This window comes from Somniosus microcephalus, chromosome 17 (assembly GCF_052327205.1).
Source record: "Somniosus microcephalus isolate GS21.2 chromosome 17, FLI_Smic_1.0, whole genome shotgun sequence".
In the NCBI taxonomy this organism is placed as follows: domain Eukaryota; kingdom Metazoa; phylum Chordata; class Chondrichthyes; order Squaliformes; family Somniosidae; genus Somniosus; species Somniosus microcephalus.
In genome coordinates, this window is record NC_141003.1 from 69,533,653 (window position 1) to 69,656,933 (window position 123,281).

The 123,281-nt window shown below is 45.7% G+C and overlaps 2 protein-coding genes and 1 long non-coding RNA gene across 10 annotated transcripts; 2 read left to right on the forward strand and 1 right to left on the reverse strand.

The window, feature by feature from the left end:
• Positions 1-17,242: 17,242 nt before the first annotated feature.
• Positions 17,243-74,981, reverse strand: LOC147105831 (uncharacterized). 2 transcript variants are annotated; one of them, XR_015081599.1, is made up of 3 exons: positions 74,842-74,981; positions 24,054-24,124; positions 17,243-17,710 (listed from the first exon to the last, which is right to left on the reverse strand). It is a non-coding gene; the product is annotated as an uncharacterized LOC147105831 (long non-coding RNA). The 2 variants fall into 2 exon arrangements; XR_015081598.1 differs by lacking the exon at positions 74,842-74,981 and adding an exon at positions 74,343-74,440.
• On the forward strand, positions 18,637-66,873 carry LOC147105832 (NACHT, LRR and PYD domains-containing protein 1 homolog). Of its 2 annotated transcripts, XM_086010602.1 has the most exons (9): positions 18,638-18,918; positions 24,661-24,724; positions 26,889-27,236; positions 32,018-32,179; positions 33,361-33,390; positions 49,979-51,728; positions 52,823-52,909; positions 54,445-54,612; positions 60,027-66,873. In XM_086010602.1, exons 2-9 carry the CDS (start codon positions 24,664-24,666, stop codon positions 60,379-60,381), a joined length of 2,961 nt encoding a protein of 986 aa, XP_085866728.1. In that variant the 5' UTR covers positions 18,638-18,918; positions 24,661-24,663; the 3' UTR covers positions 60,382-66,873. The 2 variants fall into 2 exon arrangements, with proteins under 2 accessions (XP_085866729.1, XP_085866728.1); XM_086010603.1 differs by lacking the exon at positions 32,018-32,179 and having other exon boundaries at positions 18,637-18,918.
• On the forward strand, positions 73,980-96,385 carry LOC147105833 (legumain-like). 6 transcript variants are annotated; one of them, XM_086010607.1, is made up of 6 exons: positions 74,982-75,118; positions 75,971-76,064; positions 77,372-77,444; positions 83,241-83,382; positions 88,802-88,972; positions 94,306-96,385. In XM_086010607.1, the coding sequence occupies exons 4-6, from the start codon at positions 83,266-83,268 to the stop codon at positions 94,450-94,452; spliced, it is 435 nt and encodes a 144-aa protein (XP_085866733.1). In that variant the 5' UTR covers positions 74,982-75,118; positions 75,971-76,064; positions 77,372-77,444; positions 83,241-83,265; the 3' UTR covers positions 94,453-96,385. The 6 variants fall into 6 exon arrangements, with proteins under 6 accessions (XP_085866734.1, XP_085866733.1, XP_085866735.1 ...); XM_086010608.1 differs by lacking the exons at positions 74,982-75,118; positions 75,971-76,064 and adding an exon at positions 73,980-74,081; XM_086010609.1 differs by lacking the exon at positions 75,971-76,064 and having other exon boundaries at positions 74,982-75,133.
• The last annotated feature ends 26,896 nt before the right edge of the window (positions 96,386-123,281 follow it).

Consider the following 123,281-nt stretch of genomic DNA (forward strand, 5'->3'; position numbering starts at 1 on the left):
GCGCTGCAGAAAAGATTACGGTAACTTGAACCAGCTTTCCCACTGGCTAGTTTATATTCATAAAATATATTTAGAAAGGTACAGAGGTTCTGGATTTTTCTAAATTGTTCTGTGAATAATGGATTTTTCGCATTTATTAATTTTTTTAATCAAATTGGCACACTCCAGCCTAATCCACATTAAATGCTGCACTACATTGGTACTAAAAGGAGCTGCCAATATGTCAATGTGATTTGTGAATCAATACTGGTTTATTACTTTAATATAACTGTAGTCACAGAAACTGGAACACACACTGGAGCCTTTCATTTCAGATTATATTTTGTAATTCATAATTATTACAGCTTCTTTGAATTTAATATGTTTCTTTCTTCATGGAGCATTGGAGATGGGATATGGGGCTGGGGGGGGTGGTTTGCAGGGATGGAATGAAGGAGTCTGTAGGCAAGAGCAAGCATTTCAAATTAAACGCACTAAGGAACAAGGTGCCAAGGTAGGCCAACGAGGACAGGAGTAAAGGGCAAGCAGGACCCAGCACAGGACGGGATGTGTGTGGCAGGGTACGAGAGAAGCTGGAGTCAGTGGAGGATGGCAGCTCAGCAAGAGGAGTGCAGCAGTCGTCGAATCCGGCGGTGACAAAAGCTCGTAGAAGGGTTTCAGCGACAGAGGGGCGAAGGTGGACTGTATCGCAGAAGCAGAAGTCTTGGTGATGGACAGGAAGCAGGGCCAAAAGCTAAGCCCAGGTTTAAGCTGAACTCCTAAATCTAAACAAATGCAAGCAAATAGAGTATTGCATCTGAAGTCTTGCGTGCTCGTATGAAGAAATATGTGTATGCACTTGTATTCCATTGCCCTTCAACACTACCATCCCTATTCCAATGAATATAGCTATAGCTTTAAATCTTGTCATAACTGTATCTACTCACCCCGTCAATCTTCCTAGTGCAGGTGTGTCCAAGTCTTTTGTCTTTGTGGGGCACTTCGTCATAGAATGGCACAGCACAGAAGGAGGCCATTCGGTCCATCGTGCCTGTGCCAGCTCTTTGGTACAGCTATCCAACTAGTCCTAGCTCTTTCCCCATAGCCCTGCAATTTTTTTCCATTCAAGTAGTTATTCAGTTCTGTTTTCAAACTTACTATTGAATCTGCTTCCACCACCCTTTCAGGCAGCACTTTCCAGATCACAACAACTCGCTGTGTAGGAAAATGTTTCCTCATGTCGCCTCTGGTTCTTTTGCCAATCACCTTAAATCTGTTTCCTCTGGTTACCGAACCTTCTGCCACTGGAAACAGTTTCTTCTTATTTACTCGATCAAAACCCCTCATCATTTTGAACACCTCTATCAAATCTCCCCTCAACCTTCTCTGCTCCAAAGAGAACAACCTCAGCTTCTCCACAAAACTGAAGTCCCTCATCCTTGGTACCATTCTGGTAAATCTCTTCTGCACCCTCTCCAAGGTCTTGATATCCTTTCTAAAGCGTGGTGCCCAGAAATGGACACAATGCTCTAGCTGAGACCTAACCAGCGTTTTGTAAATGTTTAGCATAACTTCCTTGCTTTTGTACTCTATTCCTCTATTAATAAAGTCAAGGATCCCGTAAGCTTTTTAACAGCCTTCTCAATTTGTTCTGCCACCTTCACAGATTTGTGTACGTATACCCCCAGGTCTCTCGGTTCCTGCACCCCCTTTAATATTGTATAATTCAGTTTATATTGCCTCTCCTCATTCTTGCTACCAAAATGTATCACTTCACATTTCTCTGCGTTAAATTTCATCTGCCATGTGCCTGTCCATTTCACCAGTCAATGTCCTCCTGAATGTTACTATCCTCCACATTGTTTACTACATTTCTGAGTTTCATGTCCTCTGCAAACTTTGAAATTATGCCCCTTATACCCAATTCCAGGTCATTAATATATATCAAAAAAGAGCAGTGGTCCCACTACCAACCCCTGGGGAATACAACTGTATACTTCCCTCCAGTCTGACAAACAACTGTTCACCGCTACTCTTAGTGTTCCTTTCTGTCCCTTAGCCAATTTTGTATCCATGCTGCTACTGTCTCTTTAATACCATGGGCTTTCATTTTGCTAACAAATCTATCATGTGGTATTTTGAAAAATGCCTTTTGAAAGTCCATATACGTACACATCAACCCTCTCTGTTACTTCATCAAAGTCTTTTACATATAAAGTACAGTGCAGAAACAGGCCATTCAGGAAAGATGCGATTGCACTATTACAGGAAAGATGTAATTGCACTAGAGAGGGTATAGAGGAGATTTACAAAAATTTGCCAGGGCTAGAGTATTTTAGCTATGAGAAAAGATTGGATAGGCTGGGGTTGTTTTCTTTGGGACAGAGAAGGCTGAGGGGAGATTTAATTGAGGTGTATAAAATTATAGAGTCATAGAGTTATACAGCACAGAAAGAGGCCCTTCGGCCCATCGCGTCCGCGCCGGTCATCAAGCCCTGTCTAATCTAATCCCATTTTCCAGCATTTGGTCCATAGCCTTGTATGCTATGGCATTTCAAGTGCTCATCCAAATGCTTCTTGAATGTTGTGGGGGTTCCTGCCTCTACCACCCTTTCAGGCAGTGAGTTCCAGATTCCAACCACCCTCTGGGTGAAAAAGTTCTCCCTCAAATCCCCTCTAAACCTCCTGCCCCTTACCTTGAATCTATGCCCCCTTGTTATTGACCCCTCTACTAAGGGAAAAAGTTCCTTTCTATCTACCCTATCTATGCCCCTCATAATTTTGTACACCTCAATCAGGTCCCCCCTCAGCCTTCTCTGCTCCAAGGAAAACAACCCCAGCCTGTCCAGTCTTTCTTCATAGCTGAAGCGCTCCAGCCCAGGTAACATCCTGGTGAATCTCCTCTGCACCCTCTCCAAAGCAGTCACATCCTTCCTATAGTGTGGCGACCAGAACTGCACACAGTATTCCAGCTGTGGCCTAACCAGCGTTTTGTACAGCTCCATCATAACCTCCTTGCTCTTATATTCTATGCCTCGGCTAATGAAGGCAAGTATCCCATATGCCTTTTTAACCACCTTATCCACCTGTTCTGCTGCCTTCAGGGATCTATGTACATGCACACCAAGGTCCCTCTGATCCTCTGTCTTTCCTAGGATCTTAACCATTCATTGTGTATTCCCTTGCCTTGTTAGTCCCTCCAAAATGCATCACCTCACACTTTTCAGGGTTAAATTCCATTTGCCACTGTTCCGCCCATCTGACCAACCCATCTATATCGTCCTGCAGACTGAGGCTACCCTCCTCGCTATTTACCACCCCACCAATTTTCGTGTCATCTGCGAACTTACTGATCATACCTTTTACATTCACATCCAAATCATTAATGTAGACCACAAACAGCAAGGGACCCAGCACCGATCCCTGCGGTACCCCACTGGACACAGGCTTCCAGTCACAAAAGCAACCTTTGACCATCACCCTCTGCCTTCTGCCACTAAGCCAGTTTTGGATCCAAGGTGCCAAGGCACCCTGGATCCCATGGGCTCTTACCTTCTTGACCAGTCTCCTATGCGGGACTTTATCGAAAGCCTTACTGAAATCCATGTATACCACATCCACTGCACTACCCTCATCCACACACCTAGTCACCTCCTCGAAAAATTCAATCAAATTGGTCAGACATGATCTTCCCTTGACAAAGTCATGCTGACTATCCCTGATTAATCCTAGCCTCTCCAAGTGGAGATTAATTCTGTCCCTCAGAATTGTTTCCAATAATTTCCCTACCACTGATGTTAGGCTCACTGGCCTGTAATTCCCTGGTTTATCCCTACTGTAGTGGCGCTTCTTAGTTTCCAAACAGGCAGCCACTGAGCTGTGGGGCTTTTAACAACGAGTAGACGCGTGTCGAAATAAAACGTTCCCAAACGTAGCTTTGTCTTTTAAACTGTTTACTATAACACTTAACAAACGGAATTACAAAGCAAACACGTATAAACGAACACGGTCAAAAACTGTATTGCTCCAAACCTCACAACTTCTGCCTCCTTCAGCCATGTGCAGTTTAAACTGTAAAATGGCTGCACACCATGTGTGGCTTAGGGACTGTACCATTGTGGCAAGAATGAAGGGGTGTCTCGGACTATACTACTGGAGCAAGAAAATAGGGGGTTTCTTAATACAATAAGTCGGTCAGGTAAATTAACTGTATTATGCCATTTAACCACTATTTTAAAGTATTTTCTTAAGCTTTCATGGCTCTTACATTCCGGCCCCTAATTGACTAGGCACATGAAGCATATCAATTACTCAAACATTAAGAGCCATAAACTAATGAGTTCAACATATTTACAATATAAGTGTCCACTTTTTTCGTTCAGGAACCTTTCACGCTGCTTCTTGTAGCAGGCAGAGCTTTGTGATCGGTCTTTCCAGGGTACTGGTCTTGGTTTGCAAACGAACGCGACGAATGACGCCTCTGGCGTCTGGCATGGTCTTAATTATTTTTCCCATCAACCAAGAATTTCTAGGGGCTGAATCGTCCACGATTAAGACAATGTCTCCGACAATGAAGTTCCTCTTTATTTTGGACCATTTTTGACGCTCCTGTAGCAGAGGTAAGTATTCTCTTGTCCATCTGGTCCAGAAAAGGTCTGACATATACTGAACTTGCCTCCACTTCCAACGGGCATACAGATCTTCCTTTTTGAAGACTCCCGGGGGCATGGCTGGCTGTGTTTTCAACAACAACAGGTGGTTCGGAGTCAGGGCTTCGAGGTCATTGGGATCATCTGATGTCTTAGTTATCGGTCGGTCATTAATGATGGCTTCGACCTCGCACAGAACGGTTTGGAGTCCCTCGTCGTCAAGCGCTTGCTGCTTCAGTACAGAACTGAGTAGTTTTCTTACGGTGCGTATCTGTCTTTCCCAGACACCTCCATGGTGGGATGCAGCCGGAGGATTGAAGATCCACTTAATTCCTGTTTGCATCATGGCTTCCTGTATTTTAAGCTGATTCCAACCTTCAATAGCTTCCCGTAGTTCTCTCTCCGCTCCGACGAAATTAGTGCCATTATCAGAACGCATAATGGACACCTGTCCTCTTCTACAGACAAAGCGCCGCAAGGCGTTAATACAGGAATCAGTGTCAAGCGTGTGTGCCACCTCAATATGAACTGCTCTGATGGTCAAACAAGTGAAAAGCACACCATATCTCTTGACAAGGCTCCGTCCTCGCTTTACCTCGAAAGGCCCGAAATAGTCCACCCCTACGTTTGTAAATGGGGGCTTGTCTGGTAACAAACGGTCTTCAGGCAGGTCTGCCATTTTCTGCTCCCCAGCTCTAGCGTGTAACCGTCTGCAAACAATGCATTCAGAGAGTATTTTTCTTATTACGGAATTAGCTCCTGGAATCCAGTATCTTTGTCTTAGCTTCGCAAGCACGTGATTCCTCCCACTGTGTCCAATACTCTGGTGTATATGCTGAAGAATGACAGTAGCAACCCGGAGGTCCTTAGAAAGGATAGCAGGATGCTTGGCCTCCTCTGGCATAGCAGATTTGTTTAGTCTCCCTCCCACCCTCAGTACTCCATCTTGCAGTGTAGGGTCCAGCTTGTAGATATGACTACCTTTCTTGATTGGAGTATTTCGCTGTAGAGCTTCGATTTCTTCTGGGTATCTTTGTCTTTGACTGAAGCGAACTATCTCCTTCTCAGCCTTGGCCAAATCCTCCACGGTCAATGAATTCTTGCCCAATGTGGTCTTGTGCTGATGCATATACTGCTGTAGAAGCATTCTCTGCTTATCAGGGTTACTTTCAGACTGACTGATAGTGGCTCGGTACTCTTTTCTCTTACCGCTCAGGTGTAGCAGCAACTCTTTCAACCTTAGAAACCATGCAACTGCTTTCCTCAACTGGTGCCATCCTAAGAAATGGTTAACAAGCTTGTTCACTGTGTCAAAGTTCTCTTTCGTATTTATGAGATTTACTGTGACTGATCTCTTGACTTCGACATCGTCTTCAGCAATCTGACTTGGCATATCTGGTCTTTCTGGCCATGATCTCTCTGTTTCCAGCAGATAACTTGGGCCTTGTATCCAAGTTTCACTCCTCATGAAGTTTTCAGCCTTCAATCCCCATGAGGCTTGATCTGCTGGGTTTAATGAGGTGTTTACATACCTCCATTGAGATGGTTGTGTAGCTTCTCTAATGGATGAGATTCTGTTTGCTACGAAGGTCTTGAAGCGTATCTTCTCATTCTCTATATACTTCAGCACCGTCGTGCTATCCGTCCAGAAGACAGATTCTTCTAATGGGAGCTGTAACTCTTTCCGCATCACCTGGTCAACTTTAACTGCGACAACCGCTGCCGTCAATTCCAGTCTCGGGATGGTGACCTGCTTCAGCGGAGCCACCCTGGATTTCCCCATGAGGAAGGCACAATGTTTCTGGCCCTGTTGATTTGTCAGCAAGAGGTAAGTAGCCGTGCCATAGCCGTCCTCACTGGCGTCCGAGAAATGATGTAGTTGAGCCGTCTTTGTAACTCCAAAACTCGCGGGCTTGATGCATCTACTGACGTTGAAGCTAGAAAGTTGTTGCAAATCTGTCAACCATCTGTGCCATCTCTGAGCTTGACCTTCTGGGATATCTTCATCCCATCCTCTCTTGTCTCTACACAGCTCTCGTAGCATCAGCTTCACCGGCAGAATGAGTGGTGCCAGGAATCCGAGAGGGTCGTAGATGGAACTGGCCACGGAGAGAATCCCTCGTCTTGTGGATGGTCTTTCGTTCACCATTATCCTGAAATTGAACGTGTCTGACTCAATGCACCATTGTACACCAAGAGCTCTCTCGATAGGAAGGACATCATGGCTCAGGTCCAGATCTTTGACTTCAGTGGCTCTTTCCTTTTCTGGGATAGAAGCTAGAACTGCTCTGCTGTTGCTTATCCACTTAGTCAGATGGAATCCTCCATTCGAACACAGAGTTCTAAGGTCTCTTGACAGTGCGATGGCATCGTCTTCTGTTGACACGGACTTCAGACAGTCATCGACATAAAAGTTTCTGAAGATTGTCTCCACAGCCTCTGATGGTGCTTTGCCTTTGCCATCTTCTGCAGTTTTTCTGAGAGCGTAGCTTGCACAGCTGGGAGATGATGTGGCTCCGAACAAGTGTACGGCCATTCTACATTCCACCATCGCTTGACTAACGTCGCCATCTGGCCACCAAAGGAAACGCAGAAGATCAGCATCTTCATCAGGGATTCTGACTTGGTAGAACATTGATTCTATGTCTGCCATCATGGCAACGAGCTCTTGTCTAAACCTAGTCAAGACGCCAATGAGGGTATTAGTAAGATCAGGACCTTGAAGCAGCTGGTCATTCAGTGAAGTTCCTCTGAATGAGGCGGCGCAGTCAAACACTACCCGGATCTTTTTCTTCTTTGGGTGATACACACCGTGATGAGGAATGTACCAGACCCTTCCATCGTCTCTGTTCAACTGTTCCTCGGGCACTTTTACAGCATAGCCTTTCGCTATGATGTTTCTCATGAAGCCTTTGTAGTCTTCGTGAAAGTCGGGGTTCTTGTTCAGCTTTCTCTTTAGACTGATGGCGCGTTGTTCTGCTATGCAGCGATTGTTCGGCATCTTCGCGGTCTGTCTTCTCAGTGGCAAACCAATGTGATAGTGGCCATCAATGAACTGTGTAGACCTTGTCATCAAATCCATGAACTGATGGTCTTCTTGTGACATCTCTGTCCTTTCCTCACAGCTGCGTTCTGAGAAGTCTGCGTTGAACTGCTGTATCAACAGCTCTTCAATGCTTGCGATAGAGATGCGATTAACTGTGACGTTTTGTCGTTCCTCCTTGTTCGACTTGTTGCCATCATCTCTCCTTACCGGTCCATTGACTACCCATCCAAGGGCTGTCCTGACGGCGTAGGGTCCGTCATCCTTGCTGTTTATCACCTGCCATGGCTCCATAGTTTTGAAGGCATTGGTTCCAATTAATAGGCCAATTTCTGCTTCAATGTATGGGAGACGCACCTTTTCTAGGTAAGGCCATCTATCCACATCCTTCTGCAGGGCTAAGTTCCCTATTCTAACAGGAATCTCCCTCTGTGTGAAAACATTAGGCAGGTCTATGAAGTCCTTCTCTTCAAGTCCACACACTTCTAAGTCTGACAGGGTATAACTTTGCATTGACTTCTCGTGACCCATGGTGCGTAATAGGATTTCTGTTCTTCTGCCTCTAACGTTCAGCTGTCGCATAAGTGATTCTGTGCAGAACGTTGCTGAGCTACCTGGATCCATGAAGGCGTAAGTCTCCACAAGCTTCTCGCTCCTCTTAGACTTGATCTTTACTGGTACGATGGCAAGAATACAGTCACTGTCACCGGCCCCAGTGAGTCCACAAGTCTCTGGTTCTAGCGACACCAGAGCACTTGAAACAACCTTCTCGTTGGTATTGTTTTCTTCACTCTTCTTAGAGACTTGTTCTTCTTTATGGATATGCAGCAGACTGGGATGTTTCCGAGTGCACTCTCTGCATGTTGTTCTTTGCTTACAGTTTCTACTCAGGTGCCCCTGAGAGAGACATCCAAAACATAGGCCGTTGTACTTCAGGAATTCGATTCTGTCCTTATGTGGCTGTGCTTTGATGTCGCTGCAGAAATCCAATGTATGATTCTTCTGGCAGAATAAGCATGGCTTCTGAAAGGCATTAGCAGACGTCACTGTGCTGCTCTTTTTGGGAGATGAGTTCTGGGGCCTTTCTTCCTCGGCCTGGGTGACGATAGTTGCAAAGCTGCTTCCCCTGGAACCACCTTTCCTGAGAGTCTTTGATTCAACAGGCTTGGCTTTCACTCTTCCATCGGTGGTCGGGCTGACATCCTGGATGTTTCCAAACAATGGGTCCCTAGCAATTTTAGCCTGTTTGTCTATGAAATTCACTAAGTCTGCAAACCTGGCTCTACTTTTCCGTCTCTCCATTATCTCAAAGGCTGTTCTTCTCCATTGTTCTCTCATCCTGTAAGGAAGCTTAGAGATGATGATTCTCATAGTCGTAGGATTTTCCATCTCTTCCATGAATTCAACATCCTCCATGGTGTTGCGACATCCTATGAGGAAAAGAACATATGCGTTCAATGCCTCTCCGTCCTCCGATCTGACCTGTGGCCACTTGGTAGCCTTTTCAATATATGCAGTGGCTATCTTCAGCTCGTTACCATAGTGCTCCTGCAGCAACTTCCTGGCTTCTATGTATCCCCGGTCCGGTCTCATGTGTTCACAGCTTCTGACCAGGTCTTGTGGTTTACCACTGGTGTACTGTCCCAGGTAGTACAACTTATCACTGCTGCTCTCTGTTTTGGAGTCAATGGCTTGTTCAAAGGATCTGATGAAGGGCTTATACTTGAGTGGGTCGCCTTGGAACACTGGTATGTCTCTTTGAGGGAGTCGAAACAGATTCTGTTGTTTTACAAGCATCTCTGTAATTTCGTTCTGACGTTGCATCACTCGGTATAGGCTTCTCCCTGTGTCTTCAGGCCTCTGGTGGTCATCAGCAGGGTCTAGTCTAGACCGTCTGACGTCTGGGGTAGCATCACGTGCTCCTGTTAGTGGAGAGGCCACTTTTCCACGCTGTAATGCCAGGGGATTGCCTTCGGGCTCTCTTGTAACTCTTGAAGGTGCCCTGGATCCAACTCTATGTGACAACATTGACTGGCAGTATTCGCTCCCGCCATCCCGTGAGCCTTCATAATCTTTGTACGCACTCAACCTGGCGTCTGAGACCGCTATAGCTGTTTTTATCTCCAGCTGTTCTTTCTTTGCCTGCACCTGGGCCTGTTGGGCCTGCACTTGGGCCTGCAGTTGGGCCTGCAGTTGGGCCTCTTGGACCTGCAGTTGGGCCTCTTCCCGTTCAAGAGCTTGCTTCTCCGCTAAAGATGCTGCGCGCGCCATCAACGCCGCCCGTTCAACCTCCGCTCTCATGTGTCGCGACGAGCTTGTGGTAGAAGCGACTGACCTGCGTCCAGAAACAGAGCTACCTTCTTTTCGATTTTTGCTCGGTCTGGTGGAAGTCTCTGAAATGCTATCGTCTGGTCCGACTTCATCGTCAACTTTATCTTTCTCTGCTGTATCAGCATCTTGACGAATCTTTAACATCCACTGTTCTGTGACCTTGATATAGTCCTTAATGCTGGTTGATTTAAGATCAAACCAGTTGTGCTGATCAGCGTTTCCCTCTTCTTCAGACAGAAGTGCTAATACATCTTCATTGAGTATATTAAATTCTTCATGCAGCTTGGAGAAATCGTAATACATTATGTCTTCAGCTTTCTTAATATTAGCATTATCTTCCATGAGACGATCAATTATCTTCATTTTTCCAGTTATCTGAGCTAATTTAGCCTTCCTTGCACCTATGCTTCTATGTAACTTCTCTTCCATTGCCTTTGGGGTGAGCTTTATTTCCCTCTTTTGGCCAGCAATCCTTCTGGCTGATGGAAGCTCCTGGCTCCGTAAGGCCTCGGCCATTTTACCCGCAGCTCTTATTTAGCTTCTCAATAGAATGAACAAAGCAAGTAACAGTCACTGTACCTTCGCTTTCTTATATTGTCGTCTGGCTCCGTGACCATTCATGTATACGTTCGCCGACGATTCCGTCCTTTCCTTCTTAGGGAGCAAGTTTTTGACTAATGTAGTGGCGCTTCTTAGTTTCCAAACAGGCAGCCACTGAGCTGTGGGGCTTTTAACAACGAGTAGACGCGTGTCGAAATAAAACGTTCCCAAACGTAGCTTTGTCTTTTAAACTGTTTACTATAACACTTAACAAACGGAATTACAAAGCAAACACGTATAAACGAACACGGTCAAAAACTGTATTGCTCCAAACCTCACAACTTCTGCCTCCTTCAGCCACGTGCAGTTTAAACTGTAAAATGGCTGCACACCATGTGTGGCTTAGGGACTGTACCATTGTGGCAAGAATAAAGGGGGTGTCTCGGACTATACTACTGGAGCAAGAAAATAGGGGGTTTCTTAATACAATAAGTCGGTCAGGTAAATTAACTGTATTATGCCATTTAACCACTATTTTAAAGTATTTTCTTAAGCTTTCATGGCTCTTACACCTACTACCCTTCTTGAATAATGGTACTATGTTAGCTGTTCTCCAGTCCTCTGGCACATCCCCTGTGGCCAGAGAGGTTCTGAAAATTTGTGTCAGAGTCCCTGCAATCTCCTCCTTTGCCTCACACAGCAGCCTGGGATAAATCTCGTCTGGGCCTGGGGATTTATCCACTTTTAAGCCTGCTAAAACCATTAGTACCTCCTCCCTCTCGATGCTAATATGTTCAAGTATATCACAGCCCCCCTGCCCGATTTCTATGTCTACATCGTCCTTCTCCATAGTGAACACAAATGCAAAAAATTCATTTAAAACCCCACCTACATCTTCTGGCTCCACACACAGATTGCCACTTTGGTCCCTAATGGGCCCTACTCTTTCCCTAGTTATCCTCTTGCCCTTAATATACTTATAAAACACCTTAGGATTTTCCTTTGTTTTGCTCGCCAGTGTTATTTCATGGCCCCTCCTCGCTCTCCTAATTTCTTTCTTAAGTATCCCCCTGCACTTTTTATACTCCTCTAGGGCTTCCTCTGTCTTTAGTCCTTTGTATCTGCCAAAAGCCCCCCTTTTTTTTCCTAATCCATTCTCGTATATCCCTTGACATCCAAGGGATTATGAGGGACCTAGATAGAGTGGATAGGAAGGACCTATTTCCCTTAGCAGAGAGGACAATGACCAGGGGGCACAGATTTAAAGTAATTGGTGGAAGGATTAGAGGGGAGCTGAGGAGAACTTTTTTCACCCAGAGAGTGGTGGGGATCTGGAACTCACTGCCTGAACGGGTGGTCGAGGCAAAAACCCTCATCACATTTAAAAAGTACTTGGATATGCACTTGAAGTGCCGTAACCTACAGGGCTACAGACCAAGAGCTGGAAAGTGGGATTAGGCTGGATCGCTCTTTTTCAGCCGGCACAGAAACAATGGGCGAAATGGCCTCCTGCTGTGCCATATATTTTTATGATTCTATGATATGATTCAGCCAAACTGGTCTGTGCTCTACAGGGGTCTCCTCCCACCTCTATTCATCTCACCCTGTCAGCATAACCTTCTATTCCTTTCTCCCTCATGTGTTTATCTAGCTTCCCCTTAAATGCATTCTTGCTATTCACCTCAACCACTCCTTGTGCACATTTAGTTGCATACCGTGGAGCCTTGCGGGCCTCAAGAGGATACTAACAATCGAAGTGTGTACCAGGAATCCTTATGGGCCACATATATAAACTTAAAAATTAGGTTTATTTTGTTCATGGGATGAGTGCGTCGCTGGCAAGGCCAGCATTTATTGCCCATCCCTAATTAGAACATAAGAACATAAGAAATAGGAGCAGGAGTAGGCCAATCAGCCCCTCAAGCCTGCTCTGCCATTCAATAAGATCATGGCTGATCTGATCCTAACCGCCAATCTACTATCACAGAACCATCTCCTGAATCTAACAGAATTAGACACACGAAATAGGAGCAGGATCAGGCTACACAGCCCCTGGGCCCGCTCCGCTACCCACAGGGCCATGACCGATCCGAACCCAGGCTCAAGTCCAAATTCCTGCCCGCTCCCCGTAACCCCTAATTCCCTTTACTTCTAGGAAACTGTCTATTTCTGTTTTAAATTTATGTAATGATGTAGCTTCTACAGCTTTTTGGCGCAGCATATTCCATGGACCTACCACCCTCTGAGTGAAGTAGTTCCTCCTCATCTCAGTTTTGAAAGAGCAGCCCCTTATTCTAAGACTATGCCCCTAGTTCTAGATTCCCCCCTCATCGGGAACATCCTCCCCGCATCCACCCGATCCAACCCCTTCACAATCTTATATGTTTCAATAAGATCGCCTCTCATTCTTCTGAACTCCAATGAGTAGAGTCCCAATCTACTCAACCTCTCCTCATATGTTCATCCCCTCATCCCCAGGATTAACCGAGTGAACCTTCTTTGTACTGACTCGAGAGCAAGTATGTCCTTTCTTAAGTATGGACACCAAAACTGTACGCAGTATTCCAGGTGTGGTCTCACCAATACCTTGTACAACTGAAGCAATACCTCCCTATTTTTATATTCTATCCCCCTAGCAATGAAAGCCAACATTCCATTGGCCTTCTTAATCACTTGCTGCACCTGCATACTAACCTTTTGAGTTTTTGCACCAGGACCCCCAGATCCCTTTGTACTTCAGTACTTTCCAGTTTCTTGCCATTAAGATAATAACTTGCTCTATGATTTTTCCTGCCAAAGTGCATAACCTCACACTTTCCAGTATTGTATTCCATCTGCCAAATCTCTGCCCACTTACTTAGCCTGTCTATGTCCCCTTGCAGGTTTTTTATGTCCTCCTCACTCACTACTTTCCCTCCTATCTTAGTGTCATCTGCAAACTTTGATATGTTACACTCGGCCCCCTCCTCCAAATCGTTAATATGGATTGTAAAGAGTTGGGGACCCAGCACCGACCCCTGCGGAACACCACTAGTTACTGATTGCCATTCTGAGAATGAACCATTTATCCCAACTCTCTGCCTTCTGTTAGATAGCCAATCCTCTATCCATGCCAGAATATTACCCCCAATCCCATGATTTTTTATCTTAAGCAATAGTCTTTTGAGTGGCACCTTGTCAAATGCCTTTTGGAAGTCTAAATACACTACGTCCACTGGTTCCCCTTTATCCACCCTATACGTTACTTCCTCAAAGAACTCCAGCAAATTTGTCAAACATGACTTCCCCGTCATAAAACCATGCTGACTTTGTCCTATTAAATGATGATTATCCAAATGTCCTGTTACTGTCTCCTTAATAATGGACTCCAATATTTTACCTACCACAGATGTTAGGCTAACCGGTCTATAGTTTCCAGCCTTCTGTCTACTGCCCTTTTTAAATAAGGGTGTTACATTAGCAGTTTTCCAGTCTGCTGGGACCTTTGCTGAGTCCAGGGAGTTTTGGAAAATTATTACCAATGCATCCACAATCCCTACCGCCACTTCCCTCAAGACCCTAGGATGTAAGCCATCAGGTCCAGGTGATTTATCCGCCTTGAGTCCCATTATTTTACCGAGTACCACTTCCTTAGTGATTTTGATCGTGTTTAGCTCCTCCCCCCCCTATAGCCCCGTTTGTCCAGTGTTGGGATATTCTTAGTGTCTTCTACTGTAAAGACTGATACAAAATATTCATTCAGTGTTTTTGCCATCTCCCTATTTCCCACCATTAATTTCCCGGTCTCATCCTCTAAGGGACCAACATTTACTTTAGCCACCCTTTTTCTTTTTATATAACTATAAAAACTCTTACTATCTGTTTTTATATTTTTTGCTAATTTACTTTCATAATCTATGTTCCCTTTCTTAATCAATCTTTTTGTTATTTTTTGCAGTCTTTTAAAGTTTTCCCAATCCTCTATCCTCCCACTAGATTTGGCTACCTTATATGCCCTTGTTTTTAGTTGAATACTATCCCTAATTTCTTTACTTAGCCACGGATGGCTGTCTTTTCTTTTACACCCTTTTCTTCTCAGTGGAATATATATTTTTTGGAAGTTGTAAAGTAACTCCTTAAATGTACACCACTGATCATGTATCGTCTTACCCTTTAATCTGTTTTCCCAATCCACTCTACTCAATTCCGCTCTCATACCTTCATAGTCTCCTTTATTCAAGCTTAGCACGCTTGTTTGAGATCCAACCTTCTCACCCTCTAATTGAATATGGAATTCAACCATGTTATGGTCACTCATTCCAAGGGGATCCTTTACTAGGACATTTTTAATTAATCCTGTCACAGGACCAGATCTAAGGTTGCTTGCCCCCTGGTCGGTTCAGTTACATACTGCTCAAGAAACCCATCCCTAATACACTCAATGAACTCATCCTCAAGGCAGCCCTGCCCAATTTGATTTGTCCAATTAATATGATAGTTAAAATCCCCCATAATTATAGATGTTCCCTTATTACAAGCCTCAACTATTTCCTGATTGATACTCCGTCCAACATAGTTGCAACTGTTCGGAGGCCTATAGACTACGCCCACTAGTGTTTTTTTCCCCTTATTATTCCTTACCTCCACCCAAACTGTTTCATTATCCTGATCTTTTGACCCAATATCATTTCTCTGTATTACAGTGATTCCTTCCTTTATTAACATAGCCACCCCACCTCCCCTTCCTTCCTGCCTGTCCTTCCTGATCGTTAAATAACCTGGTATGTTTAATTCCCAGGCATTGTCACCCTGCAGCCATGTTTCTGTAATGGCCACAAGATCATACCCATATGTAGTTATTTGTGCCATTAACTCATCTATTTTGTTACGAATGCTACGTGCATTCAGATAGAGAACTTTCAAATATGTTTTGTGACACTTAGTTCCTGCTTTTGCCCTTTTTATTACTTTACCTTTTACTCCATACCTTCTGCCCCTTCCTGACACGCTCTGGTTTTTAATTTCCCCACTGCTACCTAAGTCTATGACCTTCTCTGTTGTCATTTTTATTATTTGCTCTCTAGGAACCTCCCCCCCACTAGTTAGTTTAAAGCCCTCTCTACAGCCCTAGTTATATGATCTGCCAGGACTCTAGTCCCAGCACTGGCCAAGTGAAGCCCGTCCCAACGGAACAGCTCCCTCCTTCCCCAGTACTGGTGCCAGTGTCCCAGGAAGCAAAACCCATTTCTCCCACACCAGTCTTTGAGCCACGCATTTAACTCTCTAATTTTATTTGTCCTAACCAAATTTGCTCGTGGCTCAGGTAATAATCCAGAGATTATTACCCTTGAGGTTCTGTTTTTTAATTTGACCCCTAGCTGTTCATACTCCTTTAACAGAACCGGCTTCCTCGTCCTATCTACGTCGTTTGTACCAACATGGACCACGACAACTGGATCCACCCCCTCCCACTGCAAGTTTCTTTCCAGCCCAGAGGAGATGTCCTTAACCCTGGCACCGGGTAGGCAACACAGCCTTCGGGACCCTCGCTCTCGGCTGCAGAGAACTCTATCTATCCCCCTAATGATACTATCCCCTACCACTACAACATTTCTGTTTACTCCCCCCTCTTGAATGGCCCCCCGTTCCACGGTGCTGTGGCCAGGTTGCTCATCCTCCCTGCAGTCCCTGCTCCCGTCCCCACAGGGAGTAAGAACCTCGAACCTGCTGGACAAGAGCAAGGGCTGCAGCTCCTCCAGCTCTACCTCCTGGATCCCCGTACCTGCCTCACTCGTAGTCACACCGTCCTGTCCCTGACCATGGGCTACATCTGAATTAATTAACTTCATAGGTGTGATCACCTCCTGATACATAGAGCCCAGGTACTTCTCCCCCTCCATACCCACCTCCAAAATCCAGCCCTTTGTTTTTCAGCATTCTGCTTGCTGACATATAATCCAGTTAACAGTTTCATTCTAAATTCCTTAGTAGAATTTTCTCTCTCTTCTATCATATTGTATCTTGTGACCCACATCTGGCACAAATATACTTGCTACCACTCCGATATTGAGTTCCTTCAATTAGCCTAACAATTTTGACCTTGTGAGTGATCCATGTTGTTTGTTTTTAGAGCAGCTGTTTCCTTCTGCAAGTATTTAATATATTACAGGTATAAATAGAACCTAGACCTGATTATAAAATTCTGGGTACAGCCCATTAATCCATAGCAGTAACTTATACTCAATGGTATTGAAATTTTGCTGTCTGATATTAGCATACAAACATCACAAAGACCAGCTACTTCCACTTCCGTAATATCGTCTGTCTCCACCCCTGCCTCCACCCATCTGCTACCTCCATCCATGCTTTTGTTAACTCCAGTCTCGACTATTCCAATTCTCTCCTGGCCGGCTTTGCACCCTCAATAAACTTGTGTTCATTCGAAAACTCTGTAATTTAAAGAGTGTTATTTCCTCCACCCCCTGAATTGACAGCAGTGGTGCGCAATCATCTCTCCTGAATCCGACTCGTTCTCCACTTTTCGAGCTTAGGATGTCAATTCCCAATCCTGTTTCCAAACAATAACCATATTCAAGTCTTCTGAATATTAACTACAGCATCTGGAAACCCTTTCATGTAGAGGACTGATGATTTGGAGGAAAATAAGGAGTGTGAGCAATGAGTTGTGGGAGTTAATAGGATGCCTTCATAAATGGTCACATTTTGATGAAAATATACAAACTAAAAGCAGTGCCTTTATTGTATTATGTTTGCGATTTATGATTTGTGAAGAATAATTTTCATCCAATCGTGAATTTAAAAAATCTGTCTGAATTTTAATCCATCCCATTGATCGGTAGCTTCCATCTGTTCGAGGTTTGGTGTAAAATGATTGAAAAAGTCAAGTGTCTCGGTCGGTAGGGGACAGCTGGAAATTGTTTAGTGATGGAAGCACTTCATAGCAAGAAAGCGATTGTGGTCCTCTGCTGGCTCCATTCCCTGAAGAACCTTTCTCAAATGTCATGTTATGCTTGTCCTGATACTTCAGATACACCATGGATTGGAAATGGCCCAAAAGATCCAACCGCAAATACACCATGGATTGGAAATGGCCCAAAAGATCCAACCGCAGAAGGAAGCAGAATTGCAGTACTGATCGTTTGTGTAGTTCTCGTTGGAGCTGTTACAACTGGAATTGGAATTTGGAAAATCAAAAACAGAAAAGGACAAAACTTTAGCACTGAAAGTAAGTCAAGTAATTTTCATCAACAGAAGCAAATCTGAAACATAATGATTACCAGTGTCCGCACTGTGTGTGAAAACTGTCATTGATGTTAGAATAGGTTTATTATCAGATCTTTTATTAATAGGTGATGTGATTGTTGAATTTTCACAACTTCTATTCCTGTTAGTCTAACTATCTTGTGTTACTGTATTTATCGACTTAATCTCCATCTCGTAACTTTACTGTAAAATGATTTAACAAGTCAACCAGGGCTGAACTAGTTCTCAATGTCACCAATCAGTATCCCAAGACATCTATAAAGTCTGCACAGGAGGCTTTTATTACAGCAGCTTACATTTCTATGGCACCTTTAACATAGGAAAGAATTCCAAGGCACTGCACAGTTGGTCAGATCCAAGTCCCCAGCCCAACACATTCTGGACCTAATATCAATTTTTATTGATTTTTTATTTACTCAGCAGAAATGCAATTAATCACATCTGCAGCCCAAATGTGGCCAATGGCCAACGATAGAAAACATTGATCACAAAGTAATCCCCTTCACTTTCCTCTGGTAGACAGTGACTGAATGTTTAGCACTGGCCGCTTGTCTGAATATCAGTGGATCAATTATCACCTGATGTTAAATAAAAACAGAAAATGCTGGAAAGGCAGGCCAGGCAGCCTCTGTGGAGAGAGAGAGAGAGAAACAGAGTCAACGTTTCAGGTCGATGACCTTTCATTGACTCTGTTTCTCTCTCCACAGATGCTGCCTGACCTGCTGAGTATTTCCAGCATTTTCTGTTTTTATTTCAGATTTCCAGCATCCGCAGTATTTTGCTTTTGACCGACTGATGTTTGTTTTCCATTTTGAGCTGGATACACGAACCGAACTAAAGCAGCTTCTGCGGTCGGCTCAAACCCAGGCCAGGGAGTTCTGCAGGGTGAGGAAGGCTCTCAAGTGCAACAATTGATTTCAACAGCACATCTTACGATACTTTAATTTGTATTTTTGCATATGCAGCAATGCACAGGACCGGCGTCTTAGATCCATTTTGTTCTGATAATTCCCTCCCCTTTTTGGCGACGAGGTTCCGTAAACACAGGAAACGAAACTAAGTGAAACTTCAACTGCGCAGCTTGTTTAAAGTGGAGCCGCTGGAACAGGAGAGGTAGGTTCAGGACATAAAATTGTCCAAATAAAATCAGGAGAGAATGTGTAACATTCGGAAGACCTGTGGGTGTGTGTTTACTTCTTCCATCGATGATCAATGCTGAATATCGACCGTGGGCGTTTCACAAGTCAGTTTCACTTCTGCAATTTGCGCCCCGACAATAACAATCGGCCACAACCCTCCGCCCAAACTGGCCCAGGGATCTTTCCTCCTGACGCTCTGTGCCCGGTTCGTTGGGTTTGGCTCCGGCTCCAACTTTCAGATCCGTTCCCCAGTTGGGGGGGGGGGGGGGTTTAACGCACAAGACTCAGATTCGGCAATTTAGCGCCGCGTCCCCGCCGTTGCTGCGCCAGCCGTCATTTTGATTGGGTCCTTCGGATAGAGGGGAACGGGACCCTCTCCCCAATTCAGTTTTCAAGTACCAATGGGCATATTGCACTGCCCAGTGGGATCCACAGGGAGAGGGGGCTCCTTGTGTGCACCCCGGAGTGGGATCACGCAGTGTCCACTGGTACGATTGAGGCCTTCTGCGACCGATGGGCATCACAGGGCGTTAACGGCATCATTGACCATGTACATGCCATTGTGATTAGGTGTTAGCCATGGCTCAGTCGTCGCACTCTCACCTGAGTCAGAAAGTCGGGCTTCAAGCCCCACTCCAGAGATTGGAGCTCCTATTCTAGGCTGACATTCCAATGCAGTACTGAGGAAGTGCTACACTGTCAGAGATGCCATTTTTCAGATGAGACATTGAACCTGCCATTTCGGGTGGACGTAAATAATCCCGCGACACTATTTCGATGAGCAGGGGAGTTCTCCCTGGTGTCCTGGCTGATAATTATCTCTCAACAAACATCATAGGATATACGGCACAGAAACAGGCCATTCGGCCCATGCCGGCGTTTATTCTCCACTCGAGCCTCCTCCCGTCTTTTCTCATCTAAATCTATCAGCATAACCCTCTATTCCCTTCTCCCTCATATGCTTGTCTAGCCTTCCCTTAAATGCATCCATACTATTCGCTTCAACCACTCCCTGTGGCAGTGAGATCCACATTCTCACCACTCTTTGGGTAAAGAAGTTTCTTCTGAATTCCCTATTTGATTTCTCGGTGACTATCTTATATTGATGGCCTCTAGTTCTGCTCTTCCCCACAAGTGGAAACATTCTCTCTGTTTCCACTCTATCAAAATCTTTCATAATTTTAAAGACCTCTATTAGGTCACTCCTCTAGCCTTTTTTTTTAAAGAGAAAAGAGACCCAGCCTGTTCATCCTTTCCTGATACGTATACCCTCATTTCTGGTATCATCCTTGTAAATCTTCTCTGCACCCTCTCCAGTGCCTCTATATTCTTTTTATAATATGGTGACCAGAACTGTACGCAGTACTCGTAAGTGTGATCTAACCAAGGTTTGATATAGGTTTAGCATAACTTCAGTACTTTTCAATTCTATCCCTCTAGAAATAAACCCTAGTGCTTGGTTTGCTTTTTTTATGGCCTTGCTAACCTGTGGCACAACTTTTAGTGATTTGTGTATTTGTACTCCGAGATCCCTTTGTTCCTCTACCCCACCTAGACTCCCACCCTCCAAGTGATAAGTGACCTCCCTATTCTTCCTACCAAAATGTAATACCTCACATTTATCTGTGTTACATAGAAACATAGAAGATAGGAGCAGCTCCTATGGCTGATCATCCAAATTCAGTACCCTGTCCCTGCTTTCTCCCCATACCCCTTGATCCCTTTAGCCTTTTAAGAAATATATCCAACTCCTTCTTGAATATATTTAATGTATTGGCCTCTACTGCCTTCTGTGCTAGAGATCCACAGGTTCACCACTCTCTGGGTGAAGAAATTCCTCCTCATTTCTGTCCTAAATTGCCTACCCCTTATCCTTAGACTGTGACCCCTGGTTCTGGACTCCCCGACCATCGGGAACATCCTGCATCTAGTCTGTCCAGTCCTGTCAGAATTTTATAAGTTTCAATGAGATCCCCTCTCATTCTTCTAAACTCCAGTGAGTACAAGCCCAATCGACCCAATCTCTCCTCATACATCATTCCTGCCATCTCAGGTATCAGCCTGGTGAATCTTCGCTGAACTCCTTCCATGGCAAGAACATCCTTCCTCGGATAAGGCGACCAAAACTGCACACAATACTCAAGATGTGGTCTCACCAAGGCCCTGTATAATTGCAGCAAGACATCCTTGTTCCTGTACTCAAACCCTCTCGCTATGAAGGCCAACATAACATTTGCCTTCTTAACCGCCTGCTGCACCTGCATGCTTACCTTCAGCGACTGGTGCACAAGGACACCCAGGTCTCGTTGCACTTCCCCTTCTCCCAATCTATTGCCATTCAGATAATAATCTGCCTTCCTGTTTTTGACACCAAAGTGGATAACCTCACATTTATCCACGTTAATATTGCATCTGCCATGCTTTTGCCCAATCACCCAACCTGTCCAAATCATCCTGGAGTTTCTCGGCATCCTCCTCACAGCACACACGCCCACCCAGCTTTGTGTCGTCTGCAAACTTGGAGATATTACATCTAGTTCCCTTGTCTAGATCATTAATATATATTGTGAATAGCTGGGGTACAAGGACCGATCCCTGCGGTACCCCACTAGTCACTGCTTGCCACTCGGAAAAAGACCCATTTATTCCAACTCTTTGCTTTCTGTCTGCCAACCAGTTCTCTATCCAAGTCAATACCTTGCCCCCAATCCCATGTGCCTTAACTTTACACGCTAATCTCTTATGCGGGACCTTATCGAAAGCCTTTTGAAAGTCCAAATACACCACCTCCACTTGTTCTCCCTTATCTATTTTACCAGTTACATCCTCAAAAAATTCCAGTAGATTAGTCAAGCACGATTTACCTTTTGTAAATCCATGTTGACTTTGTCCGATCCTGTCACTGTTTTCCAAGTGCTCTGCTATTACATCTTTTATAATGGACTCTAGCATTTTCCCCACTACCGATGTCAGGCTTACCGGTCTGTAATTCCCCATTTTCTCTCTCACCACCTTTTTTGAATAGTGGGGTAACATTAGCTACCCTCCAATCCATGGGTACTGTTCCAGATTCCATCGAATGTTGGAAGATGATCAGCAATGCATCTACTATTTCTAGGGCACTTCCTTAAGTACCCTAGGATGTAGATTATCAAGCCCTGGGGATTTATCGGCCTTCAATCCCATCAATTTCCCGAACACCATTTCCCTACAAATACTGATTTCTTTCAGTTCCTCCCTTTCATCAGACCCTATGTTCCCAACATCTCTGGGATGTTATTTGTGTCCTCCTTTGTGAAGACAGAACCAAAATATGTATTTAATTGGTCTGCCATTTCTTTGTTCCCCATTATAAATTCCCCTGATTCTGACTGCAAGGGACCTACACTTGTGTTGAACATTATTTGCCAATTATTTGCCCATTCTGCAAATTTATTAATGTCCTCCTGTAATTTGTTGCAGTCCTCCTCAATATTGACTATCCCACCTAATTTGGTATAATTCGCAAATTTAGAAAGTGTTTTTGATTCCAATGTCTAAATCGTTAATATAAATTGTGAACAGCAGTGGTCCCAGCACTGATCCTTGTGGAACACCACTACCCACCTTCTGCTACTGTGAATAGCTACCCTTTACTCCTACTCTCTGCTTTCTGTCTTGAAGCCAGCCAGCAATCCATTCTGCTACTTGTCCCCTAACTCCGCATTCTCTGACCTTGTTCATCAGTCTATTATGGGGTACCTTATCGAAGGCCTTTTGAAAATCTAGATAAATTACATCATCTGCATTATCATTGTCTACTCTCTCTGTTACCTCTTTAAAAAATTCAATAAGGTTGGTCAAGCATTGACCATTGCTGTTTGTAGGTCTTTGCTGTGCGCAAATTGTCTGTTTCGTTTCCTACATTAGAACAGCAACTACACTTCAAAATGTACTTCATTGGCTCTGATCACTCACGTCGGCGGCCTTCTTCTGTCTAGTGAAATGGGTAACATCAAAATGGCCCCCCGCCCCCCCCCCCCGTCTCTGGAAAAGAATTGGATGCATCGCAGGTTATGGTCTCGGAACAGAATTTTTTGCAGCTGGGGGAAAGATTAGCACGTTTTAAGTTGCCATTTTATTCTATGGGTACAAGTTTCAACTTCAGGGGGTGAAACGGGTGGTAGAGGATTGGCCATCCGTAATACAGCACATTTTGGATACGCTACCGCCTGTTTTATGCCCCACAATCTTCCATAAACTCATCTAAAGCCTTGTCTCTCCACCTTCCTCTCCTGTTTTAAGATCCTCCTTAAAAACTGCATGGTTTCTGTGCCAGCTCTCTTTGCTAGAGCAATCCAAAACCAATCCCACTTCCCTGCTCTCCTAGCGCCATAGATATTACAAGGCAGAGAACTATTGCAACTTCGGTGCCGTTAATCAACTGGAAAGGCTTTTCTGCTGCGCTCAACTCTTCAGGCACTTGGACAGTAGGCCTTTCACTGGCCACTCTCAGCTGCTTTAAGCCGCCAGCAGTTTGTCAGATGTAACTGTCCTGAGGAGGCGCAGACCAATGTCCTGCACCAATCCAAGACTGTCAACAAAGGACTACTGTAGGATCAGAAATACACGAACATCCATCAAATATACAGAAATTCGGGTCAGAGGCTTCCCGCGGGTGCAAGCCTCCAACCTGCACTTACCTTGCGCGCCGGCCGTTGAGCTGTGGGCCTGCATGGGATTCTGATCCTGGGCCTCCTCCAACTGCCGGCGCGCAGTGCTTGCGTATTCCAGGGGCGCAGTTAGTTCGATGCATCCCCTGGGATCACGTGGGCCATGGAGAGCCAATGGTAGCAGGGAATGCTTCATTCATAAGTTTGACAGACCTGTCAAACCTATAAATACTATAAGCCCCAAAACATCACTAAATCTTCAATTAAATTTTTTTTTTAAATCACATTTTTAAAATAACTATAAATTACATTAAATAACTATTAAACAATCATTTAAATTTTTGAAAAAATTAATTACATTTTCTAACGGGGCTAAAAATAAACTTACCCTTTAAAGTATTTAAAAATAATAAACCTGTGGAAAAAATGTTTTAATTTTAATTAATTCACCACTTACCTTGTTAAAAGCAGGCCTTGCGCCTGCTTTTTAAAAGTGTAACTGCTGGAGACTTACCCTCCCGGAGAAACCTGTATAAAAAAAAAACACAAAAAAACGTAAGTTCGATGCGCACGTGCTGCCTCTCTGGCGCACACGTTCCACCTGTCAACCCCTTTCAGGGGAACGGAAGTGCCGGTTTCCCGCGCATGTGCAGTGCATGCACGAAACCGGCACTTTCCTTGGGCCTACGCGTGAGTACCCCGCGCGTACTCACCCGTGGGGACCTGAATTTCTGGGCCATTAACTATGAATCCACATGCAGTGATAATGAACCACAGTGACCACGTGAGAGAAAATAAAACGTTGCAAATTTAATTTTAAAATGTGAGTCTTATGCTGTCTGGTTTTGAGCCATCTTATTGGGGATATTTTGAATGGACTACATGATTTCTGCATTAACTTTCTGGTCACCCCCTATCTAATCCCTTTCACTTAAGGCGCCAGTGAAACTTGACGATGTGAAGTACCATTATCGCTCACCCTGCATACACTTTTGCCAAAAATCTTGAAAGAGATGCCCAAAAATGCATCCTGGTAACTCAAGTCTATTTTTGTGTGTTTTCAGACAATGGAGAATCCTCTGCACCCCACGCTGTTGTCACTTCTGTTTCTTCAGCAGCTCCTTTTGGGTAAGTGCTTTGTCTTTATTCGGGAGCTTTGTGTCAGTATGTAATCTGCTGTCTGGTTGGTTGTCACAGGATATGAAGCTGCCCTTAAGTCAATTAATCTTTCTTTATTGGTTATTCATCAATCACTTCACAAGTGTTCCGTTAACAGTGAACCCGTTGCTCAACAATATAATGATGAATAATTCTCTGTGGGTGTGTCTCTTCCACTATCCTCCCTAATTATCTGTCCTCGTTTATTCTTCTCTCCTGTTTTATTATTTTTAACTATTTTTACTTTATTTCTAACTAATCAGACCAATTCTAACATTCCTTCTTTTTCTTTTTTCTATTTTTAATGCTATCCCACGTAGATTGTGAATGGGGGCTAGAGGAGATGGTAAGAAATCGTTGAGTCTGGAGAGAGAGTGAGGTCAGCAGAAATTCTTGTTTTGTACTGAGTTGTGGCATAGACTCCCCCAAAAAAGTTAATGCTTTTTTGATTACTTCCTTTTAAAAGAATAAATACCTGTTGAAGAATGGGGCTGGAGGTTAAACACAACTATGGAAAGAGCGTGCATTTAAAAAGCACCGTATCACATCTTTCGGGACATCCCAAATGCTTCACATCCAAAGAGTTTTAAAGTGTAATCACTTCTTATGTGGAAAAATGTGGCAGCCAATTTGTGCATAGCAAGATCCCACAAACAGCACCTGAGATGAATGACCAGTTAATTTATTTTTGGTGGTGACGGTTGAAGGAGGGACATTGGTCAAGACAGCAGGCAAACACCCTGGGGGAAAAATTCGGTTGCTTTGCGCTTCCCGTTAGCGCCCTAATAATGGGGAGCAAAGCAACTAGCGCCCGGGCGCAGCGATGTTCGTGCTGCTCGCGAAGTTGAGCAGACATTTTGCGGCGGCGCTAAACACTTCCGCCACAATCTCCTGCGCCCGCAGATCGTGACGTCAGTCAAGCGTGTAGCGCCCCCTGCCTTTCCACCTGCCGCTAGCAATGACAGGTTGAGGGGAACGTTTTGCAGTCGGGAAGTGCTATTTAAAGGCGGCCGCTTCCTGCCTTTTTTTGTCTGCGATATTTTTGCACCACGCATTCTGAGAGAGAGAGAGAGAGACTTCTGGAGAGATTCAACGCTGTGTGAAGGAGTTTTGGGTACAGAGCAGCACTTTGCAGGTTCATTTTGATTTGACCTTCCTTGCATCAATTTAGAAGAGACTGTGGGGGCTGCACTCTGAGCTTTTTCCCTGGGCCTCTCCATTGTTCTTTCCAGCAGATTTGATGTACAGGTCTCTCCAGGCCGAGATTCAAGGCTGCAATGAGCAGGGTGTGGATGGAGAGCAAGATCGACCCTCCCCTTTAAGAACTGGCCGGTGCCATTGTGTCTGTGTTCCATTGCTGACTGACATCACCTGAGCTTCACCAGCGCTCTGAGGTAGCACCTCGCTCCTCGGCTTTAGTGCCTTAAGAGAGGTGTGTAGCGCCTGATTTAGCGCTCCAATCACCTCCAGGGGCGATAGAAGCCAAGTTTGCAGTGGAGGCGATAATTAGCGGCAGGCGCTAAACTTTGCGCCCGGCCAATAATTGCACCCCAAATGGGGCGATACTGATTTTCTCCCCCCCGTGTTTCTTCAGATTGTGTCACAGAATCTTTTATATCCACTTGAACTGCCAGATCAAGTAGATAGGGTCTCAGTTTAACATCTGAAGGACAGCATCTCTTTCAGTGCTTCACTGGAGTGTCAGCCGATATTATGCATTCAAATCCTGAAGTAGGCCTTGTACCTGTCCATAATGAACAAATACACCATGATCCACATACTGCTGGGACCATGGCTGAGTCATCATGGATGTTACAGCTCGGCAGCGTTGTAAGTGCATGTTGGGAGGTTGGATTAATGCTTTTCACGTTTGTCTTGTACCCTGTAGTGGAGAGAGAGCTTTTACACTTTTCTTTTGCAATTTGGCCACCCTCGAGAGATTGAATGGGTTGGGTGAAATCCACCACACAACCGACTGTACATGGGATGGACACACTCAATAGGCCAAATGACCTTTTCTTGTTTCATGCTTCCTGTGTTCCTGTTTCTTCTATATAAAGAGAACAAAGTGATTCCAATGACTCCACGTTTGTCTGTAAAATGATATATATTGTATGTCCCATATTTTTATTAGGTGAAGGATCTTTCGCTCGGGCCTGTGGAGTCTTGGGTGAAGGTGTGTTGCTGCCCTGCACCTTCCCTGCTGCAGCCAGGTTCAATCTGCAGGATCTTGTCATTAACTGGCAACGGACAGACAGTCTCACAGTGGTTCACAGCTTCTACAATGAGGTGGACCATCCAGAGTATCAGGACCCAGCATTCAGGGGACGAACTGAGCTGTTTCCCCGGGAATTCCCCAAAGGGAATGCAACGCTTAAACTGAAAGGAGCGACTGTATCAGACAAGGGGAACTACATCTGCTATGTAATTCAAGAGGACGGGAAGGGGTACATGGAGAATGTGGTGGAGCTGGAATTGCTTGGTGAGCGCATGGACATCTCCCAGCAGTAAAAGAAAATAAACCCAAGTTTTGTTGAGTGAATCGTGCTTGGTTAGGGAGTCAAATAAATCTGCCATTTGCCCCCAAATTCAGAAGTGCTGCAAAGCTTTGATGTATTTTAAAGTGATCCTACTTGGGGGAGGTTCATGAGAATGGAGCTTGTTAGAGTATACAGTATAATTGGATCGTTCATATAGTGAGCCACCTGTGTGCCATACAGATGATGAATATTATTACAGTCTGAGTAAAAACATCCACTTATCAATTACTCTCTCCATTTGAATCACTTGACTCAGGCCCCTATCTTTCTTCAGTCTGAGAAGAATAACATAAGCCCCTTTAATCTGGTATTTAGATTTGAAGTGCGTTCCACCTAACTTGACCTGAAGCCACCCATATTTGCAGAGTCATGTTATGAACGAGGTCCCAATGCACCCCAGGCACAAGCCTGACACTTCGCATCTAATGAATACAGAAACCCAACCAGTGCTGCAGACCTAAGAGGCCTATAGTAAGTCTGTCGGATTCAAGGTCTTCTGGCTGTTGTCCTAATCAGCTCGGAAGAAGTCCACCTTTGATCCCTCTGCTGCCGTCCCTGGGGGAAAAGGGGACTTGCCTTGTTGCAGCCTCCAGGACATTGCTGCCTGCCACTCTCCAATCAGAGGCTGGGCGCAGGGTGTGAGGCCCACTTCATTTGGGCATCCCCTCAAAGTATGCCCGCCTGGTGTTGGTGGAGGAGGATGGGATGGGATTGCTGGTTACACGTTCGCCCGCCTCGTTAGCATGTCTCCAGCTGCCACAACCCCGCCCATCTCCGGGGAAACCCTGCAAATCCTGAGCAACATACAGTGGACGGAGACCCAGCGTTGGAATCTCCTTGCCCTTTTTTTCCTTTTGCGCTTGGGAACTGAGCATCCCCACAGTGCATAAGAGAGGAAAATCAAACCCCATACTTTCGTTCCTAACTCCCAGACATTTTCAGTTCAGATTCCAAGTAGTCCTAGGTCAGACTATGCGGAGTTCCTAAAGTACAACTTTATTGTCTGTATTGTATGGTTAACCACCAGGTCCAACACATCATTAACTCTGTTAACACATCAGCTTGTTTAATGGTTAAATCAGCTGCAATCATTCAGTTCACATATCAATTACAGGAAACTCTCGTTTAAACGGCACCTAAATATCTGGAATTCTCTATTAACCGGCAAAATTCATACTCCGAAAACACCTCAATAACCGGAAATGTTGCCGAGTCTGAGTCTCCCGCGGTGGCCGAGTTAGTCAGTGGGGGCAGTTCTCCAAACTGCCACTACTCGGCTTCTTGGCGCTGTCGGAAGTCCGAACACCTCAATAACAGGAGTCTAACTCTCCCGCGCTGCCGGGAGTACCCAATTACTGTATACTGCACATTTCTTGATTTTTTTTATTTTTGTTTGTTAAAAATAGCCTCGGTAGATAACCCTCTCCATCATCCGGAATTTTTAATCAACCGGCACCATTCCGGTCCCATCGGTGCCGGATACCAAAGAGTTTCCTGTAATGTCTTTTAGGTTTATTACACTCTAGATATTCCCCATGCATGTGCTCATTACGATTCTCTATAGCCTTTAATCCTTTATTTCTTTAGATATTTATTGTAATAGGAACTTATTCCCTTTCTACACTGGAGTTCCTGTTAGTTGTTCAGTGAAGCTGAAGTTCCTATTACAATAAATATCTAAAGAGATAAAGGATTAAAAGCCACAGAGAATCATAATGAGCACATGCATGGGGAACATCCAGAGTGTAATAAACCTAAAAGACATTAATTGATATGTGAACTGAATGATTGCAGCTGACTTAACCATTAAGCAAGCTGATGTGTTAACAGAGTTAATGACGTGTTGGACCCGGTGGTTAACCATACAATACAGACAATAAAGTTGTACTTTAGGAACTCTGCAATAGTCTGACCTAGGACTACTTGGAATCTGAACTGGATATCATGTCACTTGCACAAGTCCCCAGGTGCGCCTCTCCAATTTTCGAAAGCTGACTGAGAGAACACCTGGTAAAATGAGGGCAGGTGTATATCATTCAGCTGCTTTATTTCACAGCAAGTGAGCATAACTCAGCAGTTATGATCAGATTTACTTAATTCACTAAGTAAAACTTGTCTTTGCATTATAATGCAAAATAATGACATGTTTTCCCACATCAGTGGGTTGTCTTGTTTGATTTAAACAAGGCTTCTTCGGCAGCACCTCCCAAACCCGCAACCTCTTCCACCTAGAAGGACAAGGGCAGCAGGCGCATGGGAACACCACCACCTCCAAGTTCCCCTCCAAGTCACACACCATCCTGACTTAGAAGTATATCACCGATCCTTCATCGTTGCTGGGTCAAAATCCTGGAACTCCCTCCCAAACAGCACTGTGGGAGTACCTTCACCACACGGACTGCAGTGGTTCAAGAAGGCGGCTCACCACCACCTTCTCAAGGGCAACTAGGGATGGGCAATAAATGCTGGCCTTGCCAGCGACACCCAGATCTCATAAGCGAATTTAAAAAAAAGGACAATTTCTAATTACCTTCCTGCATTTTAACCTTCTGAGTGTGATGAAAGTCTGCCCAGGCAACTTAGGCAGATAAAATATTGGGAAACACACATTGACCGTGAAGTTTTTGAAACTGTGTCCACAGATTTTGGGGGGGGTGGGGGGGGGGGGGGTGGTTGGCGGGCTGGGCCTGGGCTGGCCAACACCTGCTGAGCTTGTGTGACCAGGGACTAAAACACAATGGCTGTGGATCAACTACTGAAACAGGTGACTGAATTGCTTATTGTTTTAAGTCATGGAGAAACAATTGAACTACCTAGCACTTTAGCATTTAACCATTGTACCTCGGTGCTTTTTTAAAAACTTGTGTGAGTACATGTTTCTTTAAAAACCCAACATTTCAATTAATTATACAGATCTTGCGCTAATATCACTGGATTCAATATACAGATCTTGCACTATCACTAGATTCAGTATACAGATGTTGTTACAGTAATATTGTAAGACAGTTAGAATCAGACACCAAATATGGTTTGCAACATACTCCTTTTATTGTATTCGACCAAGCCCAGACACACACAATGGGCTAGAAATTCTTCTCGGGCAGTGACACAAAATGGGCAGTATCAGATTGGCTGCCCATTATACGCAGCACCTGATAGTCAGTTCTATTGCAGTAAATGGAACTGAATATCAGGCACTGCATGCAATGGGCGGCCATTTCGATGCCACCTGTTTTGTGCCACCGCCCGAGACGAATTTCTAGGCCAATGTCTTTGAGCAGTAGACATACAGAGCAATAAACAATATTACTCGTGTTCCCCTGGGTAGATAGGTAACCTTCGTCAATCCTTTTGATCCTGACTCCTCCGTTACATTGCCCGTCTCCGTCCCTGCCTCTGCTCATCCGCTGCTGAAACCCTCATTCATGCCTTTGTTACCTCTAGACTTGACTATTCCAACGCACACCTGGCCAGCCTCCTATATTCCACCCTACGTAAACAAGGGCATCCAAAACTCGGCTGCCCGTGTCCTAACTCGCACCAAGTCTCGTTCACCCATCACCCCTGTCCTCGCTGACCTACATTGGCTCCCGGTTAAGCAACGCCTCGATTTCAAAATTCTCATCCTGGTTTTCAAATCCCTCCATGGCCTCGCCCCCTCCCCATCTCTAATCTCCTCCAGCCCCACAAGCGCCCCCACCGCCACCCAGATATCGGTGCTCCTCTAATTCTGCCCTCTTGAGGATCCCTGATTATAATCGCTCAACCATTGGTGGCTGTGCCTTCTGTTGTCTCTGCCCTAAGCTCTGGAATTCCCTGCCTAAACCTCTCCACCTCGCTACCTCTCTTTCCTCCTTTAAGATGCTCCTTAAAACCGACCTCTTTGACCAAGCTTTTGGTCACCTGCCCCAATTTCTCCTTATGTGGCTCGGTGTCAAATTTCTGTTATACTCCTGTGCAGCACCTTGGGACGTTTTACTATGTTAGAGACCATATATAAATACAAGTTGTTGTTGACCACTCTCTCTACAAATTGTTACAGAAAGCTCAAGATCTTTATAGGCCACTCTCACGAACATTGTCATTGCTGATTCATTATGGCAAGTGAATATAGTGCTATTGTGAGCAAGACCCCCCAGAAATGAGGTATTTCCTTCAAAAACACCAGATGCCAAGTTGTTTACTATTTAGGATGTAACTAATCATCCTGAGCTCGATTGTCTCACTTCCTATCTCAAGACTGCCTTGGCTATCTCATTTCACAATGTGACCACAAAAATAAGTCAACAGGCACAAATCACACATCCTGCACAACAGTCAGCTAAATTGTAACATGACACATTAAACCCTAAAGCACGCCGGAAATGAACAACTTTAACTATTTCATTATTTCTAGCCACAGTACAAATCCACAAGCCAGTTAAGTAAAAAGAAAGCAAAATACCTTAATCATATGAGATTAAACCAAATCCTAACCCTACGTATATATAGACACAACTAGGGTACCGTACAATATCAGTAGATTTAATATACATATCTTATACTATTATCACTAGATTCAGTATACAGATCTTACACTAATATCACTAGATTCATTACAAGACTATTAAGTGGTGGAAAAAATTATATCGCCATTTCACAGGAAGATTTGGTGATCCTGTCTTATCGCAGTTCCTAATGGAACGCTTTAACCATTTGGTCATACTTCTGCTAAATATCCTAGGTACATCACAGGATACTGGAACTGATGCCACAGATCCAGTTTTGAGAAGACAAAACCGAAAAAATGGACTGGTTATTACAGCTGTAATTCTGGTTGTTTTAATTGGAGTTGGAGTTGGAATTTGGGAATTGAAAAACAAGCAGCAACAAGATTCTGACGAGAGTGAGTAAAATGTTTAGGAAAACTGGGCACTCACCAAGCGACCTATATAAATACGAATTTAGTACTTTGAAAGAATCTTCTACAACAATTGACTTATAAAATTCAGTGTAAATTTTCTTGATTATTTATGGGTTACGGTTTCTTTACATTGATGTGAATTTACTACAGTATATCCCACTTCTGTGCTGGCTGTGCCTTAAAAAACAATGTTAGTGTTTGCCACACAGACCGAGAGCTTTATAGATATAATAAAATGGTGAGCGTTATAAGTGCAAGACGTGATATGATTGAGTTACATCGACGTGTGATATGATGGAGTTATAGAGATGTGCGATATAATTGTTAACTTATACTAAGGATACCATGTTTAGTGTTGGACGACTTAGGCTGCATTTACACTACAGACATAGCTTCATTGTGAAGTGGTTTTAATCCACACCAACGTTAATAAGTTGTAAGGGTAGATTTTCCAAATTACCATTCCTAGCATGTGACGCTCTGCACTGGGACTGCAGATCTTTTAAATCTCCTCCATCGGGTAAGTTGAGGATCAGGGGTTGACTTGACTGAGGATTGCGAGCCCTTTCTCCAGGGGGAAGCTTCACTGTGGGCTTGGGTCAGCTCCTGACTCCAGAATTACACAACAGCTTAGTACTGTGGGTTGTGAATCTTTGGAATTCTCTGCCTCAGAGGGCTGTGAATGCTGAGTCTTTGAGTGTATTCAAGGCTGAGATAGATAGATTTTTGGACTCTAGGGGAACCAAGGGATATGGAGATGGGGCGGGAAAGTGGAGTTGAGGTCGATGATCAGCCATGATCTTATTGAATAGCGGAGCAGGCTCGAGGGGCCATATGGCCTACTCTTAATTCTTATGTTCTTATCAGTGAGAAGTAAGGTTGTAGTGTAAATGGAGCCTCAAACTGTGCTTCAGGCTCACCGAGCAGCAAACTGCTACACAAGGTCCACACAACAATGTTCCACGCATTCCTTGTCATTGTAATCTGAAGCACTGCGTGTGACTTGTGGAGAATCTTGTCCGATTTGTTGTCATTTAATCTCGTCAGGTGTTTAATTTTTCGATATGTAGTATGTTTGTGAATCCTACAAATTCCACCTGCGGCAAGTGACATCACCTGTTAAGAAGCAGACACTAACTCAAGCTTCTTCTGGTTTTTTTCAGAGGCACCTTTGCTGGGAGACTCTGTAGAAGGTAATGAGCTGAGCGGTGTTTTGTGTTCTTATTGGACTGCAGACTATATCATGTAGCTGTCTCCACCTAAATAATAAAAATGGGCTCCTTGTTAACTATTTGAACCCACTATACAAAAACCCCCACCTATTCTTCAGAGGACTGTGATGACATGTTCGCTTTTGCAATTTAGCCAGACAAAGAATAATATTCTAATTATTAAGAAATTTGGAGATGGACTCCATGTGCTGAAGGAGATATAAAATATAGACATGTGCCTGTCAGGTTTAGACTGTATATTGGCAACATATTAAAAAGCCACTTAGCTTATCGGGTTTACTCCTTTCGGAAAGCGTGTACAGCCTAATAGATATCTGCAGTTCAGTGTCCTCCGAAGAGTCACCGGAATAAGCCCACACCAATGGGGAGAATAGGAAGTACAGTACCCTTTTAAGAAAAAAGCAAAATACAGCAGATGCTGGAAATCTGAAATAAAAACAGAAAATGCTGGAAATATCAGCAGGTCAGGCAGCATCTGTGGAGAGAGAGCGACAGAGTTTGTGGGCTGGATTTTGGGGTCAGCGGGCACAATCGGTGGCGGGTCAGGTGGGAAAGTGTTTGTTTTCCCCGCAGCGGGTCAGGGCCACGCGCCTTTACCAAATGTCAGGTCTGCCAGCGCTGAGCAGATCCGACACACAGCGGCAGGGGAGGCAATTAAAATCATTAGTGGCTTGTTTACAGCCACTTAACAATGGTTTTTCTCCCAGCTTTTCGAATTTGACAGGTTGCCCACCGGTTTCTCACTGTGCCTAGACCTCGTCTGTGAAGCTGAGGTGGGAGGTCAGTGGCCATTGAATCAGCTGATGGGTTGACAGCTTCAAATGTCAAGTCAAAGCTCCCAGCTGATTGAGAAATGTTCCCTTAACCACTAGCTTCTCTAAACTGCATTTCCAGTACAGCTTAAGAATGTTGCAAGTCTTTACACAAGTCTCCATCCAGTCTGACCTCATTACCTCTCCCACCATTGACAGATCGCTTCTGTCATCTGTACACTTTTTTTATTTGTTTATGGGATGTGGGCGTCACTGGCAAGGCCAGCATTTATTGCCTATCCCTAATTGCCCTTGAGAAGGTGGTGGTGAGCCTCCTTCTTGAACCGCTGCAGTCCGTGTGGTGAAGGTACTCCCACAGTGCTGTTAATTAGGGAGTTCCAGGATTTTGACCTAGTGACGATGAAGGATCGGCGATATACTTCTAAGTCAGGATGGTGTGTGACATGGAGGGGAACGTGGAGGTGGTGGTGTTCCCATGCGCCTGCTGCCTTTGTCCTTCTTGGTGGAAGAGGTTGCGAGTTTGGGAGGTGCTGCCGAAGAAGCCTTGGCGAGTTGCTGCAGTGCATCTTATAGATGGTACACACTGCAGCCACGGTACGCCGGTGGTGGAGGGAGTGAATGTTTAAGGTGGTGGATGGGGTGCCAATCAAACGGGCTGCTTTGTCTTGGATGGTGCCGAGCTTCTTGAGTGTTGTTGGAGCTGCACTCATCCAGGAAAGTGGAGAGTATTCCATCACACTCCTTACTTGTGCCTTGTAGATGGTGGAAAGGCTTTGGGGAGTCAGAAGGTGAGATACTCGCCACAGAATACCTGGCCTCTGACCTGCTCTTACTGCCACAGTATTTATGTGGCTAGTCCAGTTAAGTTTCTGGTCAATGGTGACCCCCAGTATGTTGATGGTGGGGGGTTCAGCAATGGTAATGCCATTGAATGTCAAGGGGGGGTGGTTAGACTCCCGCTTGTTGAAGATAGTCATTGCCTGGCACTTGTGTGGCGTGAATATTACCTGCCACTTATCAGCCCAAGCCTGAACATCGTCCAGGTCTTGTTGCATGCGGGTATGGACTGCTTCATTAGCTGAGGAGTTGTGACTGGTGCTGAACACTGTGCAGTCATCAGCGAACATCCCCGTTTCTGACCTTATGTTGGAGGGAAGGTCATTGATGAAGCAGCTGAAGATGGTTGAGCCTAGAACACTGCCCTGAGGAACTCCTGCAGCGATGTCCTGGGGCTGTGATGATTGACCTTCAAAAACCACAACCATCTTCCTTTGTGCTAGGTATGACTCCAGCCAGTGGAGCGTTTTCCCCCCCCGATTCCCATTGTCTTCGGTTTTACTAGGGCTCCTTGATGCCACACTCGGTCAAATGCTGCCTTGATGTCAAGGGCAGTCACTCTCACCTCATCTCTGGAATTCAGCTCCTTTCTCCATGTTTGGACCAAGGCTGCAATGAGGTCAGGAGCCGAGTGGTCTTGGCGGAATCCAAACTGGGCATCAGTGAGCAGGTTATTGGTGAGTAAGTGCCGCTTGATAGCACTGACTGACACCTTCCATCACTTTGCTGATATTGAGAGTAGACTGATGGGGCGGTAATTGGCCGGGTTTGATTTGTCCTGCTTTTTATGGACAGGACATACCTGGGCAGTTTTCCACATTGTCGGATAGATGCCAGTGTTGTAGCTGTACTGGAACAGCTTGGCTAGAGGCATGGCTAGTTCTGGAGCACAAGTCTTCAGCACGATAAAGTTTTAAGTTTATTCCAGCTAGGTTAGTAAATAGTCTGTTAAGTAGAAGTATGGCAGGGCAGCTCACACCCCTGGAATGCACATCCTGTGCCATGTGGGAAGTCCTGGACACCTCCTGTGGTCTGGATGACCACATGTATGGGAAGTGCCACCAGTTACAGCAGCTTGAGCACCGGGTTACGGAGCTTGAGTGGCGGCTGCAGTCAGTGCTGTGCATCCGCGAGGCTGAGAGCTACATGGATAGCACGTTTCGGGAGGTGGTCACCCCACAGCTTAAGAATGTGCAGGCCGAGAGGGAATGGGTGACCGCCAGACAGAAGAGGAGGACCAGGCAGGTAGTGCAGGAGTCCCCTGAGCCCATCTTGCTCACCAACCAGTATTCGGTGCAGAGTACTGGTGAGGACGATGGTCCCTCTGGGGTGTCCTTCCAGTGCCACGTGCTAGTGAGTACAGAAATAGGAAGATAGAGCAGATGAATGCGTGGCTGGAGAGATGGTGTAGGAGGGAGGGCTTTAGATTCCTGAGGAATTGGAACCGTTTCTGGGGGAGGTGGGACCTCCACAAGCCAGACAGGTTGCACCTCAATGGGAATGGGACCAATATCCTCGCGGGGGGTTTTGCTAGTGCTGTTGGGGAGGATTTAAACTAGCTTGGCAGGGGGATGGGAACCTGAGGGTAGAATCAGAAGGGACAAAGCTAAGCTGGAAATAGAAGATAGGGGTTCAGATGAAGGGGTATTTAGGAAGGAGAAGGCAATAGTGCAGGGCAACGACAGGGGTAATGATAACCAGAATGTATCAGGAAGGGGCAGAGCGTACAAGCATAAGAGTGCACCAGAAAACAGAGTCAGAGTAAGGAAAAATGATCAGATAAAATTAAAAGCTCTTTATCTGATTGCCGCAGCATTCGTAACAAGATAGATGAGTTGACGGCACAAATAGAAATAAATGGGCATGACCTGATAGCCATTACAGAGACGTGGTTGCAAGGTGACCAAGGCTGGGATCTGAATATTCACGGGTATTTGACATTTTGGAAGGATAGGCAGAAAGGAAAAGGAGGTGGGGTAGCTCTGTTAATAAAGGTTGAGATCAGTGCAGTGGTGAGAAATGATATTGGTTCAGAAGCTCAAGATGTAGAATCAGTTTGAGTGGAGATAAGAAATAGTAAGGGTCGGAAGTCACTGGTGGGAGTAGTCTATAGGCCCCCTAACAGTAGCTACACTGTAGGACAGAGTATAAATCAAGAAATAATGGGGGCTTGTAAAAAAGGTACTGCAATAATCGTGGGCGATTTTAATCATCATATAGATTGGACAAATCAAATTGGCAAGGGTAGCCTTGAGGGCAAGTTCATAGAGTGTATTCGGGATGGTTTCTTAGAGCAATACGTTGAGGAACCAACCAGGGCACAGGCTATTTTAGATCTGGTAATGTGTAATGAGACAGGATTAATTAATGATCTCATAGCAAAGGATCCCCTAGGAAAAAGTGATCATAGCATGGTTGAATTTCAAATTCAGTTTGAGAGTGAGAAACTTGGGTCTGAAACTAGTGTCCTAAACTTAAATAAAGGCAATTACAAGGGTATGAGGACAGAGTTGGCTAAAGTGGACTGGGGAAATAGATTAAAGGGTAAGATCAGCAGCAGCAGACATTTAAGGAGATATTTCATAAATTTCAGCAAAGGTATATTCCAGTGAGAAAGAAAGGCTCTATGAGAAGGATGCACCATCCGTGGCTAACTAAGGAAGTTAAGGATGGTATCAAGTTGAAAGAAAAGGCATACAATGTTGCGAAGATTAATGGTAGGCCAGAGGATTGGGACATTTTTAGAAACCAGCAAAGGATGACTAAAAAAATTATAAAGAGGAAGAAGATAGCGTATGAGAGTAAACTAGTAAATGATATAAAAACAGACAGTAAGAGCTTCTACATGTATATAAAAAGGAAGAGAGTAGATAAAGTAAACGTTGGTCCCTTAGAAGATGAGACTGGGGAATTAATAATGGTAAATAGAGAAATGGCACAGACTCTAAACAATTATTTTGGATCGGTCTTCACGGTAGAAGACACTAAAAAATCCCAATAATAATAGATAATCAAGGGGCTATAAGGAGGGAGGAACTTAAAACAATCTCTATCACTAGAGAAAAAGTACTAGGCAAACTAATGGGGCTAAAGGCCGACAAGTCCCCCTGGACCTGATGGCCTGCATCCTAGGGTCTTAAAAGAAGTGGCTGCAGAGATAGTGGATGCATTGGTTGTAATCTACCAAAATTCCTTGGATTCTGGGGAGGTCCCAGCGGATTGGAAAACCGCAAATGTAACGCCACTATTTAAGAAAGGAGGGAGACAGAAAACAGGAATCTATAGGCCAGTTAGCCTAACATCTGTCATTAGGAAAATGCTGGAATCCATTATTAAGGAGGTAATAGCAGGACATTTAGAATATCATAAGACAATCAAGCAGAGTAAACATGGTTTTATGAAAAGGAAATTGTGTTTGACAAATTTGCTAGAGTTCTTCATAACTAATAATAAGAAATTTAATTAATTATACAGAATGGAGCAGGTGATGTGTTACTGTTGCGAGATGTGGGAGCTGGTGGACCCCATTGAGGCTCACGGTGATGACATCTGCGACAAGTGTTTGCTGCTAGAGGAACTCCGGCTCCGTATTGCGGTGCTCAAGACAGAGCTTCAGACACTGCAACACATCAGGGAGGGGGAGAAGTTCCTGGACTCTATGTTTCAGGAGGTAGTCACACCTATGAAATTAATTAATTCAGATGTAGTCCGTGGTCAGGGACAGGACGGTGTGACTATGAGTGAGGCAGGTACAGGGATCCAGGAGGTAGTGTTGAAGGAGCCGCAGCCCTTGCTCTTGTCAAACAGTTTCGAGATTCTTTCTCCCTGTGAGGGCGGGAGCGGGGACTGCAGGGAGGATGAGCAACCTGGCCACAGCACCATGGAACAGGGGGCCATTCAAGTGGGGGGAGTAAAAAGAAATGATGTAGTGGTAGGGGATAGTATCATTAGGGGGATAGATAGGGTTCTCTGCAGTCGAAAGCGGGAGTCCCGAAGGCTGTGTTGTCTGCCCGGTGCCAGGGTTAAGGACATCTCTTCTGGGCTGGAAAGAAACTTGGAGTGGGAGGGGGAGGATCCAGTTGTCGTGGTCCATGTTGGTACAAACGACGTAGATAGGACAAGGAAGAAGGTTCTGTTAAAGGAGTATGAACAGCTAGGGGTCAAATTAAAAAACAGAACCTCAAGGGTAATAATCTCTGGATTATTACCTCAGCCACGAGTGAATTTGGTTAGGATAAATAAAATTAGAGAGTTAAATGCGTGGCTCCAAGACTGGTGTGGGAAAAATGGGTTTTGCTTCTTGGGACACTGGCACCAGTACTGGGAAAAGAGGGAGCTGTTCCGTTGGGACGGACTTCACTTGGCCAGTGCTGGGACTATAATCCTGGCGAATCATATAACTAGGGCTGTAGAGAGGGCTTTAAACTAATTAGTGGGGGGGAGGTTTCTAGAGAGCAAATAATAAAAATGACTACGGAGAAGGTCATAGACTTAGGTAGCAGTGGGGAAATTAAAAAACAGAGCGTGTCAGGAAGGGACAGAAGGTATGGAGTAAAAGGTAAAGTAGTAAAAGGGGAAAAAGCAGGAACTAAGTGTCACAAAACATATCTGAAAGTTCTTTATCTGAATGCACGTAGCATTCGTAACAAAATGGACAAGTTAACAGCACAAATAACTACATATGGGTGTGATCTTGTGGCCATTACAGAAACATGGCTGCAGGGTGACCATGACTGGGAATTAAATATACCAGGTTATTTAACAATCAGGAAGGACAGGCAGGAAGGAAGGGGAGGTGGGGTGGCTATGTTAATAAAGGAAGGAATCACTAATACAGAGAAATGATATTGGGTCAAAGGATCAGGATAGTGAAACAGTTTGGGTGGAGATAAGGAATAATAAGGGGAAAAAAACACTAGTGGGCGTAGTCTATAGGCCTCCGAACAGTTGCAACTCTGTTGGACGGAGTATTAATCAGGAAATAGTTGAGGCTTGTAATAAGGGAACAGCTATAATTATGGGGGATTTTAACTATCATATTAACTGGAAAAATCAAATTGGGCAGGGCAGCCTTGAGGATGAGTTCATTGAGTTTATTAGGGATGGGTTTCTTGAGCAGTATGTAACTGAACCAACCAGGGGGCAAGCAACCTTAGATTTGGTCCTGTGTAATGAGACAGGATTAATTAAAAATGTCCTAGTAAAGGATCCCCTTGGAATGAGTGACCATAACATGGTTGAATTCCATATTCAATTAGAGGGTGAGAAGGTTGGATCTCAAACAAGCGTGCTGAGCTTGAATAAAGGAGACTATGAAGGTATGAGAGCGGAATTGATTAGAGTGGACTGGGAAAATAGATTAAAGGGTAACACGGTACATGATCAGTGGTGTACATTTAAGGAGTTATTTTACAACTTCCAAAAAATATATATTCCACTGAGGAAAAAAGGGTGTAAAAGAAAAGATAGCCATCCGTGGCTAAGTAAAGTAATTAAGGATAGTATCCGACTAAAAACAAGGGCATATAAGGTAGCCAAATCTAGTGGGAGGATAGAAGATTGGGAAGTCTTTAAAAGACTGCAAAAAATAACTAAAAGATTGATTAAGAAAGGGAAGATAGATTATGAAAGTAAATTAGCAAAAAATATAAAAACAGATAGCAAAAGTTTCTATAGTTATATAAAAAGAAAAAGGGTGGCTAAAGTAAATGTTGGTCCCTTAGAGGATGAGACCGGGAAATTAATGGTGGGAAACATGGAGATGGCAAAAACACTGAACAATTATTTTGTATCAGTCTTTACGGTAGAGGATACTAAGAATATCCCAACACTGGACAAACAGGGGGCTCTAGGGGGGGGGGAGGAGCTAAATACGATTAAAATCACTAAGGAAGTGGTACTTGGTAAAATAATGGGACTCAAGGCAGATAAATCCCCTGGACCTGATGGCTTACATCCTAGGGTCTTGAGGGAAGTAGCGGTAGGGATTGTGGATGCATTGGTAATTTTCAAAACTCCCTGGACTCAGCAAAGGTCCCAGCAGATTGGAAAACTGCTAATGTAACACCCTTATTTAAAAAGGGTAGTAGGCAGAAGGCTGGAAACTATAGACCTGTTAGCCTAACATCTGTGGTTGGTAAAATTTTAGAGTCCATTATTAAGGAGACAGTAACGGGACATTTGGATAAACATAATTTAATAGGACAAAGTCAGCATGGTTTTATGAAGGGGAAGTCATGTTTGACAAATTTGCTGGAGTTCTTTGAGGAAGTAACATACAGGGTGGATAAAGGGGAACCAGTGGATGTAGTGTATTTAGACTTCCAAAAGGCATTTGACAAGGTGCCACACAAAAGATTATTGCTCAAGATAAAAAATCACGGGATTGGGGGTAATATTCTGGCATGGGTGGAGGATTGGCTATCTAACAGAAAGCAGAGAGTTGGGATAAATGGTTCGTTCTCAGACTGGCAATCAGTAACTAGTGGTGTTCCGCAGGGGTCAGTGCTGGGTCCCCAACTCTTTACAATCTATATTAACAATTTGGAGGAGGGGACCGAGTGTAACATATCAAAGTTTGCAGATGATACAAAGATGGGAAGGAAAGTAGTGAGTGAGGAGGACATAAAAAACCTGCAAAGGGACATAGACAGGCTAAGTAAGTGGGCAGAGATTTGGCAGATGGAATACAATACTGGAAAGTGTGAGGTTATGCACTTTGGCAGGAAAAATCATAGAGCAAGTTATTATCTTAATGGCAAGAAACTGGAAAGTACTGTAGTACAAAGGGATCTGGGGGTCCTGGTGCACGAAACTCAAAAAGTTAGTATGCAGGTGCAGCAAGTGATCAAGAAGGCCAATGGAATGTTGGCTTTTATTGCTAGGGGGATAGAATATAAAAACAGGGAGGTATTGTTGTAGTTGTACAAGGTATTGGTGAGACCGCACCTGGAATACTGCATACAGTTTTGGTGTCTATACTTAAAAAAAGACATACTTGCTCTTGAGTCAGTACAAAGAAGGTTCACTCGGTTAATCCCGGGGATGAGGGGGTGGTCATATGAGGAGAGGTTGAGTAGACTGGGACTCTACTCATTGGAGTTCAGAAGAATGAGAGGCGATCTTATTGAAACATATAAGATTGTGAAGGGGCTTGATCAGGTGGATGCGGTGAGGATGTTTCCAATGATGGGTGAAACTAGAACTAGGGGGCATAATCTTAGAATAAGGGGTTGCTCTTTCAAAACTGAGATGAGGAGAAACTTCTTCACTCAGAGGGTAGTAGGTCTGTGGAATTTGCTGCCCCAGAAAGCTGTGGAAGCTACATCATTAAATAAATTTAAAACAGAAATAGACAGTTTCTTAGAAGTAAAGGGAATTAGGGGTTACGGGGAGCGGGCAGGAAATTGGACATGAGTCTAGGTTCGGAACGGTCATGGCCCTGTGGGTAGCGGAGCAGGCCCAGGGGCCGTGTAGCCTGGTTTTGCTCCTACTTCTTGTGTTCTAATTATGTGTTAGATTTCAGGAGATGGTTCTATTCCTGTTCCTGGCTGGGGTGGAGATCACCTTTTACAGAAGGTAAGTACTGTAGAAAATATAGGGACAGAGTGATCTCCTGGACAAGTTTCGATCGCCTAGATGGGTCGGAGAGGAATTTCCCAGATTTTTTCTCCCAAATTGGCCATTAGGTTTTTTATCTGGTTTTTCGCCTCTCCCAGGAGATCACATGGGTTCGGGTGGGATGTAGAGTGATAGTAGATTTGAGGTTAGGATCAGATCAGCCGTGATCTTATTGAATGGTGGAGCAGGCTCGAGGGGCCGATTGGCCTACTCCTGCTCCTATTTCTTATGTTCTTATGTAACAAACAGGGTGGATAAAGGGGAACCAGTAGATGTAGTGTATTTGGATTTCCAGAAGGCATTCGATAAGGTGCCACAAGATAAGAGCGCACGGAGTTGGGGGTAATATATTGGCATGGATAGGGGATTGGCTAACTAACAGAAAAGAGTCGGGATAAATGGGTCATTTTCCGGTTGGCAACCAGTAACTAGTGGGGTGCCGCAAGGATCAGTGCTGGGGCCTCAGCTGTTTACAATCTATATTAATGACTTGGATGAAGGGGCCGAGTGTACTGTAGCCAAATTTGCTGATGATACAAAGATAGGTGGGTTAGCAAGTTGTGAGGAGGACACAAAGACTCTGCAAAGGGATATAGATAGGTTAAGTGAGTGAGCAAAAATTTGGCAGATAGAGTATAATGTGCGAAATTGTGAGGTTCTCCACTTTGAAAGGAAGAATGAAAAAGCAAATTATTATTTAAATGGAGTGAGAGTACAAAATGCTGCGGTATAAAGGGATCTGGGGGTCCGAGTACATGAAACACACAAAGTTAGCACGCAGGTACAGCAAGTAATTAGGAAGGCTAATGGAATGTTGGCCTTTATTGCAAAGGATATGAAGTAAAAAGGTAGGGAAGTTTTGAAGTAACTTTACAGGGCGCTGGTGTAAGTCGTTTTTGATCCTAGCCCAATTGCTAGACGGACGGTTCGAATCGTCCCCGCCTTACGAAAGTTTTATACCCGGGAATTATTATTCAGAGTGTAAATGAAATAAGTCACCAACAGGAATGCTTCGGTGAAAAATCAAACTTATATTTATTTGGTCTAACATACACTGGCTAAAACATGCACTACTAAACAAAATCACTGTCCCTGTGGAGAATAAAATCCAGATTACAAACAACATACATACAGTACAAAACTGGGGATTATAACAAGCAGTAATTCCCTTGTTGCTATGGTGGACTCTAACTCCACCCCTACCAACGAATTACCCAGTCGCATAAACCCCTTCGCCTGGCTGAACCAAACGAAGCTCCCACCCTCGGAATAGCCCAAAAAACTTTACTTCTGAGAAAATTCTGAGCCCTTACAGCTCACCCAGCTCACCTGGGATATCGGGTTACCGGCTTGGGACACTCGAGACTGTGCTTACCCCCACACGCGGTCGGTTTCGATCGCTCCGCTCGGCGGCTTCTCTGGTATTTCTTGTTAGATCGATCTTGTTGGAGTGGGAGCGAGAGAGAGAGAGAATGGTGGGAAAGGATCTATCTTTATAGGAGTCTGACTACCCCTATCTTTCCCGCCAATCTTTAAAATCCTTTTGTTTCTAAGCACTCCGATGCTTAATCAGTGATGGGTCATCATCGGACCCATGAGTATTCCGTGATTGGATTAATGGCCCTAAGTCTGGGACCATCTTTGGTCTTTGTGTTGGGAAAAACTGGCTCCTCTTCAGCTGGCTGAGGCCAGTGGGTTCATTGTTCTGCTTCTCTTCTGAGATGGAGGTGAGAAGTGCTCTTGCACATTAGAGTGGCTTTCTAATAAGTTCAAGTTCAATGGCCCCCTTCCTTTTTCCAGGACTGTCGGGCGAACCCATACATTCTGGATGACTGACAGTTCTTTTGTCACAGCCAACTGCCATGCGTTCTCTGGAGTTTTAACAAACTAGTCCCCCATGCATCTGCACAGGGTGATCCCACCACAGGGAAAACCCCCTCAGCCCATAAAGTCCACAAAAATATTCTCGACTGAGTCCATTCTTCAAACAGAGACTTTGCGATCTCTTCACTGGTGAGACCGCACCTGGAGTACTGCGTACAGTTTTGGTCTCCATATTTAAGGAAGGATATACTTGCATTGGAGGCAGTGCAGAGAAGGTTCACTAAGTTGATTCCTGGGATGAAGAGGTTGACGTATGATGAAAGGTTGAGCCTATACTCATTGGAGTTTAGTAGAATGAGATGTGATCTTATTGAAACATAAGATTCCGAGGGGATGTTTCCCCTAGTGGGGGTATCTAGAACTAGGGGGCATAGTTTCAGAATAAGGGGTCGCCCATTTAAGACGGAGATGAGGAGAAATTTCTTCTCTCAGAGGGTCGTGAATCTTTGGAATTCTCTACCCCAGAGAGCTGTGGAGGCGGAGTCAGTCAATATATTCAAGGCAGAGATTTGAACTACAAGGGAGTCAAGGGGTATGGAGAGAGCGGGAAAGTGGTGTTGAGGCCAAGATTGGATCAGCCATTATCTTTATTGAATGGCAGAGCAGGCTCGAGGGGCCATTTGATAGCCGGGATGTTGTCGGGCCCATAGCCTTTGCTGTATCCAGTGCGCTCAGCCGTTTCTTGATATCACGTGGAGTGAATCGAAATTGGCTGAAGACTGACTTCTGTGATGGTGGGGACCTCAGGAGGAGGCCGATATGGATCATCCACTCGGCACTTCTGGCTGAAGATGGTTGCAAACGCTTCAGCCTTGTCTTTTGCACTCACGTGTTGGGCTCCACCATCATTGAGGATGGAGATATTCATGGAGCCTCCCCCTATTAGTTGTTTAATGGTCCACCACCATTCATGACTGGATGTGGCAGGACTTTGATCTGATCCGTTGATTGTGGGATCGCTTAGCCCTGTCTATAACATACAGTGGTATACAGTTGGGAGGGAGGGAGTGGCCCTGGGAGTCCTCAACATTGACTCCAGACCCCATGAAGTCTACATGGCTTCAGATCAAGCATGGGCAAGGAAACCTCCTGCTGATTACCTCCTACCACCCTCCCTCAGCTGTTGAATACCACTTTGAAGAAGCACCGAGAGTAGTAAGGGCACACAATATACTCTGGGTGGGGGACTTCAATGTAGCACCACTATTGACAGATTTCCTTCTCTAAATGACATTAGGACAGATGGGTTTTTACGACAATCCGATAATTTCATGGTCACCATTACTGATACTAGCTTTTTATTTCAGATTTATATAATTAACTGAATTTAAATTCCCCAGCTGCCGTGGTGGGATTTGAACTCACGTCTCTGGATCATTAGTCCAGGCCTTTGGATTACCAGCCCAGTGACATTACCACTACTCTACCGTTCCACCTGCCATCTATTCCATCAGCACGGGTGCCCTTGAAACTCTCTCACCTTGGTCCTCAGAATCCCACCACAATCAGCCCCAGCACCAGGCACACCAGCAGCACCAAAAACAGCACCAACCTTCTCCGCAATCAACTGATGCTGAACAGGACACAGGGCATCAGCACCCAAGCACATTGCTGCCCGGGAGGCCAGGGATGGCCTTACCAGGGCCAGATTTACTTCACTTGATGCTGTACACCCTGGCTGCCACATGATGCGCCAAGTTGGCATCACCCCACACCAACAGCATAAAGCATCCCTACAAATGCCCAAGCCATTTCTTTCACACTCATCACCATTGCGGGGGGTGTACCGTTATGTCTCACCATTCACTGCAACTCACTAAGCCACTTCCAAAGGTGCACACGAATCTGTCCAAGAACACAAAGTGTTGAAAATAAAGGTTTCAGTGTTTGACACCACATTAACAGAAACTTTACATGAACATTGGATAAAACACCCAAGTGCCTACCCTTGTGTGTTGTTAGTTGATATGATTGCACTAGGATGAGGGGGAGTATGAGGGGTGGCTAGTGAGATGGGGAAGTGATAATGTAGATAGAGAGAGAGGGATGGGTGGAGGTGCAAGGTAAGGATGTGCAGGAGTAGGGTAGGGAAGGCAGAGTGATGGGGATGTGATGAGAGGCACAGCAGGATCAGGTTGAGTGTGGCTTTGTACTGTTTCGTGATCTACTGAGATCATTGAAATGTTTGTGGCACTGCAGCCAGGTCCACCTGACCACATCCCTGCTTGTGCCCTTCTGTGCAAGATGCAACCAGGCTGTGTTGATCTCTTGGGGAGGTCTCTTCCGCCCACTGGAAGGGAAGAGAACCTCCCTGTGTGCTGTGACTCCCTCCATAAGCATATGGAGGGAGTCATGGGAGAGCCTGGGTGCAGCCCAGCACCTCTGTGCAGTCATTGTCCGTGTTTGCAGCACCTCAATGCTGTAGAACACTGACAGCACAAATGTCAAAAGAGAGTTGCGCATGGTCCCTTTAAGGAAACCAGCTGATGATGCATCATCAAATGATGTCATCAGACCCGCTTCCTTCAATTGGCTGGGAAACTCGCTGGGCAGGCTTAACAAGCCCAATCAAGGGAAATTCATTTCAGGGGCCGGGATGGAGCAGCGAGGCTGGGACCCACCACCGACATCGCCCGAAAATCCAGCCCAATGTTTCAGGTTGATGATGTTTCATCACAACTGATTTTTGATGGCTTGTTCATGTGCTAAAGAGCCTCCGAGGTGGCCAAGATAGGGTCTTGAGCCGAAATGCCGGTTTAGGCCACTTTTGGCGCTAGACTCCATCTTGGTAAAGGAGTTGGAGCTTGCACTAGGAACGGCTGGCCGGAGGATCGTTAAGCAGCTGGTTGCCACTCAAGTTGCCAGCTCATTAACGAGGCTGCACGGCATTTTGTTGGCTAGCGCTTGACCTAAAACCCTCTCCTAACAGCAACCACCTGATTGGAAGTAAACAAGTTGTTGCTGAGGATTTCAAGCGCTACTTAAAGGTATATCACCATTCACTGTTCACTTGCTGCTGGAGGTTTGAAAAGGACTTTTGAAACACATCAGGAGACTTTCTAGGACACTTTGTCAAGACTTCACAACACTCTAGCAACATTTATTCCAGAAATTCTCTGAGGACTTCACCTAAAAGAGTGAGTTCTGTGCTACTCTACCTTGTAGGAGTCACCAGGAGAAAGGGAGTGCTTGGTCATCAACATCTTGCTAAGGGTCCCCCTTGGTCTGCAGGAGGACATGAGGCCAGGCAGAGCAGCACCAGCTGCTGCAGGAGAGATGGACAGGAGGGTGAGGTGGACTCCTTCCCCCCTGCGGATACAGGACATCCCTCCTCCTGTGGACCTCCTCCATCAGGACCTCCAGTGTTGCGTCCGAGAACCTGTGCGCCCTCTCACTTGGTCCCTGAGCCATCCTGAAACCTGCCACTATGTGTCAGCCAGCTCACTCAACACCATCTGTGGAAATGGGTGCATGGAGCCCACATAGACTGCTCCACACAAATTGTGTCTAACCAGCATTTGAGTGCTAAACCTGCAGCTGTCTATTTTAGCACCTCCAGGCAAGTTTAAATTATGGTAATCAGACTTTCAAACAGGCGTGTCTTATTAGCACAGCACCCATTCAGTGCCTGTTTTCACCCTTTCACAAAAATAACACTTCCTTACTCTTATACACCAACCCTCTTGCAATAAAGGCTAACATACCATTTGCCTTCCTAATTGCTTGCTGTACCTGCATCTTAACTTCCTGTGATTTGTGTACAAGGGCACCCTCTGAATACCGACATTTACTCATCTCTCACCTTCTGAAAAATATTCTGCTTTTCCCTTCTTCCTATCAAATTGGATAATTTCATTCTTCCCCACATTATACTCCATCTGCCACCTTGCCCAATCACTTAACCTGTTTATATCCCTTTGCAGCCTCCTTACATCCTCCTCACTGCTTACATTCCCACCTAGCTTTGTATCATCAGCAAACTTGGATATATTACACTCGGTCCCCTCATCAAAGTCATTGAAATAGATTGTAAATAGTTGAGTCCCAAGCACTGATCTTTGCAACACTCAACTAGTTACACCCTGCCATCACGAAAATGACCCTATTATTCCTACTCTCTGTTTTCTGTCCATTAACCAATCCTCAATCCATGCTAATATATTACCTCCAATCCCATGAGCCCTAATCTTATGTAACAACCTCTTGTGTGGCACCTTATCAAATGCCTTCTGTAAATCCAAATATACTACATACACTGGTTCCCCCTTATCTATCCTGCGTGTTACACCCTCAAGAAACTTTTAATACACTTGTCAAACATGATTTCCCTTTCATAAAACCATGCTGACTCTGCCTAATCATGTTGTGATTTTCCAAATGCCATGTTACCATGTCCTTATTAACAGATTCTAGCATTTTTCTTCTACTGATGTCAGGCTAACTGATCTATAGTTCCTGGTTTTCACTCTCCCTCCTTTCTTGAATAGCGGGGTTACATTTGCTACCTTCCAATCCACTAGGACCGTTCTAGAATCTAGGGAATTTTGTAAATCACAACCAATGCATCCACTATCTCTGTAGCCACCTCTTTAAAACCCTAGGATGCAGGGCATCAGGTCCGGGGGATTTGTCAGCTTTTAGTCCCATTAATTTCTCCACTACTTTTTCTTAACAGATACTAATTACTTTAAGTTCCTCATTCTCATTAGACCCTTGGTTCCCCACAATTTCCAATATGTTCTTCATGTCTTCTACTGTGAAGACAGACACAAAATATTTGTTTAATGTCTCTGCCATTTCCTTATTCCCCATTATAATTTATCCTGTCTCTGCCACATTTACTTTTGCTAATCTCTTCCTTTTTACATACTTGTAAAAGCTCTTACAATGTTTTTATATTTCTTGCTAGTTTACGCTCATTCTATTTTCTCTCTCTTTATCGATCTCTTCGTCATCCTTTGCTGTTTTTTAAAGCCATCACAATCCTCAGGATTACTACTCTTTTTGTTTGATATAATCGCTCCTGTGAAGTACCTTGGGACATTTTACTACGTCAAAGGTGCTATATAAATACAAGTTGTATACACACTCCCAGCAGCCCCACTGTATACACACATCAGGAGTTCCGAGTTTATCTTTCAGGTCCATCAGATTTTGACGTGTGAAATATTTTCATAAGTACGTCTAATATTTTAAGCGGTGTAACAAAGTGCAAACCAAATATAAAATCACAAGCGAATGAACATATAAATTCTGTAACATTTAGAACTTAAACATAGAGGGAGGTGGGTATTTATAAAAGCTGGATATGTAACTAGCGGAATGTCTGGTGCCCATTTCTGAGGTCCGTTTCTGATTCCTACATTTCCTGTGTTTTTGATAATCCATTAATAAAACACCTACTCATACCAAGAAATTCAACCTTTCCCTTCCAGATATTATTGAAAGATACAAACAGTACGTCTTGAAGAACCCAACAGATTGCTCTGACAAAATGTCACACGGCAGGACCAAAAACTATAGCTCACTTGCCAGAACCGTAAAGGTCACCTACCCCAAGGAGCAGGGCCTACCAGTTGACTTTATGTGGGCAGGCGCTTTGGATATCGCGACAGAAGTTAAAACCGCAAAACTGCTGTCTTTGCCCCAGAGGGAAAAGTGCTCCTTGAAACGAGCCCTGCTGGTAGGTGACGCAGGGGTGGGGAAAAGCTGGGTTGTGGCCAGCATCCAGCAAGAGTGGGCATCTCAATCAAGCCAGCTGCTCAGGTGCATCATTGTTTTCAGATTCTCCGACTTAAATGGGGTTGAAGGAAAGACCACTCTACGGAAACTGCTTAAGAAACACTGCGAGCCACTTTCTTCAGTCCTAACGGAACTTCTCTGTAACCCTCATGATGTGCTGATCATTTTGGATGGACTGGATGAATTCAGCCATCAGTTGCGATGGGATCCACCAGACGGTGATTTTAACATGGACACTGAGGCTGAAGTAAATGTTCTTGTGTCCAAAATAATTTCCAGGGAACTCCTTCCAGCAGCACAGGTATTGGTTACCTCCCGATGGAATACCCAGCAGGCAGAATCTAACAAGAAGTATTTTGATTGCATCTTTATTATCTCTGAGTTTACCAATGATCAGTTGAAACAATATTGTGAAGTGTTCTATCCGGAAAAGGAAAAGGCAGCAGAAATGTATAAACACTTTACAGAAAATGAGACCATCACCTGCCTGGCTTCTAATCCCCTCAACAGCTACATCCTGTGCAATATTTTGGACAGATGTAAGTGCTGTCCTGAGGAGTTGGCAAAAATGCCACTGACGAACAGCAAAGTGTTCTCGCTGTTCCTTTACAGTCTATTTAACTGCAGTTTGCCTTGTTCTGCACATTCACCTGAAGAGGTGGTGATCGCTATTGATAAATCTGAGATTGACCAGAAAAACACAGTGCTTCAAGACACTGTCCTGAAAGTGGGGGAACTGTCCTTCAACAAGCTGCTGTCAGGGACACTTGAAATGAAGAAAGCTGATCTGGATGCCTATGAAATAGACCCAGAAGTTCTTTCAAAGTATTTCTCAAATCTTATCTTGGAAAAGTGTAAAGATCAAAGTGTCTTTGAGTTCTACCATGCTGTGCTGAAGGAACAGTTTGCAGCTTTGTATTGTGCGACTTCACTGAATGATGATGCTCAAGAGTTGGTCAAATGTCTGGATCTTTGGTGTTTTGGGAAAACTCCACATAATCAAAAAAGCCAATTTTATCTGCAACCATTTCAGCCCAAACACACAGAGAAACTGTACAATTTCACCAGGCTTCTCATGGGCTTCTTAACAGCAGGAAGAGACGGCAAGTTGTGGAACTGTACAGCTCCTCTCACTCATTTTACAGCCAGAGCTCTCATGACCTGGTTCAAAAACTGTCTCGAGCGAGACATTAAGGATGCAGAGTTGCTGAATTTAATGCGTTGTCTTTTTGAACTGCATGATTCAACTGTAACAGCAGAAGTATCTCATCATATCAAACGTGTAAAGCTTTTCAACATTTCTCTGAGCCCACTAGACATCTCCGCTTTATGTTACTGTCTCAGTTATTCCACTGTGGAAGAATTGGATTTAAGACTCTGTACCTTGGGGGATGAAGGAATAAAACAGCTCAAGGATGTGCTATTCAAGTGCAAAACTGTTTTGTGAGTAATATTCTTCATAAGAATGTTAAGTAAAAATGCAATCGTTTACAATCTATTATATACTAAAGACTTGCATTTATGAGTGCCCTGTTGTGTACCATCTCTTATCACGCTTTGTTATCTCATGCATTTTCTCTCACTATTCTGTCCTGGCCGACATTTATGCCTGCATATAGTGACAGCACTATTCCAGGCCAGACGATTAGGTAATTCCCCCGTCAATCACGCCTGGAGACCGCACTGCTGTGCGTGACTGTGATTGATTTTACACCTGAGTTCTGTTTGCTGCAGTTTATAGAGACTCTTTTTTTAAATAGTCTCTCCAGATAGACTCTGTTTGCTTTGCTGTTGCTGTTGCTTTGCTTGCTGTAAAATGCACTGTTTGGCTGTAAGTCCTGCCGGAAGTCTCGCCCCCGCCACCAACTCATTGGCTTGCACAGTGGTGTCAATACACACTGCAAACATTTATCCCTTAACACAACTTGACTGCTGTCCATGGGATCTCACTGGGCGCAAATTGACTGCTGTGTTTGCCTACAAAATAACAGTGACTACACTGCAAAAATAATTCAGCAGCTGTGAAATGCTTTGCGAGATGCTGAGCATGTGAAAGGCGCTATATAAATGCAAGTTGTTTCTTCATTCCTATCTCTGATGAGGACAGTAGCTACAGAACAAATATCCATTGTTTCAAAGACTAACAATTTTATCAGTTCTAATGCAAAGCTTTATGTATGTGTTGATCTGTATGTCAAAACAACCTGCCTATACTCTTACAGATAGTTACCCTCTAATTGTAAGCATGGTTGAATCAAGATGGTTTTGTGTATTAAGCAATCTCCTGACTAACAAAGGATCTGTTAAAGATGCAGCTATCTGAAGCCTATTGTTAAATTACATTTACCCTGCCTATCTAAAATCATATATAATACAGAAATGTTCCTTATTCGATATAGGCCAGAATCTGTGCTTTCCTAACAGTTCTGCAATTCTTTATTTTCTGTCTGCTCTTTCAGTCAGCACTACGTGAGGTTGGAGAGCCTTACTAGGCAGGTATTCAAAACTCTGATTGTTTTCATGGTCCTGTGTTACAGTGTAAGCTCCAACAAACTGACTGAGAAGTCAGCAGAGATTTTGAGCAGCATTCTTCAAGACCCAAAGTGCAGTATTGAGACATTGTCGTGAGTTTTTTCAATCACGTAAATTATGTTTTTAAAATTGCTCAGATTTCAATATAAAAATTTTTACGGGGATAAGGGAGTTCCTTAATGTGTATAGAACTCCTTTCTAACCCAATATGCAAGAAGCCCGACAAGGGGAGGATTCGCTACTGGATCTAGTAATGGAGAATGAACTTGAGCAGATAAGAGAAGTAAAAATAGGGGAACATCTAGGCAATAGTAACCATAATATAATATGCTTTAAGATAATAATTGAGAAGGACATAAGTATGACGAAGACCAGGGTAATAGATTGGAGAAAAGCCGATTTTGAGGGCTGAGAATAGAACTTGGGAAAATAAAATGGACAACGATATTGGCAAACAATGATGTAGAACAGCAATGGGAAACGGTCCAGGAAAAATATATTCTGCTAAAAAACAAGAAGCTAAACAGTAATGCGACACCATAGATGAATAAAGACACGAGGGAAAATTGAGGGTAAGGAAAGAGGCATATACTATGTACATGGACAGCAGGGTAGAGCATGACAAGGGAGAATATGAAGAGATTAGGAGAGAAGTCAAATAAACTATTAGGGAGGCAAAGAGGAACTATGAAATTAAATTATCAAGGAACATAAAACAAAATAGTAAAATATTCTACAGGCACATAAATTTTAAAAAAGGAAAGTTGGGATGGGAATGGGGCCACTAAGGGACGGTCAGGTTAAAATCACAGGCAGCGATAGCGAAATGGCAGAAATATTAAATAATTACTTTGCTTCAGTATTTACCAGGGAGACAGATCAGGTGGACATGACATCGGAAGATGAGATTAGAAGTAATATAACCGGATTTAAAATAAAAAGGAGGAGAAATATTAAATAAACTAATCAAACTCAAGAGGATAAAATCCCTGGTTCGGACGGATTATATCCACGCATTTTAAAAGAATCTATGGAAGAGATAGCAGAGGCACTATTACACACATTTAATAATTCGTTAGAAAAAGGTGTAGTGCCAGAGGACTAGCGGATAGCGGAGAGGGTGTAAAAAAATATTTACAAGGATGGTACCAGAAATGCGAGGGTATACCTATCAGGAAAGGATGAACAGGCTGGGTCTCTTTTCTCTTGAAAAGAGAAGGCTGAGGGGTGACTTACTAGAGGTCTTTAAAATTATGAAAGGTTTTGATAGAGTAGACACTTGTGGGGAAGAGCAAAACTAGAGGTCATCAATATAAGATAGTCACCAAGAAATCAAATAGGAATTCAGAAGAAACTTCTTTACCCAGAGAGTGGTGAGAATGTGGAACTCGCTACCACAGGGAGTGGTTGAAGTGAATATAGTATAGATACATTTAAGGGGAGGCTAGACAAGCATATGAGGGAGAAGGGAATAGAGGGTTATGCTGATAGAGTTAGATAAGGAAGGACTGGAGGAGGCTCGAGTGGAGCATAAATGCCAGCATGGACTGGTTGGGGTTTCTGTGCTGTATATTGTATGCAAAATCTAATCCCTGTCATTTGTGTCTCTGGATTTTTTTTTGTTTAGATGTGGCACAAACTGCTTTGGTTCCAGAGGAGCTCAGTTTTTTTGGAAAGCTCTGGCAAAAAACCAAAGCCTGAAATCCCTTAGTTTGTACGATAATAGGATCGCAGATGAAGGCACAGTGAACATGATTCAATACCTGCGTTGCAACAAAACTCTTGAGAAGCTCTAGTAAGTATGCAGTACATGTATGCACATGCGTTTGTGTGTAGGCACATGTGTGTGTATGTGTTCGCATGTGCATGTGTATACGTGGATGAGTATGCATGTGTGTGTATGTACATACATGCACATGTGTTTGCGATTTTGAGACTGCAGGCCTCAGTCGGGCCCACGGTTTAAATGACATGCGTGCCCAAATGATATCATTGGGACTCAACTGCCATTTAAATAAGGCCCTCGCTCCTCTAGGGCGGGCAGCCTTCTGTGCCTGAATTCAGGCACATAAAAATGGGGGGGGGGGGTGGATGCGTTGGGAACGTGGCGGAAACGCTCCCCGCCATCTGACCCCTCCCACAACCCCCCCCCCCCCACCTGCACTGTTCAGCCCTAAAATGTCTGGACCATTTTGTTGTGGTGAAGTGGATGGTCATAAAGAAAGAAAGACTTGCATTTATATAGCGCCTTTGGTTGATGAGGAGAGAAGACTTTATTCAATCTCCTTTGCAGTCTTTGCCTCCTGCAGCACGAGTGTACATCCGGGGGAGCAGCTGATTGGTAGCTCAGGCACCTTTGCACAGAACTATCTTGAACAATAGAACAAGGCTATAATTGTATCTTGGTGAAAAAGGCACCCCCAAAAAAAATCTCATGCCTAAATCCATGAAGGAACTTCCTGTTGCTGGTAGGCCAGGAGTCTACATGAAACTAATAATGCTATGGAAGTTTGTCCACTTGCCTTTTCTCAGACTTCCAGTGACTATCAGGGAAGATGCCATATTTAGTGTTTGGTCCTGACACGGTAGAAAATTTGGAGCGATCACAAGATGGATGCAGATGAGGGAAACCAGTCGAACCACATTAGCTCATCCATTCATGAAGAGACAGCAGATCCCTCCTCTCACTGCCCATCACAACACCAACTGTTTCAGACATGATTCAGGGTTTTCATCTCCACTACCCTTCCTAGAAATTATTTCCATAGTTTTTGTTTTAATGCACAACTTCCTGCTTGGCATTCTTAAATTTACCTTCAATTAGTTGGAACCTTTGCTTCCTTCTGCTACTGTCACGGTTTCATTTGAAGTAACATTCCATTTACCTTTTCTATACCATCTTCTGGGAACACTTGATCTGGTCCGCATAGAATCATTTTTTTCAAGACTATGGGATGGAGAGGAGCTGGAATGCTTATTACAAAGTCATGGGGAGCAGGGCCAGTCTCCCCGGCCTGGGCCTCCGAGTCTCTCACCACTTCCCTGAATCGAATGGTTTGAATCAAGACTAGTCGAGAAAGGAGGTAAATCATTCTCACTGCATAGACCAGCCCAGACACCTTGGCGGAAATTTAACATGAAGGGGCACATGGGTTTGGGTGCGGGGGTTAAAAGCAGGGGAAATGACAGCACGTCGGGAAACCTGCTCCAACCCGTCAACGTCCGCATTTAACTGCAGCGCGTTAGACTGTGTGAGTGCATGACCCCCCTCGGGGATGTAGGTTTCCTATTAACATATGCTAATTGCTCAGTTAGAGTGATATTGACAGAGAAAAGTGGGATCAGGGATAGGCATGACATTGCATAAGGATGAGGGTGAGTGTCAGTGGTGGATGTGCTGGAGTCGTACTGCCAGACTTGGGCCCTGACAATAAATCCCCAAAAAACCAAAGTCCTTGTGTTCCAGCAAAGATCCAGACATCAGGGACCCAAAATAAATTTCACACTAGGAACAACCAAAATTGAACAAACCACTAACTACACATACTTGGGCTTAAAAATCAGTTCTACGGGAAATTTCAAGCTGGCTGTGAATGAACTGAAAGAGAAAGCAAGAAGGGCTTTCTATGCCATTAAAAAATCAATCCAAATAGAAATCCCAATTAGCATTTGGCTCAAAATTTTCAAATCAGTAATTGAACCAATTGCACTCTATGGCAGTGAGGTGTGGGGACCGCTAACACAAGAATTTGCAAAATGGGACAAACACCCAATTGAGATCCTACATGCAGAATTCTGTAAAAGTATCCTCCGGACTCAAAGGAAAACCGTAAACAATGCATGCAGGGCAGAACTAGGCCAATATCCACTAATAATCACTATCCAAAAAAGAGCCACCAAATTTTGGAAACACCTAGAAATGAGCAACCCCCAATGCTATCATTACGAAGCCCTGAAATGCCAAGAGAGGACCATAAAGAAGAATACCCTCAGTCAACTAGTCCTGGGACTCAGTGAAGTAACTACTAACACTACTAACAATAACCAGCCCCAGGACAGTGACAGCGTAACACAAAGAATTCGACCCAACACAATCGTCGCTAAGCAAAAGGAAAAATATCTGTCATATTGGGCAGAAACAACAAAAACCCAAAGCAAACTCAATTGCTACTTGGCCCTAAACAGACAATACAACATGGCTGATTACCTGACCATGGTAAAGGATAGCAAACTGAGAAAAACTTTGACAATGTACAGACTTAGTGAACATAGCCTGGCGATCGAAAAAGGTAGACACAGGCAGACCCAGCTACCAAGAGAGGACAGGATATGCTCTCACTGCAGTCAGGGAGTGGTGGAGACAGAGATGCACTTCCTCACAGCTTGTAGAAAATATCAGGGCATAAGGGAGAATTTCTACCCAAAATTCACAAAAATATGCCCGGAATTCAGAAATTTGAATGATGACCAAAAACTCCCATACCTACTAGGGGAAGAGAGAAATTGTGTAACACTAGCGGCACACTATGTTACAGCTTGCCATAAACAGAGGGACAACCACTAAATAGAAGAAAAGAGTATATATAAATTATATGAAAGTATATTTATACACTCAGGGATATATCTGTTTATACACTGTATGGATAGATCTGTATTTTTGTGAACAAACATGAATGTTTTTCGATGCTTTGGCAACATAAGATGTAACTTGTCATGCCAATAAAGCGATTTGAATTGAATTGAATTGAATTGGATTGGATGGATAGATGGATATGTGAGGAAGTGCATAGACAGAGAGGGAGGGGTGCACCAGCAAAGATAAGTGTATATGAGGAGTGATGTGATGGAGTAGCTTGAGATGACAGAGTGAGCGGGTGGCGGCGGATGCACACAGCAGGATGTATGGGAATGTGGCATGCTCCTCACCTTTCTTGACCTAGTTAGGTCATTGAAGCGCTTCCTGCACTGCATCCAAGAGCGTGGCACTACGCTCCTTCTGCTGACCTCCTCGGCAACCTCCAACCACTCCATCTAACATATCGCCCATTGCCTGATCCCCATGATGTTTTATCCAGAATATCCCTTAAAATTTCTATATAGTATTTAATACTCCCACGTGTTGAATGAACAACTAAATGTGTTATTTTGATTCCTTTCCTTTGTTTACTTACTCAATTGTCCACATGGCAAAGCTGGCTTGTCACAGATACTACCCCTCACTAACGGCCTAGGTCTTTGCACCGCCCACCTTCTGGAAGCTTTTCTTGTCCTTCTCAGCCTCCATAGGGTCCCTGCACCATACAAAGAGCGACTGGTATTATAGACTAGGCCAAATCTATATTATTCTGCACTGTGGTAAATGGGGCCCTTCATAGGCATGAGAGCACGTTCTTACACGGGACTCCAGATGAAACATAGTTAGTAGGCCCAATAGTACAGGGGATGCCGATTGAAGTGATGCATTCGAGAAGGAACTGGATTGATTCCTGATTTAATGAGAAGTAAAAGAATGTGCGTTGGAGTAGGAGCACAAATGGAAAGTGTTCGGCGGGGGTTTGATACAGTATATAGGGAGACACAGTTTCCATTGGCAGAAAGGTCGGTAACAAGAGGACACCGGTTTAACAGAAAAACAAAAAATGCTGGAAATACTCAGCAGGTCGCATCTGTTCGGACGATGCCACCTTCCATACTCGTGCTTCCGATATGTCTTCCTTTTTCCTCAACTGAGGATTCCCACCCACCATGCTTGACAGGGCCCTCGACTGAGACTGTTCTATTTCCCGCACTTCTGCTCTCACCTGTTCACCTTCCTCCCAGAACCACGATAGGGTTCCCCTTGTCCTCCCCTTCCACCCCACCAGCCTCCACATTCAACGTATCATCCTCCACCATTTCCGTCACCTCCAGCATGATCCCACCACCAAACACGTCTCCCCCTCCACTCCCAGCATTCCGAAGGGACCATTCCCTCTGCGACACGCTGGTCCACTCCTCAACTCACCCCCAACAGACCCTCCCCTTCGCCCGGCACCTTCCCGTGCAAGCACAGGAGATGCAACACCTGCCCTTTTACCTCCTCCCTTCCCAGCATTCAGGGCCCCAAACACCCCTTCCAGGTGAAACAGAGATTTAGTATACTGTATTCGCTGCTCTTGATGTGGTCTCCTCTACATTGGGGAGATCAAACGCAGATTGGGCGACCGCTTTGCGGAACACCTCCATTCAGTCTGCAAGGGTAACCCCGAGCTTCCGTTTCCTGTCACTTTAATTCTCCGCTCCACTCCCACTCTGACCCCCCCGTCCTCAGCCTCTTGCACTGTTCCAATGATGCTCAACGTAAGCTCGAGGAACAGCACCTCATCTTTCGATTCGGCACTTTACAGCCTTCTGGACTCAACATCGAGTTCAACAATTTCAGATATTAACCTCTGCCCCTATTTTCTCTCACTGCAGCTGTTGATGATTCTGCCATTCCCATTTACACCTCTTCTAGACCCATCTTTTGTGTCTTTACTAGTCCCATTACCATCTCCTTTTGCCTCACACCATCATCCTGTTTGTCATTTATCCTTTCCATCCTATCACAGACCTTCCCTTTTGTTCTTTCCTTCCCCTCCCTCCTTTCCTCGCCTCTACACTTGCTTAAAACCTATTATATCTCTAACTTTTTCCCAGTTCTGACGAAAGGTCATCGACCTGAAACGTTAACTCGGTTTCTCTTTCCACGGATGCTGCCCGACCTGCTGAGTATTTCCAGCATTTTCTGGTTTTCTTTCAGATTTCCAGCATCCACAGTATTTTGCTTCTGAACGGGTTTAAGATCATTAGCAAAAGAACCAGAAAGGAGATTAGGAGATTTTCTTCTTTATGCTGTGAGTTTTTGTGATTTGGAGTGCACTGCCTGAAAGATGGAAGCAGATTTAATACTAACTTTCAAAAGGGAATTGGATAAATACTTGAAAAAGAAAAATTTGCATGGCTATGGGGAAAGAGCAGGGGAGTGGGACTAATTGGATAGCTCTTTCAAAGAGCCGGCACAGGCACGATGGGCTGAATGGCCCCTTCTGGCTGTACGTACGATTCTATAAGACCTGGTTGACAAAGTGAGCCGGGTGGACCGAGTGGCATTTCCTGATTTCTACATTCTATTGAGGATTTATTTATGCTTGAAACTTTTCCTAAAGATCATTGCTTTGCCATTTTCAGTTTATGTGCAAATGAATTTGGTGACCACGGGCAGAGAAATATTCAACAAGTCGAAGAGTTGGGGCATGGTCTGAAGATCTTCACTAAAATCGTAGAAGATGAAGAGCTTTTCCTCCGGGTTGAAATGCAGGTTCAACAGCTACTTTCTCAAAGCCATGAGTACAACCAGGAATGGTTTCAGAAAATCATGGCGGCTATACTGAAAGATCTTGGAGATGAAAGCTGCATAACGGACCAAAGAACAAAGACTAGGGTGGCTAACCTAAAAGAAAATATTAACAAACTTCTGTGCAAGAGAGAAATTACGACAGCTGATGTCCCAAACCATGACAGTTTGGGAGGTGCTGCCGAATAACCCTTGGCGAGTTGCTGCAGTAGCTTGTAGATGTGACACACGGCAGCCACGGTACGCCGGTGGTGGAGGGAGTGAAGGTTTAAGGTGGTGGATGGGGTGATGTACTTTAGAAATCTTTCTGTGCAGTGTTTAAAGTATTAAAATAGCTAAAGCACAGTCTTTTTCCGCTAGTTTCCCCTGCGCTATAATTATGCTGACTGCTAAATCATGTCTTAAGACTAATACCTGGAACGGGCGGGTTGTCTTATGAGGAAAGGTTGGACAGGCTAGGCTAGGCTTGTATCCGCTGGAGTTTAGAAGAGTAAGAGGTGACTTGTGTTGTGTATGTCCCTTTAAGGGAATAACTGGTCTTAGACTGCAGTACCGGCAGTGACCACCCCTGTATAAAAGGCCCTAGCAGGCTTCTGTAGTTTCAGTTTCAAGCTGCCTCTTGTTCAGTAAAGTACCTGTTAAACTGTTCTCCCAAAGTCCGTGTATTATTGAGGCGCGGACTTTACAGTGGCGACGAGTAAGTTCGAACTCACCTGCAGTGTGGCATCATCTCAGGGGGATCTCGCCTGAAAGGAAGGTCCTGGAAGGTCGTAGTCTGAGCAACGGGCGTCGACCGAGGGCAACCGCCCAAAGAATCCATCGGTATTTGGAGAATTGCGGGAGAGACTGTGGTTCCAGCGAATCGTGCTGGTAGCAGGTAGCACGCTGACCCTTCCGGACTGCGGCGGGCTCAAGCTTGATCGAGCGGCTGTACAAATCGGGCCGCGCAGCGTCGCCGATAAAGAAAACAAGAGAGAGAGGGTGGAGCGCACAGGGCGCGGTCGGTGCTCGAGAACAGGACAGCGGAGAGAAACTAAACGGGGGGGAAGGAAAGCGAGACGCGCCGAAGCTTCGGGTCGCCGCCATTACCCCGTAGAACGCTAGGAGCAGCGTGGCAGTAAGGGGAAGAAGCACAAGCGCGGGAGGCGCCATTTTATTCCATTGGGGAAGAAGCAAAAGCGCGGGAGGCGCCATTTTAAATCGGCCAAGATGCCGAAAAGTGGCAGTATCACTGCTTTTGACAACGAGGTAGAAGACTGGACCACGTATGTGGAAAGAATTGAAGTGTACTGCAAGGCAAATGAGGTGGCTGATGGAAAGAGGGCGTCGGTATTATTAAATCTGATGGGTGCGAGTAGGTACGGCCTATTGCGGAATTTAATTACCCCAGCTAAACCAATGGAGAAAAGTTTTGAGGAGATTGTTCATATCTTACAGGAACATCTAAGCCCTACACCACTGCTGATAGCAGAAAGATTCAAGTTCCATAAAAGAAACCAGCACAAAGATGAGAGCAATGCTGACTATCTTACGGAACTACGCAAGTTATCGAAGCACTGCCAGTTCGGAGCAGGACTGGCAGACACCTTACGGGATAAGTTTGTCTGCGGGCTCCAGAGTGAAGGAACCCAGAAACGACTACTTTCAAAAAAGGACCTGACGCTAGAACAGGCTTTCAGCGTGGCAGTATCCTACGAAGCAGCAGCACGGGGAGCTGCGGAAATACAACAGAAACCACAAGAATACAGCGCTAACGAAATGGCGTATGGAGCCGAAAAGTGCTACCGCTGCGGCAGAACAACCCATGAGCAGAAGGACTGCTGGTTTAAAGACAAAATATGCAGGCAATGCGGGAAAATGGGACATATAGCAAGAGTCTGCAGGTCGGGAAAGAAGACCAACACGACAAGAACTACTAAGGAACAGTACAGGAAAGTAAAGAAACTGACAGACAGTAGTTCAGAAGATCAGGAGAGTGATAAGGACTCTGGGAGCAGGCGACTAAGTTGTTTAAAGTTACACAACGTGATCGCAAAAGAAGATCACCGAACCATTTGGGTCACCCTCATGATAGCAGGGTCCCCAGTGAAGATGGAATTGGACATAGGATCAGCCCTAACTGTCATGAATCGACGAGACTATGAGCGGCTATTCTCACACATACCCTTAAAGGACACGTCCATTGTATTGAAGACATACACGGGGCAAAAGGTCTACCCCAGAGGAAAAATAAGGGTGCCAGTTGAATATAACGGAAAGGAAACACAGAAACTATACATGTATATACTACGAGATGGAGGACCACCATTATTGGGACGTGAATGGATTCGAAGACTACAATTGGATTGGCATTCCATTCTGGCACTAACTGTGACTGACAAAAAAAGATGATGACGTCGCACCTGGACGTCTGTCACAAATTCTATCTGACGCGGAAGAGGTGTTCCAACAAGGACTTGGGACTCTAAAAGGAGTAAAGGCAACCATAAAGATTGAGGATAACGCAACCCCAAAATTTTTCAAGGCCAGACCGGTGCCATACGCGATACGCCCAGCTGTGGAAGCTGAACTGGAGAGTCTGGAGCGTTCGGGGGTGCTTTCTAAGGTGGACTGGAGTGAGTGGGCCACACCCATCGTTCCTGTAATGAAGAAAGCATTGAGCAGCACGCCTGGGGAGCCAAGGAAGGTTCGCATCTGTGGGGACTTCAAGGTGACTGTGAACCCAGTCCTGCACACAGTACAGTATCTGCTTCCGCGGATAGAAGATATTTTCGCCTCACTATCTGGAGGGAAACGTTTTACAAAGATTGACCTGGCTCAAGCGTATCTACAAATGGAGGTGGAAGAAGCATCTAGGAAATACCTCACGATAAACACTCACAAAGGCCTTTACCAGTACAATCAACTGGTATTTGGGGTAGCATCGGCCCTGGCTATGTGGCAGAGGGCAATGGAACAAGTCCTGCAAGGGATCCCGGGGACCCAGTGTTATTTGGACGACATCCTGGTTACGGGCGAAAATGACAATGAACACCTTGCCAACCTGGAACAGGTGCTCACGAGATTGCAGGAATATGGGCTACGAGCCAACCGTCCCAAATGCGAGTTCTTCAGGAGACAAATCTCGTATTGTGGCCACATGATTGATGAGGAAGGGTTGCATAAGTCGCCGGACAAGATTGAGGCTGTAGTCAAGGCTCCAGCACCAGAAAATGTGTCGCAATTGAGGCCGTTCCTCGGGTTGGTGAACTACTACCATAAGTTCTTGCCGAATTTATCTACAATTCTGCACCCACTGAACGCCCTCCTTCAAACTGGTGTAACATGGAAATGGAGTGATGAGTGTAAGCGTGCCTTTCAGGAATGTAAATGCCAAATCACTTCAAAAGAAGTATTGGCCCACTACAACCCAACACCACCGATTCGGTTGGCATGTGATGCGTCACCTTACGGCATTGGTGCGGTGCTGTCACACAAATTCCGTGACGGTTCAGAGAGGCCAATAGCCTTTGCATCACGCTCGCTAACCTCAGCCGAGCGTAACTACGCTCAGATTGACAGGGAGGCCCTCAGCCTGGTGTGGGGGGTGAAGAAATTCAATCACTATCTGCACGGGCAGAAATTCACCCTACTGACTGATCATCAACCCCTGGTCTCAATTTTTAACCCAAAGAAGGGCGTTCCGGTGATGACGGCGCAACGGCTGCAAAGACGGTCACTTTTTCTAGGGGCACATCAGTATGACATAGAGTACAAAGGTACGAAACAACATGGAAACGCTGATGGGCTGTCGCGCCTACCGTTGCCTACGGCGGAAGAAGCACCTGCAGTGGACCCAGTGGAGATATTCCATGCGACCATAGTCAAATGTGTTTGCCTGTTACAAACGCAAGTATTGAGAAGGAAACCCGAAATGACCCGACACTCTCTCGGGTCTATGATTTGACGGTGAAGGGATGGCCAGCATATGGCGACTCACTGTTGCCAGCATTCTCGCCAAGGAGGGAACAGCTGTCAGTGTGCCGGGGAACCTTGATGTGTGGATCCCGAGTGGTAATTCCACCCAAGTTGAGAGATAGAGTACTCAATGAGCTTCACGAGGGTCATCTGGGAGGGGTATAAATGAAGAGCCTAGCCAGGGCGTTTGTGTGGTGGCCGGGAATCGATAAAGAAATCGAGGATATGACCAAGAGATGCACAGGATGCCAGAAGGTCCAAAACGCTCCACCACAGGCCCCGCTACATCCATGGGAGTGGCCCTCATCTCCATGGCAACGGGTACACATTGATTTCGCTGGTCCATTTATGGACTCAGTGGCCTAGAAATTCAGTTGCCTTAGCGCCGCTTTTGAGGCGCTAGAGGGACTAGCGCCAGAGTTATGGCCAGTTTAAAAATTCCCTGGGGCCCTAAATCGGCGTTGCACCGGTAGCGCTGCGCCGGCACCGATGACGTCATCGGTGTGCGCAGCGTCCCGGTTGCCATGCCGACGGGCCCTAGCGCCGAAATTCAGTTGCGGCCGCCTCGCCCGTGGCAGCCGCAACTAAGACTCTGGCAACAGAGTCTTGCATGATTTTGCGCCGGCGCATTAAAGGCCCCGCGGCGGCCGGCCGCCTGCCCGCAGCTCCCTCCCCGGACTTCTCCCCCCCACCCCCCGGAACAGATGCAAGCCCGGCACTTGTCCGAGGTGCCGGGCTCATTTTTAGACAGATTTGCGCAGGCCGCGGCCGGGTGCAGGCAGCTCCTCCTTAACGGAAGGAGGAGGCCTGCACTTCCCGAGCCTGCCGCACCGCATCGGGTGCCGCAGCGCCGGAATTGCGGCGCGAAACGGCAGTTAGCGCCGATTTACCGCCGCAAAGACCCTTCAGTAGCGCCGGCAGCCGTTTGGGCGCGGCCCTGCTGAATTTTTGGCGCGCGCAGGGGGACTTAGCGCCGGCACTAACTTCCGGCGCTAAAGCCCTGGCTAAGCCAAAACCCAATTTCTAGGCCAATGTTTCTAATCGCTGTGGATGCCCATTCGAAATGGCCAGAGGTCATTAAAATGTCCTCCACCACCACGGAGAAAACTATTGCAGTCCTAAGGACCATCTTCGCCAGGAATGGGTTGCCAGAACAGATCTGTTCTGACAATGGCCCACAGTTTGTGTCTGAGGATTTCCGGAGGTTCCTGAAGAATAATGGGGTGAAACATTACACATCTGCCCCATATCATCCAGCCACAAATGGATTGGCTGAGAGGTTTGTTCAGACCTTTAAAAAGGCCATAAAGGCAATGTATAATGACGACATACCACTGCAACACAAGGTGGATAACTTCCTGTTTGCTTACCGGAATGCGACACATGCAGTAACCAACCAAACTCCAGCCGTACTGTTTTTCAACCGGAGACGAAGATGTCGCTTGGATTTGCTCAAACCAAACATAAGACGAGATGTTGAGGATAAGCAGTTCCAGCACATAAATGAGAAGCCAACCAGGAGCTTCAAGATAGGGCAACCAGTCTTGGCCCGCGACTACCGAACAGAAAAATGGCAGCCAGGCACGATATGCACACAGCAGGGACCACTAATGTACACAGTGGACGTTGGAGAGAGCATCGTGAGACGCCATGCTGACCAGATTCTAGAGTCACAGGAACAAGCCAAACCTGTACCACAAGCATGTGCACCTGGTAATGAGCCCGAAGTGCAGATTGCGTCTACCTCAGAAGCAGGGGTATTGGAAGCTGACGAACCAACCAATGACAATGAGCCAGAATTGACTCCACCGCCAGAACAGGATACTCGAGAAAGGCGCTATCCAGTCCGGATCAGGAAGCCTCCTCAAAGACTGAACTTATAAATGACTATTCCAGTTGATGTATATATTACTGAGAAAATTGTAATTGTAATTAGTTATTATTTAGTTGTTAAATGAATGTTATGTACTGTTTATCTAAAAGGGGAGGAATTGTTGTGTATGTCCCTTTAAGGGAATAACTGGTCTTAGACTGCAGTACCGGCAGTGACCACCCCTGTATAAAAGGCCCTAGCAGGCTTCTGTAGTTTCAGTTTCAAGCTGCCTCTTGTTCAGTAAAGTACCTGTTAAACTGTTCTCCCGAAGTCCGTTTATTATTGAGGCGTGGACTTTACAACTTGATTGAAACATATATGGTCCTAAGGGGTCTGGACAGGGTGGATGTGGAGAGGCTGTTTCCTCTTGTGGGAGAATCTAGAACTAGGGGTCACTGTTTAAAAATAAGGGGTCGCCCATTTAAGACAGAGATGAGGAGAAATTTTTTCTCACAGAGGGTCGTGAGTCTTTGGAACTCTCTTCCTCAGAGGGCGGTGGAAGCAGAGTCTTTGAATATTTTTAAGGCAGAGGTAGATAGATTCTTGGTAAGCAAGGGGGTGAAAGGTTATCGGGGGTAGGCGGGAATGTGGAGTAATCGGATCAGCCATGATCAGATTGAATGGCGGAGCAGGCTCGAGGGACCGAGTGGCCTACTCCTGCTCCTAATTCGTATGTTGGCCTGAAGGAGAAATAACTTCTTGTTCACAAATGCTATGAGGGGGAAGGGAGACCAAGAGCAGAGCTGAGCAGAAGATGAAATGCCTGTCTTTTTTTTACAGCTTATTTCTGTAATACAATAAAGCTTTACTTTACGTATTGAGTCTCAGATAATAAAGTTTCGTTTCGCTAACATGTTTTACTCCCAATTTTTTCTCAGCTCCTCTCCTGGTTCACAACCTTGTGCAGTCCCCCCCTCCCCCCCAAACTAGCATCATCATGCCTCCAGTAACTTTACTATAGTCATTCTTTATAGCCCGGTGAGCTATTCAACAATAGAGGGCATCACAGCCAAACCCAATCGCCTTGGCACTCAGAAACTTTGGCTCATATTCTCTTCCCTGCCTCTTTTTCCTCCTTCAAGACACCACTTGCAACCTACCTCGTTGGTCAAGCTTTTGGTCACCTGGCCTAATATCCGACGTGGCTCAGTGTTGAATTTTGTTTGATAACGCTCCTGTGAAGCACCTTGGGACGTTTTACTATGTTAAAGATTAAATGCAGGTTGTTGTATAGAAACAAAAATGCAAAAAAACTGCAGTTGCTGGAAATTTGAAACGAACACAGAAAATGCTGGAAAAACTCAACAGAAACATAGAAACATAGAAGATAGGAGCAGGAGTAGGCCATTCGGCCCCTCGAGCCTGCTCCGCCATTCAATGCGATCATGGCTGATCATTCAAACTCAGTACCCTGTCCCTGCTTTCTCCCCATATCCCTTGATCCCTTTAGCCTTAAGAAATATATCCAACTCCTTCTTGAATATATTTAACTAGCTGGGGAGCCCCGCGTTGCGAGGGCAATTTTGGGGCGCGAGGGCAATTTTGGGGCGCTTGGTCTCCCTGCCCCTGTGAGTCCTCCCTCTCCCTGTCCTATCCCTCCCTCCCCTCCCGTCTCCCTCCCTCCCCTCGCCCACCCCCACCCCCCTCTGTCCCTCTCTCCGGCCCCTCCCCCTGCCTAGCGCCTGAGGTCCGGAGCTGAGGTCCCCCGCGTATGGCGCGGCTGATGGACGGCCGCTGTGGGCGGGCGGGCGGCACATGCGCGGTCAGTGGGCAATTTTGGGGCGCTTGGTCTCCCTGCCCCTGTGTGTCCCCCCTCTCCCTGTCCTATCCCTCCCCTCCCTCCCCTTCTCTCCCTCCCCTCCCCTCCTCTCCTCCCTGTCCCTCTCTCCAGCCCCTCCCCCTGCCTAGCGCCTGAGGTCCGGAGCTGAGGTCCCCCGCGTATCGCGCGGCTGATGGACGGCCGCTGTGGGTGGGCGGGCGGCGCATGCGCGGTCAGTGCGGGCGGTCCTCCTCATTTCTGTCCTAAATGGCTTATCCCTTATCCTTAGACTGTGACCCCTGGTTCTGGACTCCCCGACCATCGGGAACATCCTGCATCTAGTCTGTCCAGTCCTTTCAGTATTTTATAAGTTTCAATGAGATCCCCTCTCATTCTTCTAAACTCCAGCGAGTATAAGCCCAATTGACCCAATCTCTCCTCATACGTCATTCCTGCCATCCCAGGTATCAGCCTGGTGAATCTTCGCTGAACTCCTTCCATGGCAAGAACATCCTTCCTCAGATAAGGCGACCAAAACTGCACACAATACTCAAGATCTGGTCTCACCAAGGCCCTGTACAACTGCAGCAAGACATCCTTGTTCCTGTACTCAAACCCTCTCGCTACGAAGGCCAACATACCATTTGCCTTCTTAACCGCCTGCTGCACCTGCATGCTTACCTTCAGCGACTGGTGCACAAGGACACCCAGGTCTCGTTGCACTTCCCCTTCTCCCAATCTATTGCCATTCAGATAATAATCTGCCTTCCCGTTTTTGACACCAAAGTGGATAACCTCGCGTTTATCCACATTATACTGCATCTGCCCAATCACCCAACCTGTCCAAATCACACTGGAGTTTCTCGGCATCCTCCTCACAGCACACACGCCCACCCAGCTTTGTGTCGTCTGCAAACTTGGAGATACTACATCTAGTTCCCTTGTCTAGATCATTAATATATATATATTGTGAATAGCTGGAGTCCAAGGACCGATCCCTGCGGTACCCCACTAGTCACTGCCTGCCACTCGGAAAAAGATCCGTTTATTCCAACTCTTTGCTTTCTGTCTGCCAACCAGTTCTCTATCCAAGTCAATACCTTGCCCCCAATCCCATGTGCCTTAACTTTACACGCTAATCTCTTATGCGGGACCTTATCGAAAGCCTTTTGAAAGTCCAAATACACCACATCCACTGGTTCTCCCTTATCTATTTTACCAGTTACATCCTCAAAAAATTCCAGTAGATTAGTCAAGCACGATTTACCTTTTGTAAATCCATGTTGACTTTGTCCGATCCGGTCACTGTTTTCCAAGTGCTCTGCTATTACATATTTTATAATGGACTCTAGCATTTTCCCCACTACCGATGTCAGGCTTACCAGTCTGTAATTCCCCGTTTTCTCTCTACCACCCTTTTTGAATAGTGGGGTAACATTAGCTACCCTCCAATCCAGATTCCATTGAATGTTGGAAGATGATCAGCAATGCATCTACTATTTCTAGGGCCACTTCCTTAAGTACCCTAGGATGTAGATTATCAGGCCCTGGGGATTTATCGGTGTTCAATCCCGTCAAATTCCCTAACACCATTTCCCTACAAATACTGATTTCTTTCAGTTCCTCCCTTTCATCAGACCCTATGTTCCCCAACATCTCTGGGAAGTTATTTGTGTCCTCCTTTGTGAAGACAGAACCAAAATATGTATTTAATTGGTCTTCCATTTCTTTGTTCCCCATTATAAATTCCCCTGATTCTGACTGCAAGGGACCTACGCTTGACTTCACCAATCCTTTTCTCTTCACATATCTATAAAAGCTTTTACAGTCAGTTTTTATGTTTCTTGCAAGCTTACTCTCATATTCTATTTTCCCTTTCTTAATTAATCCTTGTCCTCCTTTGTTGAATCCTAAACTGCTCCCAATCCTCAGGTTTACTGCTTTTTCTGGCCAATTTATATGTCCTCTCCTTGGCTCTTATGCTATCCCTAATTTCCCTTGTTAGCCACGGTTGAGTTACCTTTTTTGTTTTATTTTTATGCCAAACTGGGATGAACAAATTCTGTAGTTCATCCATGCGGTCTTTGAATGTTTGCCATTGCCTATCCACCGTCAACCCTTTGAGTGACATTCCCCAATCAATCCTACCCAACTCGTGCCTCATACCATCGTAGTTTCCTTTTTTTAAATTCAGGACCCTAGGTCAGTCAATGTGAAGGGAACAGACTAGTTAATATTTCAGGTGCAGACGCTTCATCAGAACTGAAACAGCTTTTAAAAAGGAACAGATCGGGAAACATGCGCACACACACAGACACAAACACACAACATGCACAAACACACACACAAACACACACGCACGAGAGAGGAAGTAGACTGAGCATGGCCGTGCTATCTCCTGCAATGGCTTCTCCTCGGGCATGCCCCAGCCCCCTCCTTCTCCTCATTTGCATACTGCCTCTCAAAAACATTACCCATAAGCATGTGTTCAGCTTGCATTTGTAAGCCTGTGACATCCAACTTCTCCGCCACCACCCTCACCTCCACGGCTGTTGTTTTGCAGTCTGACATCAAGTGAAGGATGAGCCAGAACTTCCTCCAATTAAACGAGCAAATTTGAAGCCATCCTGTTTGGCTCTGTCCAGAAACTCCACACCTTGGCCCTTAATTTCACCTGTGACTGTTTACATAGAATTTTACAGCACAGAAACAGGACATTCGGACCAATAGGTCTATGCCAATGTTTATGCTTCACACAAGTCTCCTCCAACCTTACTTCATCTCACCCCATCAATGCATCCTTCTATTCCTTTCTTCCTCATGAGTATATCTAGCTTCCCTTTAAATGCATCTATGCTAATTTCCTCAACCATTCCGTGCGGTAGCGAGTTCCATATTCTCACCACTCTCCGAGTAAAGAATTTCTCCTGCATTCCTTATTGGTTTTATTAGTGACTGGCCTAGAAATTCACTGACGCCCCGTTTGGGGCGCCAGTCTCGCCAGAAGTACCGCCCCGGAAGGAGTCGCGACCGCCCGCCAGAAATTCAGTTTCAGCGCCCCAAACGGAAGCGCGGCGCTACTCGAGGCGCCCCGCATCCCTCTTGGGGCGCTGCAACTGAAAATCGCAGCGCAACGTGACGCAGCGCCACACGCTGCGGCACGGTGCACTGTGGTACTGCAGGCCTTCCTCCCCTTCTTAAAGGGGAGGGGCCTGCTGCAGCGCGATCGGCGATCGCGAGTGCCGGCAAAAGAGCCCGGCACCGAGGAGAAGTGCTGGGCTCTTGGGACACAGCCGGCACAACGCGGGGTGGGGGGGGCGCCTCAGGAGGCCGGGGACGGCGGCGCGAAGAGGTTCTGGCAGGCGGCCAGCAAAAAAAATGGCCGCCCCGCACCTCAGCGCCTCTACCGCCGCAGGTAGGTCCCCCTGAACCGGTCGCAAATTGCGACTGGCGTTAAAGCAGGTGGCGCTACCAAATTTGGTGATCGGGGTGGTAGCGGGGCGCCATTAGCGCCCCACTAAATTTAGCGGGAGGCGTGGCCAGTGGCGCAAAACCCACTAAGTGCCCTCTTTGGGCGCTAACGGGTGGCGCAGCCCACTGAATTTCTAGGCCACTATCTTTTATTTATGACCCCTAGTTTTGGATTCCCAGACAAGTGGAAACATCTTCTCTGCATCTACCCTATTGAACTGCTTTATAATTTTAAAGACCTCTATCAGGTCACCTCTCAGTCTTCTCTTTTCTAGAGAACAATGCTACAGCCACCTGTTTAGTCTTTCCTGATAGTTATAACCTCTCAGTTCTGGTAACATCCTTGTAAATCTGTTTGCTTAGACTGAACCCAAAACTGGCGAACCTTGGTACCCTGTTTGACTGTGAGTTGAGTGTCAATCCTTACAATCAGTCCATCACCAAGATCACCTGTTTCCAGTCTGAAATTCTGCCTTCCTCTGTCCCTACCTCACCCACACTGTCGCTGAAACCCTCATCCATACCTTTGCCAGTTCAAGGCTTGCCTACTCCAATATTGTCCATGGACAACATCACAAACTTCAATTCATCCAAAACTCCACTACTTGCATCCTATCCTGTACTAAGTCTCACTACTATCCTTCCTGACCTCACTACATTTGCAAAGCACGGATTTCAAAATCCTTCCCTTTGTTTACAAATTCCTTCACATACTTTCTCCAACCAATCTCCTCTCACCCTGCATCCCTGATCCTCCTCCTCCACCAACAAGAATAACAACTTGCATTTATACAGCACCTTTAAACTAGAAAAGGTCCCAAGTCGTTTCACAGAAGAGTAAGGAGACAAAATGGACACTGAGCAAAAGAAAGAGACATTAGATGGGGTGGTCAAAGTGGTGGGTTTTAAGGAGAAGAGGGGAAGGAATTCCAGAGCGTTGTGCTTAGGTGACTGAAGACACGGCCATCAAAGGTTGGGGGATTTCTGAGTCTGGATTACTGTGTGTTCCTCCTCTGCCCACCTCCCTTTAACCTTCAGACATCGCAGCTGTTTATAATCTTTTTTAGGGATGCTGGTTGAAGGATAAATCTTGACTAAGACACCGTGAGAACCCTGCTCTTCTTCAAAATAGGATCTTTCATGTCCACCTGAGAGGGTGGACGGGGCTTTAGTTGAACGTCTCATCCGAAAGACGGCACCTCCGACAGTGCAGCACTCCCTCAGTACTGCACTGAAATGTCAGCCTAGAATTTTGTGCTCAATGCTCTGAAGTGAGACTTGAACCCACAACCTTCTGACTCAGCTGGCGAGAGTGCTGCCACTGAGCCAATTAAGAGACAAAATAAGAATAAATGCTCAGTAACATAGGGCCGAATTTTGCGACCCCCACGGGTGCGTATGAGGTGTGTACGCACCCATTAGGGCCGTGCAAGTGCCGGGTTTAGGCATGTGAAGATCGCACGCATCTCCAGGAAAAGTGTCTCTGCGGGTGGAAAGTTGCGCTTTTTGCACAACTTCCGCCCACTGAAAGGCCACAGAATTCTTACGCCTGGTGAAAGCAAGCGTAGGCCTGCTTTTACCAGCATAAGAGTATAAAATAACATTAAAATATTTTTTTTCAATCATTTAAACATTGAAAAACCTGTGCAATAAATTAGCCCCTTTAAAACATTTAGGGGGAGAAATTCGGTATTGCCCCGTTTGGGGTGCAATTATCGGCTGGGCGCAAAGTTTAGCGCCTGGCGCTAATTATCACCTCCGACTGCAAACTTGGCTTCTATCGCCCCTGGAGGTGATTGGAGCGCTAAATCAGGCGCTACACACCTCTCTTAAGGCGCTAACGTCGAGGAGCAAGGCGCTACCTCAGAGCACTGGCGAAGCTCATGTGATGTCAGTCAGCAATGGAACACAGGCACACTGGCGCCGGCCAGTTCTTATAGGGGAGGGTCGATCTTGCTCTCCATCCACACCCTGCTCATTGCAGTGTGAATCTCGGCCTGGAGAGACCTGTACATCAATTCTGCTGGAAAGAGCTCAGAGTGCAGCCCCCATAGTCTCTTCTAAATCGATGCAAGGACAAATCAAAATGAACCTCCAAAGTGCAGCTCAGTACCCAAAACTCCTTAACACTGCGTTGAATCTCTCTCTCTCTCAGAATGCGTGGTGCAAAAATGTCACCGACAAAAAAAGGCAGGAAGCGGTCGCCTTTAAATAGCGCACCCCCCAGTCCCTTCCCGACTGCAAAACGCTCCCCTCAACCTGTCGGTGCTAGCGGCAGGCGGTAAGGCAAGGGGCGCCACTCAATATCCGGACCGGGGCGTTGTACGCTCGACTGACGTCACGATCTGCGGGCACAGGAGATCGTGGCGGTAGTGTTTAGCGCCGCCGCAAAATGCCTGCTCAATTTCACGAGCGGCGCAAACATCGCCGCGCCCAGGCGCTAGTTGCTTTGCGATCCAACGGGAGGCGCAAAGCAACTGAATTTTCCCCCTTAAATGTATTTTTCAAAAAACTTCATTTTTGTTTAAAATATGTAATTAAATGGCATTTTAATTAATTTTATATATGTAGTGGTTTTTATTTATTTAATTCAGTGTGTTGGTGCATTTTTGCAGTCATCCCCATTCATACTTTTGACAGTTCTGTGCCTACGGAACTGTCAAAAGTATGAAGGGGGAATTCATTTCTTCCATTGGTTGGCCTGGTCCACGTGATCCCAGGGGTGGGGGCGCTTGCGAACCGCGTGCGTCGCTGGGATATGTGGGCCTCTGCGCATTTGGAAGAGAAGAGGCCCAGGATCGTAAACCTCGGGATCTACGGAACCAGCAGGTAAGTTCGTACAATAGCAAAATACTGCGGATGCTGGAAATCCGAAATAACAACAGAAAACGCTGGAAAAACTCAGCATTCGTGGAGAGAGAAACAGAGTTAACGCTTCCGGTGGAAGACCTTTCGTCAGAAGCCTCCGATCGGAAATTCAGGGCCTATTTGGAGGTATATCGATCGTACAAATAAACAGAGGTCCATTACATTGCCCAGAACTTGGTGTCGGGGGCTTGCCGTGCATGCAAGCCCCCAATGTGCACTCACCCGGCGAGCCGACATCTGAAACCTGACCCGCAGTGGATTTCCTGTCAGTGGCCCGATGTTGGCGTGCTGTGCTAACCTGACCCAGCAGCGTGCGATGTGCCAGCTGGGATCAGGTGAGCACTGTTCAGCCAATCAGGGGAGGGGAAACTTCATTCATAGGTTTGAGAGTAAGAACTGTCAATCTCATGAGAAATACTGCACCCCAAAACACTACTTAAACTTTAAATAAAATTTTAAAAAACATCCCAATCATTAAATTAAGTATAAATAAGTTTAAAAAAATAATTTAAACAATAATAAAAAGGGTCTAAAACTAAACTTACCTTATTGTAGATTCTTTAAAATAATAAACCTGTGGGTTAGAAGAGAGGAAATGCCGGTTTTCCGCGCATGCTGAAAACCGGCATTTCCTCCGGCCAGACGCGAGTACCCCTTCCGTACTCACGCGTTTGGGGAGGAATTACTGCCCCAATGTGTTTGGACGCCATGTCCCTCTTACCGGTCATAAAATCACTCCTCAGACTTCCCCAGTGTAGACTGCAAGTTGTCCATCGCCATTCGCGGCACAGTCAGGTGACCGAGTCATGGCGGCTGTGCACCGCCCCTGATGACGTCACGGGAAAACGGTCTATCTCCGCCGTTGCCGCCTTGTTTGCGCGGTGCATTGTGGGGGTGGGGTTCTCAGCTGTGACTCAGAGGCTGCTGATCCGGGAAGAGCGCCGCCCAAACCCTGCAGAGAGCGGCTACACCGAGCAGAGCCACATCGTCAGCACCCAGTGAGTTTAATCAGGGTTTGTATCTTCCCTTCTCTCTGTGAGAATTTGTCACATTACAAAAAGTTGAAGGTAGATCATTTGTAAAGAGACAAAAGTCAAGACACGAGTTTAAGGTTACATCGAGTTAAAACCGATGCCTCGACACTGAGGGTGAGGGTGGAATATGGAATTCTACACCAACAGCAGAGAAGAACACTGAAGGGTCTGGGGAGTGGGATTGTAAAGGGTATGGCGAATGGGATTAAACTAGAAACATAGGAGGAGTAGGCCATTCGGCCCTTCGAGCCTGCTCTGCCATTCAATATGATCATGGCTGATCCTCTGTCTCAATACCATATTCTCACTCTCTCCCCATACCCCTTGATGCCTTTTGAGTCTAGAAATCTATCTATCTCCTTCTTAAATATATTCAGTGACTGGGCCTTCACAGCCTTCTGTGGTAGAGAATTCCACAGGTTCACCACCCTCTGAGTGAAGAAATTTCTCCTCATCTCAGTCCTAAATCACAGAAATCACAGAAACCCCACAGTGCAGATAGAGGCCATTTCGGCCCATCGAGCCTGCACCGACACATATCCCACCCGATCCCCGTAACCCCTACACCAACACATATCCCACCCTATCCCCTGTAACCCCACGTATTTAATCCCCCTAACACTAAGGGTCAATTTATCATAGCCAATCACCCTAACTCGCACATCTAAATGTCCTACCCCATATCCTGAGACTGTGACCCCCTTGTTCTAGACCCCCCCAAGCCAGGGGAAACATCCTCCCTGCATCCAGTCTGTCTAGCCCTGTCAGAATTTTATACGTTTCAATGAGATCCCTTCTCATTCTTCTAAACTCTAGTGAATACAGGCCTAGTTGACCCAATCGCTCCTCATACGACAGCCCTGCCATCCCAGGAATCAGTCTGGTGAACCTTTGCTGCTCTCCCTCTATGGTAAGTATATCCTTTCTTAGGTAAGGAGACCAAAACTGCACACACAACTCCAGGTGTGGTCTCACCAAGGCCCTGTATGACACTAGTAAGACATCCTTGCTCCTGTATTCAAAACCTCTTGCAATGAAGGCCAAAGTACCATTTGCCTTCCTAACTGCTTGCTGCACCTGCATGTTTGCTTTCAGTGACTGGTGTACAAGGACACCCAGGTCCCTTTGTACATCAGCATTTCCCAATCTATCACCATTTAAATAATACTCTACCTTTCTGTTTTTCCTAACAAAGTGAATAACTTCACATTTATCCACGTTATACTGCATCTGCCATGTATTTGCCCACTCACTCAACTTGTCTAAATTGCCTTGAAGCCTCTTTGCATCCTCCTCACAACTCACAATCCCACCTAGTTTTGTGTCGTCAGCAAACTTGGAAATATTACATTTGGTTCCCTCATCCAAATCATTGATATATATTGTGAAATAGCTGGGGCCCAAGCACTGATCCCTGCGGTACCCCACTAGTCACCACCTGCCACCCCGAAAAAGACCCATTTATTCCTACTCTCTGTTTCCTGTCTGTTAACCCATTTTCAATCCATGCCAGTATATTACCCCAATCCCCATGTGCTTTAATTTTGCACACTAACCTCTTATGTGGGACTTTATCAAAGGCCTTCTGAAAATCCAAATACACCACATCCACTGGTTCTCCCTTATCCTACCAGTTACATCCTCAAAAAACTCCAGTAGGTTTGTTGAACACGATTTCCCTTTCATAAATCCATGTTGACTTTGTCTAATCCCGTTGATATTTTCTAAGTGTCCTGTTATCACATCCTTTTATAATAGACTCTAGCATTTTCCCTACTACTCATGTTAGGCTAACCGGTCTGTAGTTCCCTGTTTTCTCTCTCCCTTTTTTAAATAGTGATAGTGGGGTTACATTTTCCACCCTCCAATCTGCAGGAACTGTTCCATAATCTATAGAAATTTGGAAGATGACAACCAATGCATCCACTATTTCCATGGCCACCTCATTTAGTACTCTGGGATGCAGATTATCAGACCCTGGGGATTTATCGGCTTTCAGTCCCATTAATTTGTCCAGCACTTTTTTTTACTAATACTAATTTCCTTTAATTCCTCCTTCTCACTAGACCCTTGGTTCCCTCGCATTTCTGGGAAGTTATTTGTGTCCTCTTCCGTGAAGACAGAACCAAAGAATTTGTTTAATTGCTCTGCCATTTCCTTGTTCCCCATTATAAATTCTCCTGTTGTCTTCACTAATCTTTTTCTTTTTACATACAGGAAACTCTCGATTTACCGGCACCTAAATAACCGGAAACCTCTGTTAACCGGCAAAATTCAGGAGTAGGTTCAGGTAAGTTTTACTTCATATTAGTGGCAGTTCCTGGATCTGTGGCTGTGTAACTGGGGCTCCTACATTTGTTGCTAAGCAACAGGGACGCTTGGTCTGTGGCTGGAGTTCCTGCACATGTTGCTAAACAACAGGGAAGCCTGGATTTGTTGCTGTGTACGGAGCTCTCGTACCTTTTAACTATACCTCTCTGTAATCCGGACTTCTTGATAAACCGGCACCACACCGGTCCCGTCGGTGCCGGATACCAAAGAGTTTCTTGTACTTGTAGAAGCTTTTACAGTCTCCTTTTATGTTCCTTGCAAGTTTACTCTCATACTCTATTTTTCCCCTCTTAATCAATCTCTTGGTCCTTTTTTGCTGAAATCTAAACTGCTCCCAATCCTCAGGCTTGCTAATTTTTCTGGCAACTTTATATGACTCCTCTTTGGATCTAATACTATCCTTAATTTCTTTTGTTAGCCATGATTGGGCAGCTTTTACTTTTGTGTTTTTGCGCCAGGATGGAATGTATAACTGTTGCAATTCATGCATTCATTCCTTAAATGATAGCCATTGCTTATCCACCGTCATGCCTTTTAATGAAGCTCCCCAATCTATCATAGTCAACTCACTCTTCATACCTTTGTAGTTTCCTTTGTTTAGATTTAGGACCATTGTTTCGGATTGGACGTCTTCACGTTCCATCTTAGTGAAGAATTCTATCATGTTATGGTCACTCTTCCCTAAAGGACCCTGCACAACAAGATTATTAATTAACCCCCTTCTCATTGCACAATACCCAATCTAGGATAGCCCCAGTTGACTCCTCAACGTACTGGTCTAAAAAACCATCTTGTACACACTCCAGTAATTCATCCTCCACAGTATTATTGCTAATTTGGTTTGGCCAGTCTATATGTAGATTAAAGTCACCCAATGATTACAGTAGTTTCCTTGTTACATGCCTCTCTAATTTCCTGTTTGATGCCAACTAGGTGGGTTATTAAAGGGTCTGGGGAGTGGGATTAGACTAGATGGGATAGTAAATGGTCTGGGGAGTGGGATTAGACTAGGTGGGATAGTAAATGGTCTGGGGAGTGGGATTAGACTAGGAGGGATAGTAAATGGTCTGGGGAGTGGGATTAGACTAGGTGGGATATGAAATGGTCTGGGGAGTGGGATTAGACTAGGTGGGATATGAAATGGTCTGGGGAGTGGGATTAGACTAGGTGGGATATTACAGGGTCTGGGGAGTGGGATTAGATTAGGTGGGATATTACAGGGTCTGGGGAGTGGGATTAGACTAGGTGGGATATTAAATGGTCTGGGGAGTGGGATTAGACTAGGTGGGATATTACAGGGTCTGGGGAGTGGGATTAGACTAGGTGGGATATTACAGGGTCTGGGGAGTGGGATTAGACTAGGTGGGATATGAAATGGTCTGGGGAGTGGGATTAGACTAGGTGGGATATTACAGGGTCTGGGGAGTGGGATTAGATGAGGTGGGATATGAAATGGTCTGGGGAGTGGGATTAGACGAGGTGGGATATGAAATGGCCTGGGGAGTGGGATTAGACTAGGTGGGATATTACAGGGTCTGGGGAGTGGGATTAGACGAGGTGGGATATGAAATGGTCTGGGGAGTGGGATTAGACGAGGTGGGATATGAAATGGCCTGGGGAGTGGGATTAGACGAGGTGGGATATTACAGGGTATGGTGAGTGAGCAGCAGAGTGGGTATCCCACTACTCATGGATGGGTTATCCCTATTCCAAGGGTTGAACGCTGTTTTCCTTCTGTTGGTGAAACTATTGATTGTTTGTACGGTGCCACATTCCGGCCTTTCACGCCAGAAACAACAACTTGCATTTTTATAGCACCTTTTAACATAGAATAACGTCCCAAGGAGCTTCACAGAGATGTTATTAAAAAAATGGATGCTGAAGCACAGAACGAGGGCTTGGGGAGACTGACCAAATGATTGGTGAAATAGGAGGGTCTTAAAGGAAACTAGAAGTGGTGGGAATTCCAGAGTATGGGGCCTAGATGGCTGAAGGCACAACCACCAATAGTGGGGCAATGGGAGAGGGCTGCACAAGGGGCTGGCTTCAGAGGAAGGATGCAGGGCTGAAGGAGGTTGCTAATATAGGGAGGGTTGAGGCCACAGGGTATAAACGTGGATGAGAATTTTAAAGTTGAAGTGTTGGAGGACTGGGAGCCACAGTAGGTCAGTGATGGGTGAGCAGGGGTTGGTGTGGAATTGGATAATGGCAGCAGATCTTTGGATGAGCGCAAGTTTGCAGAGGGTGGCGGATAGGAGGCTGGCCAACAGAGCGTTGAAATAGTCGCATCTGGAGGTCACAAAGGCATAGATGAGCGTTTCAGCCGGAGATGGACATTACAGAGATGGAAGTAGATGGTCTCTGTGGTGGAGAGGATGTGTAGTTCGGAAGCTCAGCTTGTGATCGAATAAGATACCGAGGCTGCGAGCAGTCTGGTTCAGCCCGAGACAATGACCGGGGGATGGGGTACAGAGTTTGTGGTAGGGCTGAAGATGATAGTTTCAGGCTTCCCAATGTTTAGCTGTAGAAAATTGCTGCTCATTCAAGATTGGATGTTGGACAAGTAGACTAACAGCTCAGGGACAAGAGAGGTGGTGGAGAGCTGTAGCTGGCTGTCGTCAGTGTATGTGTGGAGGGTCACCCCAAGGGGCAGCATGTAGATGAGTACGAAGTAGCTGCTAACTGAGGCATACACTGTTGAGGTACTTTACTGGATATTAAGGACTCATCCCTGATTTTGTCATGTTGATGCCTTCAGTGGCCAATAGAATTCAAATGGGACAGACACGAATAGTGTAGCTGTGTTACTGTTGCATAAGCCCACGATGACACTTCACTGAAATCTTAGTGCCAACAGATATAAGGAGGTGTAGTAGGAGTCCAGACTCCAATGGCGAGGGCAGAGGAATCATGGATTCAGTTCGCCCTCTAGAGATGGAATTGGATAGGGCTGCCTATTAACTGGAAATCCTCCATTCTGAAGTGACAGAAATGCTGATGGGCTCACGGTTGAACTGTGCGTTAAACATGTGAGATATCTGTCGTGTCACATATTCTCTCCTTTATCGGTAGAGGTATGAATTTTGAGCCTTTTTTTTATCAATATGCAGCTACATACTGCAAATATTAAAACCTTCGATTTTACTTTATTTTCTCTGGCCACCAGCCAGTTTCTACAGTGTTGGAATATTTGTCTCAAAACCTGGACTTCGCCATCCCCTCATCAGTCAGCATCTCAATAGCTACGCGTTCGCTTCCCTTCGAGAGGGGTGTTCCCAATCTCACCCCCCGACTGTCCAAGTGAGCCTCCTCCTTCAGACATTGGTGGAATCCATGGAGGCGTTAACACGCTTGTCTGTTCTGTTTCTACTGAAGGAGTGTTTGAGGAGAGTAGCACTGAATAAACTTCCAGTGCATCTTTGTTACCTCGTGACAAATTCTTCACCAGATTAATTGTAATTATGTGGCATATAACAGAATATATCATGAACTGTGGGAATCCTATCTGTGGCCAGAACCTCCCCACTTGGAAGTTATCAGCTAGACCCCCGTGTCTTAAAAACTCCTCTATTGCACTAGGCTGAATGTTTCTATCTCTCACACCAGCCATTCTTGGGGCCAATTTAGTCCCAGGTTGTAAGCTATTTCCTGACTGCGGACCTGTGTCCACTAACTGCAGGCTGAAACTGCAAATTAATTTCATGTAGGACCCTTGCAGGTAGCACAGAGAGAAGAGCCTCCATCCCGTTGTCAGCTTGGCTCTGTGGTAGCACTCTCTTTTTCTCTAACTGGGGGGGGTGGGGGGGGGGGGTGGTTTATGGGTTCAGGAACTTCAGCAAATTGAGTGCCTAATCTCGGCTGAGGGAGTGCAGCATTGCCAGAGGTGTTGTCTTTCGGCTGAGATGTTAAACCGAGACCCCTTCTGCCTATTCAGGTGAATGTAAAAGACCACATTGATCTATTTTAAGAGCAGGAGAGTTCTCCCATTGATCCTTCGACTAACGTCACCAAAAACAGATTGTCCGGCCAATTGTCTCATTTGCTGTTTGTGGGATCTTCTTGTGCGCAAATTGGCTGCTACATTTTGACAAGTAACGACGACCACACTTGAAAGTAGGTCATTGCTTGTGAAGTTCTTTGGGATGTCTGGAGAGAAGTGATGAGGTGCTATATAAATTTAAGATTGTTATTTATTGATCTAGGCTCAATCCAACCAGGGACCCAGAGGAGAAGGGAACATTTGATTAACCCATAGCACAGCCAGTCCCTGTACATTGTACAAATGATCATTTTCACTTGGAGAATATTAAAGATTGCCATGATGGAAGATATGCAATTATTTTATATCCTTCTGCGACTGATCTCACGCCCGTGAAATGAAAAAATTGCACAAGTGGAAAAGTAGCGGATTCTGTACATCGCACAGGGGCTGATCGATGTTGCGTGCATCTTAACTCAGTTCCCAAGTTCCATTCCCAGTCTGTGCTGGGTTAACTGGTCTCAGCTGGGATAGCAGTAAGGAAGCTGCAATTGGTCTCTGCGTCCCTGATCACTATCCAATGGCTCTGGCATATGCGTACACAGCCCCTGAATACACGATGTTTGGATACCCTGGTCCTTGTTATCAAATGTACCACTAGTGCTGTTTGCCTGTGCTTAGGTGTCAGCCGTGGCTCAGTGGGTAGCACTCTCGCCTCTGAGTCAGAAGGTGCTACCACTGAGCCAAGATGACAATGCGGTGGAAGCTCTTCTCTCTCTGCTACCTGTAAGGGTCCTTCATAAAATTAATTCGCAGTTTCAACCAGCAGTTAGTGGGTTCACGTCCCACTCCAGAGACTTGAGCAGAAAATCCAGGCTGACACTCCTAGTGCAGTACTGAGGGAGTGCTACACTGTCAGAGGTGCCAACTTTCAGATGAGATGTTAAAATGAGTCCCCGTCTGCTCTCAAATGGACGTAAAAGATCCCACAGCACTACTTCGAAGAAGAGCAAGTGAGTTATCCCCGATATCCTGGCCAATGTTTATCCTTAAATCAACATCACTAAAACAGATTATCTGGTCATTATCTGTGTGCAAATTGGCTGCAATACAACAGTCACGATACTTCAAAAAGCACTTCATTGGCTGTAAAGCACTTTGGGATATCCCGTGGTTGTGAAAGGTGCTATAGAAATGCAAGTCTTTCTTTAACTCATGAGAAAGGATCACAATTCACCCCTCAGCTGTTGCCGCTGTAACCTAGTTCCAATCGGGGGCTCTGAGTTGAGTATCCTGGCGGTAACCCCACCCTGTGCTGTGGCACAGTGTCTTTTTTTATTCATTAACGGGATGTGGGCGTCACTGGCAAGGCCAGCAGTTATTGCCCATCCTTAATTGTCCTTGAGAAGGTGGTGGTGAGCCGCCATTTCAGAGGGCAGTTAAGGGTCTGAAGTCACATATAGGCCAGACCTGGCAAGAATGGCAGATTTCCTTCCCTAAAGGACATTAGTGAACCAGATGGGTTTTTACCACAATCCAGTAGTTTCATGGTTACCATTACTGATGCTAGCTTTTTTTAAATTCCAGATTTATTTACTTAACTTAATTTAAATTCCCCATTCATTAGTCCAGGCCTCTGGATTACTGGTCAAGTAACATAACCACTATGCTACCTTACCCTGTTGCTCAGGCTCACTGTGCCTCCCCCTTGGGGCTGGAGAGCCCTGTTTCATCATGTAGAAGTTATGGGTCTTCTTGTGATGGTTCTTCCTGCAGGCACTGGTGGAGATCCAGCACAACGATGGAGGCTGTGGCACAGTGCGATGTACCTGTCGCCATCCTGCAGAATCGGATCAAAGCTGCCAAGGACCCTGAGGAGACGGCGAAGCTTCAGAAAGACCTGGACCAACTCCTTGAGGTAACATGAAGCGGGACACCTAGGCCCCCCTCTCGGCCCATGCTTCCTCCCAATCGGTGACTGGTAGTTCACTGTCCGCTGATGGGCCGTCCGGTGACGGCACTGGTGCCTCACTGACAATCCCGACAGTGTGTGTGGGAGGGGATGGCGGGGAGTGCTGCTGTCACACGGCACTCTCTCTCTCTCTCTCTCTCTCAGCCCTGGGATTTTTGTATGGTTGCCAGGGGAGGGAGGAGTAAAATGGTGGCCTCTCGCACATTGTCGGTCATTTCCCGGGTGGGTGCTGTTAAATCCGGGAATCTTAAGGTATGGTGTTCTTCAATAAATAGACGGAGACTGCAGATTAACAATCAACAGGTGTTTACTGGATGAGGGTAGTCTAAAAACTAACAGTACAGATCCCTGCTCAGGGCTTATATACAGCTGTGGTCACTGCCGGTACTTACAGTATACAGAAGCTGTAAAAGTAGTTCTCTCTTAAAGGTACATACACTACAATTCCTCCCCTTTTAGATTAACAGTACCATAACATTCAATTAACAGTTAACCGTTTTAACATGCACATTAACTGAAAATAGTCCATTTATAGATTCAGTCTTTGGGGCGGCTTCCTGATTCTTTCTGGATAGCGCCTTTCCTGGGTGTCTTGCTCTTGGTGCGGAGGCGATTCTGACCCCCTGTCGTCGGTTAGTTCATCAGCTTCCGATGCTACTGTTTCTGGGGTAGATGCTACCGGTATGTCGGGTTCATCACCAGGTACGCGAGACATGGGGTTGACTCGTTCTTGTGACGCTAGGATCTGGTCGACATGGCGTCTCACAATGTTCTCTCCAACATCTACTGTGTACATTAGTGGCCCCTGCTGTGTGCATATCGTTCCTGGTTGCCATTTCTCTGTTCAGTAGTCGCGGGCCAAGACTGGTTGTCCTACATTGAAGCTCCTTGTCGGCTTCTCATTGATGTGCTGGAATTGCTTATTCTCAACATTTCTTCGTACATTTGGTCTGAGCAAATCCAGACGAGATCTCAACCTTCGGTTAAAGAACATCATGGCCGGGGTCTGGTTGGTAACTGCATGTGTCGCATTTCTGTAGACTAACAGGAAATTGTCCACCTTATGCTGCAGTGGAATGTCGTCATCGCACATGGCCCTTACTGCCTTTTTAAAGGTTTGTACGAACCTCTCAGCCAATCCATTTGTGGCTGGATGATATGGGGCGGATGTATAATGCCTTACCCCATTCCTTCTCATAAATTTCCGAAACTCTTCGGACACAAACTGGGGTCTGTTATCAGAGCAAATCTGTTCTGGCAAGCCGTTCCTGGCAAATATGGTCCGTAGTGGTGGAAGACATTTTGATCACCTCAGGCCATTTCGAGTGTTCATCCACTGCTATTAAGAACATTGAGTCCATGAATGGACCAGCAAAATCAATATGCACCCGTTGCCATGGAGAGGAGGGCCACTCCCATGGGTGTAGAGGGGCATGTGGTGGTGCATTTTGGACCTTCTGGCATCCTGAGCAGCTCTTTGTTAGGTCCTCGATTTGTTGATCGATCCCCGGCCACCACACAAGCCCTAGCAAAGCTTTTCATTTTCACCCCTCCCAGATGGCCTTCGTGAAGCTCATTGAGCACTCTCTCCCTTAACTTGGCTGGAATTACCACTCGGGATCCACACATCACTGTCCCCTGGCATACTGACAGCTGTTCTCTTCTGGATGAGAATGCTGGCAACAGTGAGTCGCCATGTGTTGGCCATCCCTTCACCGTCAAATCATATACCCGAGACAGTGTCGGATCATTTCGGGTCTCCTCTATATCCGCGTTAGTTACTGGCAAGCGTTCAATTATAGTTGAATAAAGTATTTCGACAGGGTCCACTGCTGGTACTTCCTCCGCAGTAGGCAGTGGCAGGCGTGATAACCCATCAGCGTTTCCATGCTGTTTCGTGCCCTTATACTCTATTTCATATTGGTTCGCCCCTAGAAAAAGGGACCATCTTTGTAGTCGTTGCGCAGTCATCACCGGAACGCCCTTCTTTGGATTAAAGATGGAGACAAGTGGTTGGTGGTCAGTCAGCAAGGTGAACTTTTGCCCGTGCAGATAGTGGTTGAACTTTTTCACTCCCCCTACTAGGCTGTCAATCTGGGCGTAGTTGCGCTCGGCTGAGGTTAGTGACCGAGACGCAAAGGCTACTGGCCTCTCCAACCCGTCTGGGAATTTGTGCGACAGCACCGCTCCAATACCATAGGGTGATGCATCACACGCCAACCGAATTGGTAGTGCTGGGTTGAAATGAGCCAACACCTCTTTTGATGTGATCAATTCTTTGCACTTCTGGAAAGCTCGTTTACATTCGTCATTCCACTTCCATGGTACCCCCGTTTGCAGTAGGGTGTTCAGTGGGTGTAATACTGTAGACAAATTTGGTAAGAACTTATGGTAGTAGTTCACCAGCCCGAGGAACGACCTCAGTTGTGACACATTTTCCGGTGCTGGAGACTTGACTACTGCCTCAATCTTTTATGGGGACTTATGTAACCCCTCTTCATCAATAACGTGGCCACAATACGAGATCTGCTTCTGGAAAAACTCCCATTTGTGGCGATTAGCTCGTAGCCCATATTCCTTCAATCTAGTAAGCACCTGCTCCAGGTTGGCGAGGTGATCACTGTCATTTTCGCCCGTGACCAGGATGTCGTCCAAATAACACTGGGTCCCCGGAATCCCTTGCAGGACTTGATCCATTGCCCTTTGCCAAATAGCCGGAGCTGATGCTACCTCGAACACCAGCCGGTTGTATTGGTAGAGACCTTTGTGAGTGTTGATCGTGAGGTATTGTTTCGAGGCTTCTTCTACCTCCATTTGCAGGTACGCCTGGGCCAGATCAATCTTAGTGAAGCGTTTTCCTCCAGATAGCAAGGCGAAAATATCTTCAATCCGCGGAAGCGGATATTGTACCATGTGAAGGACTGGGTTCACTGTCACCTTAAAGTCCCCACAGATGCGAACCTTCTTTGGTTCCCCAGGCGTATTACTCAACGACCTCTTCATTACAGGAACGATGGGTGTAGCCCACTCGCTCCAGTCCACTTTGGACAGTACTCCTGAACGTTCCAAACCTTCCAGCTCTGCTTCGACGGCTGGGTGGATCGCATAAGGCACCAGTCTGGCCTTAAAAAAATTTTGGGCTTGCATTTTCCTCTTTTGATCGTTGCTGTTATGCCTTTTAGTGTTCCGAGTCCTTCCTGGAACACTTCTTGTGCGTCAGTTAGCATTTTTGACAGTCGTCCAGGTGTGACGTCGTCATCCTTTTTGGCCTCTACCGTCAGTGCCTGTATGGAATGCCAATCTAACTGTATCTTCCGGATCCATTCACGTCCTAGTAGTGGTGGTCCTCCATCTGGCAATACATATGGATCCATTTTTGGTGTTTCCTTGCCGTTGTATATCATGTTCACCCTTATTTTTCCTTTGGGGTAGACTTTTTGCCCCGTGTACGTCTTCAAGACAATCTCTGTATCTCTCAAGGGTATATGTGAGAATAGCCGCTTGTAGTCCCTTCGGTTTATGACTGTTAGGGCTGATCCTGTGTCCGATTCCATTTTCAATTGGACTCCGTCTATCTTGAGCGTGACCCAGATAGTTTGGTGATCCTCCATTTTGATTACATTATGTAGTTTCAGACAACCCAGCTCCTTGCTTCCGGAGTCTGTATCACTTTTCTGTTCGTCTGAACTACTCTCCGTCACCTTATGTACCTTTTTGTACTTCTCCTGTGGAGATTTCATGCTGCTGGTTTTCTTTCCCGACCTGCAGACTCTTGCTATGTGTCCTGCTTTTCCACACTGTCTGCACACTTGGTCCTTGAACCAACAATCCTTCTGGTCGTGTGTTCTGCCGCAGCGATAACACTTCACTGCTCCATATGACATTTCATTGGTGCCATATTCTTGCGGTCTCCGTTGTATCTCTGCAGCGCCCCATGCGGCTGCTTCGTGTGATACTGCCATGCTGAAAGCCTTGTCCAGCGTAAGATCCTTTTCTGATAGAAGCCGTTTCTGGGTTCCTTCACTTTGAAGCCCACACACAAACTTGTCCCTTAACGTATCTGCTAGTCCCATTCCAAACTGGCAATGTTTCGATAGCTTGCGCAGTTCCGTTAAATACTCAGCATTACTTTCGTCTTTATGCTGGTTCCTTTTGTGAAACTTAAATCTTTCTGCTATCAGCAGCGGTGTGGGGTTTAAGTGGTCCTGTAGGATTGCCACTATGCTTTCGAAATCCTTATCCACTGGCTTCTCCTGGGGTTACTAGGTTTCGCAGTAAGCCATACGTTTTTGCACCCATGGAATTCAACAAAACCAGTGCTTTCCTGGCATCTGGTACTTCATTCGCCTTGCAGTACACTTCAATGCGTAACACATTTGTCGCCCAATCTTCGACTTCATTGTCGAACGCTGTGACACTGCCACTCTTCGGCATCCCTGGGTGTGGTTAGACTGGCTAAAATGGCATCTCCCGCACTCTCCCTTCTTCTCCACTGGCTCAAAATGGCGTCTCCCGCGCTTCCCTTTCTTCCCGCGCTCGCCCTTCTTCTCTGCTGCGGCTTCAAAAATAGCGTCTCCCGCGCTCTCCCTTCTTCTCCGCGGCTCAAATGGTGTCTCCCGCGCTTCCTTTCTTCCCCCGCGGACGCTGCTCAGCCCTTGAGCCCTGGCTGCACTCTGCGCGTTTTCCTGTGCGCCTCTCTTGTTGCCGCGCTCGGTCCTGAACCCCGGCTGTGCTTTACCCTCTCTCTCTCTTTTTGTTTTCCGTCGACGCCGCTTGGTCTTCAACCCCCGGCTGCGCCCTGTGCGCTTTACCCTCTCTCTTACCCCATCGACGCTGCTCAGCCTTTTCTGTGCCGTCGGTCGGCTCCAGCCGCCGCTGTCCGGGAAGGGTCTACGCCGTATCTGTTGCCAGCCTGTTGCTGGATCGTCGTGGCTGGGGAACCAAGCCCAGCTCTCAACAGCCTCCCCTGCGATGCTCACTCTCTGCCCGATGACTGGGCGGTTGCTCGTGGTCGACGCCCGTGCTTCTGGCCTCGACTTTCTTCCACTGTCCTCCAGGAGCGAATCCCTGGGAGGAAATGCAGAGTTGCAGGTAGGTTCGAATCGACCTCGTCGCCACTGTTAAATCCGGGAATCTTAAGGTATGGTGTTCTTCAATAAATAGACGGAGACTGCAGATTAACAATCAACAGGTGTTTACTGGATGAGGGTAGTCTAAAAACTAACAGTACAGATCCCTGCTAAGGGCTTATATACAGGTGTGGTCACTGCCGGTACTACAGTATACAGGAGCTGTAAAAGTAGTTCTCTCTTAAAGGTACATACACTACAGGTGCAAATAACGGATCCGATCCATTCCGTTGCAGACGAGAGAGCTGATCGGGCAGACGGTGCGGCAGATTGTCAGACTGGCGGCGGACTCGGAGGAACAGGCCCAACGCGCGCTCACCACGAAGCAGCCCCTCACCGAGCGGGAAAACTACCGCGCCGCAGTGGAGTATTTCCGAGTTCAGTGCTTCGACTGGCACAAGCAGGAGGTAGGTCTGGAGCGCTGACATTTAGTGATGGGCCAGCAGAACAACAACAACAACATGCATTTAGATAGTGCCTTTAATGCAGTAAATCATCCCAAGGGAGCTTCACAGGAGTGATTCTCAAACCAAATATTGACACCCAGCCAAAGAAGGAGATACTAGGACAGGTGACCAAAAGCTTGGTCAAAGAGGTACATTTTAAGGAGCGTCTTATAGGAGGAGAGAGAGAGGCGGAGAGGTTTAGGGAGCGAATTTCAGAGCTTAGGGCCTAGGCAGCTGGAGGCATGGCCGCCAGTGGTGGAGCAAAAGAAAGTCGAGGATGCACAAGAGGGCCGAATTGGATGAACGCAGAGATCTCCGAGGGTTGTAGGGCTGGGGGAAGTCACAGAGATAGGGAGGGGCGAGGCCGTGGCGGGATTTGAAAACAAGGATGAGAATTTTAAAATTGAGGCGCTGCTTAACCGGGAGCCAATGTAGGTCAGCGAGCACAGGGGTGATGGGTGAACGGGACTTAGTGCGATTTAGGATTTGGATGAGCTCAAGTTTACAGCGGGTAGAAGATGGGAGGCCGGCCAGGAGAGCATTGGAATAATCAAGTCTAGAAGTAACAAAAGCACAGATGAACAATGCCAGAGGCCGGGGAAGTAACACCATATTATATGCAACACCAAGAGAACAGTTTACCTCAGCATTGAACACATGGGTAATGAAAATCACTGGGAACAGAAATAATTAACTATAACAGTCCAATCATGAAAATTGACTTCTAATGTTTGAAACTTATCCCCCATAAAGAAGATGGGAGTGGTTTATGATATTTTAGTTGTAATGTTTCACCCCAATAACTTTTAAAGATGGTTCCTTAAGGCTCCCCCAATGGCTCAAAGGTAAATGATGTGGAATGGAGTACAGACCAGGGTAGTCCCACATTGAATCCTAATCTACGTTCAGCCAACCGGTCAGGGTTAGAGGGAAGAAATCAGCTAGAGTTCACTCTCCTGATTTGGGTCTCGTGACCCTGGTTGCAAGGTGGCTGTTGGATGAGATCAAAATCACTAATGGCTATGGTGGCTTACACAGTGGAATAGCCTGCCATCACTAACTGTCTAGGCCCACCCATGAAGAATGGCCACTTGGGCAAGGCATTGGAGGAAAGCTGGTACCTTAGGAACTGCACTCCAGTAGGAATTGGCACCTTTGGGAGACTGGCACTGCATGACAGTGGGAGTCAGCACCTTTGGGAGACAGGCACTACATGACAGTGGGAGTCAGCACCTTTGGGAGACAGGCACTACCTGATAAGGGAGTCTGCACCTTCATAAGAGGAGAAAATTAGCAGAAAAGAAAGCACCAAGGGGGAGACAGTCCAGGTGAGATTGTGATCCTCGGCTATTGAGTGGTTATTAAATAAAAATAGCTCGAGAACATAAAGAGAACGATACATAAATAAACAAGCATATATAAAGCATAGCACATAACACTATCGTATAGCAATATATATAAAAAACAAACATATAAAATAACAATATATAAACTAACACACAGAACACGGCATAGATAACAATAGATATACAAACTAACAATGTGAAACGTAATGTATTTCACTACATGTATAATATAATCACATTTAAAACAACATATTACAATATATAAACTAACATAAACATAGCATAATACATTTCTAAATGAACATATACAACATAATACTTGTAAAATATATAACCAATAATATACATAACGGGTATAAGGTAACATGTATAATGTTACAGATATAAGCTAATGTATATAAAATATAACTAATATAAAATCATGTACACATGTATAATAAAATGTATAACTATAACAATTACATAACACATAGCATTGGCACCATATATAGGATAATATAAACAATACAATATAATCTAACATATATAGCATATAATATATTATATAATATATTACATATATATAACATATATTTATAATCGATGATATGTATAATATATGTACAGTGTCAGCTGTGGCTCAGTGGGTAGCACACTCACCGCTGAGTCAGAAGGTCGTGGGTTCAAGACCCACTCCAGGGACTTGTGCACATGAAGCTAGGCTGACACTCCAGTGCAATGCTGAGGGAGTGCTGCACTGTCGGAGGTGCCATCTTTCGGATGAGACGTTAAACCGAGGCCCTGTCTGCGCTCTCAGGTGGATGTAAAAGATCCCAAGGCACTATTTCGAAGAAGAGCAGGGGAGTTATCCCCGGTGTCTTGGCTAATATTTATCCCTCAATCTACATAACAAAAACAGATGATCTGGTCATTATCACATTGCTGTTGTGGGAGCTTGCTGTGTGCCAATTGGCTGCCGCGTTTCCTACATTACAACAGTGACTACACTCCAAAAGTACTTCATTGGCTGTAAAGCGCTTTGAGACATCTGGTGGTCATGAAAGGCACTATATAAATGTAAGTCTTTCTTTCTTTCTTATATAACTTATATACAATGTAACATGTAAAATATACAACATACGTAAATGTGTAACCACATATACAAAGCACGTTTAAAATATACAACACAGGCAAGATAATCTATATAAAATATTGAATATAAAATACTTACAATATATACAAACTTATGTAATACAATGTAACATATATACAATGGGAGACTAACTTCTACACTCCGAAGTAGTGGAGTAGAAAGGCTCATTACTGTCAACATTTGATGAAAGGTTAAACAGAACAATCTGATGGCGGACAAACTGACTCAGCCAAAGCCTCGAGTTAAGAAAAACTGAGACAAAAATGGAAAATGCTGCAAAAAGCACAGGGAGTGACAGACTGGCACTTGTGCACGGTGCAGTGATGTGCCCACATGTGTTCGTGCCTCCATGTTCATTGTTCCAATTTCGGCTCGGGGAATGTTGTATTTCACGACGGATGGGATGGAGGGTGGGGGGGTGGGGAATAGTTAGCAAAAGGAAAGGTTCAAACTCTAAATTCAGATACTATTTTGGAGCATCTCACTGTTGTAACTGGTGCAAAAGGAAGAGTTCCCCAGTACTGGTGCGGGCGCATGAATAATTGCCCCATCTGTGGTTTTATTGTTGCAGTGTGAGTATGCTCGTCACCAGCTGAATCCCTTCGTCAATCTGTGCGAGGAGCGGGTCCCACTGACACGGTACAGTATCACCCAACACCCCCTGTACTCGGGCATTCAAAGTAAAGAGCGCCCGAGGTATCATTCGATGGTGGGTGGGGGGCATCAATTAGCTGTTTAACAGAAACCCTTACGGAAAATGGTGAGTGTGGTAGGGAGTACTTTTTTTAAATTTTAAGCTGATTAGTGAAAGGTTTGACATTAAGTATTAAGGAAGAATACATAATACAAGAAGACATTAGAAAACTTGCAGAGTGGACAGTTAAGTGGCAAACTAACTTAACATAGATAAATGTGAGGTGATGCACTTTGGTAGGAAAACAGAAACATCACCTACACCTTAGAAAATAAGAAACTGGGGTAGAAGAGCAAAGGGACTAGGGATAAAGATGAACAAATCATTAAAAGCAACAAAGCAATTAAAAATGCTAACAAAGCACTGGGATTTATGTCTGGGGTATAGAATTCAAATGTAGTGAAGTTATGTTAAACTAGTCAGGCTGCACTTAGAGTACTGTGCATAGTTCTGGTCTCCATACTATAAGGACATCGAAGCACTGGAGAAAGTGCAAAAAAGATTTACAAGGATGGTACCAGAACTGAGAGATTACAGTTACAGGGCAGCACGGTGGCATAGTGGTTAGCACTGTTGCCTCACAGCGCCAGGGACCCGGGTTCAAATCCGGCCTCGGGTGACTGTCTGTGTGGAGTTTGCACATTCTCCCCGTGTTTGCGTGGGTTTTCTCCGGGTGCTCCGGTTTCCTCCCACAGTCCAAAGATGTGCGGATTAGGTTGATTGGCCATGATAAAAAAAATTGGCCCTTAGTGTTAGGGGGGATTAAATACGTGGGGTTACGGGGATAGGGCTTGTGTGGGATGGCTGTCGGTGTCGAGACCGGGTGCTAGGGTTTGGATGATCAGCCATGATCTCGTTGAATGGCGGAGCAGGCTCAAAGGGCCGAATGGCCTACTCCTGCTCCTATCTTCTATGTTTCTTTGTTATCAGGAAAGATTAAACAAGTTGAGGCATTTTTCTTTAGAAAAGAGGAGACTTAGAGGTCTTTAAAATTATGAATGGGTTGGACAGGGTCGATGTGGAGAGAATGTTTCCACTTTTGGGAGAATCCAAAACTAGGGACCATAAATACAAGACAGTTACTAATAAATCCAATAGGGAGAAATTTCTTTACTCAGAGACTGGCTAGAATGTGGAACATGCTACCACAGGAAGTGGTTGAGGCAGATAGCTTTGATGCATTCAAAAAGGAAACCAGATGAGTACATGAGAGAAAAGGGAATAGAAAGTTATGTTGAAAGGCTGAGATGAGGCAGGTGGAGTGGGAGGAGACACGTGTGGAGTATAAACACCAGCACAGGCTAGTTGGGCCGAATGGCCTCTTTCTGTGCTGTATATTCTACATAATTCTATGTAATTAAACTGTTCTAAGGCTGTTTACCCAGAGTAAAGGGGGTAAACTCCACTGTACAAATACTGAGGAGCTGTAATCGCGACAGGAAGGGCAGGGGCAGGTTACCCAGGGTAACAGCAATAACGCCCCTGTCAAATGAAAATGAAAAACTCGAGTTAGCTCGGTCGTTACAAACCTGGGTTACTCACCTGGAAGCTGGGAAACCAGAATTCAACTTCCAGTCTGAACCAATAGCGAACGTCTTGCACAAGAAATCAGCCTCGTCACTGTTAAGGTGGGCATCTGACTGAAACAGGGGAACTTGGGCAGCACGATTGGATGTGGCCAGTTGTCCCAGCAGTCGAAGCACCATTTGATTTATCAGTTCAGGACTGTCCAAATCGGAGAGCCCGTCAGTGGATTAAGAGTATTGGTGATGTGTCACTAGAATACACGGTGTACGTGACTTACACAACAAACTAAAGGTATCGAGAAGTAGGAAATGTACCTGCTTAAAAAAAAAAAGTCTCCACTTTGCCATCTTGAGTCTAATAAATCTTTTCTGAAAGTTGGAATTGGAGGCTCAATGGATCCCTCATCTCAGAGTCTTGTAAATCCCTGTGCTGGATGAGAAAGGGCCTTCGAATCATCTAAATTGTAATAGAAGTTTGTCCCTACTTCGACTCGAGTGGTGCACCAGCTTGCAGAGTAAGTCACTTCTTCTCGAGACGTTTCCTGTGCTTTCTCTCTGTACATGGGCTGCGTTGTAATCGCTCTGTGTTTGAACAGGATCAAGGAAGCGATCGACCAAGCGAGCGAGAAGCTGAAGAAATGAGGGCGTGGAAAGCCTCTTCCCTCCATTTAGCAGAGGCTGGGATCTCCCTCTCTATGCTCGGTGTGTCTCCTAACTGGAATCGTAACATTCGAAGCTTGTAGCTCCTCTCTCTGTCTCTGGTGCTGCTGGTTAGCCCACATTACTCTGAATAACTGGACAAGGGATCGCTGCTGAACAGCAAGTCACTTGATGCATAAAAAGCCCTCATACTTTCTTGTCTATATAATCTGCACTGCAAATAAACAGCACTTAGTGTTTATAAAGCAAATTACATTATATAACATGCTTGGTTATTGTAATGCACACTCATTAATAATGGTGCAAGTCAACCTCAAGTTCTCTAGGTATGCCTAAGGATGGAGCTCAGACCATTTTCCTTCTCGGCCATGCCCGTTGTACATCGGGTGTTGCAGGATAGGTCATGTATTGAGGGTCCCACAAAGATGAACAGCTTTGGGAGGGTAGAGAAGCAGTGTACTGTTTCACGGTGAGGGTGTGTGGCAATTGATGCATTGAGTGATTGACGTCATTCTGTTGGCCATTTGCAAACAAATGAAAACATTTCAACAAAATCACTTTCTTGAAGATTGGGTCACTTTAAAATGTCAACATTTTCAGGAACACGAACAATGTATTGGGGTCAAATACCCATTCCCTTTTTAATTAATCTCAACCCTGGCCAGCCACCTTCTCACCACATTCTGTGATCCCATCTCTTTCTAAAAATGCATCCAGTTCCCTCCTGAACTCATTTATATTGGCTCCTTTCGTTGTTTCATCACTCCATTAACTCTTTGGGTGAACAGGTTTTGCCCGACTTTCCTTCTGTATCAATGCAAATTCTTTCTATATCTGGCTTCCTAGTTTTTAATTTGGGTCGAAGCTTTCACTGCAGTAAACAGTTTGCATGGTGGAGCTTTGTTGGTCCTCTTCATACTCTTGAAAACTTTGGTGTTCAAAGTCTCTTTTTCAAACAGGCTCAAATCCGTTGATCTTTCCTCCTTGCTGGCTTATGGAGGTCCCATTAGACTGCCCACATCACCTCCCTACTACTCAAATCACACAACTATACAGAGTGAAAAAAGACAATTCAGCCCATCAAGCTTACTCCACGTCAGATTGGGTTATCAAGGACTTCTGTCCCACACCACCTGTCAACTTCCCCGCCTTAGAAAGCATCAGTTTTCTTCTTCGCCCTCCTGTGGGGTGGGGTGGGGTGGTGCAATCAGTGTCGTAAATATCTCTCAATCTTCCTTCTCAACAGATATGGACCCAGATCCTTTTAAATGTGTCAGTTGGTCCCAAAGCAACCCACTGTAGGAGAAAAGAAGTTTTTTCTAATCTTTGTTCTACCAAAGTTTCCAGGTCGCTCATCTTCATTTCTCTCTCATCCTTCACATCCACAATGTAGACCAACCAAATTCATCCGACATTGACCATCAAGCTCTTTTTAAAACACCTTTATTTCATAGGCATGTGAGCAGGTTCCTTACCAATATGCTATGTGGTAAGGTTTGGGGTGGTTGGGACTTGAGCACATTATCCAGGCTGACACTTCAGGGCACTACTGAGGGAGTGGTGTAGTGGTGTCTTGCAGGTGAGATGTTAAACCAAGACCTGCCTGTTGAGGTATGTTCTTATGTAAAAGATCTCATGGAAAGATTTGAAGAGGAGCAGGGATTCATCACATAACCAACACAAAACAGATTCACTGGTCATTTGTCCCATCTGCTGTTTATGGGATCTTGCTGTGTGTAAACATTTCTCTATAGTGGCTACATTTCAGAAGTTATTGAATGACTGGAATGCACTTTAGAACACCCCCAGGACAAAGAAGGTGCTATATAAATGCAAAGTTCTTTATTTCTTATCACTAATTTAGTTTTAAATAAATTAAATGACTTGGGAGTCGATTCATTTGAGCTTATTGAGTTTTTATTTGTTCTGTTCTTCAAGCATTTATTCATTGTCTTTCTGCTAATCACATTTTGTGTTTTAAAAATCAATTAAAACTTTTCAATACTTGGAGTAAAAGTGCAGTTTTTATTGAACTTGGTGTGAGAGAACTGGGACTCGTGGCAACTGACTCCTATAATAGGAGTTGGATTGATATCTATTGTGAAGCAGACTTGCGGTTTTTGTATTTTTTTTAGTGTCAGCCATGGCTCATTGGTAACATTCTCGCCTGGGAGTCTGAAGGTTGTGGGTTCAAGTCCCACTCCAGAGACTTGAACACAAAACCTAGGCCAACACTCCCAGCGCCTGTACTGTTGGGAGTGCTGCACTGTCGGAGGTGCCATCTTTCGGGTGAGACATAAACTGAGGCCCGTCTGCCCTCTCGGGTGGATGTAAAAGATCCCATGGCATTATGTTGAAGAGGAGCAGGGGAGTTCTCCCGGAGTCCTGGACAATATTTGTCCCTCAACCAACATAACTAAAAAAAAAAAAATGATCTAGTCATTATCACATTGCTGTGCGCAAATTGACTGCCGTGTTTCCAACACTACAACAGTGACTACAGTTCAAAAAGTACTTTATTGGCTGTAAAGTGCTTTGGGACATCGTGAAAGGCGCTATATAAATGCAAGTTTTTTTCTTTTATGGTGAAATTTAACAACACCACTTTGATGCCTGGCTTTTGCATGAGGGGCTCAGTGGGTCTGGAATCTAAGATCCTATTTTTTTTCCAATCAGATTCGATGGTTTGGTTCAGATTGTCTAAACGGTTGATCTTCATCTGAGACACTGGACAGTAAGTGGCAGCAAGCTATTTGACTACAAGGAGCACCACAGTCACGGCTGATCGTGTCCACACCCGATTCCCCGGAGAGTAATTGGACAGTGATCAGGAGTGCAAACATTGTTCCATGCAGAGACCAGTTGATGCACCCCTACCTCTGTCCTGTCTACGATCGGAACGTGAAAGAAAGTTAAGGATGAGAAAAGGCCATTCAGCCCACTGGAACCTGTCCCTCCGGTCCTCCAACTCGCCCAGCCTGACAGCCAGCTACATGTTGAACTCTCGCACGACCTTACCCGGTGGCATATTCCAAACATGTATCACCTTTTTGAGTTAAAGACATTGATCCTCAAAGTTCTGTGGCTATTCTGGCAGGAGTGACCTCAAACTGAGCCGGGATCTGATATGAAGGGTCCCAGCCACGGGATGTGGATGGCCTTGTGGTGGCTGGAGGGGGTGCCACCTTTGCATCCCCAATCCACCAAAGGTCTGTTACTCGTGGCCTTCCCCTTCTCCCTGTGAACCTCAGTGGCGGAGGCCTTGGGCAGAAGCATCTCAGCACTTACGCCTCTACCCCTACACCCCCCCGCCACCAAAGGAATTTGGGGCCATTTTCTTTTGGATCTGTTTTAAATTGGTACACGCTTGTTTTAGTGACCTGACTTACTGTGAAGTAATATTCTGGGACAATTTATCTACATCATTTAATACTTTGCACCCCTCAGTGAGGTCACTCCTTACCCATGAAAACATTATTTCAGTGAGCGAGTGGTCAATCTATGGGACAGACTCTTTAGCCTGGTAGAAGCAGTTAGTATTGATTCATTCAAATACAGATTAAATAGATTTCTTTCAGAAAATATTTTGCGATACAGTTTGAGTAATTTGAGGCAAAAGATGTGGTAAGTGCAGCACGCCAAGTTGCATCCAAGTAAATGTATGGACCCTAGTCAACACACTTTCCTTAGTGGGCACACAGACCCTAGTCAACACACGGACTCTACACAGATCCTAGTAGGCACACATCCTAGCCGGTACACAGACCCTAGAGGGCATACCGACATTAGTCAACACACACACCCTAGCAAACACATGGACCCTGTGGACACACGGACCCTAGTGGGCACACATTCCCTAGCAAGCACATGGACCCTAGCAAGCACGTGGCTCTCTCACTGAGCCACAGACCTTAGCAGATGTATGGATCCCAGCAGACACATTCACTGACAAAAACCACACTGGCGAACAACAGCAGCACTCTGCTCTCACAGAATGTCCCGCTGGATGTTTTGAAGAAGCCACTCACTGGTTTCACAGACTAGGGAACTCGACCACTCCGTGAAATGCAGAATAATGAAAGTTTCTGAAAGGAGGTAAACCTGGGCATTTGTGGGAACTGGAACAATGTTTTCTTTTTCCAAACCATCCCCTGAAAGATGGGAAATTGGGTCATCCCTTCGAGGCTGAAAGGAGTTGAGAGAAACCTAAAGTCAAGTAGTGGGTTAGCTGACGCTATACTTGGATTTTATAAGTCTTTAGATTGTAGGAGGGAAAGCGCTCGATAGTTTTGAGGTCCTGGGAATGGATGAGTTAGCAAAGGACAGAGCGATGGTGCTCAACACAGGGAAGAGAAAGAGTGGGTAGGTTACTGGAGGAGGAACGAGAGGGGAAATTTAGAGGAGCACTGATCACAGTAGTATTAATAAAACACAAAGAGGGAGGAAGGAAACCTCCTAGAGGTACTAAATAGCAAATGAGACAAAAAAAAGGCAGATCTGGAAAAGATTTCAAGCTAAAGCAATGACAGTAGGACAAGGGGCAGAGGTTCAAACAAATAACAAATCTGGGCCTGACGTCAGAAAGTTCTTCATTCAAAGAGTGATCAACACGTGGAACGGACTTCCAGGGGGTGTAGTGGAGGCAACGACCCGGGAATGGCTCAAGAAACATTAAATACTGCAACATAGGAACAGGAGGAGGCCACTCGGTCCCTCGAGCCTGTTCTGCTATTCAGTTAGATCAAAGCTGATCTGTATCTTAACTCCATCTACCCACCTTGGTTCCGCATCCCTTAATATCTTTACCTAACAAAAATCTATCAATTTTAGTTTTTTAATTTTCAATTGACCCCCCAGCATCAACAGCTTTTTGGGGGAAGAGTTTTTCAGATTTTCACCACCCTTTGTGTGAAGAAGTGCTTCCTGACATCACCCCTGAACGGCCTGGCTCTAATTTTAAGGTTATGCCCCCTTGTTCTGGACACCCCCCACCAGAGGAAATCGTTTCTCTCTAAATACCCTATCAAATCCTGTAATCATCTTAAACACCTCAATTAGATCACCAATTAATCTTCTACTCTCAAGGGAATACAAGCAGAGCTTATGCAACCTGTCCTCATAATTTTACCCTTTTAGCCCCAGTTTAATTCTGGTGAATCTGTGGTGCTGCTGACCTTCCTGAGGTGCGGTGCCCAGAACGGAATGCCGCGCTACTGCGCTGTGAGCATCTTTGGATCTTAATGGCTGGATGTGCCTAGATGGACAGAATGGCCACATCACCTGTATCTCTCCCACTATCCTGCCAGCTCTCCTTGGTGAGCTTTTATTTTGTCCGGGAGATCTTTTTTTTTTCAAATGTCTCCCTTTTTTCCTCTTGCTGAGCTTCAGTTCCGTCTTGTCACAAAGAGAGAGAGGCTGGAGGTGAGAGGAAGATCAGACGGCAAGCATTCTCTTGTACCCTGTCCGGGAATGCAAGAAAAGAGATACAAAGAGGCTGGCCTGTAGGGTTCAGGTAAACGCAAACAGTGATGTCAGTAACAGTTAGTGCTTTTCCAATACATAACCGCTTGGCAGATTAATTTTAACAAGGTGTTGGTGCGACTTTGGTTTACAAAGAGTGACAAGCCCCTGGCTTTGTGTCATTAGGTCCTGCACCTACACCATCACCGAGCTTCAGAATCTAACACAGGTGTAATCTAAAGTCTCACCCTTGCACGATGATGATGCATCAACAGCAATAATAAACTCTTGACACTTTTCATCTCCTTCTGTAACCAAAGCTCGATTTAGTTCCGGGATGATTTATATTGAACACGGGAGTGTAGCTGAAAGGAGAGGAATCCAATTACTCCGAGACAGCTGACAAATTAAGCAGCAATGAACTGTCAGCCCGTGTATCCGAGAGAGATTTCCGAAAGTACATTAGCGTTAAATGGATTTTTTATCCCCTAGGTTTCACCTCTGCTGTAAAGGTGCTGATTTATGCTGTGGGACAGCACCACGAGTGTCAGTCTACCTCCTGTACCTTGCCCATGTGGCCATTCTCCATCGAGTAGACTAGCGAATGAGCGTTGGCAGGATATTCATCCATGGGGGTAACACGTCTTCATCTGGTTTCTACGCACAAGCACTTAGAGCAGGGACCACTGGATAATGGTCTGGAGCAAGAAACCTGGCTGATTTTCTCCTCCCTAATCCACATCTACCACTGGCCCAGCTGAAATCAAGTATCTCAGCACAGATTTTTTTTAACTTCATTCTTGGGATGAGGACATCACTGGCAAGGCCTGCATTTAATGCCCATCCCCAGTTGCCCTGAGATGGTGATGGTTGGACCTCTTGACTGCTGTCGTCTAGTTTTATTTTTTGTAGCGGTTTGATACAACTGAGGGGCTTGCTAGCTCACTTCAAAGGGCAGTTAAGAGTCAACCATGTTGATGTGGAACTGGAGTCACATATAGGCCAGACCGGGTAAGGACAGCAGATTTCCTTCCTAAAGGACATTAGTGAACCAATTGTGTTGTTAATAACAATCCGACAGCTTCATTGTCACTTTTACTATTTCCAGTTTATTAATAACTGAATTCAAATGCCATGGTGGTATTTAAACTCACATTACTAGTCCAATAACATAACCACGGCGCTACCATACCCACTACAGATTAGGACTGAGACTGGGATCCTGCCTAATTTGTACCACACCATGCGGTGCAGTTACCCACTGAGCCATCAGGGGTTTGGTAGGACATAACTTGATTCAACAGGATGACTTCGCCAAACACACACACACTACACACACACACAGACACTACACACATACACACACACTACATATTACACACACAACACAGACACTACACACACTACATATTACACACACACACTACACATACAGACACTACACACACGCACTACACTACACACATAACATAGAAGATAGGAGCAGGAGTAGGCCATTCGGTCCCTCGAGCCTGCTCCGCCATTCAATGCGATCATGGCTGATCATCCAAATTCAGTACCCTGTCCCTGCTTTCTCCCCATATCCCTTGATCACTTTAGCCTTAAGAAATATATCCAACTCCTTCTTGAATATATTTAATGAATTGGCCTCTACTGCCTTCTGTGGTAGAGAAATCCACAGGTTCACCACTCTCTGGGTGAAGAAATTCCTCCTCATCTCTGTCCTAAATGGCTTACCCCTTATCCTTAGACTGTGACCCCTGGTTCTGGACTCCCCGACATCGGGAACATCCTTCCTGCATCTAGTCTGTCTAGTCCTGTTAGAATTTTATAAGTTTCAATGAGATCCCCTCTCATTCTTCTAAACTCCAGTGAGTACAAGCCCAATCAACCCAATCTCTCCTCATACGTCATTCCTGCCATCCCAGGTATCAGCCTGGTGAATCTTCGCTGCACTCCTTCCATGGCAAGAATATCCTTCCTCAGATAAGGCGGCCAAAACTGCACACAATACTCAAGATGTGGTCTCACCAAGGCCCTGTACAACTGCAGCAAGACATCCTTGTTCTTGTACTCAAACCCTCTCGCTACAAAGGCCAACATACCATTTGCCTTCTTATCCGCCTGCTGCACCTGCATGCTTACCTTCAGCGACTGGTGCACAAGGGCGCCCAGGTCTCGTTGCACTTCCCCTTCTCCCAATCTATTGCCATTCAGATAATAATCTGCCTTCTTGTTTTTGACACCAAAGTGGATAATCTCGCATTTATCCACGTTATATTGCATCTGCCATGCTTCTGCCCAATCACCCAACCTGTCCAAATCATACTGGAGTTTCTCGGCATCCTCCTCACAGCACACACGCCCACCCAGCTTTGTGTCATCTGCAAACTTGGAGATATTACATCTAGTTCCCTCGTCCAGATCATTAATATATATTGTGAATAGCTGGGGTCCAAGGACCAATCCCTGCAGTACCCCACTAGTCACTGCCTGCCACTTGGAAAAAGAGCCGTTTATTCCAACTCTTTGCTTTCTGTCTGCCAACCAGTTCTCTAACCAAGTCAATACCTTGCCCCCACAATCCCTAGTGCCTTAACTTTACACGCTAATCTCTTATGTGGGACCTTATCGAAAGCCTTTTGAAAATCCAAATACACCACATCCACTGGTTCTCCCTTATCTATTTTACCAGTTTCATCCTCAAAAAATTCCAGTAGATTAGTCAAGCACGATTTACCTTTTGTAAATCCATGTTGACTTTGTCTGATCCGGTAACTGTTTTCCAAGTGCTTTGCTATTACATCTTTTATAATGGACTCTAGCATTTTCCCCACTACCGATGTCAGGCTTACCGGTCTGTAATTCCCCGTTTTCTCTCTACCACTTTTTTTGAACAGTGGTTTTAGCTACCCGCCAATCCATGGGTACTGTTCCAGAGTCTATCGAATTTTGGACAATTAAACACATATGCACTCATATAAACACACACTACACACACAGCCAAATGTTTATGCCAAGTCCTATCTGAAATTATTTACATATTAACACCCTCACTGACCACTGAGCCACACAGGGTTGCTAACGAAACTTTGTTTAACTTATATTTCTGGACTGCTGTAATCCTAGACTGCTCAATCAGATGGACCCATGTCTAAACAGAAGGTGCCTTTATTTTTATCCTTGTACTCATACAGCTGACATCAGGGAGTGTGAGTGGCATCTGTCTCTCTCTCTCTCTGTCTGTCTCTGTCTCTCTGCCCCTCTCTGTCTCTGTCTCTCTCTCTCGGTCTCTGGCTCTGTCTCGCTCTATGGCTCTGTCTCGCTGCCTCTGCCTCTGTCTCTCTGCCTCTGTCTCTCTCTGTCTCTCAGTTTCTCTCTGCCTGTCTCTCTCTTTGTGTCTTTGTCTGTCTCCGTCTCTCTTTATGAATCAGCTTTATCCTATTTTCTATTCTTAAAAGGAAAATTCCAATCCATTTTTATAATATATTTTTCTGTTTGATGGGTTTTAACATTAACATTTCATGTCTGAGGCCTGCGTGTGAACTCAACCTCAAGTGATGGGACATAGGCCTCCAGTATCTGCTGACTGTGTGGTTCTAAATGATATGAATTTGGCAAGTGGGGCAATCTGAACCAAGATCCAAGTGGGATCGACTAAGCCCCAAATTCAAATCTACCCACAAACTGGGAACCTCACTCAGAGGCTGGAAAGGATGTGGAATGGAAGCATCATACATCTACAGTTGTTGTAGTTCAGAGGTTGGGACATTGTTGAGGGAGTGTAGAGGGAACCTTACTCTGCAGCAACCTCACTGCAGTGTATCACGGGCGATTCTAAAGACCGACAGAGAGGTAGTCTGCTGAAGGTGCTATGTTGGATCATTTCCTCTGTGGCGCTGGAAGATGGTAGATGAGAAATAAAGACTGCTCGAGCAGGTTGTACATATTTGGTAGAAGTAATGGCTTTAATGGGCCATTCCATGCTTTCTTGTGTTCTGAATATTGTTTGTTGCAGCTACATAGCATGGCTGAGAGATGTGACACCACCATGGCAATAGTGCAAGGAATGAGTTTAAAAAACAGTTGGAGCCCAGTAGAGTAAGACATGGTCTTGAAGGTTCTCTATGAATAAATACACTGATAACACTGGGCGAGATCCAGTGGTCCACACTCTGGCTTTTGACTAGATACATTGATTCAATCTGCAGCGACCCAATGGCAAGAGAGGCAACATGGAATGATATATTTCAGGAAGCCTTCAGAATATCCGAACTGTACCGTGGGGGTCTTCAAGGAAATCTCTACTGTTTAACAATGCAGTGGAAGGCGCTACTTCCTGTCTGGCAGGGTTGTTCATCTCTGTGTAATGACAGGAGAATGAGGTCATGTCTTCCCCAGCCATTGTCTGTTGAGCTGCTCTCACAATGTCTGCACAAGAGATTGAGGGGTTGAGGTGCTGCGCCAGCACAGGCCCCAATGGACGGGGTTACAGAATTGTGGGACACTCTTGCAGGCATGAGAAGGCACTCACTGATGTCTGGGCTCTTGTCTGACAGAAAGGGAGTTAGAACTGGATGGAGAGTGCCTTTGGCCCACATCATTTGTACACGTACAGTATTGGCAGCATTGGTGGAGAGGTAAATCACCTTCCCCTTTTGTTCGATGGCGGGGGTGGTGTGGGGGGAGACCCTAGAAAGGAGAGAGAGGAAAAGTTATCTTAAAGAAGAAATCTCGCTACATCAGAAAAGTAATCATTCGTAGTGGTATGCACTGGAAATTCAAGTTAATTGACGCTTGAGTTACGATGGGCTTGGCTATGGTACCCTCCACAGTTGAATAGCCTTCTAATGCTCACCATCTAGGTTCACGCATGAAAAATGGCCACTTGGGTTCCCCGATGGCTCAGAGAGATTATCCAGTGGATAGTTGAGCCATACAGAGCAGGAAGGGCTCAGGGGTTAAAAGGGTTAAATTACGAGGACAGGTTGCATAGATTAGGCTTGTAGTCCCTCGAGTGTAGAAGATTAAGGGGTGATCTAATTGAGGTGTTTAAGATGATTAAATGAGATGATAGGCTAGATAGAGAGAAACGATTACCTCTGGTGGGGGAGTCCAGAACAAGGGGGCATAAACTAGGCCGTTCAGGGGTGATGTCAGGAAGCACTTCTTCACACAAAGGGCAGTGGAAATCTGGAAAACTCTCCCCCAAAATGCTGTAGAGGCTGGGGGTCAATTGGAGCTTTCAAAACTAAAAGATTGAGAGATTTTTGTTAGGTATTAAGGGATATGGAACCAAGGCGGGTAAACGGAGTTAAGGAACAGATCAGCCATGATTGAATGGCGGAACAGGCTCGAGGGGCTGAATGGCCTACTCGTGTTCCTACGTTCCTCTGTTTGATCCCCGCTGATCTGGGCTGAGGTGATGGCAGGGACTGTACAATTGTCCTCAGTGCCCCTGGTTAGGGAGGGGAAAGTTGGCCCTAGTTCTCTCTCTTGATGACGTGCAGACATTGGGTAAGGACAGGAATGGTCTCGGTTGTGGTGCCTCCTGCTGACCAGTGCCACGCTCCCACACAGTGCGTAGACTCACATAGTAAATGGTCGCTTGAGTGAGGTACTGGAGGGTGACCGATGCTTGTGGAACTGTACCCCAGCTGGAGTCAGTGACTTCCGGAGAGGAGGGGGAGAAGAGGAGAGCAGAGAAGAGAAGAGAAAAGAGAAGGAGAGGAGAGGAAGAGAGGAGCAAAGAGGAGAGATGAGAAGAGAGGATAGGAGAGAAGAGTCAAAACTGGGCAACAGGTTAAAAAATACATTTCGTAAATAGCCCTGACCTGATTTATCGTCAAACAACCAGATGCTGACACAGGATAATCTTCATATTTGGCTACAGTTTCTAGGACATCTCTCTGGGTTGGCAGCCGTTGTATATACAGACAAAGTGGGAACTTGGGGCTTTATATTTATATAATCCCAAACAATTCCCTTTTATGGACAGAACAGAAGCATAACATCTAGAGTCAGTTCCGAGAATTTAAGTGCCGTACAACTCATTTCCCCTTGAAAGAGAAACTCTGCACTCCAAACATCTATTAAAGGAACAACATCTTCAGGAAAAGATCTTTGGCAAACCTTTGTGCCAATACAAAAGGAAACGCAAAGTCAGGATACTTCTGTACAAAGTAGTCCCAGTCATTATATTTGTAATTTATAATACATTAGCATCTTTTCAAAAATATCCTCGGTTTTAAAGATTGTTTTAACCCATTGAAGAAGGGATGAGGTGACACTGTGAACCCTACACAGTCTGTTGGAAGAATCATAGAAGGTTATGGCATAGAAAGAGGCCATTCGGCCCATCGTGTCCATGCCCGTCAAGAAAGAGCTATCCAGCCTAATCCCACTTTCCAGCTCTCGGTCCGTAGCCTTGTAGGTTACAGCACTTCAAGTGCATATTCAAGTACTTTTTAAATGCAATATAGGTTTCTGCCTCTACCATCCTTTCAGGCAGTGAGTTCCAGACCCCCACCAGCCTCTGGGTGAATAACTTACTCCTCAACTCCCCTCTAATCCCTCTACCAATTACTTTAAATCTATGCCCCCTGGCTATTGACCTCACTGCTAAGGGAAATAGGTCCTTCCTACCCACTCTATCTAGGACCCTCATAATTTTATACACCTCAATTAAATCTCCCCTCAGCCTCCTCTGTTCCAAAGAAAACAACCCCAGCCTAGTCAATCTTTCCTCATAGGCAAAATTCTCCAGTCCGAACAACATCCTTGTAAATCTCTGCTGTACCCTCTCTAGTGCAATCACATCTTTCCTGTAATGTGGTGACCAGAACTGCACACAGTACTCTAGCTGCGGCCTAACTAGTGTTTTATACAGTTCTAGTTTAACCTCCCTGTTCTTATATTCTATGCCTCAGCTAATAAAGGAAAGTATCCCATATGCCTTCTTAACCACCTTACCTACCTGTCCTGCTACCTTGAAGGGTCTGTGGACATGCACTCCAAGGTCCCTCTGTTCCTCTATACTTTATAGTGTATTCCCTTGCCTTGTTAGCCCTCCCCAAATGCATTACCTCACACTTCTCCGGATTGGATTCCATTTGCCACTTTTCTGCCCACCTGACCAGTCCATTGATATCTTCCTGTAGTCTACAACTTTCTTCCTCACAATCAACCACACGGCCAACTACGTATCATCTCCAAACTTCTTAATCATGCCCCCTACGTTGAAGTCTAAATTATTGATGTATACCACGAAAAGCAAGGGACCCAGTACTGAGCCCTCCCACTGGAAACAGCCTTCTAGTCACAAAAACACCCGTCAACCATTACCCTTTGCTTCTTGCCACTGAGCCAATTTTGTATCCAATTTGCCACTTTGCCTTGGATCTCATGGGCTTTTACTTTTCTGACCAGTTTGTCATGTGGGACCTCATCAAAAGCCTTGCTAAAATCCATGTAGACTACATCAAACGCGCTACCTTAATCGACCCTCCTTGTTATTTCCTCAAAAAATTCAATCAAGTTAGTCAGACACGACCTTTCCTTAACAAATCCATGCTGACTGTCCCTGATTAATCCATACCTTTCTAAATGACGATTAATACTGTCCCTCAGAATTTTTTCCAATAATTTACCCACCACTGAGGTTAGGCTGACTAGCCTGTAATTATTCGGACTATCCCTTTCTCTCTTTTTAAACAACCATGGATAGAATGATCTTTCTCTGCGTGCTGATGCTCCAGAATCATAGAATGATAAAGCACAGCAGGAGGCCATTCAGCCCATCGTGTCAGTGCTGGTTCGCTGTGGGGCTGCCCAATTAGTCCCACTTCCCTGCTCTTTCCCCACAGCCCTACAAATCCCTCTCTTTCAAGTATATATCCTCTAAGCTAATGTTTTAAATTTGAAATAAGGAAACTAACATTAGCTGAATTGGGAGGGGTGGGGAGGGGGGAAAATGTTGTTTATGGATGCTAGGAATGTGACAATGGATGAATATGCTGCGGTTTTTCTTGATTACCTTTGGGGATTAGCGAGTATTTATACAGAGATTTCCCTCGTTAAACGCCATGTGCTTTTTACAGATACAATACACTGAGGACTATATTCTGTCAGCTTGGCTCAGTCCGCAGCACGCTTGTTGCTGGGTCAGTAGGTTGTGGGTTTTCCCCCTGTACAGGTACCAGGACTTTGACCTCACAATCCAACCTAACCCTCCAGCTCAGTACTGAGGGAGGTGCTGCACTGTCGAAGGTGCTGTCCTTTTGGCTGAGACGTTCAACTGAGGCCCCGTCTGCCTGTTCAGGAAGATGTCAAAAGATCCCATAGAATTATTCCAAGAAGAGCAGGGAGTTCTCCCGGTGTCCTGCGTTCTCCCGGTTTCCTGCGTTGCCAACACCACCAAGAACAGAGATCAACAGATCATTCACCTCATTGCTGTTTGTGAGGTCTTGCTGTGTGCAAAAGAGCTGCCACAGTTCCCAGCAGAACAACAGTAACTGACATTGATTGTGAAGGGTTTTGAGACGTTTCTGAGACCATAACTTGCAAGAAAGACTTGCATTTATATAGCGCCTTACACAGCCTCAGGACGTCCCATAGTGCTTTTACAGCCATTTAAGTACTTTTTCGAAGTGTAGTCACTGTTGTAATGTCGGAAACTTGGCAGCCAATTTGTGCACCGCAAGCTCCCACAAACAGCAATGTGTTAATGACCAGATAATCTGTTTGAGTGATGTTGGTTTAGGGAGAAATATTGGCCAGAATGGATATAGAGGATTTGTGGGATAGATGAACCTTATCTGTTTCATATTTCCTTTGTGAATGTCAGTCGTGAGTGAATGTGAGTTGAGACGAGTAAGGTTTTTTGACAGCGTTTTGTGAAAAAAGTAACATTTCTGCCATGCATATGTCTATCCTGTAGGGGGCAGTCTTGTAAGAACTCAAGAAAGCGTGGAGCAAATAAGGCCTTTCAGTCTCTCGAGCTGCTTTTTTCCACTAACTATGTACAACCTCTCGATCATGGACTCCACCCAACCAAATTCATCTCCTCAGGAAAGGTTCTGCAAAGGAGAGAGGTGTTGAGGATTAGGGATGGAATTCCAGAGAGCAGGACCCATGTGGCTGAAGCTTTGCTGTCAATACTGGGGTGAAAGGAGGCGATCCAATCTCCCGTCCCCCCCAACACACCCCTCCAACACACACACACCCCCAACACAACCCCCAATCACCCCCCCGACTCACCCTCTGACACACCTGCCGACACATGCAACACACCCCCTTGACATCCCCCGACACACACCCACCAACACCCCCTCTAACATATGCCCCCTACACCCCCACCAACAGCCCCCCCAATCTCTCTGTTCCCACAACCTCCGCCCCTCTCACCCCACTGGCTCTGTCACTGCTAATCGTACATAGACACAGAGAATGTTTGCAGTTTCAGGACTCACACCCTGGGGTATCAGCAGCGCCCATTTAATATAAGCCAGACCCAGCTCCATTTGCCTGACTGCAGACTCCTTTTCTCTCACTCAACCATTCACCGCACGAGTCCAGCATCAATCAGGGAGTTTTTCTGGCAATACAGCCCAAATGGCGTTACAATTAACCAGTATATTAACAGATAAATGCCACCTGGTACTGTCCCAGACGGTTGCTCTCTGGGAGTGGATACACTGGTGGGATAATGTGCAGCTCCCACGGTGGGTTATTCCTTTAAGCGAATCTGGTTTTAACGCAGAAGATGCTGTAAAGAAAAGACAGAACAGAAATACACCATGGAGACAATGGGCTGGATTTTGATACTGGAGGCGTGTAGGAGGCGGGACAACTTTTGGGGTCGTAGTCCCGCCTCCATCGAGTTGTGGCCAACCCACGTGATTTTCACTTGATTGACCTTGTTGAGCCCACCCAGTGGGCTCAGCAGGCCAATTAAGGGCCACCCAACAAAAGGTAACGTCACAGATTGACATTTCATCTGTCAAAAGCTTTTGACAGATGAAATATCAGCATTTGACAGCTCTTTGAAGCTGTCAAACACTGACAATCTGTACTCCAAGTTAATTCCTTCCTCTCAGGCTGATTTAGAGATCTCTCCAGAACAGAAAGCTGAATGCTGCAACTTTTGACAGCTCGCGGCCATTCTGCTTTCTGTGCCGGTGAAATGAGGGACTCCCGAGACCTGAAGGAAGGAAGGCTGTAAAGGTAAGTAAAGGTAAGTAAAACTTATTTAAACACTTTACACACACCAAACACACTTACCTCTGCACTCATGCACACATGACTCACCTGAACACCGGACATCTCGAACCCTCCAAGCCCTTCAGCCCGACGGCCCGCCTCGCTAACTTGGCGTGGTTTGGAGCCGACGGGAATCCCACACTTCAGGGATAAAAATAGGGATTAGGCTAAAAACTGCCTGTTAACTACCTGTTAACAGGCAGTTAATTGGCACTAATCCCCTTCCTACCTCGGGGAGGCGGCTCCCAGCACAGGTTGGGTATCCGCTTCCTTTGAAACGGGCATGGAGGCGGGTTAGGGGCGGGATGGGTTCGTGCCCCCCGATTTCGAGATTTTAACCCCCCTACACACCTCCAATCCCGCCTCCACGGCCCAATGAAAATCCTGCCCAATGTTTCATTTAGTCACAGCTAACTTCATCCTTTGGGCTGAGTTGAGGATTCCCTGGCAGGTTTAACTATTTTTTTCCCCCCATTGTAACTTTGGATAGTTCCTTATATTTAATCAACAATTTGGGGGAAAAAACTTTTTATGAAAATGCCTAACACAGAAATCCCTCCCTTGTTGATATTTCTGGTCTCTTTGTGTACGCGAGCTAACATTTGGGTCCAATGGCCTCTTTCTGTGCTGTAACTTGGATGATTCTATGAATAGGTTATTATTGTTCCTGATAAGAAAAGCTGTTCATCACACTGCTGCAGCACATAGAACTCATCCACTTTTTGAACTACATTATTTTTTATGGTTGGGAGAACGTGATAATAATTCATTACTGGGAATCAGCTATCAGAGGAGTGTTCGTGCCATAAATGAACAAAGTACAAGAAGCTGGCTGAGCTGTTCCTATTGGAAGAGAGAAGACTAGGAGATGGATCCAACAACAACTTGCATTTATGTAGCGCCTTTAACGTAGTAAAATGTCCCAATGCACTTCAAAGGAAGGTTATTGGTCAAAAAAAATTGACTGAGCCAAAGGAGGAGACGTGAGGACAGGTGAACAAAATCTTGGTCAAAGAGGTAGGTTTTAAGGAGCGTCTTAAAGGAGGAAAGGTGGAGAGTTTTAGTGAGGGAATTCCAGAGCTTAGGGCCTCGGCAGAGGTGGAGTGAAGAAAATCGGTTGGGGGGGGGGGGGGTGGCTGCATGAGGTCAGAATTGGAGTAGTACAGAGATCTCAGAGGATTGTAAGGCTGGAGGAGGTTACAGGGACAAGGCGGGGGCGAGGCCATGGAGGGATTTGAATATGAGGATGAGAATTTTAAAATCGAGGCGTTGCCAGACCGGCAGCCAATGTAGGTCAGTGAGCACAGGGGTGATGGGTGAACGGGACTTGGTGCGAGTCAGGGCACGGGCAGCTGAGTTTTGGATGAGCTGAAGTTTACGGAGGGTGGAATGTGGGAGATCAATGAGGAGAGCATTGGAACATCCAATGTGTGTGTGTGTGTGTGTGTGTGTGTGTGTGTGTGTGTGTGTGTGTGTGTGTAAGCGGAAACCAAGCACAAGCAGCGCACGTCAACCCAACCCCACCCATCCGCCCCTTCCACCACCGTCTGCCCCACCTGTGACAGAGGCTGTAGGTCCCGCATTCGACTCATCAGTCACCTGAGAACTCATTTTTAATGTGGAAGCAAGTCATCCTCGGTTCAGAGGGACTGCATAAGAAGAAGGGTGTTGGGGGGGGGTAGTGGGAGAAAAATTGGGAATAATAGAAAGCAGTTTGTGTGCTTGATCAGTCCATGGTCATGTCTAATTCGGTCAAATGCCTAAAGTATAAGCACCCAGTACAAAAATCAAAGGTACTACAGTAGCTAGGAATTGCTGAAATTAAGGTTACATTTTGTCAATTTGGAGAACTCCCCCACCACCCACCACCCCCCACCACCACCCCACCCCGGGTCCCCACTGCCAGGATCCAGGATGGATCCTCACCCACCTGGAGCTCATATTGGGATTTCAGACTTCCGCTGCCAACGGTGTTCCGACTATTAATTGAGAAATTGTGAGCAACACATTCCCAAATTTCCAATTTATGTTGAGTCGGATAAGAATGCCTGAGTTGGCTAAAGTGATAAGAGTAAGGTCGGTGTCCAGGTAACCGTCCCACAACCTGAAAGATAACCAAGCAGACAATCCACTAGACGGCCTTCACCTATGAATGCTTAACATGCTCTTGATCGGCTGCAGCAATCTCACCTCGGAGTCAGAAGGTTGTGGGTTCAAGACCCACTCCAGAACTTTAACACACAATCTAGGCTGGCACTTCAGTGTAGTGCTGAGGGAGTGCTGCAATGTTAGAGGTTATGTCTCTTGGAGATGTTCAATCAAAGCCCCCATCTGCCTGTTCCATTGATTTAGGTGGATGTTAAAGATCCCATGACACTCTTTGAAAAATGATTCTCCCGGTATCCTGCCCAACAGCGGACCCGAGAGGGAGCGAGAGCGGAGGCTGAGTAAATAAAGAGCGCGGTAGATCAAGGCCCGAGAGCAGAGACAGCGGACCCGAGAGGGAGCGAGAGCGGAGGCTGAGTAAATAAACAGCACAGTAGAGCAAGGCCCGAGAGCGGAGACAGCGGACCCGAGAGGGAGCGAGAGCGGAGGCTGAGTAAATAAACAGCACAGTAGAGCAAGGCCCGAGAGCGGAGACAGCGGACCCGAGAGGGAGCGAGAGCGGAGGCTGAGTAAATAAAGCGCACGGTAGAGCAAGGCCCGAGAGCGGAGACAGCGGACCCAAGAGGGAGCGAGAGCGGAGGCTGAGTAAATAAAGCACACAGTAGAGCAAGGCCCGAGAGCGGAGACAGCGGACCTGAGAGGGAGCGAGAGCGGAGGCTGAGTAAATAAAGCGCACAGTAGAGCAAGGCCCGAGAGCGGAGACAGCGGACCCAAGAGGGAGCGAGAGCGGAGGCTGAGTAAATAAAGAGCACAGTAGAGCAAGGCCCGAGAGCAGAGACAGCGGACCCGAGAGGGAGCGAGAGCGGAGGCTGAGTAAATAAAGAGCACAGTAGAGCAAGGCCCGAGAGCGGAGACAGCGGACCTGAGAGGGAGCGAGAGCGGAGGCTGAGTAAATAAAGAGCGCGGTAGAGCAAGGCCCGAGAGCAGAGACAGCGGACCCGAGAGGGAGCGAGAGCGGAGGCTGAGTAAATAAAGAGTGCGGTAGATCAAGGCCCGAGAGCGGAGACAGCGGACCCGAGAGGGAGCGAGAGCGGAGGCTGAGTAAATAAAGAGCGCGGTAGAGCAAGGCCCGAGAGCAGAGACAGCGGACCCAAGAGGGAGCGAGAGCGGAGGCTGAGTAAATAAAGAGCACAGTAGAGCAAGGCCCGAGAGTGGAGACAGCGGACCTGAGAGGGAGCGAGAGCGGAGGCTGAGTAAATAAAGAGCACAGTAGAGCAAGGCCCGAGAGCGGAGACAGCGGACCCGAGAGGGAGCGAGAGCGGAGGCTGAGTAAATAAAGAGTGCGGTAGATCAAGGCCCGAGAGCGGAGACAGCGGACCCGAGAGGGAGCGAGAGCGGAGGCTGAGTAAATAAAGCGCACAGTAGAGCAAGGCCCGCGAGCAGAGACAGCGGACCTGAGAGGGAGCGAGAGCGGAGGCTGAGTAAATAAAGAGCGCGGTAGAGCAAGGCCCGAGAGCGGAGACAACGGACCTGACAACAAAAAACAAGGATTGACATCACAGGAAAGCAGGGAAGTGATTGGTTGGTCAGTATTTCACTCTTTTTCTTTGGCATTGGTTTAAATTAAGAGCCGGGATTAAAAACTAAACGTTCAAAACTTAAACACTGAATTAATTAAATACATTAGCGAGGGCAGGGCAGGCGATGTGTTACTGCTGCAACATGTGGGAGCTGGTGGACACCATTGAGGTCCACGGCGACCACATTTGCAGTAAGTGTTGGTTGCTCGAGGAACTTCAGCTCCGTGTTGATGAGCTGGAGTCCGAGCTTCAAACACTGCGACACATCAGGGAGGGGGAGAGTTACCTGGACGCTGTGTTCCAGGAGGCAGTCACACCCCTTACATTAATTAATTCAAATTTGGTCCATAGTCAGGGACAGGTGGGTGTGACTACGAGTGAGGCAGGTATGGGGAACCAGGGGGTAGTGGTGGAGGAGGCTCAGCCAACGGTTACGAGGTTCTTACTCTCTGTGTGGTCGAGAGCAGGGACTGCAGTGGGGATGAGCAAACTGACCACAGCACCGTGGTACAGGGAGCCATTCAAGAGGGGGGAGCAAAATGAAATGTGGTAGTGGTAGGGGACAGTATAGTTAGGGGGATAGACACTGTTCTCTGTAGCCAAAAGCGTGAGTCCCGAAGGCTGTGTTGCCTACCCGGTGCCAGGGTAAAGGACATCTCCTCCGGGCTGGAGAAGAACTTGGAGTGGGAGGGGGAGGATCCAGTTGTCGTGGTCCACATAGGTACCAACGACATAGGTAGGACTAAGAAAGAGGTTCTGCTGAGAGAGTTTGAGCAGCTAGGGACTAAATTAAAAAGCAGAACCACAAAGCATTGTTAGTAAAAGATGAAATCAGAGTAATAGTGAGAAAGAATATTGGCTCAGAAAATCAAGATGTAGAATCAGTCTGCTGGAGCTAAGAAGCACTAAGGGGCAGAAAACATTGATGGGAGCTGTCTATGGGCCTCGAAACAGTAGTGGTAATGTAAGGGACGGCATCAAACAGGAAATTAGAGATGCATGTAACAAGGGTACCACAGTAATTATGGGAGACTTTAATCTACATATAGACTGGCCAAACCAAATGAGCAATAATATTGTGGAGGATGAATTCCTGGAGTGTGCACGAGATGGTTTTTTAGACCAGTACGTTGAGGAGCCAACTAGGGAACAGGCTATCCTAGATTGGGTATTGTGCAATGAGAAGGGGTTAATTAATAATCTTGTTGTGCGGGGTCCTTTAGGGAAGAGTGACCATAACATGCTAGAATTCTTCATGAAGATGGAAAGTGAAGTAATCCAATCCGAAACTAGAGTCCTAAATCTAAACAAAGGAAACTACGAAGGTATGAGGAGTGAGTTGGCTATGATAGATAGGGGAGCTTCATTAAAAGGCATGACTGTGGATAGGCAATGGCTAACATTTAAGGAATGAATGCATGAATTGCAACAGTTATACATTCCTTTCTGGTGCAAAAACACAAAAGGAAAAGCAGCCCAACCATGGCTAACAAAAGAAATTAAGGATAGTATTAGATCCAAAGAGGAGTCATATATAAAGTTGCCAGAAAAAGCATCAAGCCTGAGGATTGGGAGCAGTTTAGAATTCAGCAAAAAAGGACCAAGAGATTGATTAAGAGGGGAAACATAGTGTACGAGAGTAAACTTGCAAGGAACATAAAAGCGGACTGTAAAAGCTTCTACAAGTATGTAAAAAGAAAAAGATTAGTGAAGACAAATGTAGGTCCCTTACAATCAGAAACTGGAGAATTTATAATGGGGAACAAGGAAATGGCAGAGCAATTAAACAAATACTTTGCTTCTGTCTTCACAGAAGAGGACACAAATAACTTCCCAGAAATGCGAGGGAACCAAAGGTCTAGTGAGAAGGAGGAATTAAAGAAAATTAGTATTAGTAAAAAAATAGTGCTGGAGAAATTAATGGGACTGAAAGCTGATAAATCCCCAGGGCCTGATAATCTGCATCCCAGAGTACTAAAAGAGGTAGCCATGGAAATAGTGGATGCATTGGTTGTCATCTTCCAAAATTCTATAGATTATGGAACAGTTCCTGCAGATTGAAGGGTGGCAAATGTAACCCCACTATTTAAAAAAGGAGGGAGAGAGAAAACCGGGAACTACAGACCGGTTAGCCTATCAGTAGTAGGGAAAATGCTAGAGTCTATTATAAAGGATGTGATAACAGGATAGTTAAAAAATATCAATGGGATTAGACAGAATCAACATGGATTTATAAAAGGGAAATCATGTTTGCCAAACCTACTGGAGTTTTTTGAGGATGTAACTGGTAGAATAGATAAGGGAGAACCAGTGGATATGGTGTATTTGGATTTTCAGAAGGCCTTTGATAAGGTCCCACATAAGAGGTTAGTGTGCAAAATTAAAGCACATGGGATTGGGGGTAATATACTGGCATGGATTGAAAATTGGTTAACAGACAGGAAACAGAGAGTAGGAATAAATGGGTCTTTTTCGGGGTGGCAGGCGGTGACTCGTGGGGTACCGCAGGGATCAGTGCTTGGGCCCCAGCTATTCACAAGATATATCAATGATTTGGATGAGGGAACCAAATGTAATATTTCCAAGTTTGCTGACGACACAAAACTAGGTGGGGTTGTGAGGAGGATGCAAAGAGGCTCCAAGGCGATTTAGACAAGTTGAGTGAGTGGGCAAATGCATGGCAGATGCAGTATAACGTGGATAAATGTGAAGTTATCCACTTCGGTAGAAAAACAGAAAGGCAGAGTATTATTTAAATGGTGATAGATTGGGAAATGTTAATGTACAAAGGGACCTGGGTGTCCTTGTACACCGGTCACTGAAAGCAAACATGCAGGCGCAACAAGCAGTTAGGAAGGCAAATGGCATGTTGGCCTTCATTGCAAGAGGATTTGAGTACAGGAGCAAGGATGTCTTACTACAGTTATACAGGGCCTTGGTGAGACCACACTTGGAGTACTGTGTGCAGTTTTGGTCTCCTTACCTAAGAAAGGATATACTTGCCATAGAGAGAGTGCAGCGAAGGTTCACCAGACTGATTCCTAGGATGGCAGGACTGTCGTATGAGGAGAGATTGGGTCAAATAGGCCTGTATTCACTAGAGTTTAGAAGAATGAGAAACATAGAAGATAGGAGCAGGAGTAGGCCATTCGGCCCCTCGAGCCTGCTCCGCCATTCAATGCGATCATGGCTGATCATCCAAATTCAGTATCCGGTCCCTGCTTTCTCCCCTTACCCCTTGATCCCTTTAGCCTTAAGAAATATATCCAACTCCTTCTTGAATATATTTAATGAATTGGCCTCTACTGCCTTCTGTGGTAGAGAATTCCACAGGTTCACCACTCTCTGGGTGAAGAAATTCCTCCTCATTTCTGTCCTAAATGGCCTACCCCTTATCCTTAGACTGTGACCCCTGGTTCTGGACTCCCCGACCATCGGGAACATCCTTCCTGCATCTAGTCTGCCCAGTCCTGTCAGAATTTTATAAGTTTCAATGAGATCCCCTCTCATTCTTCTAAACTCCAGCGAGTACAAGCCCAATCGACCCAATCTCTCCTCATACGTCATTCCTGCCATCCCAGGTATCAGCCTGGTGAATCTTCGCTGAACTCCTTCCATGGCAAGAACATCCTTCCTCAGATAGGGTGACCAAAACTGCACACAATACTCAAGATGTGGTCTCACCAAGGCCCTGTATAACTGCAGCAAGACATCCTTGTTCCTGTACTCAAACCCTCTCGCTACGAAGGCCAACATGCCATTTGCCTTCTTAACCGCCTGCTACACCTGCATGCTTACCTTCAGCGACTGGTGCACAAGGACACCCAGGTCTCGTTGCACTTCCCCTTCTCCCAATCTATTGCCATTCAGATAATAATCTGCCTTCCTGTTTTTGCCACCAAAGTGGATAACCTCACACAATGAGGGGGGATCTCATTGAAACGTATAAAATTCTGACAGAGCTAGACAGACTGGATGCAGGGAGGGTGTTTTCCCTGGCTAGGGGGTCTAGAACAAGGGGTCAGAGTCTCAGGATACAGGGTAGGACATTTAGGACTGAGGTGAGAAGAAATTTCTTCACTCAGAGGGTGGTGAACCTGTGGAATTCTCTACCACAGAAGGCTGTGAAGGCCAGGTCACTGAATATATTTAAGAAGGAGATAGATAGATTTCTAGACACAAAAGGCATCAAGGGGTATGGGGAGAGAGCGGGAATATTGTATTGAGATAGAGGATCAGCCATGATCATATTGAATGGCGGAGCAGGCTTGAAGGGCCGAATGGCCTACTCCTGCTCCTATTTTTTTTTCTATTCCTCCCTTAACCAACACAACCAAATACAGATTAACTTTGTTTTTAATTGTTTTTGGGGCGTGCTGGCAAGGCCCATCCCTAGTTGCCTTCAGAAGTTGGTGGTTGGCCTTCTTAATCTCCTGCAATCTGTGTGGTGAAGATGCTCCCACAGTGCTGTTAGATAGGGAATTCCAGGATATTGACGCAGTGTCAATGAAGGAAGGGCGATATATATCCAAGTCAGGATGGTCTGTGACTTAGAGGGGAACTTGGAGGTGATGGTGTTCCCATGAAATTGCTTCCCTCATCCTTCTCTGTGGTAGAGGTTGGGGAGAAGAGATGCATTGTTGAAGTAATCTTGGTAAGTTTCTGAAGTCCATCCTGTAGATCATGTCTACTGGAGCCACAGGAGCTCTGTTTTCGATGGTGTTGAGCTTTGTGAGTGTTGTTGTGGCTGCACCTATCCAGTTGAGTGATGAGTATTCCATCACACTCCTGTGAACCACTTGTCCCAGAGTCATATTAGAGTTCAGAGAGTGGAGGACCTAGTGTTGCCACCTGTCTGTTTTTTGATTGGACAGTCCCCTTATTTTTAGTGGGCTGTCCCACATTGTTTAAAACCTAAACTGGGCAGGAGGTCCTTTTTTTTTATATAGAGCATATGGCCTGGTTTTCTCCCAGTTTTTGCGCTGCACTTGCCCTGAATCCCGAAGACCCCCAGGTTCCCAATACCTTCACCTCAGAGCCTCTGCATTTTCTTGGAGGTTCTCTTGCATCCTGAGTTTTACCTGTTTGTAATCCCGTCCATGAGGGGCTTTGAATTGCCTGATTCTACTTGCACTCAGCCTCGGTTTCAGATGCTGAAATAGGCAGTAGTTATTTTCAGTCAAGTATCTAGCTCGAGTTTATCCTTCTCTAATTTATAGGCACTTAACAGGCCTTTTTTCTTTGATCTGGTATGAGGATTTGGAGAGCAATCTCCATGTGCTACTTTAGATTCCCCTTTAGCCCGTCCACCACCTTAAACATTCACTCACTCCACCACCAGCGCACTGTGCTTGCACTGTGTACCATCTGCAGGATGCACTGCAGCAACTCGCCGAGGCTTCTTTGACAGCACCTCCCAAACCCACGACCTCCGCCACCTAGAAGGGCAAGGATATCAGGCACATGGGAACACCACCACCTCCAAGTTCCTATCCAAGTCACACACCATCCCGACTTGGACATAGATCACCATTCCTTCGTTGTCAGTGGGTCAAAATCATGGAACTTCCTACCTCACAGCACTGTGGGACTGCTTTTACCATATGGACAGCAGCGGTTTAAGAAGAAGGCCCACCACCACCTTCTCAAGGGCAACTAAAGATGGGCAATAAAAAATGCTGGCCTTGCTAGTGGCGTCCATACCCCGAGAATGAATTTTAAAAAGATTCCGTCTGGTTGGGTACTGTTCCCTGGGAGTAACTAATTCAAGAGCTGTGTCTCAGTCTTTCATTATGAGATGGTAACAGGCAGTCGAACCCATCCCTTGGACCTCTACATTCATTTATCCTTAAAAGGAGAAGTGTTAACCATACAAGCCTGTCGTCCAACCCTCCCCCTCCTCCTCAGCCCTACCTTCTGTTAAATACTCTGAGGAATAGTATCCACAGAAGGGAAATTAAGAGTGTTTAGACCAATTTGTCTGTTTAACAGTGGCGCCAGGCACAGAGATCGCCATTCAAAGGCTGCCATCTGAACAGGGTACATTGGCCACTGCCATTGACAACCCTCTGTCTGGAGTTGGGCTTGGTAAAAACATGGCACCCAAGACTCAACGGACTTGGGCAGGGGTGAAGCAGTGGAGAGGGGTTCTCCAGCAAGATCATGGAGATAAGAGTTGATGGAGAAACGTGAATCAAAAGGGTGCCATTCTTTTTCGAATAGCACCATCAGAATAGGAAGGAGTGGAAAGAAGAATTCCCAGGAAAATTGTGGCAAGTGGCTATGTGGAGTAGTAACTGAAGGCTGGGGTGACACTTATTGGAACCACTTCTCACTACAGTTGTGTTTAACAGCTCCAGTAATTAATTTGCAGTTAAAATTGGCTCGAGGTGCTTTAGACTGACTGAGGTACCTGGAGCGTTAGGCAGAATTTTTGCAAGAACCAACAGAACATAATTGAATCGAATGATTGAACTTGCCGCTGGCACTTTGCCATATCGCAAGATGGTGCAGGTCAACACTTGCTCAATGTTTCTCAATGTGACTAGCATCTCAACTCAAGGCAAGGGCACGTGGGTTGTCATGGAGTCGAGACCAGGCACATCTCCACAAGAACAGAGACCAACTCAATAGAGTGAGTCTTGCCGCTCACTGAAGCTCTGTCCAGGCCTTTCTCCTGTGCCTTAGTACTGGTGTATAGAAGATTGTCGAGATGACTCCTAACTAGAGTCAACACGCATCTAATGATACTTGCAATGGACATGGAATGCCCTTTCAGATCATATGTTATAGTTCTATCTCTCGTTATCTTTTTCTCTGTCTCTCACTTTGTCCTTTCTATCTCTCTTTGTATATCTCTGTCTCTCTCTCTTGCTCGCTCTCTTTCTCTGTCTGTCTCTTGTGCCTCATTCTGTCTTTCTTTTATCTCTATCGCCCTCTTTCTCCATCTCTCATTCCCTGTCTGTCTCTTGTCTCTCTGTCTTTCATTCTATCTCTCTCTCTTTGTGTTTCTGCCTGTCTCTTGTCTCTCACTCTCTCCTTTCTATCTCTCTCTGTTTCTGCCATTAGTGTTGTCAGACTTCATAACATGTAGCTTCTGATAGTTGAGAGCTGAAGTGACACTTTGTAATATGTTTAAATCACACGGGTGTTCTTGATACAAAGGATTTTCAGGGGATTATTTTTGTGGGTTTTTCTTGGGGTTTTTCCCAGTGGTGATGATACAAAACCTCAGGCCATGTTAGGGGAATGACCACGATCAGTACTATTTATAAATTGTAATATATACTTAACTCTTTACTACTCAAACCCAAGGTATAAATACAGAGACTAACTTGTGGGATGGGGCAGCCACACAAAAATAATTCATGACATTAGGAAGGATCTCAGCTCCTTGTTGTTCGATTTCCTTACGTATTACAACCAAATATGTTTCTATAATGCCCGGTTTTTAATTGAATTTAATTTTTTTTCTTTCTTTAATTTCCTTTGATGCCTCCCATCCACAAAATTCAGAGGGAAACAGCCAAGGCTGAAGGACCCTCAAGAATGAGCAAGGGAGCTGTTCGAATTTGACCAACTAAAACTGCACAGTTTATCAGCACACAGCATTTCCAACTTCTTGCTCAGTTAGGACTACCATTCACGTTAGGGTATTGACTCGCAGGGTTATCCGAGCTCCCGGTGACGGCCCTAGCATTAACAAGCCAGGCTAGCTGGGCAATCGGCAACAGTGACCTGGAGTACCGCAATCCTGTTCAGCTCAGGTATCAAGTATCACTGCAAAAGGAGTGGCGTGGTTCCAATCTTTCATTGCCAGGAATGTCACCTTCAAGCCGATTTAGCCTCAAACAGAGTCTACTTTATCTCCACCCAACTCCCAGATGGTCAAGCCCCAGCTGGTCATCAGTAGGGTTGCCAACCCACCAGGAATTAAAGATTAATCTCCTGGACATTGCTGCAAGCAACCAGGGAGAAAAATCATAAAGGCATTGAAAAATATTGGGTGTTCTTTTCATTTTCTTTGAACACTTTTGCTTATAAGTTATAAATACCTCCAGGAATACATCCAACCAGAGTTGGCAACCCTAGTCACCATTGACCAGAAACTTAACTGGACCAGCCACATAAATACTGTGGCAACAAGAGCAGGTCAGAGGCTGGGTATTCTGTGGTGAGTGTCTCACCTCTTGACTCCCCAAAGCCTTTCCACCATCTACAAGGCACAAGTAAGGAGTGTGATGGAATACTCTCCACTTGCCTGGATGAGTGCAGCTCCAACAACACTCAAGAAGCTCAACACCATCCAGGACAAAGCAGCCCGCTTGATTGGCATCCCATCCACCACCTTAAACATTCACTCCCTCCACCACTGGCGTACCGTGGCTGCAGCGTGGACCATCTACAAGATGTACTGCAACAACTCACCAAGGCTTCTTCGGCAGCACCTCCCAAACACGCGACCTCTTCCATCTAGAAGGGCAACAAGCACATGGGAACACCGCCACCTCCAAATTCCCCTCCAAGTTCCCCTCCAAGTCACACACCATCCTGACTTAGAAGTATATTGCCGATCCTTTATCGTCGCTGGGTCAAAATCCTGGAACTTCCCTAGCTAGCAGCACTTTGGGAGTACCTTCACCACATGGACTGCAGTGGTTCAAGAAGGTGGTTCACCACCACCTCAAGGGCAATTAGGGATGGGCAATAAATGCTGGCCTTGCCAGCAATGCCCACATCCCATAAATGAATAAAAAGAAAACAGCTGGTAATCAAGGGTTTGAGCCCTCACTGGGCAGAGAACAGAGACTTTGCCAGGACCTCCTCAGGAGCTGAATGGTGATCAGCTCAACTGACCATAAAATGTGTGACTGCCTCACCACCATCCTTCTGGCCATAGCATGTACACCCACCATACCCCATCCATGGGCAGCGCCACCAGTTGGAGGGGCAGAACTACAGCCGCTCCCCCTCTGCAACCCAATCATGGCAATCAGTGTCCCTTTCTAACATCATGGGGGTAATTTTAACCTAACTCGTTGGGCGGGAAACCCACAAGATCAGATGTAATGGAGAGTTAAAATTGGGCGGAGTGTAAAACCAACAACACACCTGATCTCATCAGTTTCCCAGCAGGTGGGTTAGCCTAAAATTGCCCCCGTGCATGTCTCAGCCCTGACGTCATGCAATCATTGCACTGGATTGGTCCTCTTTTATTGAACCAAATTAACTGTAAATTAACTGAAATTTAACAGAACTTTAAATAAAACTTATCAAATTAAATTATAATTACATTACCCGGGGGAACGATGCACTCCAGTCCCCACGCCGCCCACCGGTCGTGGAAGGCCTCGAGCATGCCAGCGGACACCGCGTGCGCCATCTCCAGGGCCACCTGGGCGCGAAGAGAGGCGGAGAATCGGGCCGGATGACCCCCCTTGACCACCCGCTGCCTGGACCAGTTAATGGCCACTTTGGCCAGGTGCACTGGGTTGTTGTTGGGCAGC

What these genes read in the sequence shown, in the direction of transcription:
- LOC147105833 (XM_086010604.1), top strand. Translation starts at nt 82,413, where the DNA reads ATGAGTCCCCGTCTGCTCTCAAATGGACGTAAAAGATCCCACAGCACT. An exon ending in ACCTGGACCAACTCCTTGAG is followed by an intron (nt 83,383 to 88,801) that starts GTAACATGAAGC and finishes ATTCCGTTGCAG; the next exon opens with ACGAGAGAGCTGATCGGGCA. An exon ending in TCGACTGGCACAAGCAGGAG is followed by an intron (nt 88,973 to 94,305) that starts GTAGGTCTGGAG and finishes GTGTTTGAACAG; the next exon opens with GATCAAGGAAGCGATCGACC.
- LOC147105832 (XM_086010602.1), top strand. Translation starts at nt 24,664, where the DNA reads ATGGAGAATCCTCTGCACCCCACGCTGTTGTCACTTCTGTTTCTTCAG. An exon ending in TTCAAGTGCAAAACTGTTTT is followed by an intron (nt 51,729 to 52,822) that starts GTGAGTAATATT and finishes CCTGTGTTACAG; the next exon opens with TGTAAGCTCCAACAAACTGA. An exon ending in TGCAGTATTGAGACATTGTC is followed by an intron (nt 52,910 to 54,444) that starts GTGAGTTTTTTC and finishes TTTTTTGTTTAG; the next exon opens with ATGTGGCACAAACTGCTTTG.